This window comes from Sorex fumeus, unplaced genomic scaffold (genome assembly GCF_029834395.1).
Source record: "Sorex fumeus unplaced genomic scaffold, SorFum_2.1 ptg000024l, whole genome shotgun sequence".
NCBI lineage: Eukaryota > Metazoa > Chordata > Mammalia > Eulipotyphla > Soricidae > Sorex > Sorex fumeus.
Window position 1 is genome coordinate 43,645,526 of NW_026606081.1, and position 144,179 is coordinate 43,789,704.

Here is a 144,179-nt window from a genome sequence, read left to right on the forward strand (position 1 = left end):
CTTCATGTTCCTAGAACGAGCACATGCCATTGGGATACACTAGCACGCAACGGGGATGAATGGAGACGTTACTGGCACCCACTCGAGCAAATCTATGAGTAACGGGGTATCAAGTAATCAATTGAAGTGATCAATTAAAAATGTTTAGTTAAGTATTTCTTCTTCAATATCCAACAGCTTTACGTCAGTTATATTTTATTTAGTCCACTTTTTTCATTATCTTTTCTTTTACCCTTTTGATATTTAGAAGGAAGTCTTCAATTTCCAAACATTTGAGAGTGTCATCTTACTTGTTTTGAATTTAAGGTTGCTATTATTCATGTAAAATTTAAAAAATTGTGTATTATTCTATTTTGGAGCCACACCCACTTTGTCAGGGATCACTCCTGGCAGGGCTCGAGGGAACCATATGTGGTGCTGGGAATGGAGTTCTGCTTGGTTCCATGCAAAAAAAGCACCCACTCACAGGACTATCACTCCAGTCAAAAACAGTGAATCTTTCTCTTTTTTTAATTTAATTTTTGATCTTTGGGCCATAGGTGGCAGTGCTCAGGGGCTACTCCTGGCTCTGTGCTTGGGAATGATTCCTGGGAGTGCTCAGGAGACTATATTCAAGGCCAGAGATTTGAACCAGGATTGGCTGCAGGTAAGGTAAGCACCTTACCTTCTATATTACTTCTCCAGGCCAATAGCAAATCTTCTAAATGTCGTGAATATGTTTAATTCCCCAGCATATGATTTATCTAAGAGGTTGGAATATGTGCTCTTTATAATGGTCATTTGTGTCTCTATTGAATCTATCCATTATTTTTTTAACCAACATTTGTAATGAAATTTTTGGAATAAGCATTGCTAATATTTTAAGGTTGAACTCTCAGGGTCATCCTTTGAATAAAGATGTCATTTTGCTTTATTTTTTATTGATTTATTTTTTATTTGTCCAGTGTTGCTGTTCTAACATTCCTTCCAAGCCTTTCTGAATGGATAATTGGGTGGTGGTATTGGGTTTGGACCACGGTGAAAGAATGAATTCTTTAGCTGCCACATCTGAGAATATTATTATCCCATTAGAACATCCACTACATACACTAGAGCTTTTGGACAAATTCTTATCAAGAAAATAAGGACAGGGGAGCTGGAGCCATAGCCCAGCGGCTAGGGCGTCTGCCTTGCACGCTGCTGACCCAAGTTCTATTTCCAGCATCCTATATGGTCGCTGAGCACTGTCAGGAGTGATTCCTGAGCCCATGAGCCAGGAGTAACCCCTGTGCATCGCCGGCTGTGACCCAGAATGCAATAAATAAATAAGTAAATAAATAATAAGAAAAGGACAGAGAGCCTTGAGGTGAAAATTAAGAACTAGAATGTAACAGATATGGCCAAACCAGATAGACCTTAGCAAAGAACTTGATCTAATGTTTGCTGATGGATCTTGGTGCTAGAATACTATATTTATTCTTGCTTCTGTTTTTACTATAATAGACCTCATTTAATTTTTAATGGCAATGAGAAAAAACATACCATTTCTCAGATCCTGTTATAGCAAAGACTTACCTGCTATTTGGAAGGTGGCTTAGTCAATAACATTAGTTAAAACTTATCAGGATGTACCATATCGTTTTTCACTGCTGATATAGTCCATCATTCCTACTGGACATCTCTCTCTTCATGCCTGGAATATTAAAGGGAATTAGAGGTAGAGATCACTAGCTTGTAATCCTGAGGATGAAGAAACAAAAAGATAATTAAGTTTAGGATGTTGATGATAATACTATGATACCAAATTTGTCTCTTTGAGTTTAAATTAAATACATGAAGTGAAAAGGAATTCCTGCTTAGTTAATCCACCATAACTATGTTTCTCTTCTATGTAGCAAAAATGAAATCCCTAATTAATATCAAAAGGGAAAGTCTTAAGAAATTCATGACTACCAGTTCTATTTGAGAGTTAACACTTTCACATTTTCTACTTTTTTAGAAGTTTCTATAAAGAATAAACATAAAAAAAACTTTGTTATAATGCAAGAACTCAGTGCAGAATTTTTCCCATTATGCATCATTTTGGTAATCAGAAATCTCCCAAGCAGTGTTTCTCTCTCTTTGAAACATCACTCCCTTTTTGAAAATGAGATATTAAGTTCATGCTACATGGTAGAAGATTGTTGACCGCCCTTCTGTAAAACAATTCAAGTTCCTACATAGTTTGAAAGACATTACAAGGTGAAATTTGTACAAAATTATTTTAATATCTGTAGCCTCTACAAATGTGTTTCTGTAACTGCCTAGGCTTTTCTGAGTTCATGTTATGCTTAACCCTTTGCTTTTATAGAGTTCTGCATTCCCAATGTTAATCTTTTTGTACAAGCACTCAAACCCAAAAGCAAGTTTTAACATACATGTGCTAAGTAATTAATAAAAAGTATTTATATCAAGGCTAACACAAAAATGTCCATTGAAGAAAATTTTCATATCTCAAATTAACAGTAATTCCAGTAAGCATTTAGAATCTGAATCTGGATGCCTTAATTAAGAGCAAATAGAATGCTTTTTTGCTTGGCTTAAGCTAACTTATAGTATTTTATTAAGGTTGCTGCTTATACCTGAAAACATGACATCTACATGCATGTGAATGTATACAAGTAGGCAGACATGCACACACACGTGCGGGGACACACACACACACACACACACACACACACACACACACACACCCCACTAGCACTTTCCGATTGTCTGACAGCTTTGGCTCTGATAAACTTTTCAAATCCAAGAGAATAATAATGGAGAACAGGGCCTTTTGTAGCTTAATCACTACTCCAATTTGGGTTCAAGCCAATAATAATTGAATCAGAAATGCCAAAGGATCCTTCTTGAGGCTTGACAGATAAATGCCTGTCTGCATAAAATGAGCAATATCAGATTATTGCTTTTCCTTTTAATGGTTTCCATGACATGTACAAATTACAAGAGACTGAGTTTTTCTGTTGACTTAGGTGACTGATTAAAATGATAAACTGAAAGTTTAGTCAAGAAGAGACCTTTTATCTGGCTACTGAAACTAACCTTATAAATCCATTTCACTAGCACCATTTTGTTCTCATTAAAACATCAAATATGATAGATTGGACTCAATAACCTCCCAAGTTTTGTGCTTGATCTGTAATAGGCAGAGGTGGAAACACATATTGCTGACAGATTATTGCCCAAGCGCAGAAATGTGACAGAGAAGGAAGAGAACGCCCAACTGTCTTACTATATTTATGCCTGACCTTTTGTTAATAATATAACCTACTTCTTAGAGTCTGTCAAGTTTCAGATTGAGCATTTTGACTTCAACTTTGCATACCTTTAATTGCTTCGTGCTAGCATGGTCCACATGTTGCTGTCATTTCCCAGCTATCAATTTCATTGTTACCTTGCTTCAAACCATGCCTTAATACATCCAAACTAAGACAGGACTTTCCAGAGTATAAAACCTGGTACAATGACATAATTGAGGCACTCCTGTTTTAAGCTCCAGTTTCTGAATCAGGCCCACGATCATTCCTACGCATTCTTTATTTCTTCAGAGAAACTCAAAGAACTTTGCTTGGTCTCTTTTCTTCCTGTTTGCTGCTTACTGGTCACTCTGTCCTTTGTTTCCCTTCTCCAAATGTCTTGCTATCCTGTACACTTGTTAAAAACATAACAAGCATACACGTTGTTAATATCTCAAAAGCTATGCAGATGCTCATTATGAGAAAATGAAAGTCATTTCCAATAAATATTCAGATTAAGAAAAGCTTTCAAACCTCTCAAAGACATGGTCCTAAGTTCTAAATGCTTTCTTCACATTATGATCCTATCAAGTTGTACAGTGGTTGTTCCTTTGACTTAAATGAAGTCTACATTTTAAGTTTGATTACTCTGGAACAAATGTCGTACCCAGCAGAAATCTAATGTTTACAGAAATTGTGATCTTTAGGCCCTGCTGATTTTTTTGTCTATCAATTTGCCCTGCAATTTTGCTACAGCATGAGTGGAACTGGTGAGGGTGACGTTAAGTAAAATAAGTCTGAATAAAAATACTAGATGAGCTCACTGGTATACGGTCTATCAAGAAACAAAACAGAGAAACAAAGTCCATTGAAAGCAAACCCTCAGACACTGAGGACTAAACTGAGGTTACCAAAGGGACAGGATGGGGTGCAGGGATAGGGGGGACCCAGAGACTGTGGTGGAGCAATTCTGGCACTTTGTTATTCTGTTTGGTATGGTAATACCATACCTCTAAAACATGTAAACCTGTACAGATGTGCCTCTTCCAACCCAATAAAATGAAAGGGTTAAAAAGGAAAGGATAAACTATGCTGATACTGTTACTTTAATTTGTTGATTTAATAATCTTATAGGAATTGTAAGGAGAGTGGTCTTCTAAAATGGTTGGCAAGCAAAATTAAGCAAATAGACAAAGCACTTCAGGTTTGCAATCTTTTCTAAAGGTTTTCCAAAACTGCCAGATTCTGTGAATTCCAAATACTACCGTGATGCTTTAAAACTCACTTATGATAAATTGAAGAAAATATTTAACTGACTAAATCAGAATCCTTTAGGGAATGCCATCACTCAGGTTTGGTTTCCCTCCTTTTCTTTATTAACTAAATACCTCACATACAGGTGAAATAGAGCCCTTTAAAGCTTCATAAGTGAAACACTGAAAAGCATAAATGTGTTATTTTTGAAAGCTCTTTCCTAAAATGACTGCATAATTCATGTTATGAGTCTAATATCTGGATGCACAGACATGATAAATATAATATTAAAGAAAAATATGATAAATATAGTATTAAAGAAAAATGATAAATATAATATTAATAAGATAAATATAATATTAAAGAAAAAGGAAAATAAATAGTATAATCTCACTTTGGATGAGAAATAACTAAATAAAATAGTAGCTAAATAGAAGAATACACTGTGAATTGTGAATAATAAAAGAATACACTGTGAATTGTAGGGATTGTTTTAGGAAAGTTACAATGGTCTATAGATCAAAATTCTATTGTTGTGATTCATCATAACAGTGGAAAAATAAAAAAAATATTCATTTGGCATATATAGATAAAGCATTAATAAATTTAACAATATTTATATTAAAACAAACTCAAATCTAAGAAAACTGAGAACAAAGATAATGTCATTATAAAAATGATTTACATAAACATCTCGGCTTGGTAGTAAATATGGAAGAAAAATCTATGGCTTAAACGGTTTGTAAGTCTGTATACATTTTCAGGGGACAATAATTCAACAAGGAATGATATCTTTTTCAGCACTACCATTTAAATATGTATCATAGCCTGAGACAACACAATAACATTAAGAAATAATTAATAGTGATAAGAATTAAAAGATTCAGCTGTAGTCCGACCTTTCCACACTCACGGTCAAAGTCCGCAAGCATTTGTGCCGCTTGGCTGATGTTTGGTGTTATTAGAACGATGTCATCAGCAAAGCGGAGGTGGTGTAGTTGCCGACCATCTATCTTCACTCCCATGTTTTCCCATTCTAGTCGTCGCATGATGTTCTCGAGGGTGGCACTGAAGAGTTTTGGTGAAATGGTATCACCCTGCCGAACCCCTCTCTTGATATGGATGATTACTTCTTTGTAGAATGGTGAGATCTTGGTAGTGAATCCGCAATAGAGCTCACGAAGGATCCTGATGTATTGAGTTTGTACGCCCTGATTGGCTAGGGCTTCCATGACCGCTTCCGTCTCAACAGTGGAAAGGTCGGACTACAGCTGAATCTTACGAAGACAATGTTTATGAGAAACAGCCTTGTTCCTGACGCTCCATTCGCTCTCAACGGAACCACCATCTCCGAATGCAACAGTTATATATACTTAGGTCGAGAAATCAACATGATGAATGACCTAGCACCTGAGTTACGCAGGAGGAAGAGAGCGGCTTGGAATGCCTTCAAGAGCATTGAAGAAATAACTAAAAGGACAAAGAACCTCCAACTACGAGCACATCTCTTTGATTCCACTATTCTTCCTGCATTAACATATGCCTCAGAGACCTGGACCCTACGAAAACAGGATGAGAACACTATTCGGGTCTCTCAAAGAGGAATCGAAAGAACTATGCTTGGAATATCACGATTCACTCAAATGAGAGATAGAATCCGGAGTTCTGATCTTCGTCAACGCTCAAGAATCAGAGACGCTGTCTCATTTGCCAAGACATCAAAAATCAGATGGGCTGGACATGTAATTAGGTTTACAGACAACCGCTGGACTAGAGCCATTACTGATTGGATTCCACGAGACATCAAAAGATCACGTGGACGCCCACCTATAAGATGGTCAGACTTCTTCGTCAAGACCCTAAATGATCGGTTTGAGGCTCTACATGTTCCTAAAACGAACAGATACCATTGGGCTACGCTAGCACGCAACCGGGATGAATGGAGACGTTACTGGCACCCGCTCGAATAAATTGATGAATAACGGGGATTAAGTGATTAAGTGATTAAGTGAAGAATTAAAAAGGAAGAGATACATTGGTGATTATTTTAATTATAAGATTATATTTATAGAAAACCTATGAGACTCAACAAATTAACATATTTAATAAAAGTTAAGTGAAAACACCAGATACAAGATAAGTTTTGAAGATTAATAGCACTTTTTCTATGCAACTAGCCTTAAAATACTGATTCTTCTAAAAGTTGGTAAATAAAACTTTCTAAAAGCAATCCTTATCTTTACCAAGCAGGCGTGTTCATTTTTTGAGCCTAATATGACCCTAATGTGCATGTAGTAACTAAATTGTATACATATGAAATTCCTTGCTTTGTATACAACATGGGCTGGAGCAATAGCACAATGGGTAGGGCGTTTGCCTTGCACGCAGCCAACATGGCCGAACCGAGTTCGATTTCTCTGCCCCTCTCGGAGAGCCTGGTAAACTACCGAGAGTATCTCACCCGCTCGGCAAAGCCTGGCAAGCTTCCTGTGACGTAGTTGATATCCAAACACAGTAACAAGTCTCACAATGTTATTGGGCCCACTCGAGCAAATTGACGAACAATGGGAGGACAGTGACAGTATATAACATAAGAGATAAAGTATAAGATTGCATTGGAGCCAGAGTGATAGTACTGTGGGTAGGGCATTTGTCTTGCTCATAGCTGGCCTGGTCTTGATTCTCGACATCCCATATGATGTCCCGAGTACCACCATGAATAATTCCTGAGTATAAAGACAGAAATAACCCCTGAGCATCATTGTGTGTGCCTTCTCTTCCCTCTCACCCCCCCCCCCCCCCCAAATAAGACTGCTCTGGGGCTACTTTAAATCTTTAAATGAGTGTGGACAAATTACATAACCATTTTCTGCCTGATGCTTCTAACCTTTTGGATGATAGTAATAATAATTATGTAGAATATTTTAAAATTTTTTATTTAAAACTTTGAAAACACTTGAATAGTACCTGGGGTAGAGTGAGTAACTCTTAAATAATTAGAGCTTATAATTACTAGAGAACTATATATAAATACATTTGGTACTCTTTAGAAATAAAGATGTCAAAATTAAAACATAAGTGTACTTAGAAGAGCTAATGCTTCCTTCTCTTTCCCAGAGTGAACATACTTCATAGAAAAGTCCAGAAAATTACACACACACACACACACACACACACACAACTAAATGCTTAACAGAAAATAACTTTTTTGGGGGGGAGGCCACACCCAGTGATGCTCAGGGGTTACTCCTGGCTCTGCACTCAGAATTACTCCTGGTAGTGCTCGAGGGACCATATGGGATGCTGGGAATTGAACCCAGGTGGGCCGCATGCAAGGCAAATGCCCTACCCACTGTGCTATCACTCCAGCCCTCAATAGAAAATAATTTGCTTCTCAAAAATATCAACCCAAACTATGGCATAACTAAGAATTAAACCAGTAAAGACAAAATAATATTTTCACTGATAAAATATTTCTTAATTTAATCAAATAAACCTTAATAAAAGCAGGCATAATAACATTATAGAGCTATTAATAATGATTTCCCAAGTTATCTGTAAGTCAATGTTCTTATAATCCATATCTCATTTGGAAGAAAAACACTGAAGTTTAAACATCTATACAAAGTGAAAATGATTTTGAGGAAGACTAAAAGTGATAACTCATCTCACAAGATATTAAGGAACAATATCCTATTAATAAAAACAATATAGAACTGCTATAGGAACACAGGGATCAATGAAACCAACTAGAAAGACAATATAAAATTATATAAAAAGACAATATAAAAAGACAATAAAAATGGTAAATATACCAATGATATCCCAGATACAAAGGGCCTAACTGTATCATGAATAAAGTCAACCTTCCTTAGCTTCGGCTACATAACTAAACCCAAAGTTTCAGTGGCTTCCAAGAATAAACATTCTAGTTCTCACTCTCAAATTTATGATCAGATAAGAGAACTTCCATTCAGCTGACCAAATATACTCAGATGGTCTGCCCTGACCATAGAGTGATGAAGTATATTCTTCTACATGAACAGAAGACAATGATGGTGTTCAGAATGCTGCTGTTTAGAAGCAACTGAGAATGATAATAAATCATAATAAAGTTAAAAGAAAAGTTTAGAAAGATAACTATGCATTGAAATACCAATCAGAACATAGCGCCTTGATGAATTCAAATCAATTTAAAGTAAAACTTTTTACTCAGGATAGAAAATGTTAGCTGATCTCTGATGGATTAAGAAAGAAAATTAGTGTGAATGGAGATGGAATGCAATGGAGAGGAATTCCTGGAATGCAACTGGAATTCATGTAAATCATTATATTATAACTTCAAGAGCTTATAATAAAAAAGATAGATAATTTTTCCTGCCGTGGTCACTGCTCTATCTCCAGTGCTCAGAGAAGTTCCTGATAATATAAACACCTCCTTTCTGTTGATCCTGCCTCAGAATTCTACTCCCATTCAACATTTTTTTCAAACCAGTATTTTTATTTCCTTTCACTAAATATAACCAACATATCCCAAATTTACTGGCTTAAAACAACTTAAAACAAAAAGTATTATCTAACTATCCTGAAGGTCAAAAGTGAAAGTAATCAGTGTAAGCAGGTTGAACGGTACCAGCAGAACTAGTTCTCTTGGGAGGGTCTTGAGGGGGAGAATTTCAACTTGTTCTTTCTGTATTTCATCTATGGTAATCCCTCCACCTTCCAAGGCCCCAGCCTCACCACAAACATCTTCTCGACCTTGCTTGGGTCCTCCCATTACCTCTTTTTCTCTTCCTCATCATCAGGATCCCTTCAGTGAGGCTAGATATACATGTCTCTATTTCAGCCACATCCATTAAGTCCTTTTTGCCAAATACATTCCAGGGGGTTGAACAGGAATGTTTTGTGGTGCATCCTGATTTCGTCTGCGATACTAAGGTCTCTCTCATTCTTGGCCCTATTGACAGTTTTGCTTAGAAATGTTTTTTCTATAACAGTGTGTGCTATGCGCTGAAAGATATCAAGTAACATCCGTGCTCTCTGTCCAAGAGATGCCAGCAGCACCGCTTTTTCCAGTGACGTCACCGGAAGGGCACAATTACAATTGCATCGCAAAATCAACCTAGGCCTCCTAAGTGATACACAGCCTGACGTTCCTAGCCTTTTTATAGTATCGTGAAATCTATGAAGGTGGTGTTATAATTCCAACTTTGTTATGCCAAATTCCCCATAGAAAGGATTTTTCTAGTTGATTTATTTTTAATATAAGTAAATTAAGTAAGTAACTGCCTTGGCTGTTCACGGAATCATTTAATAGAGCAAATCTACCTATGTCAGGCCTCTACACAAAGTTCTTTATTTCCCGTCCTACTACTTTCAAAGTGCTGATGAACAGTTATTGCTCCTTAAAAATAGGCTGAAACTTATGGGAAACATAGTGTCCATCCTAATTTAGAGCATCAAATGACTGTCAACTGATGTTTATTTCCTCTTCTCCCTACAGTGCTGTATGAGCTTTTTAGATTTCTGACACTTTTTTTCTACATCCATGGATCTAGCACTTTTGCTTCAACATAGTAATTGTTCAATAACTATTTTTAATAAACAAATGGTATCTTAATTTTATTCTACAGTGACTGAGACAGAGAAAGAATGCTACTCTGTGATATTAACAACAACGAAAAAAACACCTCCATTTATTATTTTAAAAGAAAAAACAATGAAATATCTTATCCTCTCTCATGGTAAGTAATTTTTGCTCTTTTGTGAGTGTAGTGACTATTTTTTATTATTCCCCCCCAATTAAGTTCATATTCAGGAACTATATTCACTTACTTAATTTACTTAAATTAAAAATAAATCAACTAGAAAAATCCTTTCTATGGGGAATTTGGCATAACAAAGTTGGAATTATAACACCACCTTCATAGATTTCACGATACTATAAAAAGGCTAGGAACGTCAGGCTGTGTATCACTTAGGAGGCCTAGGTTGATTTTGCGATGCAATTGTAATTAGGCAGGCAAAAACCATCACCTGGGCACTTCAAGCCCTTACAATGGAATAAAATCAACTGTTTTGCAAAGTCCCTGATTTGGTAAATGTGTCAAACAATAAATGTCAAAATGGTTTCTGTTGCTGTGAATTTTATTGTTCTTCTGGTAGATGAATGTTGCAAGTTTCTTTTAATGGTTAGAAACCAGAGGCTCTTTAGTAAATACCACAGAAACACCTGCACGCAATGCTTGCTAATGGCACTTCTCTCTATTCAGAGCTCAAATTAAGAGGACGATGGGAGAGGATGGATGATATCTTTCCACTTGTTAAATATAGCAAGGTAATTTATGTAAAACACAGAAATAAAGACATTTGCCCCATGCTACGTTTTTATCATTCCAGTTAAAATCTGCCCACAGACCTTGTAAAAATGAGATAAGAACAAAGTTTCATTATCCAAAGTATGTCAATACTGACTATGCCAAAGGAAAGGCTTTAGCTGGGCTCGGATTCCAGGGGAAGGCTGACAGGAAGGTTGCTTTGCTTTTAGACCATTTCTTAACTTCTTGCTAAAAGTATCTTGTTAATAGGGCCCCATATTGCCCCATAGTTGGAAGCCTGTCTCATGAGCTGGGGGAGAAGGCAGTTGGAATAAAGAAGGGATCACCAAGACAAAGATGGTTGCAGGAATTGTTCAGGATGGGAGATGTGTGCTAATAGTAGATAAAGGACCAAACGTGATAACCTCTCAGTATCTGTATTACAAACCTATTACAAACCTATTACAAACCGTATGCAAAAGTTGAGAGAGAGTATGGAGGAAACTGTCTGCCATGGAGGCAGGGGGAGGATTGGAAGTGGTGGTGGGGGGGGCTATAACAGGGGACATTGGTTGTAGAGAATGTGCACTGGTGGAGGGATAGGTGTTTGATCATTTTTTGATTGAAACTCAAACATGAAAGCTTTGTAACTGCATCTCATGGTGATTCAATAAAAAAGTATCTTGTTAAGTATACCATACAATACACTATAATTAATATAACTGAAAATACTTGGAGACCAGAGCTTGCCTGATTAAATCCCAACTCCGGACCTGACTGAGCAAGTTACTCAAGCTCGCTGTACTCTGTTTGTTCATTTATAAAATGAAGATGACATGAAGAGTACCACACTCAGATAACTATTTTCAGGATTTGAAGCGTCAGTATTTGGGGCCGGGTATGTCCCTCTGTGAGAGAGTGTGGGCTTCTTGTGTTCAAGGCGCCAAGTCTCATCCTTCGGAACAAAAAAGAAAAAAAATAGTATTTGCAAAACCAGTTTAGCACTGCCTGGTACACTGAGCACTAAATAAGTTTGTGGGAGAACTGTGAGGGTAGTCAGAGATATTTTGAACTAAGGATCTTCCCAGTGGTAGGAATTCAGCATTGTTTAAGAAACTTGGTCTCCTGAAGATCTGAGAGTGATTCATCTCTTAACAAAGAATAACCAAACAAGAGATACAAATTTCAGAGTGGTGCAAACCTCCTCTCCGTATTGTGAATAAATATAGCTCTGGATTTCAGTTCTAGTAAATAAGAGGTAAATTTATGGGCTTGAGGGATTGGTGGTCTTCTACCTGAGGAAAAAGGAATTTGACTCTTTCCTTGGTTGGGTTCACCCAGTATCATTCTGAGAAAACTTGCCAGTGTTATATCCTGCCTGACACTTCTGCTTAAGTCATTCTGTCTCAAATACATGACATATTTCCCTTTTGTTTCTCTCGCTTAGAATTTCCTTAATTGATTTTTCTACTTGTCTAGGAACCAGTTCTTTGCCTGCCTTTCTTTCTTTCTTTCTTTCTTTCTTTCTTTCTTTCTTTCTTTCTTTCTTTCTTTCTTTCTTTCTTTCTTTCTTGGTAACACCTGGCGATGCACAGGGGCTGCTCCTGGCTCTGCACTCAGGAATTACTTCTGGCGGTGCTCTGGGGACCATATGGAATGCTGGGAATCGAACCCAGGTCGGCTGCCTGCAAGACAAAGGCCCTACCTGCTGTGCTATGGCTCCCGCCCCCTAGGAACCATTTCTTAAAGGATCAGCAGTTCTCAGCCCTTCTCTGAACATGTCCTAGGCTAGCTTCTTGAACTGTGGGTCATGACCCATCCTGTGAAACAATAAAATAAATATTTTTAAAATTTATTTATGATTTATCGTCAGTAAATGTTTCGGTGGCATACCGATTTTATATACCTTTCTACTGGAGATTGTCTAAAAGTTTCTTGGGAGAAAAAGCAGTTGTGAGTGGAAAAAGTTAAGAAGCCCTGACCTTACCTATAGCACCCCTTCCTAACTTTACCTGAGAGAGAAGAGTTCCAAGATCTTCAGTGGAAATTTGAAACTGCACATACAGTACTTGATCCTCCGTACACTCTACCCCCACCCAGATATACATACCTACAGAACTTTTAATTTAAAAATCAAGCATGCTGAGATTAGCAATAGTAATTATAATAAAACAGAAGAATTAAAAGTTCACATGAACTCTCTCACTCTCAAAATATCTTCTAGTCTGGAATCTTGGAGCCTCAGTTGACCACAGGTAATTGAAATCATGGAAAGCAGAACTGCCCAAGAAGTGGAGAACTACCCGTTGCTTGAGTGATTGGTTCCTTTAATGAATTCCCATAATATCCATATTCCATATTCTTTTTTTTTTGCATCTGCCATGAGACCTCTTTATCCTTTATTACATTTTTTAGTGCCAGGATGTAACTATAGGGTAATTTATTTTGTGTGCAAAGGCTCCTCTGTGTCCCTTTGTGCCCCAGAGCCTGGCTATGTGTCTCACACAGAGGAAATATGACATGCTTATACTAATGAAAATCTGTAGGAATAAAATTCACTCTTTTGAGCCCTGCTCATCTCCTTTTGGAAATGTCTTATCCCCATTAATGCGTTTCTTTTCCTCCCACTGAAACTACATATGATGCTTATTAACCACTTGATAACCTGATAAAACAAAGCTATCTTTTAACAATGTTTTCAAAATTGTTATTATCTATACTTTCCTGTGCCTTTGTGAAAAAAAAAATTCTCATCTAACAGTCAGAAAATCTGAAGGCCATTCTGTTTCTCTGTTGGTTTCTACATTTGATCATAGAGAAAATCGACTGATTTGAAACTCAGTTTCTTTATTGAAGCAGTACTAATGACAGGTCCTATTGTATTATGAAGTTAATTATGAAGAAAAACAAATTAATATACACAAGTGACTGCACATATGGCTAGCCTGGTTTACTCAGAAAAGTATAATCCTTACTGGCTTGGTGATTTGATAAAATATATTGTAGGTACTACCTATTATTAGCGTTTATTTTAAAAGAGATTTATTGAAAAGCAGAGTTTTCATTTGGAAGAATGTTATTAAGATAAAAAGGAGTTACTTGGGAACAGAAAGCTTTGCTTATTTTGATCTTAAATTCAATCTCAATGTCATTCAATAAATATTTGTTGAATATTTATTATGTACAGAAGATCCTGGTGCTATATGGGAAGGATAAAGAAGAGAAGAGCATTTATTCTCAGGTCCTCTAGGAAAATCTAATATAATAAGAGACTAATACATATCAATTAACTCTAACCCAAGGTAGGATGGTAAAAATCTATAGAAGAGCTACCTTTAAAAGAGACTGCTTCTGACGGCATCCATCAGAGGTTTATCTTTTTGAATAGGATATGCATTCAATTAAGACATAAATGTTAAAAGAATTTCGATACACGGGGATGAAGGGGGGTTCTTTTTTTAAAAGTGAGAATAACAGCGTCGGATAAGTCACACACACGCAAAAAATACAAAGCATATTCTGGAACTGGCAAATGGAATTTACCCTTGAATTTTCAGAGTGCTTTATAGTTTTCAAAGTGCTTTCACGTATATTATTCAGAATTAGAGCAATCATGTGGAAGTTTATAAGAAAGGTATGTTTTATTTTATATTATCAAGGCAGAATTTAAAGATAAAGGAGAAATGGCTTTTATAAAGTTCACAATAAAAACTGCTAAGGAAGAAATCATTGTTAAGAAATCATCTGGTAACAGCAAGAAAAGGGAAGTGCAGAGAGAAGGTAATTGGACGTTACTGCAAGTTTCTGACAAAACCTAGGTGATTGGACCAAGAGTCTACAGTGGGTCTCTCTCGTTGCAATGATTCTCTTTAGAGATGATGCAGATTCACAATGTATATGACTTGACTCTTACTGAGATGTAAGGAGAGAGAACAAATGGAAGCAGTAAAAGACTGATCATATACAAAGAGAGTCTTGCTTGGCCTTCAAGATGATATCAATAAAGTCTCTTAATGGAATCATATTACTCCCAGCTCTTATTCAGAATATTGGAGAATAGTAAGCCTAATTCTAATTAAAAATTATTCTTGATCCAAATATAGTCCGGTACAAAACACCTGAAAGGAAATGAGAAGTCCATGATAAAAGGACCAAATTGATAAGGACTGTAATTTTTATAAGTATCCTCACTAGCAAATTATATTCCTCCTCTCCAAGAGAGGAAGAAGAATAATTCTCCAACACTACCCCTTTGTTATGGGCTTTACTTCAAGATTTGATTTTTTTTTGAGGCCACACCCTGTGGTGCTCAGGTTTTACTCCTGGCTCTGCCCTCAGGGATCACTCCTGTCAAACCTTGGGGTGCCAGATTGAACCTGAATCAGCTGCCTGCATGGCCAGCTCCCTACCCTTTGTACACTCTCTGCAGCTCCTTCATGACTGGAATTTAATCAGGGAAAGTAGGGGTGCTTACCAGCAAGAACTTGTTCTTCATGCATGTATTTTTCAGAACGCCTTATTCTTGGCTGACCTTTTCTGTCTCTCCAGTCAAAAGAAGGTTTTCATTAACTGTTTATTTAACATAAAACCAAGTCCAGTTATGGGCATAAGGGACACAGCAAAAACCAGGCTCCGTGGAAAGATTCCCAGAGGTTAATGTGTAACCCCCAAGGTTGGATACTGTTTAATAATACTATCTCAGCTTTATAAGGAAGGCCCAAACCTTCACCCAGAGGGGAAATCATGCAACCACTTAGAGCAGAAGGACTGTTTTCCAGACTGGACTTTTTTTTTTGCCCTTGTTCTGTTTTCTTTTCTATTTTTTATTTCCATTTACTTATTTTCTCAGCAAACCCTATATAAACCTCTAGCCCCAACCTGGGAGGTTGTGGGGAAAAGTCTATCAGATTTTCATACGGCAAACACCCTAAGTCTCTCCTCTGCAAACACACACACACACACACACACACACACACACCCTCATCTCCTGAATAAATGGCCTTTGAGCAGTGAGAACTGAATTTGGGTTCAGTAACAATAGCAATATGGATGTGTTAGTCACACTGAAGGGCATTGCAGCCTTCTTGGTGCCTTCTCTCTTGGGTCACATGTTCTGCTGTAAACCAGCTGCCACTCATGAGAACAGCGAAGCTGACCTATGGAGGGATTCATAAACTAAGAAATTGAGATTTCTGCCAGCAGTCAAGCAACTGAATCCTAAGAATGGACCAAATGCAATGTAAAAATATGGAAAACAGGGAGCCTTGATCCAGCTATTAATGAAAGTACTATTTTGGAGTCTTGAGCCTGGGAAATGAAAGCAGAGTACTAGCTAAGGCTGTTGAGCACCAGGTCCCACTCATGCTCAGGCATGCCCAGACAAGTTCAGACACATCCACCTCCAGGAAGGAGCTGAAAGCCACAGAACTGACACTTGGTCAGTGTTGATCAACTAACTTCCCACCTAATTTGCATGAGTTCACATCAGTCTCCATTGTGGCCTAATTTACATAAAAGGTGCCCAATGGGCACTTGGTGGACAACTAATTCGAATTTGAATAGCTGACCAAAGTGAGAATTCTCCTGCCCTTTCTACATGAATATAAATCTTGCACTTCCAGTTCAGAGTAAACACTCTGGATTTAGTCCCAAATCTCACTAAGAGAAACAAAACAAAACAAAACAAAAAACAACCCTACCACAGCCAGGCATATCAGAACATGACTCAAGGAAATCTTTGGATTCATGTCTCTCTGGGTGCAGTCCTAAGAAAACTTCAAATGAATGCCTATATTTTGCTTCAACCACCTTGTTCATTTTGATAGAACACGTTTGACCTCTGACTTTACCCATCCACAAAAACACAATGCTTTTCAGAGTCTTTAATTCAAGTCTGCACTACATACTGTACTTGAATCGCGCGTGTGTCATGCGAATATCTGGTTTAACTAAAGCATGGTTGATGCACAGACCAAATCCCTTATGGGCAGATATGCTGTATTTTAATTTAAAAAAATTCTTTACTAGCTAAATTATGCATACATGCCTCGTTGTATACATTTGAAAAGTTACGGAACCCTGCCTTTTCTTATAGTAATTTCATCTCTGGGCATGCTGTATACCAGAATGAGAGGGTGAATGCGGCTGGGCTCAGGTAACCATCTAAAACTGAGGAGCATTTAATACAGACTCGGGAATAAAATTCACTCAACTCATCCAAGTATAACCTCACATCCGGACCCTGACCAGGAGCCACTGCGCTTGCGCTGTAGGGGTTCGCGCCGCACCCAGAGAGCTGCCGAGCTGGGCCTGGGCGGGCCCGGGGCGGGACCTGGGCGGGGACTGGGCGTGTCTAGCGGGGGAAGTGGGCGTGTCTGGGGGCGTGTCCGGGGCGGGGGCGGGGGAGCGCGGGTTTTTTGACCTTCGTGTTCGCGGAATTAGGTTCCAGCTCAGACGTTAATCTGCACGTCTGTTTGTCTTCTGGTTCCTGCTCCTCCTCGGAGTCTACAGTGCCGGCTCGAAAGATGGTGGAAGGACCCGGCTGTACCCTAAATGGAGAGAAAATTCGCGCTCGGGTGCTCCCGGGTCAAGCAGTGATGGGCGTGCGGGGAAGCGCTCTGCAGAGCCTGGCGGGGCCCGCGGCGCCTCCTGCAGCCCCAGCTGCTGAAGCTTCTGCCCAGGTGAGCTGTTTCTCTAACTTGCTATAAGGCTGACACGGGAAAATGCGATCAAGCCCACAGGAACGTCCGTATTGCCATCTTCTTTGCTCGGTTTCCGTTCCCTGGCGTCAAAGTTTATCCTGACTTGACACGAGGCAGAAGTTGTCCTAGCGCGCCTGTGTCATTCATTAGTGGCTGCCTGAACAAGGTGCATCTATTTACTCTGTAGCCTCACCTTTACCCCCCCACCCCCCCGCTCCCATTTACATTACAAGATAATAGCTTTTGGTATTACATTCTAACTTCTCACTTGTCTGATATTCCACAAGTGATTAAGGTATAACAATATGTAATTTTTTTAAAAGATGTTAATTCTTTTCTCTGAACATGGGGAATTTAGCATTAACCTTTCCACTCAATATTGCCATTTACAGAAATGGTATGAAACCTAGTTCTGATTCTCTTAAGTGGATGTACTTAAATTGTAACACAGCTTCTTACCACTCAAGCATTCTTTGCCGGAGGCGTGTTATTCATTTGGCATGAATTTAAAACTTGTACTAAAATATTTTTGATTAAGCCCTTATGCTTTAAAAGCCCTTTTGAGGCGTGGATGATTGTATTTCCTAGTGCATGCAATATTTTACTGTACTTCAATTTCACCTGCAAAGCTCCCTCAGAGCCTTTGGTCCTAGAAGGAAAAAATTCTTTGCTGTGAAATTAGCATATGCTTACAACTCCAAAGAAATAAAGCGATTAGTCAAAAAAAATTTCAAACTTGGAAAATATACATTTTTCATCCCCTTTCATTTTTTTAAAAAAAATGGCCTATGTGTCACTAAGTTCTCTGCACCTATTATTTTATTATAGGTGTTTCTCAAAATTGTTGCAAGGAACCATAGAGTTGGATTTTGAGCCGTCTCAGGAATATTGTTTGTTTTAAAAAATCTCTTATTCAGCAAAATTTTGAAAACTCGGCACCGGGAGAGCAAAAAAACCCCAAATGGTTCTCCCCCTTTTAGAGTCTGTACTTTAGTTGGGAAGTTACATAGGCGTTCATTTAACAGTAATATATGTGCAAGCTGATCATTTTTTGAAGGAAAGATTCCTGAGACTGCCGACACATAGGCAGGTCAGGGGAGGTGTCCCTGGGAAGTAAAATTGAAGCTGAGTTTTGAAGGGTGAGAAACATTATCTAAAGAAAGAAATCTTCATGCATGGAAAAGGGGGAAGGGAATCCTGGGATTTTCAATGATGGGTATGCAGTTGTAAAACAGGTTCTAGGAAAGGTTGAAAACACAGAGCTAGACCAGGGAGCGGTTTGCTAATGATTTTCAAAATAAAAGGGACTCTCTGAAGTGTTAAAAGATTCATTTATGCTTTGAGAAAATCACTTACACTGGATGGAAAAAATATAAGACTGGAGGAAAGGCAGAGTATATTGTTTGTGGTCCCTCGTAGTAGCTGACTACACTAATCCAGGAGAGAGGCTTCCATGGGATTAATTGTACCTTAATCCAAGGCGGGAGGTATGGAGCATGGTGACGGGCACTGGAGTAGACAAGACCTGACCTTGCAAAGCAGTCCTGAAGTGAGACCTGAAGGAAGGGAGTATCTGGGCAAAGTTGGCAAGAATAGAGTGTCAACACCAGGCATATAGCCTCGAGCTTCACTCAGCCTCCTAGTCCTATGAGCCCAAGACATAGAAATGGTCACATGCACTTAGCAAGTCATCCTAACCGCAGCCTCAGGGCAGTGCAGAGTAGGAAAGGTAATAGGCCCATAACACTAAACTATGTGTGATTGGACCTTCCTGTAAGCTGAGACCCTCTATAAAATCTGTGTGTATTTGGCAATATAGTGAACAGTCATCAGCTGCTCCCAGAGTATGTTTCTTCAAGCACCCAAAATCGTTACCCCAACATCTGCCCAGGATCCGGTGTGCAACATGTCCGGGCACCTTGGGGGAAAAACTGTTCCCCAACAAGGAGGACTGAGAGTAATAAATAGGGGAGAACATCATTCTTTCACAAATCTAAGCAAAAGGGTTTGGCAGTGAGAGGCCTTGAGTGTTTATGTCAGAATTTCCATCATTCAACAATAATGTATTTCACCTTACTTTATATGCAAGCTCCAGGAGATGCACAATGAATGATATTCCTGCTGAGAGAATCCATCTTAATGTTGTAAAGAAGTTTCATCTCACTAGTGTTCAGGCCAAAATAGATTTCCTTTTAAGTTTGTTGTGATTATCTTCAGTTCTGGGGCCTGTAATGCCTTTGAAGAACTTTTTACATTTCTTTTAGTTACAAGAGCAAAATAATGCCATGATCGAGGATTTATGCAACTGCGCAAATGGGGACTGTGTGGTTGAGAGTGAGTTTAAAGAAGTGAGATGATAATCAGGTGTTCTGCCATGGTTTCAGCACTCTTCACTCTGGTTCCAAAAGCTGGCCTTCCTCTAAACTGCACAGGATTCCATAGAAAATTGCCTAATACAATCTTAGGAAGACTGTATTGCTCAACATGATGATATGTTAAATAGGAAAGTAAGACCTTGGGTTTAGGGCTGTCTCTCCGTTTATGGCTTCTCCTGAGTTTTGTTCAGTTTTCCAACCCACTCCTATCATTTTTTTCAAAATTATCGGCCCCAGTTCTCAAGTTCAGATTGCGCAATAGAAAGCTAGCCATTTTATGTGCTGCAAATGCTTTATTAATGTTGGTGCAGTTATAGATATCAACGTGAATAAAACTTAAAAACCTCTCCCCCCACGAATTAAGCTCTTGCGTTTGATAGTTTGACATATTGGAAACTGAAATAGGTTATTGTGATTGGGAAAAGGAATATGATTCTGTGGAAACTGGATTTAAAAAGTAATATGGGATACATACATCTATTGGTAAAGTTTTAGTTTTTCAGGAGACAGAATGATGGGCCAGTGAGAGCACAGTGGATAGGCTGCTTGCCTTGCACAAGCCTCTGGCCTGAAGCTCAGCTACAGGCCAAATGAATCCTAAGCAGCCCCTACTTCTCCTAGGCACCACGTTGGGGCGTGGCCTGCAGTGTGGTGTCATGTACAGGGCACGGTGGGCTGGGAGAGGAGGAGGGGATGCGGCCCGCATGTGCAGTTGCTCTGCTCAGCCTGCTATGATTCCCTGTCCAACCCCTCACCCATCAATCTGCATTGTCCTGTGAGAAGGGTGGTCTGTGTCCTGGCCACCTGGCACAGCAAGTGGTGGTGCTGCCTCCTCCCAGGTCTGGGCCTTCCAGAACGAGCGAGAGGTTCTGGAGGAGAGCCAAAGTCAGCCAAAGTCACTCCCAGCAGCCGGTGTTGGTGCTAGGTCCCAAGTTTTCCGTCCATCGGTCCCTGCAAGTGGGTGCCAGGTGGTGGTTAACCAGATTCTGAGGATTCTGAGGTGGGAGGAGAGCCTAGACCCCCAAGGCCCGGGGATTCAAGGAACTTCCAAGAGACCAGTGTGATGTTGCGTGGCCCAGAGGTGCAGTCGCCTGTGGGATCTGAGTTTTCCCAGCCTTTGGGACCTGCAAGTTGGGAGTGGGGTGCTTATGGTGTTAGGTCTTCTATGGGCCGGATCTTATTTCCCACGGCCTGGCTGACTAGTGAGATGGTGCTCTTGTGGGGGGGGGGGGGAATAGGTCAGAGCTCTGAAGCGCTTGCATAGTGTGACGCAGCTCCAGGTTGGATCTCTGGCAATGCCAGGGTCACCCCCCACCCTCTCACCCCAACCCCAGTCACAAAGGTGTGACCCATAAGCAGGGTGTATGGGCAAAGATCACTCCTTGAGCTAGTCAATAGCAAGCCTGCATGTGATGTGTATTCTCTCTATGGGTTTTCAACCTGGCTTCTTTCTTTCTTTCTTTCTTTCTTTCTTTCTTTCTTTCTTTCTACCATTTTGTTTGGGTTGGGAGTGTTGTTGCTGGTCTTTTTTGGCTCAGAGGTGTAAAACTGATTTCAAAAGCCAAAAGGGGCTGGGGTGATAGTACAGAGGGCAGGGAATTTGCCGTGCATGTGGCCGAACCAAGTTCTACACACATAGGCACTGTCTGTGGTCCCCCAAGCACGTCCAGGAGGGATCCCTGATGCAAAGCCAGGAGTAAACCCTCAGCTCTTCAGCTGTGGCTACCAAACAAACAAAATCTCTAAATCACCACAAGGGGCAGGAAAGGTAGTACATGAGGTTAAATCACTTGGCTTGATACAAGTTGGATTCTCAGCACCATGGAGCTCCCGATCTGCCCTAAAGACACGGACACAATTTTTTTTTTTAAATGATACTTTGCATGATTACACTTTGCCCAGAAGAATTGGATCACAATTTTTTTAAAAATTGTAAATAAGAAGGTTCTTTACATTTTAAAGGTATGTTAAGTCCACTGTAAATTTCCCCAAAACATGGTAGGATCTCTGCCATCACAATTTCTATGATAGATTGCCCCGTGTCCTACGCGTTTTATTTATCCCAGAGAATTGAAGTTATTTCAATGATTCTGCTACTGGGTGAAAATCATTAGTCTTCACACGGCCAGCTTTAAAACTTTAAAAGTAATTGTACATCTTTTGTTCTGGTTGGGTTTAGATGATAGGTTTTGGCTTTTTTGGGCAGGGAGAGGGGCGGGTCACACTCGGCAATATACAGGGGTGACTCCTGGCTTTGCACTCAGGACTTTCTCCTGGCAGTTCTCAAGGAAACCCATGGGATGCTGGGAATCGAACCTGGGTCAGCTGCATGCAAGGCAAATGCCCTACCTGCTATACTATCTAGCTCCAGCTCCGACGATAGGTTTTGGGATACAGACATCGCAGCATCCTCCTGTGTTCCGTTATGTTCATCACCTAAAGTTCAGTCATGTTGCAGTCAACAGGAACAAATGAAATAATAAAGAGAATATTCAGTCAGCATTTAAAGAAATGACATCGACTTTTAACGAGCAAGCACTGTGTCTTTGAACCTGTCCTCAAAATACTGTCCCTATCACAATGAGTTTGTAACACAGCGTTTCTTTATTCCGCTTTAAAATTCATAGAAACACACTGAAATGCAATTATCATGGGAAAACTGGGGCTGCTGCACCAGGGTGTTGAGCTGCACAAGGATCTTGCCTACCGCGCTGGATCTGTGCTGGATGGCAGGGGCGTCCACGTGGTCCTCAGCGGTGTGGCACAAGGATGTAGGTGGCCCAGACACGGTGGTGTCGGGGTGAGGCGGCAGAGACGGGGGCCCCGCCGGACGGGAGCCGGCAGGCCAGGCCAGGGCTGGGCTCTGGACAGCGGGAGGGTGGGCCCGGATGGGCGGCCGTGGTGGGTATCTCGGCGCAGACTGCAGGGGTGGGCCGGTGAGCAGCTGGGGGAGCCGGGGCGAGCAGTGGCTGTGGAGAGGCGGGGTGCAAGGAGGGCGGCCTGCAGCGGACGGCGTGGGCCTGCTGATCGACTGCACAGTGAACCACTGCTGGCGAGGCACGGCGTGGTTGGACACCAGGTGTGGGCCCGCGGGAGGAGGAGGGGGAGGGGGGCGTCCAGGAGCGGGAAGGTGCTGGAGAGAGGCCTGCGGGCCCAGTCCCGTCGCTGGACGGCCACCGTGCTCTGGTGCGTGGGCAGATGCTCAGCAATCTAGCAAGCCACGCCCCGGCAGGAGGGGCCGAGGCATGCAGGCTGTTCCCCCGCTGGGACGCGAGGTGGGGGAGATGTCCAGGCTGAGACCGGAGTCGCTGCCCGTCACGGTGATGGTGATGCTGTTGCTAGCCTGCTGGGAGGCCAGCGAGTGGCCCCTGGAGTCGGAGAGGGCCGCCAAGTCTGCCGACGCGTTGATGGGCGGGTCAGGGGAGACGGAGGCCTCGGCCGCAGAGGCGGCAGCGGCCGGGATGGCCAAAGCCGAGGCAGACTCCACATCATCCACCTCCCGCTGCATCTTGCCTCTGCACCTGCGAACCAACCAGATTAGGCTAACAAAGTAGCCGCCGGCCACCACGAAGACCAGCGCGTCCCAGTAGGTCTGAGAGGTGAACTCCGCAGCTAGCCACAGGGAGACGCTGGCCATGCCGAAGGCCACAGTCAGGCCGCAGAAGACCTGGATGTGCCGCAGCACCGCCTCCCGCTGCCGGGCAGACCCCTGCCACTTCCAGGGCCAGCGCATGCTGCCCTGGGACACCACGTCATACAACGAACTGTCACTAGGCGTATTGAAGCCTCAGGCCTGAAGCTCAGCTAAAGGCCAAATGAAGCCTAGGCAGCCCCTGCTTCTCCTAGGCACCACGTCGGGGCGTGGCCTGCAGTGTGGTGTCATGTACTGGCCACAATGGGCTCGACTGGAGGAGGCGGGGCGGGGGGGGGGGCTTGCATGTGCAGTTGCTCTGCTCAGCCTGCTGAGATTCCCTGCCGGGCCCCTCACCCATCAATCTGAGTTATCCTGTGGGAGGGGGGGAGGTGGTTTTTTTCTCCTGGCCACGTGGCACAGCAAGTGGTGGTGCTGCCTCCTGCTCCCAGGTCTGGGCCTTCCAGAACGAGCGCCAGGTTCTGGAGCAGAGCCAAAGTCAGCCAAAGTCACTCCCAGCAGCCAGTGTTGGTGCTAGGTCCTGAGTTTTCCGCCCTTTGGTCCCTGCAAGTGGGTGCCAGGTGGTGGTTAACCAGATTCTGAGGATTCTGAGGTGGGAGGAGAGCCTAGACCCCCAACGCCCGTGGATTCAAGGAACTTCCAACAGACCAGTGTGATGTTGCCCGGCCGAGAGGTGCAGTCGCCTGTGGGATCTGAGTTTTCCCAACCTTTGGGACCTGCAAATTGGGTGTGGGGTGCTTAAGGTGTTAGGTCTTCTGTGGGGCAGAGCGTATTTTCCACGGCCTGGCTGACTACTGAGATGGTGCTCTTGTGGGGGAGGGGGGGAGAATAGCTCAGAGAGCTGAAGCCCCTGGGTAGTGTGACGCAGCTCCAGGTTGGATCTCTGGCAATGCCAGGGTCACCCCCCCACCCTCTCACCCCAACCCCAGTCACAAAGGTGTGACCCATAAGCAGGGTGTATGGGCAAAGATCACTCCTTGAGCTAGTCAATAGCAAGCCTGCATGTGATGTGTATTCTCTCTATGGGTTTTCAACCTGGCTTCTTTCTTTCTTTCTTTCTTTCTTTCTTTCTTTCTTTCTTTCTGTCTTTCTTTCTTTCTTCCTTCCTTTCTTTCTTTCTTCCTTCCTTCCTTCCTTCCTTCCTTCCTTCCTTCCTTCCTTCTTACTTTCTTTCTTTCTTTCTTTCTTTCTACCATTTTGTTTGGGTTGGGAGTGTTGTTGCTGGTCTTTTTTGGCTCAGAGGTGTAAAACTGATTTCAAAAGCCAAAAGGGGCTGGGGTGATAGTACAGAGGGCAGGGAATTTGCCGTGCATGTGGCCGAACCAAGTTCTACACACATAGGCACTGTCTGTGGTCCCCCAAGCACGTCCAGGAGGGATCCCTGATGCAAAGCCAGGAGTAAACCCTCAGCTCTTCAGCTGTGGCTACCAAACAAACAAAATCTCTAAATCACCACAAGGGGCAGGAAAGGTAGTACATGAGGTTAAATCACTTGGCTTGATACAAGTTGGATTCTCAGCACCATGGAGCTCCCGATCTGCCCTAAAGACACGGACACAATTTTTTTTTTTAAATGATACTTTGCATGATTACACTTTGCCCAGAAGAATTGGATCACAATTTTTTTAAAAATTGTAAATAAGAAGGTTCTTTACATTTTAAAGGTATGTTAAGTCCACTGTAAATTTCCCCAAAACATGGTAGGATCTCTGCCATCACAATTTCTATGATAGATTGCCCCGTGTCCTACGCGTTTTATTTATCCCAGAGAATTGAAGTTATTTCAATGATTCTGCTACTGGGTGAAAATCATTAGTCTTCACACGGCCAGCTTTAAAACTTTAAAAGTAATTGTACATCTTTTGTTCTGGTTGGGTTTAGCTGATAGGTTTTGGCTTTTTTGGGCAGGGAGAGGGGCGGGTCACACTCGGCAATATACAGGGGTGACTCCTGGCTTTGCACTCAGGACTTTCTCCTGGCAGTTCTCAAGGAAACCCATGGGATGCTGGGAATCGAACCTGGGTCAGCTGCATGCAAGGCAAATGCCCTACCTGCTATACTATCTAGCTCCAGCTCCGACGATAGGTTTTGGGATACAGACATCGCAGCATCCTCCTGTGTTCCGTTATGTTCATCACCTAAAGTTCAGTCATGTTGCAGTCAACAGGAACAAATGAAATAATAAAGAGAATATTCAGTCAGCATTTAAAGAAATGACATCGACTTTTAACGAGCAAGCACTGTGTCTTTGAACCTGTCCTCAAAATACTGTCCCTATCACAATGAGTTTGTAACACAGCGTTTCTTTATTCCGCTTTAAAATTCATAGAAACACACTGAAATGCAATTATCATGGGAAAACTGGGGCTGCTGCACCAGGGTGTTGAGCTGCACAAGGATCTTGCCTACCGCGCTGGATCTGTGCTGGATGGCAGGGGCGTCCACGTGGTCCTCAGCGGTGTGGCACAAGGATGTAGGTGGCCCAGACACGGTGGTGTCGGGGTGAGGCGGCAGAGACGGGGGCCCCGCCGGACGGGAGCCGGCAGGCCAGGCCAGGGCTGGGCTCTGGACAGCGGGAGGGTGGGCCCGGATGGGCGGCCGTGGTGGGTATCTCGGCGCAGACTGCAGGGGTGGGCCGGTGAGCAGCTGGGGGAGCCGGGGCGAGCAGTGGCTGTGGAGAGGCGGGGTGCAAGGAGGGCGGCCTGCAGCGGACGGCGTGGGCCTGCTGATCGACTGCACAGTGAACCACTGCTGGCGAGGCACGGCGTGGTTGGACACCAGGTGTGGGCCCGCGGGAGGAGGAGGGGGAGGGGGGCGTCCAGGAGCGGGAAGGTGCTGGAGAGAGGCCTGCGGGCCCAGTCCCGTCGCTGGACGGCCACCGTGCTCTGGTGCGTGGGCAGATGCTCAGCAATCTAGCAAGCCACGCCCCGGCAGGAGGGGCCGAGGCATGCAGGCTGTTCCCCCGCTGGGACGCGAGGTGGGGGAGATGTCCAGGCTGAGACCGGAGTCGCTGCCCGTCACGGTGATGGTGATGCTGTTGCTAGCCTGCTGGGAGGCCAGCGAGTGGCCCCTGGAGTCGGAGAGGGCCGCCAAGTCTGCCGACGCGTTGATGGGCGGGTCAGGGGAGACGGAGGCCTCGGCCACAGAGGCGGCAGCGGCCGGGATGGCCAAAGCCGAGGCAGACTCCACATCATCCACCTCCCGCTGCATCTTGCCTCTGCACCTGCGAACCAACCAGATTAGGCTAACAAAGTAGCCGCCGGCCACCACGAAGACCAGCGCGTCCCAGTAGGTCTGAGAGGTGAACTCCGCAGCTAGCCACAGGGAGACGCTGGCCATGCCGAAGGCCACAGTCAGGCCGCAGAAGACCTGGATGTGCCGCAGCACCGCCTCCCGCTGCCGGGCAGACCCCTGCCACTTCCAGGGCCAGCGCATGCTGCCCTGGGACACCACGTCATACAACGAACTGTCACTAGGCGTATTGAAGCCTCAGGCCTGAAGCTCAGCTAAAGGCCAAATGAAGCCTAGGCAGCCCCTGCTTCTCCTAGGCACCACGTCGGGGCGTGGCCTGCAGTGTGGTGTCATGTACTGGCCACAATGGGCTCGACTGGAGGAGGCGGGGCGGGGGGGGGGGCTTGCATGTGCAGTTGCTCTGCTCAGCCTGCTGAGATTCCCTGCCGGGCCCCTCACCCATCAATCTGAGTTATCCTGTGGGAGGGGGGGAGGTGGTTTTTTTCTCCTGGCCACGTGGCACAGCAAGTGGTGGTGCTGCCTCCTGCTCCCAGGTCTGGGCCTTCCAGAACGAGCGCCAGGTTCTGGAGGAGAGCCAAAGTCAGCCAAAGTCACTCCCAGCAGCCAGTGTTGGTGCTAGGTCCTGAGTTTTCCGCCCTTTGGTCCCTGCAAGTGGGTGCCAGGTGGTGGTTAACCAGATTCTGAGGATTCTGAGGTGGGAGGAGAGCCTAGACCCCCAACGCCCGTGGATTCAAGGAACTTCCAACAGACCAGTGTGATGTTGCCCGGCCGAGAGGTGCAGTCGCCTGTGGGATCTGAGTTTTCCCAACCTTTGGGACCTGCAAATTGGGTGTGGGGTGCTTAAGGTGTTAGGTCTTCTGTGGGGCAGAGCGTATTTTCCACGGCCTGGCTGACTACTGAGATGGTGCTCTTGTGGGGGAGGGGGGGAGAATAGCTCAGAGAGCTGAAGCCCCTGGGTAGTGTGACGCAGCTCCAGGTTGGATCTCTGGCAATGCCAGGGTCACCCCCCCACCCTCTCACCCCAACCCCAGTCACAAAGGTGTGACCCATAAGCAGGGTGTATGGGCAAAGATCACTCCTTGAGCTAGTCAATAGCAAGCCTGCATGTGATGTGTATTCTCTCTATGGGTTTTCAACCTGGCTTCTTTCTTTCTTTCTTCCTTTCTTTCTTTCTTTCTTTCTTTCTTTCTGTCTTTCTTTCTTTCTTTCTTCCTTCCTTTCTTTCTTTCTTCCTTCCTTCCTTCCTTCCTTCCTTCCTTCCTTCCTTCCTTCTTACTTTCTTTCTTTCTTTCTTTCTTTCTACCATTTTGTTTGGGTTGGGAGTGTTGTTGCTGGTCTTTTTTGGCTCAGAGGTGTAAAACTGATTTCAAAAGCCAAAAGGGGCTGGGGTGATAGTACAGAGGGCAGGGAATTTGCCGTGCATGTGGCCGAACCAAGTTCTACACACATAGGCACTGTCTGTGGTCCCCCAAGCACGTCCAGGAGGGATCCCTGATGCAAAGCCAGGAGTAAACCCTCAGCTCTTCAGCTGTGGCTACCAAACAAACAAAATCTCTAAATCACCACAAGGGGCAGGAAAGGTAGTACATGAGGTTAAATCACTTGGCTTGATACAAGTTGGATTCTCAGCACCATGGAGCTCCCGATCTGCCCTAAAGACACGGACACAATTTTTTTTTTTTAAATGATACTTTGCATGATTACACTTTGCCCAGAAGAATTGGATCACAATTTTTTTAAAAATTGTAAATAAGAAGGTTCTTTACATTTTAAAGGTATGTTAAGTCCACTGTAAATTTCCCCAAAACATGGTAGGATCTCTGCCATCACAATTTCTATGATAGATTGCCCCGTGTCCTACGCGTTTTATTTATCCCAGAGAATTGAAGTTATTTCAATGATTCTGCTACTGGGTGAAAATCATTAGTCTTCACACGGCCAGCTTTAAAACTTTAAAAGTAATTGTACATCTTTTGTTCTGGTTGGGTTTAGATGATAGGTTTTGGCTTTTTTGGGCAGGGAGAGGGGCGGGTCACACTCGGCAATATACAGGGGTGACTCCTGGCTTTGCACTCAGGACTTTCTCCTGGCAGTTCTCAAGGAAACCCATGGGATGCTGGGAATCGAACCTGGGTCAGCTGCATGCAAGGCAAATGCCCTACCTGCTATACTATCTAGCTCCAGCTCCGACGATAGGTTTTGGGATACAGACATCGCAGCATCCTCCTGTGTTCCGTTATGTTCATCACCTAAAGTTCAGTCATGTTGCAGTCAACAGGAACAAATGAAATAATAAAGAGAATATTCAGTCAGCATTTAAAGAAATGACATCGACTTTTAACGAGCAAGCACTGTGTCTTTGAACCTGTCCTCAAAATACTGTCCCTATCACAATGAGTTTGTAACACAGCGTTTCTTTATTCCGCTTTAAAATTCATAGAAACACACTGAAATGCAATTATCATGGGAAAACTGGGGCTGCTGCACCAGGGTGTTGAGCTGCACAAGGATCTTGCCTACCGCGCTGGATCTGTGCTGGATGGCAGGGGCGTCCACGTGGTCCTCAGCGGTGTGGCACAAGGATGTAGGTGGCCCAGACACGGTGGTGTCGGGGTGAGGCGGCAGAGACGGGGGCCCCGCTGGACGGGAGCCGGCAGGCCAGGCCAGGGCTGGGCTCTGGACAGCGGGAGGGTGGGCCCGGATGGGCGGCCGTGGTGGGTATCTCGGCGCAGACTGCAGGGGTGGGCCGGTGAGCAGCTGGGGGAGCCGGGGCGAGCAGTGGCTGTGGAGAGGCGGGGTGCAAGGAGGGCGGCCTGCAGCGGACGGCGTGGGCCTGCTGATCGACTGCACAGTGAACCACTGCTGGCGAGGCACGGCGTGGTTGGACACCAGGTGTGGGCCCGCGGGAGGAGGAGGGGGAGGGGGGCGTCCAGGAGCGGGAAGGTGCTGGAGAGAGGCCTGCGGGCCCAGTCCCGTCGCTGGACGGCCACCGTGCTCTGGTGCGTGGGCAGATGCTCAGCAATCTAGCAAGCCACGCCCCGGCAGGAGGGGCTGAGGCATGCAGGCTGTTCCCCCGCTGGGACGCGAGGTGGGGGAGATGTCCAGGCTGAGACCGGAGTCGCTGCCCGTCACGGTGATGGTGATGCTGTTGCTAGCCTGCTGGGAGGCCAGCGAGTGGCCCCTGGAGTCGGAGAGGGCCGCCAAGTCTGCCGACGCGTTGATGGGCGGGTCAGGGGAGACGGAGGCCTCGGCCGCAGAGGCGGCAGCGGCCGGGATGGCCAAAGCCGAGGCAGACTCCACATCATCCACCTCCTGCTGCATCTTGCCTCTGCACCTGCGAACCAACCAGATTAGGCTAACAAAGTAGCCGCCGGCCACCACGAAGACCAGCGCGTCCCAGTAGGTCTGAGAGGTGAACTCCGCAGCTAGCCACAGGGAGACGCTGGCCATGCCGAAGGCCACAGTCAGGCCGCAGAAGACCTGGATGTGCCGCAGCACCGCCTCCCGCTGCCGGGCAGACCCCTGCCACTTCCAGGGCCAGCGCATGCTGCCCTGGGACACCACGTCATACAACGAACTGTCACTAGGCGTATTGAAGCCTCTGGCCTGAAGCTCAGCTAAAGGCCAAATGAAGCCTAGGCAGCCCCTGCTTCTCCTAGGCACCACGTTGGGGCGTGGCCTGCAGTGTGGTGTCATGTACTGGCCACAATGGGCTCGACTGGAGGAGGCGGGGCGGGGGGGGGGGGCTTGCATGTGCAGTTGCTCTGCTCAGCCTGCTGAGATTCCCTGCCGGGCCCCTCACCCATCAATCTGAGTTATCCTGTGGGAGGGGGGGAGGTGGTTTTTTTCTCCTGGCCACGTGGCACAGCAAGTGGTGGTGCTGCCTCCTGCTCCCAGGTCTGGGCCTTCCAGAACGAGCGCCAGGTTCTGGAGGAGAGCCAAAGTCAGCCAAAGTCACTCCCAGCAGCCAGTGTTGGTGCTAGGTCCTGAGTTTTCTGCACTTTGGTCCCTGCAAGTGGGTGCCAGGTGGTGGTTAACCAGATTCTGAGGATTCTGAGGTGGGAGGAGAGCCTAGACCCCCAACGCCCGTGGATTCAAGGAACTTCCAACAGACCAGTGTGATGTTGCCCGGCCCAGAGGTGCAGTCGCCTGTGGGATCTGAGTTTTCCCAACCTTTGGGACCTGCAAATTGGGTGTGGGGTGCTTAAGGTGTTAGGTCTTCTGTGGGGCAGAGCGTATTTTCCACGGCCTGGCTGACTACTGAGATGGTGCTCTTGTGGGGGAGGGGGGGAGAATAGCTCAGAGAGCTGAAGCCCCTGGGTAGTGTGACGCAGCTCCAGGTTGGATCTCTGGCAATGCCAGGGTCACCCCCCCACCCTCTCACCCCAACCCCAGTCACAAAGGTGTGACCCATAAGCAGGGTGTATGGGCAAAGATCACTCCTTGAGCTAGTCAATAGCAAGCCTGCATGTGATGTGTATTCTCTCTATGGGTTTTCAACCTGGCTTCTTTCTTTCTTTCTTCCTTTCTTTCTTTCTTTCTTTCCTTCCTTCCTTCCTTCCTTCCTTCCTTCCTTCCTTCCTTCTTACTTTCTTTCTTTCTTTCTTTCTTTCTACCATTTTGTTTGGGTTGGGAGTGTTGTTGCTGGTCTTTTTTGGCTCAGAGGTGTAAAACTGATTTCAAAAGCCAAAAGGGGCTGGGGTGATAGTACAGAGGGCAGGGAATTTGCCGTGCATGTGGCCGAACCAAGTTCTACACACATAGGCACTGTCTGTGGTCCCCCAAGCACGTCCAGGAGGGATCCCTGATGCAAAGCCAGGAGTAAACCCTCAGCTCTTCAGCTGTGGCTACCAAACAAACAAAATCTCTAAATCACCACAAGGGGCAGGAAAGGTAGTACATGAGGTTAAATCACTTGGCTTGATACAAGTTGGATTCTCAGCACCATGGAGCTCCCGATCTGCCCTAAAGACACGGACACAATTTTTTTTTTTTAAATGATACTTTGCATGATTACACTTTGCCCAGAAGAATTGGATCACAATTTTTTTAAAAATTGTAAATAAGAAGGTTCTTTACATTTTAAAGGTATGTTAAGTCCACTGTAAATTTCCCCAAAACATGGTAGGATCTCTGCCATCACAATTTCTATGATAGATTGCCCCGTGTCCTACGCGTTTTATTTATCCCAGAGAATTGAAGTTATTTCAATGATTCTGCTACTGGGTGAAAATCATTAGTCTTCACACGGCCAGCTTTAAAACTTTAAAAGTAATTGTACATCTTTTGTTCTGGTTGGGTTTAGATGATAGGTTTTGGCTTTTTTGGGCAGGGAGAGGGGCGGGTCACACTCGGCAATATACAGGGGTGACTCCTGGCTTTGCACTCAGGACTTTCTCCTGGCAGTTCTCAAGGAAACCCATGGGATGCTGGGAATCGAACCTGGGTCAGCTGCATGCAAGGCAAATGCCCTACCTGCTATACTATCTAGCTCCAGCTCCGACGATAGGTTTTGGGATACAGACATCGCAGCATCCTCCTGTGTTCCGTTATGTTCATCACCTAAAGTTCAGTCATGTTGCAGTCAACAGGAACAAATGAAATAATAAAGAGAATATTCAGTCAGCATTTAAAGAAATGACATCGACTTTTAACGAGCAAGCACTGTGTCTTTGAACCTGTCCTCAAAATACTGTCCCTATCACAATGAGTTTGTAACACAGCGTTTCTTTATTCCGCTTTAAAATTCATAGAAACACACTGAAATGCAATTATCATGGGAAAACTGGGGCTGCTGCACCAGGGTGTTGAGCTGCACAAGGATCTTGCCTACCGCGCTGGATCTGTGCTGGATGGCAGGGGCGTCCACGTGGTCCTCAGCGGTGTGGCACAAGGATGTAGGTGGCCCAGACACGGTGGTGTCGGGGTGAGGCGGCAGAGACGGGGGCCCCGCCGGACGGGAGCCGGCAGGCCAGGCCAGGGCTGGGCTCTGGACAGCGGGAGGGTGGGCCCGGATGGGCGGCCGTGGTGGGTATCTCGGCGCAGACTGCAGGGGTGGGCCGGTGAGCAGCTGGGGGAGCCGGGGCGAGCAGTGGCTGTGGAGAGGCGGGGTGCAAGGAGGGCGGCCTGCAGCGGACGGCGTGGGCCTGCTGATCGACTGCACAGTGAACCACTGCTGGCGAGGCACGGCGTGGTTGGACACCAGGTGTGGGCCCGCGGGAGGAGGAGGGGGAGGGGGGCGTCCAGGAGCGGGAAGGTGCTGGAGAGAGGCCTGCGGGCCCAGTCCCGTCGCTGGACGGCCACCGTGCTCTGGTGCGTGGGCAGATGCTCAGCAATCTAGCAAGCCACGCCCCGGCAGGAGGGGCCGAGGCATGCAGGCTGTTCCCCCGCTGGGACGCGAGGTGGGGGAGATGTCCAGGCTGAGACCGGAGTCGCTGCCCGTCACGGTGATGGTGATGCTGTTGCTAGCCTGCTGGGAGGCCAGCGAGTGGCCCCTGGAGTCGGAGAGGGCCGCCAAGTCTGCCGACGCGTTGATGGGCGGGTCAGGGGAGACGGAGGCCTCGGCCACAGAGGCGGCAGCGGCCGGGATGGCCAAAGCCGAGGCAGACTCCACATCATCCACCTCCCGCTGCATCTTGCCTCTGCACCTGCGAACCAACCAGATTAGGCTAACAAAGTAGCCGCCGGCCACCACGAAGACCAGCGCGTCCCAGTAGGTCTGAGAGGTGAACTCCGCAGCTAGCCACAGGGAGACGCTGGCCATGCCGAAGGCCACAGTCAGGCCGCAGAAGACCTGGATGTGCCGCAGCACCGCCTCCCGCTGCCGGGCAGACCCCTGCCACTTCCAGGGCCAGCGCATGCTGCCCTGGGACACCACGTCATACAACGAACTGTCACTAGGCGTATTGAAGCCTCAGGCCTGAAGCTCAGCTAAAGGCCAAATGAAGCCTAGGCAGCCCCTGCTTCTCCTAGGCACCACGTCGGGGCGTGGCCTGCAGTGTGGTGTCATGTACTGGCCACAATGGGCTCGACTGGAGGAGGCGGGGCGGGGGGGGGGGGCTTGCATGTGCAGTTGCTCTGCTCAGCCTGCTGAGATTCCCTGCCGGGCCCCTCACCCATCAATCTGAGTTATCCTGTGGGAGGGGGGGAGGTGGTTTTTTTCTCCTGGCCACGTGGCACAGCAAGTGGTGGTGCTGCCTCCTGCTCCCAGGTCTGGGCCTTCCAGAACGAGCGCCAGGTTCTGGAGCAGAGCCAAAGTCAGCCAAAGTCACTCCCAGCAGCCAGTGTTGGTGCTAGGTCCTGAGTTTTCCGCCCTTTGGTCCCTGCAAGTGGGTGCCAGGTGGTGGTTAACCAGATTCTGAGGATTCTGAGGTGGGAGGAGAGCCTAGACCCCCAACGCCCGTGGATTCAAGGAACTTCCAACAGACCAGTGTGATGTTGCCCGGCCGAGAGGTGCAGTCGCCTGTGGGATCTGAGTTTTCCCAACCTTTGGGACCTGCAAATTGGGTGTGGGGTGCTTAAGGTGTTAGGTCTTCTGTGGGGCAGAGCGTATTTTCCACGGCCTGGCTGACTACTGAGATGGTGCTCTTGTGGGGGAGGGGGGGAGAATAGCTCAGAGAGCTGAAGCCCCTGGGTAGTGTGACGCAGCTCCAGGTTGGATCTCTGGCAATGCCAGGGTCACCCCCCCACCCTCTCACCCCAACCCCAGTCACAAAGGTGTGACCCATAAGCAGGGTGTATGGGCAAAGATCACTCCTTGAGCTAGTCAATAGCAAGCCTGCATGTGATGTGTATTCTCTCTATGGGTTTTCAACCTGGCTTCTTTCTTTCTTTCTTTCTTTCTTTCTTTCTTTCTTTCTTTCTGTCTTTCTTTCTTTCTTCCTTCCTTTCTTTCTTTCTTCCTTCCTTCCTTCCTTCCTTCCTTCCTTCCTTCCTTCCTTCTTACTTTCTTTCTTTCTTTCTTTCTTTCTACCATTTTGTTTGGGTTGGGAGTGTTGTTGCTGGTCTTTTTTGGCTCAGAGGTGTAAAACTGATTTCAAAAGCCAAAAGGGGCTGGGGTGATAGTACAGAGGGCAGGGAATTTGCCGTGCATGTGGCCGAACCAAGTTCTACACACATAGGCACTGTCTGTGGTCCCCCAAGCACGTCCAGGAGGGATCCCTGATGCAAAGCCAGGAGTAAACCCTCAGCTCTTCAGCTGTGGCTACCAAACAAACAAAATCTCTAAATCACCACAAGGGGCAGGAAAGGTAGTACATGAGGTTAAATCACTTGGCTTGATACAAGTTGGATTCTCAGCACCATGGAGCTCCCGATCTGCCCTAAAGACACGGACACAATTTTTTTTTTTAAATGATACTTTGCATGATTACACTTTGCCCAGAAGAATTGGATCACAATTTTTTTAAAAATTGTAAATAAGAAGGTTCTTTACATTTTAAAGGTATGTTAAGTCCACTGTAAATTTCCCCAAAACATGGTAGGATCTCTGCCATCACAATTTCTATGATAGATTGCCCCGTGTCCTACGCGTTTTATTTATCCCAGAGAATTGAAGTTATTTCAATGATTCTGCTACTGGGTGAAAATCATTAGTCTTCACACGGCCAGCTTTAAAACTTTAAAAGTAATTGTACATCTTTTGTTCTGGTTGGGTTTAGATGATAGGTTTTGGCTTTTTTGGGCAGGGAGAGGGGCGGGTCACACTCGGCAATATACAGGGGTGACTCCTGGCTTTGCACTCAGGACTTTCTCCTGGCAGTTCTCAAGGAAACCCATGGGATGCTGGGAATCGAACCTGGGTCAGCTGCATGCAAGGCAAATGCCCTACCTGCTATACTATCTAGCTCCAGCTCCGACGATAGGTTTTGGGATACAGACATCGCAGCATCCTCCTGTGTTCCGTTATGTTCATCACCTAAAGTTCAGTCATGTTGCAGTCAACAGGAACAAATGAAATAATAAAGAGAATATTCAGTCAGCATTTAAAGAAATGACATCGACTTTTAACGAGCAAGCACTGTGTCTTTGAACCTGTCCTCAAAATACTGTCCCTATCACAATGAGTTTGTAACACAGCGTTTCTTTATTCCGCTTTAAAATTCATAGAAACACACTGAAATGCAATTATCATGGGAAAACTGGGGCTGCTGCACCAGGGTGTTGAGCTGCACAAGGATCTTGCCTACCGCGCTGGATCTGTGCTGGATGGCAGGGGCGTCCACGTGGTCCTCAGCGGTGTGGCACAAGGATGTAGGTGGCCCAGACACGGTGGTGTCGGGGTGAGGCGGCAGAGACGGGGGCCCCGCCGGACGGGAGCCGGCAGGCCAGGCCAGGGCTGGGCTCTGGACAGCGGGAGGGTGGGCCCGGATGGGCGGCCGTGGTGGGTATCTCGGCGCAGACTGCAGGGGTGGGCCGGTGAGCAGCTGGGGGAGCCGGGGCGAGCAGTGGCTGTGGAGAGGCGGGGTGCAAGGAGGGCGGCCTGCAGCGGACGGCGTGGGCCTGCTGATCGACTGCACAGTGAACCACTGCTGGCGAGGCACGGCGTGGTTGGACACCAGGTGTGGGCCCGCGGGAGGAGGAGGGGGAGGGGGGCGTCCAGGAGCGGGAAGGTGCTGGAGAGAGGCCTGCGGGCCCAGTCCCGTCGCTGGACGGCCACCGTGCTCTGGTGCGTGGGCAGATGCTCAGCAATCTAGCAAGCCACGCCCCGGCAGGAGGGGCCGAGGCATGCAGGCTGTTCCCCCGCTGGGACGCGAGGTGGGGGAGATGTCCAGGCTGAGACCGGAGTCGCTGCCCGTCACGGTGATGGTGATGCTGTTGCTAGCCTGCTGGGAGGCCAGCGAGTGGCCCCTGGAGTCGGAGAGGGCCGCCAAGTCTGCCGACGCGTTGATGGGCGGGTCAGGGGAGACGGAGGCCTCGGCCGCAGAGGCGGCAGCGGCCGGGATGGCCAAAGCCGAGGCAGACTCCACATCATCCACCTCCCGCTGCATCTTGCCTCTGCACCTGCGAACCAACCAGATTAGGCTAACAAAGTAGCCGCCGGCCACCACGAAGACCAGCGCGTCCCAGTAGGTCTGAGAGGTGAACTCCGCAGCTAGCCACAGGGAGACGCTGGCCATGCCGAAGGCCACAGTCAGGCCGCAGAAGACCTGGATGTGCCGCAGCACCGCCTCCCGCTGCCGGGCAGACCCCTGCCACTTCCAGGGCCAGCGCATGCTGCCCTGGGACACCACGTCATACAACGAACTGTCACTAGGCGTATTGAAGCCTCAGGCCTGAAGCTCAGCTAAAGGCCAAATGAAGCCTAGGCAGCCCCTGCTTCTCCTAGGCACCACGTCGGGGCGTGGCCTGCAGTGTGGTGTCATGTACTGGCCACAATGGGCTCGACTGGAGGAGGCGGGGCGGGGGGGGGGGCTTGCATGTGCAGTTGCTCTGCTCAGCCTGCTGAGATTCCCTGCCGGGCCCCTCACCCATCAATCTGAGTTATCCTGTGGGAGGGGGGGAGGTGGTTTTTTTCTCCTGGCCACGTGGCACAGCAAGTGGTGGTGCTGCCTCCTGCTCCCAGGTCTGGGCCTTCCAGAACGAGCGCCAGGTTCTGGAGCAGAGCCAAAGTCAGCCAAAGTCACTCCCAGCAGCCAGTGTTGGTGCTAGGTCCTGAGTTTTCCGCCCTTTGGTCCCTGCAAGTGGGTGCCAGGTGGTGGTTAACCAGATTCTGAGGATTCTGAGGTGGGAGGAGAGCCTAGACCCCCAACGCCCGTGGATTCAAGGAACTTCCAACAGACCAGTGTGATGTTGCCCGGCCGAGAGGTGCAGTCGCCTGTGGGATCTGAGTTTTCCCAACCTTTGGGACCTGCAAATTGGGTGTGGGGTGCTTAAGGTGTTAGGTCTTCTGTGGGGCAGAGCGTATTTTCCACGGCCTGGCTGACTACTGAGATGGTGCTCTTGTGGGGGAGGGGGGGAGAATAGCTCAGAGAGCTGAAGCCCCTGGGTAGTGTGACGCAGCTCCAGGTTGGATCTCTGGCAATGCCAGGGTCACCCCCCCACCCTCTCACCCCAACCCCAGTCACAAAGGTGTGACCCATAAGCAGGGTGTATGGGCAAAGATCACTCCTTGAGCTAGTCAATAGCAAGCCTGCATGTGATGTGTATTCTCTCTATGGGTTTTCAACCTGGCTTCTTTCTTTCTTTCTTTCTTTCTTTCTTTCTTTCTTTCTTTCTGTCTTTCTTTCTTTCTTCCTTCCTTTCTTTCTTTCTTCCTTCCTTCCTTCCTTCCTTCCTTCCTTCCTTCCTTCCTTCTTACTTTCTTTCTTTCTTTCTTTCTTTCTACCATTTTGTTTGGGTTGGGAGTGTTGTTGCTGGTCTTTTTTGGCTCAGAGGTGTAAAACTGATTTCAAAAGCCAAAAGGGGCTGGGGTGATAGTACAGAGGGCAGGGAATTTGCCGTGCATGTGGCCGAACCAAGTTCTACACACATAGGCACTGTCTGTGGTCCCCCAAGCACGTCCAGGAGGGATCCCTGATGCAAAGCCAGGAGTAAACCCTCAGCTCTTCAGCTGTGGCTACCAAACAAACAAAATCTCTAAATCACCACAAGGGGCAGGAAAGGTAGTACATGAGGTTAAATCACTTGGCTTGATACAAGTTGGATTCTCAGCACCATGGAGCTCCCGATCTGCCCTAAAGACACGGACACAATTTTTTTTTTTAAATGATACTTTGCATGATTACACTTTGCCCAGAAGAATTGGATCACAATTTTTTTAAAAATTGTAAATAAGAAGGTTCTTTACATTTTAAAGGTATGTTAAGTCCACTGTAAATTTCCCCAAAACATGGTAGGATCTCTGCCATCACAATTTCTATGATAGATTGCCCCGTGTCCTACGCGTTTTATTTATCCCAGAGAATTGAAGTTATTTCAATGATTCTGCTACTGGGTGAAAATCATTAGTCTTCACACGGCCAGCTTTAAAACTTTAAAAGTAATTGTACATCTTTTGTTCTGGTTGGGTTTAGCTGATAGGTTTTGGCTTTTTTGGGCAGGGAGAGGGGCGGGTCACACTCGGCAATATACAGGGGTGACTCCTGGCTTTGCACTCAGGACTTTCTCCTGGCAGTTCTCAAGGAAACCCATGGGATGCTGGGAATCGAACCTGGGTCAGCTGCATGCAAGGCAAATGCCCTACCTGCTATACTATCTAGCTCCAGCTCCGACGATAGGTTTTGGGATACAGACATCGCAGCATCCTCCTGTGTTCCGTTATGTTCATCACCTAAAGTTCAGTCATGTTGCAGTCAACAGGAACAAATGAAATAATAAAGAGAATATTCAGTCAGCATTTAAAGAAATGACATCGACTTTTAACGAGCAAGCACTGTGTCTTTGAACCTGTCCTCAAAATACTGTCCCTATCACAATGAGTTTGTAACACAGCGTTTCTTTATTCCGCTTTAAAATTCATAGAAACACACTGAAATGCAATTATCATGGGAAAACTGGGGCTGCTGCACCAGGGTGTTGAGCTGCACAAGGATCTTGCCTACCGCGCTGGATCTGTGCTGGATGGCAGGGGCGTCCACGTGGTCCTCAGCGGTGTGGCACAAGGATGTAGGTGGCCCAGACACGGTGGTGTCGGGGTGAGGCGGCAGAGACGGGGGCCCCGCCGGACGGGAGCCGGCAGGCCAGGCCAGGGCTGGGCTCTGGACAGCGGGAGGGTGGGCCCGGATGGGCGGCCGTGGTGGGTATCTCGGCGCAGACTGCAGGGGTGGGCCGGTGAGCAGCTGGGGGAGCCGGGGCGAGCAGTGGCTGTGGAGAGGCGGGGTGCAAGGAGGGCGGCCTGCAGCGGACGGCGTGGGCCTGCTGATCGACTGCACAGTGAACCACTGCTGGCGAGGCACGGCGTGGTTGGACACCAGGTGTGGGCCCGCGGGAGGAGGAGGGGGAGGGGGGCGTCCAGGAGCGGGAAGGTGCTGGAGAGAGGCCTGCGGGCCCAGTCCCGTCGCTGGACGGCCACCGTGCTCTGGTGCGTGGGCAGATGCTCAGCAATCTAGCAAGCCACGCCCCGGCAGGAGGGGCCGAGGCATGCAGGCTGTTCCCCCGCTGGGACGCGAGGTGGGGGAGATGTCCAGGCTGAGACCGGAGTCGCTGCCCGTCACGGTGATGGTGATGCTGTTGCTAGCCTGCTGGGAGGCCAGCGAGTGGCCCCTGGAGTCGGAGAGGGCCGCCAAGTCTGCCGACGCGTTGATGGGCGGGTCAGGGGAGACGGAGGCCTCGGCCACAGAGGCGGCAGCGGCCGGGATGGCCAAAGCCGAGGCAGACTCCACATCATCCACCTCCCGCTGCATCTTGCCTCTGCACCTGCGAACCAACCAGATTAGGCTAACAAAGTAGCCGCCGGCCACCACGAAGACCAGCGCGTCCCAGTAGGTCTGAGAGGTGAACTCCGCAGCTAGCCACAGGGAGACGCTGGCCATGCCGAAGGCCACAGTCAGGCCGCAGAAGACCTGGATGTGCCGCAGCACCGCCTCCCGCTGCCGGGCAGACCCCTGCCACTTCCAGGGCCAGCGCATGCTGCCCTGGGACACCACGTCATACAACGAACTGTCACTAGGCGTATTGAAGCCTCAGGCCTGAAGCTCAGCTAAAGGCCAAATGAAGCCTAGGCAGCCCCTGCTTCTCCTAGGCACCACGTCGGGGCGTGGCCTGCAGTGTGGTGTCATGTACTGGCCACAATGGGCTCGACTGGAGGAGGCGGGGCGGGGGGGGGGGGCTTGCATGTGCAGTTGCTCTGCTCAGCCTGCTGAGATTCCCTGCCGGGCCCCTCACCCATCAATCTGAGTTATCCTGTGGGAGGGGGGGAGGTGGTTTTTTTCTCCTGGCCACGTGGCACAGCAAGTGGTGGTGCTGCCTCCTGCTCCCAGGTCTGGGCCTTCCAGAACGAGCGCCAGGTTCTGGAGGAGAGCCAAAGTCAGCCAAAGTCACTCCCAGCAGCCAGTGTTGGTGCTAGGTCCTGAGTTTTCCGCCCTTTGGTCCCTGCAAGTGGGTGCCAGGTGGTGGTTAACCAGATTCTGAGGATTCTGAGGTGGGAGGAGAGCCTAGACCCCCAACGCCCGTGGATTCAAGGAACTTCCAACAGACCAGTGTGATGTTGCCCGGCCGAGAGGTGCAGTCGCCTGTGGGATCTGAGTTTTCCCAACCTTTGGGACCTGCAAATTGGGTGTGGGGTGCTTAAGGTGTTAGGTCTTCTGTGGGGCAGAGCGTATTTTCCACGGCCTGGCTGACTACTGAGATGGTGCTCTTGTGGGGGAGGGGGGGAGAATAGCTCAGAGAGCTGAAGCCCCTGGGTAGTGTGACGCAGCTCCAGGTTGGATCTCTGGCAATGCCAGGGTCACCCCCCCACCCTCTCACCCCAACCCCAGTCACAAAGGTGTGACCCATAAGCAGGGTGTATGGGCAAAGATCACTCCTTGAGCTAGTCAATAGCAAGCCTGCATGTGATGTGTATTCTCTCTATGGGTTTTCAACCTGGCTTCTTTCTTTCTTTCTTCCTTTCTTTCTTTCTTTCTTTCTTTCTTTCTGTCTTTCTTTCTTTCTTTCTTCCTTCCTTTCTTTCTTTCTTCCTTCCTTCCTTCCTTCCTTCCTTCCTTCCTTCCTTCCTTCTTACTTTCTTTCTTTCTTTCTTTCTTTCTACCATTTTGTTTGGGTTGGGAGTGTTGTTGCTGGTCTTTTTTGGCTCAGAGGTGTAAAACTGATTTCAAAAGCCAAAAGGGGCTGGGGTGATAGTACAGAGGGCAGGGAATTTGCCGTGCATGTGGCCGAACCAAGTTCTACACACATAGGCACTGTCTGTGGTCCCCCAAGCACGTCCAGGAGGGATCCCTGATGCAAAGCCAGGAGTAAACCCTCAGCTCTTCAGCTGTGGCTACCAAACAAACAAAATCTCTAAATCACCACAAGGGGCAGGAAAGGTAGTACATGAGGTTAAATCACTTGGCTTGATACAAGTTGGATTCTCAGCACCATGGAGCTCCCGATCTGCCCTAAAGACACGGACACAATTTTTTTTTTTAAATGATACTTTGCATGATTACACTTTGCCCAGAAGAATTGGATCACAATTTTTTTAAAAATTGTAAATAAGAAGGTTCTTTACATTTTAAAGGTATGTTAAGTCCACTGTAAATTTCCCCAAAACATGGTAGGATCTCTGCCATCACAATTTCTATGATAGATTGCCCCGTGTCCTACGCGTTTTATTTATCCCAGAGAATTGAAGTTATTTCAATGATTCTGCTACTGGGTGAAAATCATTAGTCTTCACACGGCCAGCTTTAAAACTTTAAAAGTAATTGTACATCTTTTGTTCTGGTTGGGTTTAGATGATAGGTTTTGGCTTTTTTGGGCAGGGAGAGGGGCGGGTCACACTCGGCAATATACAGGGGTGACTCCTGGCTTTGCACTCAGGACTTTCTCCTGGCAGTTCTCAAGGAAACCCATGGGATGCTGGGAATCGAACCTGGGTCAGCTGCATGCAAGGCAAATGCCCTACCTGCTATACTATCTAGCTCCAGCTCCGACGATAGGTTTTGGGATACAGACATCGCAGCATCCTCCTGTGTTCCGTTATGTTCATCACCTAAAGTTCAGTCATGTTGCAGTCAACAGGAACAAATGAAATAATAAAGAGAATATTCAGTCAGCATTTAAAGAAATGACATCGACTTTTAACGAGCAAGCACTGTGTCTTTGAACCTGTCCTCAAAATACTGTCCCTATCACAATGAGTTTGTAACACAGCGTTTCTTTATTCCGCTTTAAAATTCATAGAAACACACTGAAATGCAATTATCATGGGAAAACTGGGGCTGCTGCACCAGGGTGTTGAGCTGCACAAGGATCTTGCCTACCGCGCTGGATCTGTGCTGGATGGCAGGGGCGTCCACGTGGTCCTCAGCGGTGTGGCACAAGGATGTAGGTGGCCCAGACACGGTGGTGTCGGGGTGAGGCGGCAGAGACGGGGGCCCCGCTGGACGGGAGCCGGCAGGCCAGGCCAGGGCTGGGCTCTGGACAGCGGGAGGGTGGGCCCGGATGGGCGGCCGTGGTGGGTATCTCGGCGCAGACTGCAGGGGTGGGCCGGTGAGCAGCTGGGGGAGCCGGGGCGAGCAGTGGCTGTGGAGAGGCGGGGTGCAAGGAGGGCGGCCTGCAGCGGACGGCGTGGGCCTGCTGATCGACTGCACAGTGAACCACTGCTGGCGAGGCACGGCGTGGTTGGACACCAGGTGTGGGCCCGCGGGAGGAGGAGGGGGAGGGGGGCGTCCAGGAGCGGGAAGGTGCTGGAGAGAGGCCTGCGGGCCCAGTCCCGTCGCTGGACGGCCACCGTGCTCTGGTGCGTGGGCAGATGCTCAGCAATCTAGCAAGCCACGCCCCGGCAGGAGGGGCTGAGGCATGCAGGCTGTTCCCCCGCTGGGACGCGAGGTGGGGGAGATGTCCAGGCTGAGACCGGAGTCGCTGCCCGTCACGGTGATGGTGATGCTGTTGCTAGCCTGCTGGGAGGCCAGCGAGTGGCCCCTGGAGTCGGAGAGGGCCGCCAAGTCTGCCGACGCGTTGATGGGCGGGTCAGGGGAGACGGAGGCCTCGGCCGCAGAGGCGGCAGCGGCCGGGATGGCCAAAGCCGAGGCAGACTCCACATCATCCACCTCCTGCTGCATCTTGCCTCTGCACCTGCGAACCAACCAGATTAGGCTAACAAAGTAGCCGCCGGCCACCACGAAGACCAGCGCGTCCCAGTAGGTCTGAGAGGTGAACTCCGCAGCTAGCCACAGGGAGACGCTGGCCATGCCGAAGGCCACAGTCAGGCCGCAGAAGACCTGGATGTGCCGCAGCACCGCCTCCCGCTGCCGGGCAGACCCCTGCCACTTCCAGGGCCAGCGCATGCTGCCCTGGGACACCACGTCATACAACGAACTGTCACTAGGCGTATTGAAGCCTCTGGCCTGAAGCTCAGCTAAAGGCCAAATGAAGCCTAGGCAGCCCCTGCTTCTCCTAGGCACCACGTTGGGGCGTGGCCTGCAGTGTGGTGTCATGTACTGGCCACAATGGGCTCGACTGGAGGAGGCGGGGCGGGGGGGGGGGGGCTTGCATGTGCAGTTGCTCTGCTCAGCCTGCTGAGATTCCCTGCCGGGCCCCTCACCCATCAATCTGAGTTATCCTGTGGGAGGGGGGGAGGTGGTTTTTTTCTCCTGGCCACGTGGCACAGCAAGTGGTGGTGCTGCCTCCTGCTCCCAGGTCTGGGCCTTCCAGAACGAGCGCCAGGTTCTGGAGGAGAGCCAAAGTCAGCCAAAGTCACTCCCAGCAGCCAGTGTTGGTGCTAGGTCCTGAGTTTTCTGCACTTTGGTCCCTGCAAGTGGGTGCCAGGTGGTGGTTAACCAGATTCTGAGGATTCTGAGGTGGGAGGAGAGCCTAGACCCCCAACGCCCGTGGATTCAAGGAACTTCCAACAGACCAGTGTGATGTTGCCCGGCCCAGAGGTGCAGTCGCCTGTGGGATCTGAGTTTTCCCAACCTTTGGGACCTGCAAATTGGGTGTGGGGTGCTTAAGGTGTTAGGTCTTCTGTGGGGCAGAGCGTATTTTCCACGGCCTGGCTGACTACTGAGATGGTGCTCTTGTGGGGGAGGGGGGGAGAATAGCTCAGAGAGCTGAAGCCCCTGGGTAGTGTGACGCAGCTCCAGGTTGGATCTCTGGCAATGCCAGGGTCACCCCCCCACCCTCTCACCCCAACCCCAGTCACAAAGGTGTGACCCATAAGCAGGGTGTATGGGCAAAGATCACTCCTTGAGCTAGTCAATAGCAAGCCTGCATGTGATGTGTATTCTCTCTATGGGTTTTCAACCTGGCTTCTTTCTTTCTTTCTTCCTTTCTTTCTTTCTTTCTTTCCTTCCTTCCTTCCTTCCTTCCTTCCTTCCTTCCTTCCTTCTTACTTTCTTTCTTTCTTTCTTTCTTTCTACCATTTTGTTTGGGTTGGGAGTGTTGTTGCTGGTCTTTTTTGGCTCAGAGGTGTAAAACTGATTTCAAAAGCCAAAAGGGGCTGGGGTGATAGTACAGAGGGCAGGGAATTTGCCGTGCATGTGGCCGAACCAAGTTCTACACACATAGGCACTGTCTGTGGTCCCCCAAGCACGTCCAGGAGGGATCCCTGATGCAAAGCCAGGAGTAAACCCTCAGCTCTTCAGCTGTGGCTACCAAACAAACAAAATCTCTAAATCACCACAAGGGGCAGGAAAGGTAGTACATGAGGTTAAATCACTTGGCTTGATACAAGTTGGATTCTCAGCACCATGGAGCTCCCGATCTGCCCTAAAGACACGGACACAATTTTTTTTTTTTAAATGATACTTTGCATGATTACACTTTGCCCAGAAGAATTGGATCACAATTTTTTTAAAAATTGTAAATAAGAAGGTTCTTTACATTTTAAAGGTATGTTAAGTCCACTGTAAATTTCCCCAAAACATGGTAGGATCTCTGCCATCACAATTTCTATGATAGATTGCCCCGTGTCCTACGCGTTTTATTTATCCCAGAGAATTGAAGTTATTTCAATGATTCTGCTACTGGGTGAAAATCATTAGTCTTCACACGGCCAGCTTTAAAACTTTAAAAGTAATTGTACATCTTTTGTTCTGGTTGGGTTTAGATGATAGGTTTTGGCTTTTTTGGGCAGGGAGAGGGGCGGGTCACACTCGGCAATATACAGGGGTGACTCCTGGCTTTGCACTCAGGACTTTCTCCTGGCAGTTCTCAAGGAAACCCATGGGATGCTGGGAATCGAACCTGGGTCAGCTGCATGCAAGGCAAATGCCCTACCTGCTATACTATCTAGCTCCAGCTCCGACGATAGGTTTTGGGATACAGACATCGCAGCATCCTCCTGTGTTCCGTTATGTTCATCACCTAAAGTTCAGTCATGTTGCAGTCAACAGGAACAAATGAAATAATAAAGAGAATATTCAGTCAGCATTTAAAGAAATGACATCGACTTTTAACGAGCAAGCACTGTGTCTTTGAACCTGTCCTCAAAATACTGTCCCTATCACAATGAGTTTGTAACACAGCGTTTCTTTATTCCGCTTTAAAATTCATAGAAACACACTGAAATGCAATTATCATGGGAAAACTGGGGCTGCTGCACCAGGGTGTTGAGCTGCACAAGGATCTTGCCTACCGCGCTGGATCTGTGCTGGATGGCAGGGGCGTCCACGTGGTCCTCAGCGGTGTGGCACAAGGATGTAGGTGGCCCAGACACGGTGGTGTCGGGGTGAGGCGGCAGAGACGGGGGCCCCGCCGGACGGGAGCCGGCAGGCCAGGCCAGGGCTGGGCTCTGGACAGCGGGAGGGTGGGCCCGGATGGGCGGCCGTGGTGGGTATCTCGGCGCAGACTGCAGGGGTGGGCCGGTGAGCAGCTGGGGGAGCCGGGGCGAGCAGTGGCTGTGGAGAGGCGGGGTGCAAGGAGGGCGGCCTGCAGCGGACGGCGTGGGCCTGCTGATCGACTGCACAGTGAACCACTGCTGGCGAGGCACGGCGTGGTTGGACACCAGGTGTGGGCCCGCGGGAGGAGGAGGGGGAGGGGGGCGTCCAGGAGCGGGAAGGTGCTGGAGAGAGGCCTGCGGGCCCAGTCCCGTCGCTGGACGGCCACCGTGCTCTGGTGCGTGGGCAGATGCTCAGCAATCTAGCAAGCCACGCCCCGGCAGGAGGGGCCGAGGCATGCAGGCTGTTCCCCCGCTGGGACGCGAGGTGGGGGAGATGTCCAGGCTGAGACCGGAGTCGCTGCCCGTCACGGTGATGGTGATGCTGTTGCTAGCCTGCTGGGAGGCCAGCGAGTGGCCCCTGGAGTCGGAGAGGGCCGCCAAGTCTGCCGACGCGTTGATGGGCGGGTCAGGGGAGACGGAGGCCTCGGCCGCAGAGGCGGCAGCGGCCGGGATGGCCAAAGCCGAGGCAGACTCCACATCATCCACCTCCTGCTGCATCTTGCCTCTGCACCTGCGAACCAACCAGATTAGGCTAACAAAGTAGCCGCCGGCCACCACGAAGACCAGCGCGTCCCAGTAGGTCTGAGAGGTGAACTCCGCAGCTAGCCACAGGGAGACGCTGGCCATGCCGAAGGCCACAGTCAGGCCGCAGAAGACCTGGATGTGCCGCAGCACCGCCTCCCGCTGCCGGGCAGACCCCTGCCACTTCCAGGGCCAGCGCATGCTGCCCTGGGACACCACGTCATACAACGAACTGTCACTAGGCGTATTGAAGCCTCTGGCCTGAAGCTCAGCTAAAGGCCAAATGAAGCCTAGGCAGCCCCTGCTTCTCCTAGGCACCACGTCGGGGCGTGGCCTGCAGTGTGGTGTCATGTACTGGCCACAATGGGCTCGACTGGAGGAGGCGGGGCGGGGGGGGGGGGGGGCGGCTTGCATGTGCAGTTGCTCTGCTCAGCCTGCTGAGATTCCCTGCCGGGCCCCTCACCCATCAATCTGAGTTATCCTGTGGGAGGGGGGGAGGTGGTTTTTTTGTCCTGGCCACGTGGCACAGCAAGTGGTGGTGCTGCCTCCTGCTCCCAGGTCTGGGCCTTCCAGAACGAGCCCGAGGTTCTGGAGGAGAGCCAAAGTCAGCCAAAGTCACTCCCAGCAGCCAGTGTTGGTGCTAGGTCCTGAGTTTTCCGCCCTTTGGTCCCTGCAAGTGGGTGCCAGGTGGTGGTTAACCAGATTCTGAGGATTCTGAGGTGGGAGGAGAGCCTAGACCCCCAACGCCCGTGGATTCAAGGAACTTCCAACAGACCAGTGTGATGTTGCCCGGCCCAGAGGTGCAGTCGCCTGTGGGATCTGAGTTTTCCCAACCTTTGGGACCTGCAAATTGGGTGTGGGGTGCTTAAGGTGTTAGGTCTTCTGTGGGGCAGAGCGTATTTTCCACGGCCTGGCTGACTACTGAGATGGTGCTCTTGTGGGGGAGGGGGGAGAATAGCTCAGAGAGCTGAAGCCCCTGGGTAGTGTGACGCAGCTCCAGGTTGGATCTCTGGCAATGCCAGGGTCACCCCCCCACCCTCTCACCCCAACCCCAGTCACAAAGGTGTGACCCATAAGCAGGGTGTATGGGCAAAGATCACTCCTTGAGCTAGTCAATAGCAAGCCTGCATGTGATGTGTATTCTCTCTATGGGTTTTCAACCTGGCTTCTTTCTTTCTTTCTTTCTTTCTTTCTTTCTTTCTTTCTTTCTTTCTGTCTGTCTTTCTTTCTTTCTTCCTTCCTTTCTTCTTACTTTCTTTCTTTCTTTCTTTCTTTCTACCATTTTGTTTGGGTTGGGAGTGTTGTTGCTGGTCTTTTTTGGCTCAGAGGTGTAAAACTGATTTCAAAAGCCAAAAGGGGCTGGGGTGATAGTACAGAGGGCAGGGAATTTGCCGTGCATGTGGCCGAACCAAGTTCTACACACATAGGCACTGTCTGTGGTCCCCCAAGCACGTCCAGGAGGGATCCCTGATGCAAAGCCAGGAGTAAACCCTCAGCTCTTCAGCTGTGGCTACCAAACAAACAAAATCTCTAAATCACCACAAGGGGCAGGAAAGGTAGTACATGAGGTTAAATCACTTGGCTTGATACAAGTTGGATTCTCAGCACCATGGAGCTCCCGATCTGCCCTAAAGACACGGACACAATTTTTTTTTTTTAAATGATACTTTGCATGATTACACTTTGCCCAGAAGAATTGGATCACAATTTTTTTAAAAATTGTAAATAAGAAGGTTCTTTACATTTTAAAGGTATGTTAAGTCCACTGTAAATTTCCCCAAAACATGGTAGGATCTCTGCCATCACAATTTCTATGATAGATTGCCCCGTGTCCTACGCGTTTTATTTATCCCAGAGAATTGAAGTTATTTCAATGATTCTGCTACTGGGTGAAAATCATTAGTCTTCACACGGCCAGCTTTAAAACTTTAAAAGTAATTGTACATCTTTTGTTCTGGTTGGGTTTAGATGATAGGTTTTGGCTTTTTTGGGCAGGGAGAGGGGCGGGTCACACTCGGCAATATACAGGGGTGACTCCTGGCTTTGCACTCAGGACTTTCTCCTGGCAGTTCTCAAGGAAACCCATGGGATGCTGGGAATCGAACCTGGGTCAGCTGCATGCAAGGCAAATGCCCTACCTGCTATACTATCTAGCTCCAGCTCCGACGATAGGTTTTGGGATACAGACATCGCAGCATCCTCCTGTGTTCCGTTATGTTCATCACCTAAAGTTCAGTCATGTTGCAGTCAACAGGAACAAATGAAATAATAAAGAGAATATTCAGTCAGCATTTAAAGAAATGACATCGACTTTTAACGAGCAAGCACTGTGTCTTTGAACCTGTCCTCAAAATACTGTCCCTATCACAATGAGTTTGTAACACAGCGTTTCTTTATTCCGCTTTAAAATTCATAGAAACACACTGAAATGCAATTATCATGGGAAAACTGGGGCTGCTGCACCAGGGTGTTGAGCTGCACAAGGATCTTGCCTACCGCGCTGGATCTGTGCTGGATGGCAGGGGCGTCCACGTGGTCCTCAGCGGTGTGGCACAAGGATGTAGGTGGCCCAGACACGGTGGTGTCGGGGTGAGGCGGCAGAGACGGGGGCCCCGCCGGACGGGAGCCGGCAGGCCAGGCCAGGGCTGGGCTCTGGACAGCGGGAGGGTGGGCCCGGATGGGCGGCCGTGGTGGGTATCTCGGGGCAGACTGCAGGGGTGGGCCGGTGAGCAGCTGGGGGAGCCGGGGCGAGCAGTGGCTGTGGAGAGGCGGGGTGCAAGGAGGGCGGCCTGCAGCGGACGGCGTGGGCCTGCTGATCGACTGCACAGTGAACCACTGCTGGCGAGGCACGGCGTGGTTGGACACCAGGTGTGGGCCCGCGGGAGGAGGAGGGGGAGGGGGGCGTCCAGGAGCGGGAAGGTGCTGGAGAGAGGCCTGCGGGCCCAGTCCCGTCGCTGGACGGCCACCGTGCTCTGGTGCGTGGGCAGATGCTCAGCAATCTAGCAAGCCACGCCCCGGCAGGAGGGGCCGAGGCATGCAGGCTGTTCCCCCGCTGGGACGCGAGGTGGGGGAGATGTCCAGGCTGAGACCGGAGTCGCTGCCCGTCACGGTGATGGTGATGCTGTTGCTAGCCTGCTGGGAGGCCAGCGAGTGGCCCCTGGAGTCGGAGAGGGCCGCCAAGTCTGCCGACGCGTTGATGGGCGGGTCAGGGGAGACGGAGGCCTCGGCCACAGAGGCGGCAGCGGCCGGGATGGCCAAAGCCGAGGCAGACTCCACATCATCCACCTCCCGCTGCATCTTGCCTCTGCACCTGCGAACCAACCAGATTAGGCTAACAAAGTAGCCGCCGGCCACCACGAAGACCAGCGCGTCCCAGTAGGTCTGAGAGGTGAACTCCGCAGCTAGCCACAGGGAGACGCTGGCCATGCCGAAGGCCACAGTCAGGCCGCAGAAGACCTGGATGTGCCGCAGCACCGCCTCCCGCTGCCGGGCAGACCCCTGCCACTTCCAGGGCCAGCGCATGCTGCCCTGGGACACCACGTCATACAACGAACTGTCACTAGGCGTATTGAAGCCTCTGGCCTGAAGCTCAGCTAAAGGCCAAATGAAGCCTAGGCAGCCCCTGCTTCTCCTAGGCACCACGTCGGGGCGTGGCCTGCAGTGTGGTGTCATGTACTGGCCACAATGGGCTCGACTGGAGGAGGCGGGGCGGTGGGGGGGGGGGGGCTTGCATGTGCAGTTGCTCTGCTCAGCCTGCTGAGATTCCCTGCCGGGCCCCTCACCCATCAATCTGAGTTATCCTGTGGGAGGGGGGGAGGTGGTTTTTTTCTCCTGGCCACGTGGCACAGCAAGTGGTGGTGCTGCCTCCTGCTCCCAGGTCTGGGCCTTCCAGAACGAGCGCCAGGTTCTGGAGGAGAGCCAAAGTCAGCCAAAGTCACTCCCAGCAGCCAGTGTTGGTGCTAGGTCCTGAGTTTTCCGCCCTTTGGTCCCTGCAAGTGGGTGCCAGGTGGTGGTTAACCAGATTCTGAGGATTCTGAGGTGGGAGGAGAGCCTAGACCCCCAACGCCCGTGGATTCAAGGAACTTCCAACAGACCAGTGTGATGTTGCCCGGCCCAGAGGTGCAGTCGCCTGTGGGATCTGAGTTTTCCCAACCTTTGGGACCTGCAAATTGGGTGTGGGGTGCTTAAGGTGTTAGGTCTTCTGTGGGGCAGAGCGTATTTTCCACGGCCTGGCTGACTACTGAGATGGTGCTCTTGTGGGGGAGGGGGGGAGAATAGCTCAGAGAGCTGAAGCCCCTGGGTAGTGTGACGCAGCTCCAGGTTGGATCTCTGGCAATGCCAGGGTCACCCCCCCACCCTCTCACCCCAACCCCAGTCACAAAGGTGTGACCCATAAGCAGGGTGTATGGGCAAAGATCACTCCTTGAGCTAGTCAATAGCAAGCCTGCATGTGATGTGTATTCTCTCTATGGGTTTTCAACCTGGCTTCTTTCTTTCTTTCTTTCTTTCTTTCTTTCTTTCTTTCTACCATTTTGTTTGGGTTGGGAGTGTTGTTGCTGGTCTTTTTTGGCTCAGAGGTGTAAAACTGATTTCAAAAGCCAAAAGGGGCTGGGGTGATAGTACAGAGGGCAGGGAATTTGCCGTGCATGTGGCCGAACCAAGTTCTACACACATAGGCACTGTCTGTGGTCCCCCAAGCACGTCCAGGAGGGATCCCTGATGCAAAGCCAGGAGTAAACCCTCAGCTCTTCAGCTGTGGCTACCAAACAAACAAAATCTCTAAATCACCACAAGGGGCAGGAAAGGTAGTACATGAGGTTAAATCACTTGGCTTGATACAAGTTGGATTCTCAGCACCATGGAGCTCCCGATCTGCCCTAAAGACACGGACACAATTTTTTTTTTTTAAATGATACTTTGCATGATTACACTTTGCCCAGAAGAATTGGATCACAATTTTTTTAAAAATTGTAAATAAGAAGGTTCTTTACATTTTAAAGGTATGTTAAGTCCACTGTAAATTTCCCCAAAACATGGTAGGATCTCTGCCATCACAATTTCTATGATAGATTGCCCCGTGTCCTACGCGTTTTATTTATCCCAGAGAATTGAAGTTATTTCAATGATTCTGCTACTGGGTGAAAATCATTAGTCTTCACACGGCCAGCTTTAAAACTTTAAAAGTAATTGTACATCTTTTGTTCTGGTTGGGTTTAGATGATAGGTTTTGGCTTTTTTGGGCAGGGAGAGGGGCGGGTCACACTCGGCAATATACAGGGGTGACTCCTGGCTTTGCACTCAGGACTTTCTCCTGGCAGTTCTCAAGGAAACCCATGGGATGCTGGGAATCGAACCTGGGTCAGCTGCATGCAAGGCAAATGCCCTACCTGCTATACTATCTAGCTCCAGCTCCGACGATAGGTTTTGGGATACAGACATCGCAGCATCCTCCTGTGTTCCGTTATGTTCATCACCTAAAGTTCAGTCATGTTGCAGTCAACAGGAACAAATGAAATAATAAAGAGAATATTCAGTCAGCATTTAAAGAAATGACATCGACTTTTAACGAGCAAGCACTGTGTCTTTGAACCTGTCCTCAAAATACTGTCCCTATCACAATGAGTTTGTAACACAGCGTTTCTTTATTCCGCTTTAAAATTCATAGAAACACACTGAAATGCAATTATCATGGGAAAACTGGGGCTGCTGCACCAGGGTGTTGAGCTGCACAAGGATCTTGCCTACCGCGCTGGATCTGTGCTGGATGGCAGGGGCGTCCACGTGGTCCTCAGCGGTGTGGCACAAGGATGTAGGTGGCCCAGACACGGTGGTGTCGGGGTGAGGCGGCAGAGACGGGGGCCCCGCCGGACGGGAGCCGGCAGGCCAGGCCAGGGCTGGGCTCTGGACAGCGGGAGGGTGGGCCCGGATGGGCGGCCGTGGTGGGTATCTCGGGGCAGACAGCAGGGGTGGGCCGGTGAGCAGCTGGGGGAGCCGGGGCGAGCAGTGGCTGTGGAGAGGCGGGGTGCAAGGAGGGCGGCCTGCAGCGGACGGCGTGGGCCTGCTGATCGACTGCACAGTGAACCACTGCTGGCGAGGCACGGCGTGGTTGGACACCAGGTGTGGGCCCGCGGGAGGAGGAGGGGGAGGGGGGCGTCCAGGAGCGGGAAGGTGCTGGAGAGAGGCCTGCGGGCCCAGTCCCGTCGCTGGACGGCCACCGTGCTCTGGTGCGTGGGCAGATGCTCAGCAATCTAGCAAGCCACGCCCCGGCAGGAGGGGCCGAGGCATGCAGGCTGTTCCCCCGCTGGGACGCGAGGTGGGGGAGATGTCCAGGCTGAGACCGGAGTCGCTGCCCGTCACGGTGATGGTGATGCTGTTGCTAGCCTGCTGGGAGGCCAGCGAGTGGCCCCTGGAGTCGGAGAGGGCCGCCAAGTCTGCCGACGCGTTGATGGGCGGGTCAGGGGAGACGGAGGCCTCGGCCGCAGAGGCGGCAGCGGCCGGGATGGCCAAAGCCGAGGCAGACTCCACATCATCCACCTCCCGCTGCATCTTGCCTCTGCACCTGCGAACCAACCAGATTAGGCTAACAAAGTAGCCGCCGGCCACCACGAAGACCAGCGCGTCCCAGTAGGTCTGAGAGGTGAACTCCGCAGCTAGCCACAGGGAGACGCTGGCCATGCCGAAGGCCACAGTCAGGCCGCAGAAGACCTGGATGTGCCGCAGCACCGCCTCCCGCTGCCGGGCAGACCCCTGCCACTTCCAGGGCCAGCGCATGCTGCCCTGGGACACCACGTCATACAACGAACTGTCACTAGGCGTATTGAAGCCTCTGGCCTGAAGCTCAGCTAAAGGCCAAATGAAGCCTAGGCAGCCCCTGCTTCTCCTAGGCACCACGTCGGGGCGTGGCCTGCAGTGTGGTGTCATGTACTGGCCACAATGGGCTTGACTGGAGGAGGCGGGGCGGGGGGGGGGGGCTTGCATATGCAGTTGCTCTGCTCAGCCTGCTGAGATTCCCTGCCGGGCCCCTCACCCATCAATCTGAGTTATCCTGTGGGAGGGGGGGAGGTGGTTTTTTTGTCCTGGCCACGTGGCACAGCAAGTGGTGGTGCTGCCTCCTGCTCCCAGGTCTGGGCCTTCCAGAACGAGCCCGAGGTTCTGGAGGAGAGCCAAAGTCAGCCAAAGTCACTCCCAGCAGCCAGTGTTGGTGCTAGGTCCTGAGTTTTCCGCCCTTTGGTCCCTGCAAGTGGGTGCCAGGTGGTGGTTAACCAGATTCTGAGGATTCTGAGGTGGGAGGAGAGCCTAGACCCCCAACGCCCGTGGATTCAAGGAACTTCCAACAGACCAGTGTGATGTTGCCCGGCCCAGAGGTGCAGTCGCCTGTGGGATCTGAGTTTTCCCAACCTTTGGGACCTGCAAATTGGGTGTGGGGTGCTTAAGGTGTTAGGTCTTCTGTGGGGCAGAGCGTATTTTCCACGGCCTGGCTGACTACTGAGATGGTGCTCTTGTGGGGGAGGGGGGGAGAATAGCTCAGAGAGCTGAAGCCCCTGGGTAGTGTGACGCAGCTCCAGGTTGGATCTCTGGCAATGCCAGGGTCACCCCCCCACCCTCTCACCCCAACCCCAGTCACAAAGGTGTGACCCATAAGCAGGGTGTATGGGCAAAGATCACTCCTTGAGCTAGTCAATAGCAAGCCTGCATGTGATGTGTATTCTCTCTATGGGTTTTCAACCTGGCTTCTTTCTTTCTTTCTTCCTTTCTTTCTTTCTTTCTTTCTTTCTTTCTTTCCTTCCTTCCTTCCTTCCTTCTTTCTTTCTTTCTTTCTTTCTACCATTTTGTTTGGGTTGGGAGTGTTGTTGCTGGTCTTTTTTGGCTCAGAGGTGTAAAACTGATTTCAAAAGCCAAAAGGGGCTGGGGTGATAGTACAGAGGGCAGGGAATTTGCCGTGCATGTGGCCGAACCAAGTTCTACACACATAGGCACTGTCTGTGGTCCCCCAAGCACGTCCAGGAGGGATCCCTGATGCAAAGCCAGGAGTAAACCCTCAGCTCTTCAGCTGTGGCTACCAAACAAACAAAATCTCTAAATCACCACAAGGGGCAGGAAAGGTAGTACATGAGGTTAAATCACTTGGCTTGATACAAGTTGGATTCTCAGCACCATGGAGCTCCCGATCTGCCCTAAAGACACGGACACAATTTTTTTTTTTAAATGATACTTTGCATGATTACACTTTGCCCAGAAGAATTGGATCACAATTTTTTTAAAAATTGTAAATAAGAAGGTTCTTTACATTTTAAAGGTATGTTAAGTCCACTGTAAATTTCCCCAAAACATGGTAGGATCTCTGCCATCACAATTTCTATGATAGATTGCCCCGTGTCCTACGCGTTTTATTTATCCCAGAGAATTGAAGTTATTTCAATGATTCTGCTACTGGGTGAAAATCATTAGTCTTCACACGGCCAGCTTTAAAACTTTAAAAGTAATTGTACATCTTTTGTTCTGGTTGGGTTTAGATGATAGGTTTTGGCTTTTTTGGGCAGGGAGAGGGGCGGGTCACACTCGGCAATATACAGGGGTGACTCCTGGCTTTGCACTCAGGACTTTCTCCTGGCAGTTCTCAAGGAAACCCATGGGATGCTGGGAATCGAACCTGGGTCAGCTGCATGCAAGGCAAATGCCCTACCTGCTATACTATCTAGCTCCAGCTCCGACGATAGGTTTTGGGATACAGACATCGCAGCATCCTCCTGTGTTCCGTTATGTTCATCACCTAAAGTTCAGTCATGTTGCAGTCAACAGGAACAAATGAAATAATAAAGAGAATATTCAGTCAGCATTTAAAGAAATGACATCGACTTTTAACGAGCAAGCACTGTGTCTTTGAACCTGTCCTCAAAATACTGTCCCTATCACAATGAGTTTGTAACACAGCGTTTCTTTATTCCGCTTTAAAATTCATAGAAACACACTGAAATGCAATTATCATGGGAAAACTGGGGCTGCTGCACCAGGGTGTTGAGCTGCACAAGGATCTTGCCTACCGCGCTGGATCTGTGCTGGATGGCAGGGGCGTCCACGTGGTCCTCAGCGGTGTGGCACAAGGATGTAGGTGGCCCAGACACGGTGGTGTCGGGGTGAGGCGGCAGAGACGGGGGCCCCGCCGGACGGGAGCCGGCAGGCCAGGCCAGGGCTGGGCTCTGGACAGCGGGAGGGTGGGCCCGGATGGGCGGCCGTGGTGGGTATCTCGGCGCAGACTGCAGGGGTGGGCCGGTGAGCAGCTGGGGGAGCCGGGGCGAGCAGTGGCTGTGGAGAGGCGGGGTGCAAGGAGGGCGGCCTGCAGCGGACGGCGTGGGCCTGCTGATCGACTGCACAGTGAACCACTGCTGGCGAGGCACGGCGTGGTTGGACACCAGGTGTGGGCCCGCGGGAGGAGGAGGGGGAGGGGGGCGTCCAGGAGCGGGAAGGTGCTGGAGAGAGGCCTGCGGGCCCAGTCCCGTCGCTGGACGGCCACCATGCTCTGGTGCGTGGGCAGATGCTCAGCAATCTAGCAAGCCACGCCCCGGCAGGAGGGGCCGAGGCATGCAGGCTGTTCCCCCGCTGGGACGCGAGGTGGGGGAGATGTCCAGGCTGAGACCGGAGTCGCTGCCCGTCACGGTGATGGTGATGCTGTTGCTAGCCTGCTGGGAGGCCAGCGAGTGGCCCCTGGAGTCGGAGAGGGCCGCCAAGTCTGCCGACGCGTTGATGGGCGGGTCAGGGGAGACGGAGGCCTCGGCCGCAGAGGCGGCAGCGGCCGGGATGGCCAAAGCCGAGGCAGACTCCACATCATCCACCTCCCGCTGCATCTTGCCTCTGCACCTGCGAACCAACCAGATTAGGCTAACAAAGTAGCCGCCGGCCACCACGAAGACCAGCGCGTCCCAGTAGGTCTGAGAGGTGAACTCCGCAGCTAGCCACAGGGAGACGCTGGCCATGCCGAAGGCCACAGTCAGGCCGCAGAAGACCTGGATGTGCCGCAGCACCGCCTCCCGCTGCCGGGCAGACCCCTGCCACTTCCAGGGCCAGCGCATGCTGCCCTGGGACACCACGTCATACAACGAACTGTCACTAGGCGTATTGAAGCCTCTGGCCTGAAGCTCAGCTAAAGGCCAAATGAAGCCTAGGCAGCCCCTGCTTCTCCTAGGCACCACGTCGGGGCGTGGCCTGCAGTGTGGTGTCATGTACTGGCCACAATGGGCTCGACTGGAGGAGGCGGGGCGGGGGGGGGGGGCTTGCATATGCAGTTGCTCTGCTCAGCCTGCTGAGATTCCCTGCCGGGCCCCTCACCCATCAATCTGAGTTATCCTGTGGGAGGGGGGGAGGTGGTTTTTTTGTCCTGGCCACGTGGCACAGCAAGTGGTGGTGCTGCCTCCTGCTCCCAGGTCTGGGCCTTCCAGAACGAGCGCCAGGTTCTGGAGGAGAGCCAAAGTCAGCCAAAGTCACTCCCAGCAGCCAGTGTTGGTGCTAGGTCCTGAGTTTTCTGCACTTTGGTCCCTGCAAGTGGGTGCCAGGTGGTGGTTAACCAGATTCTGAGGATTCTGAGGTGGGAGGAGAGCCTAGACCCCCAACGCCCGTGGATTCAAGGAACTTCCAACAGACCAGTGTGATGTTGCCCGGCCGAGAGGTGCAGTCGCCTGTGGGATCTGAGTTTTCCCAACCTTTGGGACCTGCAAATTGGGTGTGGGGTGCTTAAGGTGTTAGGTCTTCTGTGGGGCAGAGCGTATTTTCCACGGCCTGGCTGACTACTGAGATGGTGCTCTTGTGGGGGAGGGGGGGAGAATAGCTCAGAGAGCTGAAGCCCCTGGGTAGTGTGACGCAGCTCCAGGTTGGATCTCTGGCAATGCCAGGGTCACCCCCCCACCCTCTCACCCCAACCCCAGTCACAAAGGTGTGACCCATAAGCAGGGTGTATGGGCAAAGATCACTCCTTGAGCTAGTCAATAGCAAGCCTGCATGTGATGTGTATTCTCTCTATGGGTTTTCAACCTGGCTTCTTTCTTTCTTTCTTTCTTTCTTTCTTTCTTTCTTTCTTTCTTTCTGTCTGTCTGTCTTTCTTTCTTTCTTCCTTCCTTCCTTTCTTTCTTCCTTCCTTCCTTCCTTCCTTCCTTCCTTCCTTCCTTCCTTCCTTCTTACTTTCTTTCTTTCTTTCTTTCTTTCTACCATTTTGTTTGGGTTGGGAGTGTTGTTGCTGGTCTTTTTTGGCTCAGAGGTGTAAAACTGATTTCAAAAGCCAAAAGGGGCTGGGGTGATAGTACAGAGGGCAGGGAATTTGCCGTGCATGTGGCCGAACCAAGTTCTACACACATAGGCACTGTCTGTGGTCCCCCAAGCACGTCCAGGAGGGATCCCTGATGCAAAGCCAGGAGTAAACCCTCAGCTCTTCAGCTGTGGCTACCAAACAAACAAAATCTCTAAATCACCACAAGGGGCAGGAAAGGTAGTACATGAGGTTAAATCACTTGGCTTGATACAAGTTGGATTCTCAGCACCATGGAGCTCCCGATCTGCCCTAAAGACACGGACACAATTTTTTTTTTTTAAATGATACTTTGCATGATTACACTTTGCCCAGAAGAATTGGATCACAATTTTTTTAAAAATTGTAAATAAGAAGGTTCTTTACATTTTAAAGGTATGTTAAGTCCACTGTAAATTTCCCCAAAACATGGTAGGATCTCTGCCATCACAATTTCTATGATAGATTGCCCCGTGTCCTACGCGTTTTATTTATCCCAGAGAATTGAAGTTATTTCAATGATTCTGCTACTGGGTGAAAATCATTAGTCTTCACACGGCCAGCTTTAAAACTTTAAAAGTAATTGTACATCTTTTGTTCTGGTTGGGTTTAGATGATAGGTTTTGGCTTTTTTGGGCAGGGAGAGGGGCGGGTCACACTCGGCAATATACAGGGGTGACTCCTGGCTTTGCACTCAGGACTTTCTCCTGGCAGTTCTCAAGGAAACCCATGGGATGCTGGGAATCGAACCTGGGTCAGCTGCATGCAAGGCAAATGCCCTACCTGCTATACTATCTAGCTCCAGCTCCGACGATAGGTTTTGGGATACAGACATCGCAGCATCCTCCTGTGTTCCGTTATGTTCATCACCTAAAGTTCAGTCATGTTGCAGTCAACAGGAACAAATGAAATAATAAAGAGAATATTCAGTCAGCATTTAAAGAAATGACATCGACTTTTAACGAGCAAGCACTGTGTCTTTGAACCTGTCCTCAAAATACTGTCCCTATCACAATGAGTTTGTAACACAGCGTTTCTTTATTCCGCTTTAAAATTCATAGAAACACACTGAAATGCAATTATCATGGGAAAACTGGGGCTGCTGCACCAGGGTGTTGAGCTGCACAAGGATCTTGCCTACCGCGCTGGATCTGTGCTGGATGGCAGGGGCGTCCACGTGGTCCTCAGCGGTGTGGCACAAGGATGTAGGTGGCCCAGACACGGTGGTGTCGGGGTGAGGCGGCAGAGACGGGGGCCCCGCCGGACGGGAGCCGGCAGGCCAGGCCAGGGCTGGGCTCTGGACAGCGGGAGGGTGGGCCCGGATGGGCGGCCGTGGTGGGTATCTCGGGGCAGACAGCAGGGGTGGGCCGGTGAGCAGCTGGGGGAGCCGGGGCGAGCAGTGGCTGTGGAGAGGCGGGGTGCAAGGAGGGCGGCCTGCAGCGGACGGCGTGGGCCTGCTGATCGACTGCACAGTGAACCACTGCTGGCGAGGCACGGCGTGGTTGGACACCAGGTGTGGGCCCGCGGGAGGAGGAGGGGGAGGGGGGCGTCCAGGAGCGGGAAGGTGCTGGAGAGAGGCCTGCGGGCCCAGTCCCGTCGCTGGACGGCCACCGTGCTCTGGTGCGTGGGCAGATGCTCAGCAATCTAGCAAGCCACGCCCCGGCAGGAGGGGCCGAGGCATGCAGGCTGTTCCCCCGCTGGGACGCGAGGTGGGGGAGATGTCCAGGCTGAGACCGGAGTCGCTGCCCGTCACGGTGATGGTGATGCTGTTGCTAGCCTGCTGGGAGGCCAGCGAGTGGCCCCTGGAGTCGGAGAGGGCCGCCAAGTCTGCCGACGCGTTGATGGGCGGGTCAGGGGAGACGGAGGCCTCGGCCGCAGAGGCGGCAGCGGCCGGGATGGCCAAAGCCGAGGCAGACTCCACATCATCCACCTCCCGCTGCATCTTGCCTCTGCACCTGCGAACCAACCAGATTAGGCTAACAAAGTAGCCGCCGGCCACCACGAAGACCAGCGCGTCCCAGTAGGTCTGAGAGGTGAACTCCGCAGCTAGCCACAGGGAGACGCTGGCCATGCCGAAGGCCACAGTCAGGCCGCAGAAGACCTGGATGTGCCGCAGCACCGCCTCCCGCTGCCGGGCAGACCCCTGCCACTTCCAGGGCCAGCGCATGCTGGTGCAGTCGCCTGTGGGATCTGAGTTTTCCCAACCTTTGGGACCTGCAAGTTGGGTGTGGGGTGCTTAGGGTGTTAGGTCTTCTGTGGGCCGGATCGTATTTCCCACGGCCTGGCTGACTAGTGAGAGGGTGGTCTTGTGCGGGGGGGGGGTGGGGGGGGTGGGAGGAATAGGTCAGAGAGCTGAAGCCCCTGCCTAGTGTTACACAGCCCCACCCTCTCACCCCAACCCCAGTCAGAAAGGTGTGACCCATAAGCAGGGTGTATGGGCAAAGATCACTCCTTGAGCTAGTCAATAGCAAGCCTGCATGTGATGTGTATTCTCTCTATGGGTTTTCAACCTGGCTTCTTTCTTTCTTTCTTTCTTTCTTTCTTTCTTTCTTTCTTTCTTTCTTTCTTTCCTTCCTTCCTTCCTTCCTTCCTTCCTTCCTTCCTTCCTTCTTTCCTTCCTTCCTTCCTTCTTTCTTTCTTTCTTTCTACCATTTTGTTTGGGTTGGAAATGTTGTTGCTGGTCTCTTTTGTCTCAGAGGTGTAAAACTGATTTCAAAAGCCAAAAGGGGCTGGGGTGATAGTACAGACGGCAGGGAATTTCCCTTTCATGTGGCCGACCCATGTCTACTCCCCGCATTACATGTTCCCCCCACCACCGCCATGATGGATCCTTGATGCAAAGCCAGGAGTAAATCCTGTACACTATTGGTTTGGTCTCCAAACTAACCAAAGACATAAACTACCACATGGGGCAGGAAAGATCGTACAGGAGGTTAAATCTCTTGGCTTGATACCAGTTGGGTTCTCAGCACCATGTATCCACTGACAGATCTGCCCTAAAAACAGACACATTTTTTTAATGATACTTTATTTGATTACTCTTTGCCTAGAAAAATTTGATCACAATTTTTTAATATTGTAAATAAGAGCGTTCTTTACATTTTTAAGTTATGTTATGTCCACTGCAAATTTCATCAAAACATGTCAGGAAAGGTTTATGGTGCTGCTAGCATGTCAATCTGTACCTGTGTGGCTAGTGCATTAGCAGCCTGATTGCACCGTCAGACTTTTACTACCCTAATGTGGCTGCTGTGCCTTTGGCCAAACCCATAAAACTTGGGGCAACGTTTACCAAGGAAGTAAACAGCGAAATGTTAGGTATGTGGGGACACACACACACACCACCTCCGGCTAAGCTACATAATTGGAGACATGGCTTCTCTGGTTCCCAGTCGAACTGCTTAAGGCTCATGATTCCAGAGACTCAGAAACAAATCTTGGAATCCAAAGTCTTTTTCCAGAATTTCATCCTGTTTTTGCTGTAGGTTACTAGTGCTGGGCCACTCCAGGTGAGAAAAGGTTTCGTGCCTTGGCCTGTTCCCCCTGGTGGCTCGGTGACCACCATCCTCCAGAATCCACTGGACAGTTAAGTTTGGGCCTGCAGTGATGAGACACGTGGGGCCTCACCAGATGTGGTTGGAACTGGCCCTTTCCTCCCCATCCCAACAAGTCCCTGAGTCACTGCCTACAAATGGCGTCTCTGGCTCCTGATCAAGCTGATTAACGACCATGATCCCAGAGACCCAGAAACAAATCTCAAAACCTAGCAGCTTTTGGCAGAAATGGGTCTGGACCTCATGCAAGGTGGCCGCCACCTCAGAGTTTATTGTAAAGCCAGGTAAGAGTTGGCGGTGACGGAGCAACTGCAGTCTCTTGGGAAGGGGGACGGTACCAGCTCATCCTTCATGTCCTACCGTGGTCACATGTTGCCCCCCCCACAAGTGGCTCTCCAGCATGACCATGGCTCCAGAGGTAAAAGGACTTAGTCCAGAGCCCGGCAGCTTGTGGCAGAAAAGTGAATGGTCCATGTGTTAAACTCTGGCACCATGCCTCCTCAGGAGGGAAAGGGTATTGCTCCCTTCCACCTTTTTTACCCCCGCAGGAAGGTGACTGCTTCCTCAGACCTTGTAGGAAAGCCAGGTATGAGCCGGCAGTGATGGGGCAACTGCAGTCTCATGGGAAGGGGGGCGGTACGGGCTTGTCCTTCACGCCCTACCGAGCTCATGAGTTGCCCCCCAGGAGTGACTCTCTGGCACAGCCATAACACCAGATGCTCAAAAACCAATCTCGTAATTATCTGGCTCTTTGCAGAAATCCAATATTATTATATGACTCTCATAACCAAGTATAGAAAACAAAGTAGCTCACAATGCCTTTTTAGCAATTCTGATTGTTGGGGGGGGGAATTCTAAACAATAGTGGTGCATCTTTTGTTGAAATAATGAATGTAATCAATGTAGAGAAGAGTTAATTAGAAATCATCTGCCTCACAGGTATTGGGAGGGGTGGAAGGAGGGTATATTGGGGTTCTTGGTGTTGAAAAATGAGTACTAGTGAATGAAAAGGTGCTTGATCATTGTATGACCGAGATTTAATCCTGAAAGCTTTGTAATTTTTCCCACAGTGATTCAATAAATAAATATAAGAAGAAAAAAAAAACATGGTAGGATCTCCATGACATATGTAGGACCTCTGCCATCACAATTTCTATTACAGATTGGCCCATGTTTCTTAGGCATTAATTTATACCAGAGAATTGAAGTTATTTAAATGTTTCTCCTACTGTGTTAAAATCATTAGTCTTCACAAGGCAAGCTTTGACACTTTAAAAATCATTGTATATCTTTTTTTCCTCATTGGGTCTAAATTACAGGTTTTGGCTTTTTTGGGGGCGGGGGGGCTCACACTCGGCAATGTACAGGGGTTACTCCTGGCTTTGCACTAAGGAATTATTATTGGCGGTGCTCAGGGAACCACATGGGATGCTGGGAATCGACCCAGGGTCAGCTGAATGCAAGGTAAATGCCCTACCCGCTATACTATGTATCTCCAGCCCTGATTATAGGTTTTGGGATACAAACAAAGCAGCATCTTCTTGTGTTACATTATTTTCATCACCAAAAATCCAGTTATATTACAGTAAACCAGAAAAAATGAAAATAATAATAAAGAAAATATTAATTCAGCATTTAATGAAATGACTTAGACTTTTAATGAAAACTGTGACTGATAACCAGTCCTCAAAATACTGTCTCTACCACAGTCTGAAGAAATTAGTTTGTCATAAAGTATTTCTTTTATTTTTTTTTAAACTTTTATTAGTGAAACACCATGAGGCACAGTTGTAGACTTACAAATTTTTGTGCTTGGGTTTCAATTATACAATGATCAAGTACCCATCCCTCCACGAGTGCCTATTTTCCACCACCATGGGTCCCAGTGTCCTCCCCACCCCCCATCCTCCCATCCCTTTTTTTTTAAGGTACAACTTTTTAATTTATTTTTTAATTTTAATTTTTTAAATTTTTTTTAGTTAGTGAAACACCATGAGGTACAGTTATAGACTTACAAATTTTTGTGCTTGGGTTTCAGTTATAAAATGATCAAGTACCCATCCCTCCACCAGCGCCCATCCTCTACCACCACGGGTCCCAGCATCCCTCCCAGCCCCCATTACCCCCATCACACCCTGCCTCTGTGGCAGGGCATTCCTTTTTGTTCTCTCTCTCTCCTTTTGGGTCCTGTGGTTTGCAAGAGAGGCATTGAGTGGCAATCATGTTTGGTCTATAGTCTACTTTCAGCATGCTTCTCCCACCCTGGGAGGATCCTCCCAACACCCTTTATTTGGTGTGTAAGGGACAGGCCCAACATGGACTACCACCAGAATTAATTTAGCTTAGCTCAATAGGAACCTGCATTGCAAAATAACTTGTTTTTCAAGGAACAGGTCTAGATAAGCTTTTTGGGCCTGTCCCTTACAGGTGCTCTCTTCTCTATCTGAGCTTCCTTTTCCCCTAGCACGTGTGGCTGGCCTCCAAGTCATGGAGCAAAATTCCTGGTACTAATCTCAGCCACTCCTGGGTGTTAGTCTCCCATTTTGTTGTTCATAAAGCATTTCTTTATCCCAGTTTAAAATTCATAGAAAACACACTTTAATGCAAGTCTCCATGTGAAAACTGACCCTCATTCTGAAGAAACCTAGTCATGGAGGATCCCAGCATCTGTATACGAACGAAATTATTTTTCTGAGTTTTGATCCACTGTCTTGTCAGCATAAACTTGTGCAACTGTGTAAGCACATTGCACAAAATTCTGCCTGAGCTTGTGGACCCTAATGGTAAGAAATAATATTTGGAATATGAATGAGCATGGCTGGTTAATGAGCTGTGAAAAGTCTATCCTTTGATTTTAATTGTTGTGTGGGTACAATATTTTAAGTGAAATCGGTATGTAATCTGCATGCTTTTAGTCTTTCACAAAACAGGATATGAAACCATTTATAAGCAGTCATTTCATTTGAAACGTGATCCTCTAGTTAGTTCATCACTCCTTAAGCATTGATGCTTCTATTTACTATAGCTACTCTTATTTGCCTTTATGTGTCTTTCAGGGTATTGTGAATAGAGTAGCATTTAATGACTGTCTGGGTGGATGAACAACATAAAAATTTTGAATTGTGCAAAATTAATAAGCATTTAAAAATACAGTTTGGGACCTTTTATTATGATTGAATAGTTAGTTGTATTTGTTATATTAAGATCCCTCCTAAATGAAGCCACATGAAAGTTTTCCACCCACTTTCCCCATCTTAGTTGGGGAAAAATAGCTCATTTTATTGCCATTATGTGCAGGAATTAGCTAGTCCACAAAGATTCATTTTCTAGCTAAATGTAACTTACTCCTTGAAACCCACAGGGGTTTCAGAATTCTACAGAACATGCATTATATGCCTCCTTACTTCATAAAGGGATACAGGTAATAGCTTTACCTTAATGACACAGGATCATTATCATCAGCATTCAGCAGTATATGGTATCATGAAACCGAGATAAAACAGATGAGTCCGATAGATGAGGAAAGTAAGGGAGGGGATTTTTCAGGAACACAGTTATAGCTCTTAATTAAACACTGTCACATTCAGTATGTTATAGAAAAAGCACAGCTCTTCATCTTGATGTGAAATTTCAATTTCTTTTTCACTTCCTTATCGGGAGATAAAGATGCTCACAGCTTTGGTTTTTGGTCAGGATTAGATCAGATGATATATACGACTCTTAATTTAGTGCTTGTCACAGTAATGTTCTCATAATTGTTCATTCTTTTTTCTTCCAGAACAGGGTTTTCTCATCAAACCCATTTATCTGAGGAATTCTATTTCCTTATGAAGGGTTTGAATTGCTTTGGTGACCTCAGATTATGTACAAAGTATTTAGCCCTCTGGGTGAGTGCTTGAAGTGTGATGATTTGATGTATGGACCTAAAAGCCTCTCTGTTTTGGTGCTTAAAGGCCATCTTAAAATTGGATTTTTTCATAGTTTAAATTGGCAGATAAGTGACCTCTTGATCAGAAAGAGATTGTGTTAGGATGGGAAAGGGTGGGGGAGGAGAAAAGAGATACACTGAAAGTAAATATTTTTTTTTCTACTGCAGGGAAAATATGTAACTGCACTAGAGTGAAGCATTTATCTATGGAAAAGTCTTATTCTGTTCTGAAAAGTTCATCTTCCTTGTTCACCCATGGTAGACAGGATAAATGATAATCACCACAATAAATATGTGCTATCTCTGAAGATATATGTTGTTTTGACAATTTCATATTATTAAGCCACTTGAAAATGGGAAGGTGAACCCTTCTCAATCATACTTAAAATTGTGGCAAAGGAGATTTTCTTCTCTGTTTCAGGAAAAAGGGATGAAATGTTCAAATAATACAGTAACAGGATTATAAGGGCCAGTGTGAGAAAGTCAAATATATAGTGGACAATTGTTATAGCAAAGGTAATAGGCTTGTGGAAATTAATTTTTGAATTTGTCTGGACAGCTGAATCTTGTACAAAGATTGATAACCCCGATTCAACAGTAGGGCACATAAATATCTTGTAAATCTAAGGTTTATTGCTGAAGTCTTGCCAAATCATACACAATGGCTCTCGAGAGAAGTGCAACAAACCACCTTAGGATTTTCCCCTAAAATAATCTTCAAAAGCAGTTGAAGATTTAGAGGTGCTTGAGATGTTGAATCGTAAATTGACATTTTATTGTGTCCTGAGTATATTATCCGCAGCTGATTATTTTAGAAATGATAGTATGTTGAGAGTCGTGTGACTTGGACTAACTGTCCTGATAAACAAATCCATAAAAAATTCTTTAGGTATTTTAGCTTTTAATATCAAAATAAAAAAATCAGATGGGCTGGACACGTAATGAGGTTTACAGACAACCTCTGGACTAGAGCCATTACTGATTGGATTCCACGAGACATCAAGAGATCACGTGGACGCCCACCTATAAGATGGTCAGACTTCTTCGTCAAGACCCTAAATGATTGGTTTGAGGCTCTGCATGTTCCTAAAACGAACAGATACCATTGGGCTACGCTAGCACGCAACCGAGATGAATGGAGACGTTACTGGCACCCGCTCGAATAAATCGATGAATAACGGGGATTAAGTGATTAATATCAAAATGAATTATTGGAATGGATGTTTTAGAAACAACCACTTAAATGCCAAGCAAATAGCTCAAATAAAAGTTAGAACCTGGGATTGGTCTCTGGAAATGTACTTTGCCCTTTCCTGAGCTTCTCCATAAAGATTTTTGATTTTTTTTAACTATGGAAAATTCTGGTAGCTATTGTATTTTACTTTCATATAAGCATTTGGTGATCATGAAAACATTTAGCCATATATTTAAAACTGACTACATTTTAGAGATCATTAGAAAATATACCATTTAGCAATCACAAAAACATTTAGCCCTATATTGAAAACTGACTCCATTGCAGATCATTGAAAATAAGAGGAAGGAGGAGGAGGAGTTAGTAATTTTTTTTTTACCTGGAAGTCATGGGAAAGTTAAAATGAGAAGTGGTGGATGAGCAGACAAAGAATCAGTATTTTAAAAGCCTATTCAGTTCTAGGAGGGAAAGGTGGATAGATTTGATTAATCCTACTTTTAATTAATTAATCCTACTATTTGAACAATCCTAATGTTAACTGAACTTCTAGCATTGTGTGAGTTCTCAGGACACTAGTTAAACACCATAGTCACTGTCCCCAATGAGATTTCAAGGGAGGACCACAAGTCCCAGGAAAACCCTAAATCAGTGTGGTACGCCAGTGTTAATGGCTGAAAACACTGACCCATTTAGAGGCAGAAAGCCTTAACATGATGTTTCCCAGGTAGAGAAATGTTAGTGCTCTGAACTACATATGTGTGGAAGGAAGAGGCTATACTATTACTCAACTCCCCAACACTTGTTTGTGGGTCACATCTGGCAATGCTCAGGACCCATTCCTGACTCTTTACTTGGGAGTGACAGTGGTCCTCAGGGGACCGCATGTGGTATCGCAGATCAAATGGGTTGACCCTATGCAAGGCAAGATTCTTATTCCCTGTAAATTGTTTTTGGCATAAAAAATTGATTCTTAAGTATGGTCAAGTCAATGTCACAGACTGTGGCTGCAGAGTTTCTGCTGCTCTGAAATCATGTGATAGAGTCACATGACTCCATAAATCTATATTGTCATCAGATTTTTCCCATTTGTTTCACTTGTCTCTTCTGAAATGTTTAGCATATAGTAGTTAAGGAATAAATAGTCACTGTCACTGTCCCTGTCACTGTCCTCCCATTTTTCATCGATTTGCTCCAGCGGGTGCCAGTAACATCTCCATTGTGAGACTTCTTACTGTTTTTGGCATATTGAATATGTCATGGGGAGTTTGCCAGGCTTTTCCATGAGGGCGGAATACTCTCGGTAGCTTGCCGGGCTCAGGGACAGAGGAATCAAACATGGGTTGGCCGTGTGCAAGGCAAACACCCCACCCACTATGCTATCGCTCTGGCCTGAGGAATAAGTATTACATTTTTTAAATCTGAATTGTAGCCCTAAATAATTTGTTTGCTCCGTTACATCAATATTAATGGTCTTTTACTGCTGAATAAAATCTGTGTATTTTGAAGAAGGGGCAACTTTACATGCCAGTATTCACTCTCGTTATTGATCAGTGAACAGTAGTCCATAGAGTAGAAACTTTCTCAGAATATTGGCTGCATCTCCAGAATTTCTTGAATAAAATGAAAAAAAAATCAAAGCAAGTTTTGATCTTCACAATCCAAGAGTATTATATTGGCAAATGCAAACTAGGGTACTTCCATTCAATAATATAAGCACCATTCACTGGTAAGCATTTAGGTGATGAAAGTAATTCAGATAACGCAGCCCTGTAAAACAGTGAGATTTTGATGTTTTTCAGTGAGTGTCTAGGATGGAACTAGTCACATTGTTAGCATGAAACCTTTGGTCTCTTCCCTGAGACTTTTAGACTTTCCCCTGAAAGTGATGAGACAGGAGTCTTTCTTTCAGGAGCTTAAAATACAGGATAATAGTTACTTGCTATATAGAATTTTTCTCAATTACTGACTCATTCCTAATTTACTAAGGAAATTTAAATAGCTATGTCTATAAACGAAATTAGTATCCTCTCTACCTTTCTACTGAAATTTTCCTAAAACACCTAAACATATTCCATCTTGAAATTGCTCTGGATTCTGCTTCCCCTTAACTATCTCTCATTTCTGTACAGACCCTTATAATACTGTCTCCAGACTACCTCTAATTCCTCTCTCACATTTTCTCTTAAATCCCAGCCAGGCTTTTGCCCCCACCATCTCCTCAGACTTTTTGTTTCTCATCACTTCTATGTGACTAACCCATTGTTACATCAGAATCTGTGTTAATCTCATTAGAAAGAATGAGATTAAGTTCTGTTCTTTGAAACATGCTTTGCCCTGGGCATCTGGGACCCCCGCACTTACCTGATTTAGCTTCTTATACTTGCTGACAACATTCTCAGTCTCCTTAGCTTCTTTGTCTTTCCCTTTTCCTGACAAAATATTCTTTTGCTGGGTCCTCCATTTATTACCCGTATCATAACACTGGAATGCCTGGACTTAAGGTCTTACACCCCTTCTCTTTATACTCTCTACCCTTGCATGTACACGACCCAGATTTGATACCTTGAGTTTCGTCAGGTGTGATCCCCGAGTACTAGTCAGGAGTAAGCCATGAACATAGCCAGATTTGCACTACCCCACTCCACCCCCCAAAATCAAAGAATTTGAAATCATTTGAATGCTGATCCTTGAATGAGTATTTCAAAATAGACCTCTCTCCAGAACTCCAGACTCAGGTTCAACTGCCTACTCTACATCTCTGCTGAAATGTTTAATAGACATCAAAATCTAAATTTATCTCAAACCTAGCCTTTGATCCCATCCTACTATGGTCATCTTCATCACAGCTGATAGCATGACCATTCTTTCCATTTTTCATGCCAAGAACATTCAACGTTCAGTCTACAAGCTTATTCTCTCTGGTTTACTTTAAAGATACTTCTAGAATCTGATCACTTTCCACCTTTTCCTGATTCTTACTAGATTGTACCCAGCAGCTGGAAAGAGCATTTTTGAAAAGTAATGTAAGTCTTAATCTTTCACAGTTAACGTTTACTAAGAAGCCCTTCAAAACTTGCTCCAATATAATTTTTCCAATGAGACTATGACTGTTCATTGCAAATTGCAATTAGCGGCTCATTGAAAATTGCAATCAGTTCCACTGTACCTGGTCTCAATTTCTTTCTCATATTGATTTCTTTTCAAAAAGTCCTAATATGCTGTGCTATTGTGTTCATTTAATTATCTTGCCTCCAAAATATAAACTCAATGAAGGCAGGGAGTTTGTTACTTCTTCCACTAATGTATTCTCAGCATCTGAAGGAGAAGTAATAGACAGTGGAAGGTCAAAGAAACTTCTCTAAAATAGAATGAATACAATCAGACATCCAGGAACAGTGCATTTTTAATGGAGAAGGGTACCTTTCTAAATGTCAGATGCCACCTTTGTTGGCAGGGGATATCAAAATTGTAGACAAAAACCACATGAATGACATGACATAGGATTGCTATTGACTATTAAAGAGTTTTTATCTAAATAGCATAAATTCTTGTCAAAGCTATTAATTTAGCAACATGAGACAATTGGGACTCATTTACTGTTTTATTACGTGTTGTGACAGTACTGTGTCTGTCAAGGTGACCTTGTCTGTCTCTTTGCCTGGAGTCATTAGAAAACATGGTAAAGTGAAAATTAAGTAAAGGAAAGGATGTCTGGAAAGAGATCAGAAAAGCAGTTGAGTGAGAAAACTCAAGTCTTATTGTTTGCCATTTGCAGAAAGGGGACAATCTCGATTTAGGGTACCACAGTGTTGATATCTTTCATTTAGCCCATCAGCAGGTCTCACTGTTCACCACAGAGGTCAGGCAGTGGCAAAGGCTAGAATAGAATACTACTATGGCCAATGTAAGCAGGCATATCAGAGCCAGGGGTAGAAACCAGCACTGGATTCCAAGTCAGAAGCAGAAAACAACCTATATATCAGGCTCGAGCCATCAGGCATTTCCTTGCAGCAAGAGGAGAGCTAGTAGGACCAGCCTGCAGCCCCTGGGAGTGATGGATCCCCGGAGCTCAGTGAATCCTAGCCACAGCCCACACATACCCCACTTTTTTTGTGCTGCAATGGAAGGACCCTAGCTCATCTCCATGGGCTGTGGAATACAGAAAGCTCTAGTGCACATGAAGGCCACTGGCATATTAATGTGCATAAGCAGAAGGATAGGATATACCTGCAGTTTACAACAATGAAGATTCTCCCTCCCCAGGCAGGCAAGCCAGCCTAGGCTGAGAGGTCCCTTATCTCCCAGAAAGGAATTGGAGCAGGCCCAAGGCCCATTCTAACACTTGAGAGCGCAGGAGGAAAGTGCAGGGGAGACCAAGAGTGTGCCTATTCCCTTTCCCAGGGGGTGCAGGTTGAGCTTTAGATGATGCTTTTGAGCCCTAAAGTTTGAAAGCTGTTCAGAGCACTAGGATGGTAACAGGAGCAGCTGTAATCCTGGCATCCAGAGGTATGGAAACTCTGTTGGTACGTGGGTTTGTATGAATGAAAGAAACCAAGGAAGCCCAAAGACTTCACAGGATTCAAATTAGTTGCTTATAAAGTATGTCAGGAGAGGACAAGGCAAGGTTTACATTGGATTGTTGGAGAATTGCCAGTTGAGCCATTGATTTGGAAATAGAGGTTTCAAAGGTCCTCCTTAAAGCAAATAACCTAAAACACAAAACCTGATTCACATCGAGGCAAAGCTTCCCCATCACCTCTGTCTGCTCTGAAAGTCATCATAAGAAGTGACACGGCTGGTTTTTAAGAACTTTTACCTACTAATTGGTTGCCAAGGAAACCTACATTGAAACCTACTGACAGTTTGCACTTGGCTTGATGGTGTATCAGCTGGTGGAAAGTCTTGTTTGGCAGAAAAACATTGGGGGGACTCTTGGTGCATGTCAATGCAGGGCTCTTACAGACTCATCTGTGAAACCCAGGCAAAATGGAAAGCCTGTGCATTGCAGACTGCTCAAGCCAGCTCTGCCAATGACTGATAATCACTGGCAGGTCCGAGATTTTGTGCGAGAATGAGAAGAAACGAGATGTGGCTATCGGGAATACATAGTGAGATAGGCTAGCATCTCTCACAATTTATTGTGTGACTTGTGCTGAACTGGAAAGCTTTTGCTCCAAATGACTCTTATACCTTTTTCCTGAGTCACTCTGAGCAGAAGATTGATTCTCTAGTTGTATTGATGTGAAATGGGTGGCATAAGGGGAACAGAGAGACAGTGTAGTGGGTCAAGTATTTGCCTTGCGTTTTGCTGACCCAGATTCAATCCCCAACACCCCTGACAGTCCCCAGTAGTGATCCCTGAGTGTGGTTCACTATTAAGCCCTTCCAGACTTGTTCAAAACAACCAGAAACCATGAGTTAATGCGCTCATCTTTGGGGTTCTCTTCCCCTTTTTCTTGGTGTTCATTCACCTCTTGGTCTTGACCTTATAAAGTAATATAAGGGTTGCAAGTTCACCAATGCAGTTTAAATATTTTACTTACATATTTTGCCCACCATCTTTATCTGTTTTCACCCATATTTCTCTATGATTTGTTGCCTACTATATGAACTCCATCAAACATGGTGTGGTAATTATGGAAAATGGGTTAGAAGTGTTATACATGATGCTTACATAGCAATACTTTTCTTTTAGATAAATTCATTTTGATTGTGTGCCAAATGCTTTTTTTCAACTTTTTTTTTTTTTGCCCTTCATTTTGACTGATGGCATTGTAATTTGAAAAAAAATGTTTGTAAACAACCAGTCACATTCTTTGGCTTAGAGATTATTCTTCTCCTTGGGATACACCTGGGCATGAAGTAATATAAATAAATAAAGTCAAATTATCCTTGTGTTTAGAGTTTGTGTGTGTTTACGTATGTGTCTGATATTTCTGCTAGGGTACTCCACTGCATAATAATAACGATCCTAGTCAAAATTTCCTGAGACTGTTTCATGGATGTGTTTTCAATGGCGTGGAAACTTTGGGAAAGGAGCTCTTCATGTACTTTGGACCAAAAGCTTTACGGTAAGAGAATACTGCTCCATACATCTTATCCTCCTGTGTTTAAAGTGAGGTGGGGACCCTTTTTATGCACATTTTTGTATGCCTTATTTAATCTTGTGTCAAGTATTCTATTCTAAAGAGAGCTCTAATGTAAAAAGTTGAGACTCTAACCTGGAAAGTCATTTCAGAAGAATAAATTGTGTTGCCATCATTATAATGAAGGAGGGCAGTCAATTTAGCTATTTTTTTTTTAAGGAATAGGCTAATAGTGATTCTCCAGAAGTAGTAGAGTCAACATAGCTCTATTTCACTCTACCTTAAATTCCCTGCACTGCTATAGATGTCACCAGATGTCTCTTTAGAGTTAGTAACACAGCTTCTATGCATTTATGACTGCTCCTATTTTGATTTTAGTTTAATTCTAGGTTTTTGTTTCATTTTATTTTTGCTTCTTTCTTGGTAGCCTTGAGTAGAATTTATAAAGGGATGTCTAGAATTCAAAAACTTCAGAAAATGAATAAGTTCTCTGTTGTTTCGTAGTTTTGTTTTTTTTTCCTGAAAATTTGTTGTTAGTGTGTTGGCAAGGAACAATCTACTACCTTGGTGCTTAAAAAAAAAATACGTGTTGTATTCAGAGAGATACTACAGAAGACAGGGTGCTTTCCTTGGATGACATAGGTTCAATACCTGGTACCCCAAATGATCCCTCAGGCCTGCCAGGAGTAATGCCTGATTGCGGAGCCAGAAATAAGTCCTGAGCATAACTGACTGTGGCCCCAAAACAAACAAACAAAAAGTCAAAATGTATATGAGTGCCAAAATATGGTCACCTACTTAATTTCTGTAGGACAATGAAAAGATCTGTGGATTAAGATATCCAATCTTAATCTATCTTTTTTGAGTTTAAATTCAACTACTGCAAACTGTAAAGATTCCTAGTACTTTTAATTCTTCAAAGCAGTATTTTTTGGATATTGAGCAACTTTCACTTTCTTTTCCTTTTATTTTTTCCTTTTTTTTTCTTTTTTGTTGATGTCTTTTGGGCCACCCCCAGCTGAGGGCTTACTCCTGGCTCCGTGCTCAGGGATCATCCTGGCAGTGCTGGTGGGGGACCCACAACATTCTCCTTCTTAAAAGAAAGTCCTGTTACTATACACTCTGATTCAAGCTGAAGTGAATAATGATGACAAAGGGATAATTTGACTGTATGATTATTTATTGCATCTCATCTACCATGTATGTGAGGACTTCAGAGTCTGTGTAATTGCTTTTCCTCTGATGGGTTGTTTCTTCATTGTCAGCAGCTGCTGTCCTTGGTCAACATTGTCACTTCCTGGACGTTCCCTGTCGGGAACTGATAGCATCAGCTTCTTCCTACAGTAATGATCTATTGCATGTTGCATTACTGTTGGAGTAGACTGAGGTAATTGAAAACTTTTAGCTCTGAACAGAGAAGGACACGATGGAATCCATGTAAGACAGTTGAAAACATTGATATGTTATTGATTCTCTGGGCTAGGTGCATATTTATTTCCCTATGAGGAGAGGGAGGTTTTTATCAAGCGTTCTCCACCAGACTGATAGAGAAGGAATCATTTTTCAGTGCGGGGCTGTCAGTGAGTGTTTCATAAACTCCCCAGCAAGGGCAATCACTTTTTTGAACTAAGTAAACTACTTGCATCCCCAGAGGGTTATCTCAGGATATGGGTGGGGGAAAGGCTTGCTGCTTTTCCTATTCCTACAGCCTTAATGGCTGTCTGATAGAACAATTCAAGACAAGTAGTAGATCAGTTGTTTGAATATGAATTGAGCAACCAAAAATGAATGGTATCTCCATTCAAAATATAGCATAAATATCAAAAACATGCTCCTTTGAATTTTAGAAGAATGGATATCTCTTCTAAGAAATGTGATCTTTGTGTAAATGCAGTCAGCTTTCTGACCACTAGATGTGTGCCAGAAATGAAGCTTTTTTGCAATTAAACTTATTGATGGGTTTGACTGTATCTTGCGAGACAGGCCGTGAATTTTCATGGGAGTCATTTGTAATGAAAGTAAAATAGCCCTCTGAAAGAGCGTGCAAATCTACACTTTGGAAAGACACAAATTAGAGGTGAATGTTTTTGTTACTGAAATATGTATGAAAGGGCTCAAACATTTAAGTGCAAAGAATGCAAAAAAAACTATTTGAGTGTGACCCCACTTATTTTTAAAATAACAGTTGTATGTTATGTGTGATTAATACAAACTACTTCTGTTTTTTGGTTTGTTTGGTTTGTTTTCCTTTTGTTTTATTTGTTTGAGGGTCACACCAGGAAATTCTTAGGAGTTACTCTTGGCTCTGCATGCAAGAATTACTTCTGGAGGTGCTCAAGGGACCATGCAGGATGCTGGGGATTGAACCCGGTTAGCCATGTGCAAGGCAAGCACTTCACTATACTATCTCTCCTGTCCCCATACAAACTACTTTTGAACACTATTTTTTTTTTTTTTTTTTTTTTTGCTTTTTGGGTCACACCCAATGATGCTCAGGGATTATTCCTGGCTCAGTACCCAGGAATCTCAGGAATTACTCCTGGCGGTGCTTGGAGGAACATATGGAATGACAAAGCTTGAACCTAGATAGGTCACATGCAAGGCAAACACCCTACCTGCTGTACTATCTCTCTGGTTTCATGGAACACTTTTTATAGTAGTCTTACAAGTAAATTAAAATTGTTTTAAATTTTTTAGCAAATATTAATACAAACTGATGAAAATGGCAAACAAGAATAAATTTCAATGTATGCATTCACAATTCCACTGCAAAATGTATATTTCATATTAACATAGAATGGGCATATTACCAACACTAAAGCGTATGTGCCTGTAAGTTTCTTTGCCCCAGCACCCCGCCCCTCTCTCCTCCCCCCACCTCCATAAGCTGCCTTTTCAATCAGATGTACACAGCTGTAACATCTTGGGCTAGCATTTAAAAGATATATTTTTTTCATGAATAACTCTCTCCAAAAACACTTTGCTATTTCCAATCTCTGATTTACATTACTTTGATTGTCTGCAATTATCCTCAGAGACCAGAAACTATATCTGAAATATTTTGGAGGCTTTGCCATTTTAGAGAAGCTTTATACATTATTGATTTTGTGATTTATTGGCATCTAAGTGATCTGATCCTCTGTTAGATATGCAAGAGATAATGCAACAGCTCTCTTTAGTTTATTACAAAGTCTTTACTGAAATCCACCACACCGTATTCATAAAAGTGTTTTGTTGCAAAGGTGCAGTTGTGGTAAACTATCGCATAATGTTAGAGAAAACTGAAGGTGTGATCAAGATTCTAAGCTGAATTGTTTTATTATTTGGAAGAGCAAATTCCTACTGGAGTGTTCCTTCTGAAGACAGGTCACCTGGCCATACCAGCCACAGAGTTCCAGTAGAATTTAACATTTTCTCTCTTTGACATGGTTGATTGGATTTATCTGAGTTCTCGGTTTCTTCAGCCTCTCTCATGCAGAGATGAGTTTTAGGCCCTCTAAGACAGGGAAGTTGCGGTGTGAGGTCTCAGAATGTAACTGTACATGGCCATGTTACTTGGCTTTTCAAGAAAGACCAGGCAAGGGGAGAGAAAATAAGCATGCTGCGTAAAGAAGAGAATACCATGGGCTCTTCCTTTCCATCTGTTCCTGAACTACCACTATATTCCTGCCTTCTCTCCAGCTTGACTCTTAAGCACTTCAGAGTCCACAAACTAGGAAACACTCCCTAGTCCCTAAAACTTTTTGAGTTGAATCTCCATCATTTGTAATTTAATAGAACACACCATTAAAGTAAACTACAGGTAGGAAAATTAAGAATCTTTAGTTCTCAAAATGCTAACTTTATTTTTTTCTGTTTTGATTACCATAATCCTTTCATGCATAACTGAGGGTATTTGGAAACTGGACCTCAAATTCATTTACTTCTCTTTGCACCTTGAAGCTGACAGGGCCTCACTGGTTCTGTTGCTTTCTGTGTCTTTTAATAATACACAGCATCATTTTATTGCCATTTTCTCTTATTTTAAAATTGACATACAAGCCAATTGGAAGCAATTAAAATCATTCAAAAAGTAAAATAGAAAAAGTGAATAACACCCATAATTGCTACCGCCAAGAAAGCACTCAATAGTTTTATAAATAATTATAGAAAGAATATAAATTGTTTATTTACTTATGTATTTTAGTCCATATGAATATTTATAAATTATGGATATACTAATTTTTGTATAAATTAAAATTTTAAATTATGTTGACTTATTCATGTAAATGCATTGCTTTCATCAATATAAAATACATATATACATTATTTTTTCTTTTTCTTTGTGTTGTTTTTGAGCTACAGCCTGCTGTGTTCAGGGCTTTTACCTGCTCTGTGCTCAGGAATCATTCCTGGAGGGGATTAGGGGATCATATGGGGATGCTAGGGATTACCCCCAGGTTGGCCATATGCAAACAAGCACCTTGCCTGCTGTTCTCTCTCTCTGGAACCCTCCATTACTATTTCAATGTATAGAGGACTCTGATGAGAATACATCATCATTTTGATCAAAGCCTATTGATGAGCTCCCCTCCCATTTTTCACTAATAAATACTGTTAACATCCTTATTCCATATATTTGCTATTCTAAAAATTAGTATCAATTCTTAGATGTATTTTTGCTGGAGCTTATTGCTGGTGCTCTTTTGTGTCCACTCAAAAGGCCTAGAAAAGTATTAGGAATGGGAAAGAAAGGCATTTGCTACTTTGATTACCTGCATAGCTGCATATTGAAGAATGGCCCAGCATGGCTATGATTCAGCAGTGTTTATTGACCACTCTGTGCAAGATTTTTTTTATTAACTTTTTATTTTTTTTAATGAATCACCATGGGGTACAGTTACAGACTCACAAACTTTCGTGCTTATGTTTCAGTCATACAGTGATCGAGTACCCATCCCTTCACCAGTGCCCGTTCTCCACCACCAATGATCCTGGTATACCTCCCACCACCACCCTCCCCCTCCCCCCACTCTGCCTCTGTAGCAAGGCATTCCCTTTTGCTCTATCTCTCTCCTTGTGGGTGTTGTGGTTTGCAATAGAGGTATTGAATGTGTGTGAGATTTTTAAACTCCTGAAAACATATTAACCTGAAATCCATGTGAAGCATTTAATAATTAGAAGACTCAAAGGCTGTAAAAGCATACACACCAGACATGATTCTCAGAAGTCATAATTTTTTAACTTATCTGCCTCAATTTTCCAACATCTGAGCCATTTTGATGGCTCAGTTGATTGTCCTCTCTTAACATTAGGCTTTATGGTTTTACTTTATTGTTTCTTTATTTTTTATGTGTTCTTATTGTTTTTGAATCTTGAGATTATGGTTACATCAACAACAGCACAGTCTGAGTTCAATAATATATAAATCTAGATACAGTATTGTCTGTCATGCAGTGATGAAGGGTGGGAGAATTTAAAGAGTAAAGGAAGCAGTTGGGTGTGTTTGGGTTTTGTTATGTTGTAGTTGCTCTCAAAACAACAGTGAGTGTAGAGCCACCAAATCACCAAATGCAGCTACTACTTTATGCCTGGAGTGTGGCCCTGGTGGCTGTTCTGTGTTTCTGGTCCATGCCAGGCAGAGCTTGCATACTCATGGCCCAGCGGTGTATGTGTGTGTGTGGGGGGGGTGGGGGTGGGGGGGTGTCCCCACAGCCTTGCCACTCCCCTCTGGCTGGCCGCTGTTGCTTGTTAGTGAGAGGTTCATTATTGACAGGAGGGAAGTTTTTTTTCTTCCAGACCAGCCTTAATCTCAGGCTTGCCATTTTCATGGGATTCCTATCCATCACTTCTTCCCAAAATAACCAGGCTCTCCCTTCACTCTGTGGCGGTCCCCAGTCAGACGCTTTCCTCCCTTCCTCTAAATCTTTTGCAGAATTTAATGTTGAGGCCAATTCCTTGCCTCTCCTCTGGGGACAGATAGATTGCTTTGGCTTCTACTCTTCAACAACAGTTCTTGCTAATTCTTGAAACCCTGGCCAGAGGAAGCATCCTATGGCTCAGGGAAGCTGCATTTTGTCTCTTCCCAACTGCTATCTATCGGTTTGGAAGTATTTTGCTTCATGTGTGGGTAGTGCTTAAGAAACAGACAGGGTTCCATGCAGATTGGTGCCTTCTACCAAGCGTGGAGCTTCCAGGTCTCCTGCCAGGATTTGCGTCATTCTCATGTGCAACCAATGAGGGGTGGAGATGTGTGTGTAAGGGTATAAGTTGGGGGCTTGGGGGTGGGTATCTTATAAATAAATGAGTGCTCTACTCAGATCTGGTGCTGTGGGAATTCTAAATTGCCCCACCAGTAACATTTAGCACACTATGTATTTAAAAAGGTTTTTTTGGGGAGCGGGGGGCACACACAGCAATTCTCGGGTCTTACTCCTGGCTCTGCACTCAGGGAATTCTCCTAGCAGACTCTGGGGACCATACAGAGTATTGGGAATCAAATCCAGTTGGCTGTGTTCAAAGCAAATGCCCTACCACTGTCCTATCTCTCTGGACTTCGACTTGAAAGTTTTTTGAAGACGTTTTGTTTTTAGTTATTTTCATATCAATTATGGGGATGAGGGAAGGATGCACAGTGCTCAGAGGCTGAGTGACCCGTGGTGATGCCCAGAGGGCCCTATTTGGTGGGAGGGATCCAGCCGTGGTGGGCTGCATGCAAAGCAAGTACCTTAACCCCTGCATCTCTCTGTCCCTGCTGACCCATTTTTAATAGTCATTTCTTCCTCCTCTGCTTCACCACAGATGTGTCTGTCTCCTCACAAAGGAGCTTGTCACTCTTTGGAACCCAATTCACTGCATCTCAGGTCTCTGGTGGGCTCAAGAAAGTGAATGAATTTAAAATAGTGTGGCATTTTTTTCTTCCTCATTATTGTGGGAGTTAATAATTTCACTCATTTATGTTCTGAGTAAAAGCAGACCTCCTTGGTAAAACCAACTTTCAAACAACTTCTTTTTTTAAAACTCCTAGCATACATTTTATAATTAATTGATCTATTTTATGCTCTATTTTCTGAGGACACTTTTGACCACTTGCTAATTTTCATAAGCACTTGCCTTGTAAGCAGTTAGGTTGTTATAAACACGAATCTGCTCATGCTATTTATACTTGCTTAAGGATTTCAGATTATTCCGATAGAAGTTTGCTGAAAGAATGTGGCTGATTAAATAGTATCAAGTCTTAGTTTATCATTTATTTTAGGAAGAAATTTTTAGCTAGAGGGATTTTATTAATATCAATTCCATTTTTATTCTGAATGCAATTTTGATATTCAAGTTTTGATGGCAAATTGCAGCAGCCTACCCCAAATAAGTTTAATAATTGTTTATTAAAAGAATATAGGGTAGGACTAGAGAAATAGTGCTGAGGATATATATGGTGCTTGCCTTTCACACAGCTGACCTTGGTTCTATTTCTGACCCTTGAGCACCACCAGGAGTGACCCCTGAGCACAGAGCAGGGAGTAAACCTTGAGCACAGCTGGGTGTAGTCAGATCACCACCAGAATGAAAAATAAAAGAAGATGGTCTATTACATTATAACTAAAGAGAAAGGAATTAGGATTCAAGCCGAACTGGAAGCAAAATCTCCAAAGCTGCTAGGGCCTATTTGTGACTTCTGTTTCCCACTGAAATCTGCCATCATCATTTCTGTCTGCAGACCGAGGTCCTCTTTCAGCTTTTCTGAGGACCGTGTAGAGTCTTTCTCATAGATACCCTCATAATAGATCTCCGAGTGATAGTAAAACCCTGGAACCTTCCATGCCCAAACCCAGAAATTTATTGAATTGAATATATAAGCTTGCATGTCAGTGTAGTGTCCTTGCCTCCAGTGTCCACTCCTGATCAGCTGGACCAAGGCATGAGCTCTTTGGAGAGGTCAGGGACCATTGAAGATTAATCTGACGCTTAACACTTCCCAGAAAGCATCACAAGTAGAATGGGTGATGTCGATGGACCATGGAGAGAGGGAGCTTGAAAAGGTCAAGAAATAGGGGCTGGAGCGAGCAGAGAGGGCATTTGCCTTGCACGCAGCTGACCTGGATTTGATTCCCAGCATCCCATATGGTCCCCAGAGCACCAGCAGGAGTCATTCCTGAGTATAGAACCAGGAGTAACCCCTGTGCATTGCCAGATGTGACCCAAAAATAAAAATAAAATCTAGAAAGATAAGGATATAATAAAATGCTCCTAAACTTGATAATTCTAATAAGGAATCTGTATTATGGATCTGCGAGGTCTGGTCCAGAAAAGATCCAGATGTCAACTTTTGAAACTGTACCACATTTTTATTATTGACACCAGTATGTTTTCTGTATTTCACATCTGTCATTTACCAAATGACAGATCTGAAATATAATAAAAATAAAATATATTATAAATATAAACATTAAATAAAATCAAAATATATTGGCTTCCTTGTCATAACATTGTCATAAGACGTAGCTATTTAATATAAGGAAAATAACAAATGTATATTTTTCTGTATATTTCTAAATTAAATAGATTTTTAAGAACAAGACAGGCTTACCTATTTGCATCAGGGTTCTCATGTGACTACTGAGTCTGATTTTCTGATCTGGGTCTTAACCTTTAAGAGTTTGGTTTTTTTTTTAATGTGGGTGCAGTTTCATTACAGAAAGTGATTTAGAATCCGCTTTATGAGCCATGCAGCTGAAAAGATTTTCAGATACGATGGCTCCTGGGCATGACAGTTGTACACCTTTCACTGGGGTTGAGGCTCCATAAGCTAAATTATGGAGTACTTACAGGCACACATTTTCCCTGTCAAGAACTATGGGGCATGTAAAATGCATTTATGATTGATAGTGGGGCACCCAGAGTTTAAAACCCACATTTTTAAAGTTAGACTGGTTAACCTTGTACAGTACTATAACAGGGTGCTTTGGAATTAGCAGCACTGAGCAGTAACATTTGCTGCCAAAGAAGCCATATTTATTAACTCAACAAAGCTGTAAGGAGAAAGATTTGAAAGGCAGACCACACTATTTCATCTTGAGAATCATTTTTGATCTTCATCACAGGCCACCCAAAATCACTTTTTTTTTTCGGACATGCTAATCAATCCTTTACAATCTGAAAGGTTATGAATTTTTCATCTCAGCATTTGGCTTTCAAGTTAACTGTAAATATTTATAAATGCCTACCTTCCGCTCCATAGAAAGATAGAAGAAACCTAAAAGGTTGCGAGACAATATCAGTTTGATTTGTTCTCTTTTTCTTTTTTCTCTCTTTCTTTTTTGACGTGGAAGCTTTTGCCAATTTTTTTTAAGTGTCATTGTATAGCCAAAAGCAGTGGGGGGAAAAAAAAAACGTGTCATAAATTGTAGATGTTATCTTGAAATGCTTCAACATTTCTAATCCATTGTGGCTTATAATAAGGACTTTTAATGGCAGGAGCTCTGTAACATTTATAAAAGCACAAATTCCAGGCAATTTAAATTTAGCCCTGCCTTGTTCCAAGATTTTGAGTCTGAGAAAAAGCTGAGCAATACTAGACTGTTCCCTGTATAAAAGATACTTTGACAAGAAAAGATTAGAATGAGTTTGTTTTCTTCGGCTTGTTGTCAGGACCTTATTATTTCTCTAGGATTGTATTTATGGGGTGAAATGGATGCAAAGCCATAACAGAAAATTATATTAAATTATTATTTATTGTTTTCTGCCTATTAAAAGTATCTACCTTGACTAACTGTTTGCTATAAACCAAAAAGGTGAAGAAGCAAAAACATCATATGTGATAATTTCTGCCACTCATAAACAAGTTCAATTTTGTTTCAGGATTCATTTTGGAATGAACGGCTCCATGATGATTAATCCTCATGGATCTAAAAATAAGAACAGAAATTTTCCCGTTTTAGAAATGCAACTCTCCAAAGACTTAATTTGTTTCTTTGACTCAACGATAGAACTCAGGTAAAGTATAGTGCACGAACTGCGGCTGCAGAAAGGTGGACATAAATAAATAAGAAAATAAGTAAATAAATAACAACCCCCCAAATAATGTGCTTGACAATGGATTAAAACCTCATTGTAAAAGAGCCTCCAATTAATACAGTTTGTTAGTCTCTTATTGTCTGGCTGTGTAACTCGTAACCTGATTAACATAATGCATGTATATTGTATATTTTTTTCTCATCAAAACTCATTTTCAGTGACACTATGAAATATTAAGCAGACTTATGATTAATGTGTCTTATATTCCTTTCTATAGGAACTCAGCAGAAAGCCAACAGAGAATAAGAATGATGGAAGAATTAGATGTCTGTTCACCTAAATTTAGCTTCTCCAGAGCAGAAAGCAAAGTGAAGGAGCAGAAAGGCCGGATGCTCTGTGATGTGCTGATGGATCAGAGAGTGTTGCCAGGGGTAGGAAACATCATCAAAAATGAGGCTCTCTCGGACTCTGGTCTCCACCCTGCTGTTCAAGTAGGTCAAAAGTAATTTTTCAACAGTTTCAATATTTTTAACTACTGTGAATGGATCCCCATGAGACGGTGGAATTGTATCACAGTCACAGTCTTCCCAAACAGACTTCGGGGGTTCCTCCTTCAAGTCTTCGCTCTGAGCCCACCTCCCAGTGAGGCCGTCTCTCAGTTCTCTTTCAGTGGACCGCACAGGAATCGCCTGCCTTCCCAGCCCATGCATCTGATCTCCCCAAATTCGCTTTGTCTTTGATTTTCCTTCATGCCGTTTATCACTCTCAAGCGTAAAGAAGTCCTTGTTTTACTTCGCGTTTAAAACCTACCTCCTTTACCTAGCAGAAAATTCTCTTAAGGAAGATGCCTCTTCTGTTCTCAAACGCAGCCTCAGTCTAAAGTTGAGGGTCTGACTCCTGGCAGGCAAAGAAGGATTACTGCTGGATGTTAGAATATGTGAAGCTCACAATTTTCTTATATTCTAGCATATTAACTCCATACTCTGTACATGCTCATGCTTTAAAAAAAAAAAATTAAGGCCATACCCAGTGTAGGCTAACATTGCTTTGTCCCTTCTCCCTTGCCACAAGGAGCTTAGTTTTACCTGGTCACACCCATCAAAGTGCTCCCAAGTCACTCCCATTCCTTTGTTTATCTAAAACCACTTCTCTATGCTCTCTTCCCCAAACAGTTAATCAGCTTATTCCTCTAACCAGTTTCTGTTAATTTGTAAGATCAGATCTTTCTAGGACACTGAACTTGTATCCTAAGTTAATATTGCCTTTCTCCTCTCCTTATGTCTTTTGAATAGCTTACTTTAAAGCAGTGTCCTTTTGTATAGACACAAGAAGACAATTAACTACGCTTTTGTATCTTGGGATTTAATTGGCTTCAAATATTATTCATTCCCGGACATAGGCTTTCTCAACTTAAGCCTCAGTTACCCTCACTTCCTAGTGCCCCCAAAAGCAGGGTCCCAATGAGGGACTGAATGGAACCAGGGCAAGCAGTAAGCTATGTGCTACCCTGGCATTCAGATGGGCCTGGCCAAAGTGCCACAATTCTGAATTATAAGTTAAGAGCATGGACAAATGCTGTCATGATCCAAAAGTAGATGAGACTAGGACCCTACTAGGTATAAGAAAGATTAATCTGGCCTGAGCACTGTAGTCTGAGATTGGGATGACCCCAGGAGAACAATTCTATAAATTTAATGCATCTCTTACTGTGTCCATACAAAATGATTAATATTATTAATGCTTATATGTTTGCTGGACAAGGAGAGGAGAAACACACCCATGGGATTCCTGCTGAAAGAGAATCTGTCCTAGAAGCAGCATCCCCTGAAGGAAAGAACTTTAACCCTATTGATTGTGACCACACCTATGTGTAAGCCCAGCCCCTCATGGTTTTGGGATTTAACTAGACTGTAAGAGTGGGGGTGGGGATCGAGATGAGATCCAGAGCCAGAGTCAGAGCCAGAAGGAGAAAGGGGTTCCAGATGGGGAGCTGGGAGAAAAGGAGAGAGACAGGAGTGAACAGGGATCAGAGTGGAATAAACAACATCTTATCAATCAATCGGCTTGGCCCTCTCTTCCTCCGCCCTCTGCCCCATGGCCTGGGCTGCCCTGGCTGGGGGAGTGGCCCAAGCCCCCCAGAACCTGGGTGGCCAGGGGAAGAGCCGTTGGGGCCATCTCCTGGCCACCCTTGGAGTGGAGTTTTATATAACCCAGCACTGCTTAGCTCTTACTCCTGGCTCTGTGCTCAGGAATCACTCCTGAGGGGCTTGGGGTACCATATGGGGTGCCAAGGATTGAACCCGAGTCCACCTCATGCAAGGCAAGACCCTACACACTGTACGACTGCTCTGGCCCACCATACATTCTTATTTATAACTACTCAAGACATAGGTATTGTTCTTTTAGCGGAATAAATGGAAATTGGGTAACAGACTGAGTGATCAGTGAAGAAACAGCAGTGAAATTTAGAACACTTGTTAGAAGAGGTTTTAACAAGAGTAAGGGGGAGAGAATTATATGGCCCAAGGGGAATATGAGGGAAGGGAGTAGGTGTTGACTTGTTTTTTTGTTTGTTTTTAATTTACGTTGTTGTTGTTGTTGTTGTTGTTGTTGATTGGGGGCAGCACCTGACTGTGCTCAGGGCTTACTTCTGGCTCTGCATTCATTGATCTCTCCAAGTGGACTCAGGGGACCATGCAGTGTCAGCCCTCTACCTGATGTTCTAGCTCTCTGGCCCATGTTTGTTTTTCTTTGTTGTTGTTGTTCAACTACTAAAGCTTGAATTTACTTATACATTGAGAAAAAAAAAGGAAAACTGATAGAGAAGTGATAAAATCACAGAAAGGAGAATGAATAATTAATAGGACATACTTGTGAGAATGTCAGAGGTTAAAATCCAAATCTAGATATAAGTATCTCCTGGATAATTTTCATAAAATCACAATCAGCAGAAATCACATTTAGAAGAAACTCCTTCATAATTGTTCTAGATTTGGTTCCGTCTTTTAATACTTGGAACAAGTTCATCAAATTTCTGTCAGGTGCAAATAATGAAACAGAACTTTAGTACAGAATGAGTTTTAATTTAATTAGAATGAGCTTTCTAAAATCACTTAGACGTCAATGGAAATTGCTCTTAAAAAAGAACCCAAGGTACTGCCATCATAAGTATTGTTACTGCTTCTTATAAATTAAGAATTTACTTTTCATTTGTACTTTTAGTCAGCTATTCATCTTGTAAAAGGTCATATGCCCATAAATGTCTGTGGATTTAAAAATTAATGGCATTTCTGAAGTTTAGCTATTATCCCCCTGCAAGCACATGCACATTTATTGAACAGTAAGTCAGCATTTCAAGGTGTGACTGAATGTAAGGTACAGTAAGAAAATAGGTGAGTTTTAGACATGTATGTGTTCTAAATTTTAAATAATTGAAAGGCGTATGCCATACTGTTATAGAATGATAATGTTGATGAGATGATTTTCGGTTTTAAGAGTTACCAATAAATGGCTTTCTATTGTATATCATTATTGCTTGTATGCATGTATATAAGACAAAAAATATCAGAATTACTTCTGAAAAAAGCCATGATAGCACAGAGACCCAAAGACGATTGTGCTTGCAGGGATGACACTGAAATTTATGCCAGGGGGCTTCCCCAAAAAATGTCTTTGGAGAGCCCAGGAAGGTGGCTTGGTGGTACCACAGCTGCCCTACACCCGCAAAAAACCTCTGGTTAGTTCCTGGCACTGTACAAATGGGCAGCCTCTGGCGTACTGCACCCGAGTGACGATCTCTGGTGATCTGGACAGCCAAGGTGGGCAGGCAGCACGTCCAGCCAGCACCCAAACCCTGCTAATGAAACTATCTGGTGCTGGCCACCCGCTTCTCAGTTTCTCTCCATCCCTTGTTGTTTCTCTTCCATTCACCTCACCTCCTTCTTCTTCATTGTCTTTTTTTCAAATTCAGCAAGATTTTCAGGTGGAAATATTGCTTATTTGTTTGTTATTTCAGTTGGGGTTTAGGACACACCTGGCTGTGCTAAGGGTTTTATTCTTGGCTCTATGCTCAGGGATGGTCTTTCCTGGCGATGCTCAGGGGACTCTATGGGATACTGGGGATCAAATACAGATCAGTCGTATGCCGTGCAAGTCCCTTTCCCTCTAGACTATCTCTTTGGACCCTCAAGATCGATAACTTTGAATACATGTGATCCTGAATTCAATAAATGCTTAAAATTTATGATTAAGAATGGTTAGTTTAACTATACTCCTATTTAAAGATGAAATTTTATGAGTATATGAAAACTAGTACTCTAGTATATATATGTATACTTCAGGGGCTGGGGCAATAGCACAGCGGTTGGGCGTTTGCCTTGCACGCAGCCAACATGGCCGACCCAAGTTCGATTCCTCCGTCCCTCTCGGAGAGCCCAGCAAGCTACTGACAGTATCTCGCCCGCATGGCAGAGCCTGGCAAGCTCCCCGTGACGTATTCGATATGCCAAACACAAGTAACAACAAAGTCTCCAATGGAGACGTTACTGGGCCTGCTCGAGAAAATCGATGAACAACGGGAGAACAGTGACAGTGACAGTATATTTCAAATCCGTATAGTTTTTTGTGTTGTTTATAGTTTTCTTAAAACTGGCAAGTGGTGTTATTTTCCACAATATGAAAGTATCTATATTTGTTTTCTATTTTAAGGTTTGTCAGTTAACAGATGAACAGATTCATCACCTTGTGAAAATGACACGTGATTTCAGCATTCTTTTTTACAGGGTAAGAGCAAACAATTTTTGACAATGTAAAATGTCAATTTTCCCATTTGGATGTCATCAAAAATTTTAAAGTTGTATGTACCCATTTAGTGGTAAAAGTATAGGGATAAAATAAAGACAAATGATATGTTCTGAACATGACTAGCAATCTTGAAAGTTTGCGTCAGAGTTCAACCCAAACACATCTGAGTACATTTATACTTAATTGCCTTTATTCTAAATTGAGGGATGGTATATTGGCATTTTATTTCGGCTCTAATTCAGTTACCGGCGACGTAAAAGTAAAACTTAGTAGGAAATCTCAAGAGAGACTCTGTACTTTGGGATAAGTGGACCTCACTTCAGATTTTGCTACTTGCCATCTGTTTCTGAGGTTATTCGCATAATGCATTAGAATTTAGTTTTTCATCTGTCAAATAGAGCAATAATGTTTCCTGTCTATCCTAGACTTCATTGAGAAGGAAATAAGTACTAGTTAAAATACAATTTTGAAAGCTGCATGTATGCATTTCTACTCATATGGGGCTTGGTAAATACAATTTGTCTTTAAACAAAACATTGGTGGGACAGAGATAAAGTAGAGGGAATAAATCACTCGACTTGCACACCATACATGGTGTGTATGGTGTGCAAGCACACCAATGTTGCACTGTCAGCTGTGATCCCTGAGCACAGGGCCAGGAGTGAGCCCTGAGCACTGCTGGGTGTGACCCAAAAAGTCAAGAAGAAAAAGAAAAAATAAAGTCATATTATTTTTACCCCCATGGTCCACTTTCTCTATGCAAATCATTTAGGGTTTAAAGGAATCAAACCCAGGGCCTCACACATGTAGAGCATGTAATTCTTTCACACCTTCAGCTCCCACACTTTTCTATTTTAAATGCCACCGCTGTGTATAGCTGTAAGAAAAGCAGGTTTTCTGGTATTTTATACTAATTGGCTAAAGAATTAATGAATTTCTTATTTACATACCTGCCCTCAGTATCTATGGGTATTCTAATATTCCTTTTTATTGTCTTGTTTTATTTTGTTTTATTTTTATTGTAAAACAAGTACCCTATTAGCTGTTCTGTCTCTCTAGCCCTATTTTAATATTCTATATGCTCATTTATTCTGGATGGATAAATGAGGCAAATGCTATACCCGCTGGATCGATAGCACAGCAGGTAGGGCATTTGCCTTGCACACAGCCAACCCGGGTTTGATTCCTCCGTCCCTCTTGAAGATCCTGTCAAGCTACCGAGAGTATCCCACCCGCACAGCAGAGCCTGGCAAGCTCCCTGTGGCACATTCGATAAGCCAAAAACAGTAACAACAAGTCTCACAATGGAAACATTACTGGTGCCCACTTGAGCAAATCGATAAACAACCGGAAGACAGTGCTACAGTGCTTCATTTATTCATCCCAGAAATTTTATGATAGAAATTATACCCTTTTAGTGTCCATTTAAATTATTTCAGTTTTTGCTAAATTAATATGTTGTATCTGTAATTTTAAAGGTAAAGGCCCTCCCGTTGATCGTCGATTTGCTCGAGCGGGCCCAGTAACGTCTCCATTGGAGACTTTGTTGTTACTGTGTCTGGCATATCGAATACTCTCGGTAGCTTGCCGGGCTCTCCGAGAGGGGCGGAGGAATCGAACTCGGGTCGGCCATGTTGGCTACGTGCAAGGCGAACGCCCTACCCGCTGTGCTAAATTTTAAGCTTATACCTATTATGCTATATTTTCAGACATTCTCATTTTCACATGCTGTTATCAAATCAAAATATACTTTTTTGCAGGAGCTTGAATGTATGTGAGCAGAGTAAGACAGTGACAGTCTCAATTTTTTTGAAATGTAATTTATGCTAACTGATAGCTACTCTACTAAGCATTTGAATTTTTTCATTTTTAGTAAATCTGTAATATTAAAAAAGAGTCTCTTGTCAGGTCAACAAGGATTATCTTGTTAACTTTTCCCTCAGAAATAAATTTCTGATCATTGACACTAAGTAAACAGTTTAAAATGTTTTAAATATAATCAGATTTAAAGCTAATCTAGTTTCTCAAGACCACATAATTAAGTTTAATTAAAAAACTCAAAGGCATGAAATGTTTCAAATTATAAGACTTATATATCCCACTTAGATAAGAGGATAAAGCTATGCCCAGAATTTTGAAATCTAATGTCATAAAATAATGATGTGTTTGCACAAATATCATTTAACAAATTTTACTAAATGTTGCCAATACCTTTTTTTCTTAGATAAAAGAAAAGATTATATGTAACTTGTAACTTTTAACTAATTGGATTTTCAGAAATGGCGTTTAAGGATATACTTTTGATTTTTTGACAATGTTGTTTCAATGTGGCTAGTATTATTACTATAATTATCATCTTTGCTTTGCAGTGCCGTAAAGTTGGATCTAACATCTCTAAATATTATAAGGTTTATAAGCGTCCTAACTGTGGTTGGTGCTCTAGAAAAATAACCGTGTGTCGTTTAGGAGAAAATAACAGAATGACATATTTCTGTCCCCATTGTCAAAAAGAAAATTCTCAACATGCTAACATATGGTAAGATATCAAATTTAAGGGTATTTATTTGCCCCGGTTGCCTCAATTTTGTAACTAAACATCTATTCACATATATTCATATAAAAACATTAATTAATAGCCATCAGATTATTACTGAATATAACTCAAACATAACAAGGTATTGGAACCACTGGAAAAGAAACAGTAAGTACATTTTCCAATAACCCAAACAAACCAGAGATCATCACAGAATTCAGTAAAATAAATCTCTAACTAAGTTATTAATAGCAGTTTTTAGTTGTAATCAACTTTACAAAATGATTATCAGGCATAGATATTATCAATAATTGGGAAAAAAGCAACTGCCTTCAAAAGTCTTTATTTAAAATAAAATAAAAAAAATAAGAAAGATCTCTTTGTAGACACTCTGCTTTCTTGGTCAAACAGGCTACTGATGAAGTAGTCACTGGGTCTGTCTACTCCCCTGATGCATCCCAGAACAATGGAAATAACTACAAGTTATGCCATGGGCCCACTGTCTCACCATTGACACGAACTTAGGCTTTAGCTTCATTGGTCCCATGACGTTCATAAGTCCCTCCTCTGACTGTTGGAGCTCAGTGAGGATTTGGATCTTCTGGAATCGGTGTCTCTGCAGAATCGCTGTGCAGTCTGGTGATTTCCTCTTTCCCAATGCATAGTTATCCTGGAAAAATACCATGTATCCCTTTTGTGGAAGGCTGGGAGAAATAGTAACATATAAAACAGTTGCATAGCAGTATGTGTGATTATAAACCAAAATAATCAGTACAGACATAGAGTATATTAATGCTATAAGAATTCAGGGGTATGAGTGGTTGTATATAAAGGTTGGGAAGACCTCGTAGGAAAAGCTCTGTTTTAAATTTACCTTAACAGACAGAGTTTGGGTTAAGTAGATGAAAACACAAACCAAGTCATTGAAGAGAAGAAGTATAAGCTTGAATATTCATAAGCATATTGGAGGAATGATGGAAACAGTAATGAAATCAAAGGAAGATTCAATGTATGGAGTAGTAATATTAGCTGGTATTATAGTTAGGCTGTAATAAAGTAGTAGGGATCATAAGAAGTACTGAGAATGTTTCATTTTTTTTCCTAAATCAGTTGGATTGATAGCTTTTGATTGGTAACTTTGTAGTATAGTTAGATAGAAAATGAAGAGATATAGAGCCCACAAAGTAGGAATTCTTTTTTTTTTAATGGTTAAAATATGAAAGTATATATTTACTCATTTCTTTTTTTTAATTTTTCTTTTTTTATTAGTGAAACACCATGAGGTACAGTTGTAGATTTACAATTTTTTGTGCTTGGGTTTGATTATACAGTGATCAGATACCCATCACTCCACCAGTGCCCATTTTCCACCACCATGGATAATATCCCCCCCACCCCCATCCCCTATACCCCCCTGCCTCTGTGGCAGGGCAATCCCCTGACAAAGTAGGAATTCTTCAGGAATAGTAAAAAGGCAAGGATCAAAAGTTTATTGTGGATACTGAGAATGTGCATCACAACAAATTAGAATATTTAATAACAAAACACGCAGTAGAAATAAAAGCTGAGATATTGTTTATGAACTGCCTTGTACTGCTGTGAGTCACTTCCCCCCAAGCCCCACCCCCTGCTTTGGTGCATGGAGCTTCAGACTCCTGGGCATGTCTGATGACTAGCAAGAGTAGCTGGGCATAGAAAGTTACCCGTTGGCCTCATAATTGGCTATTGGCACATCTCGACGTCTGCTCAGCTGTCTTCCTCCTGCATTCTTTCTGCCTACCCATGAGGCCTGAGGTTCTCATGCGTCAGGGAGCTCCAGGTGTTGAGTATGTGACCGCCACATCCCACTGGGTCTGTATCGTGAGGCCAAGCATTGCAAGGATGCCTTGGGATTCAGTCCCAGTTCCCCTGCTGGGGTAGCCCCTACCAAAAAAAAAAAAAGGTATTTTTTTAGTGTGTGGAGAGACCTGTGCTCCCTGCAAAGTTCAGAGGACAATCCATGATTTTGCCCACATCCTTCCTATTCATACCAACCCCTATCTCTGTGACCTATTTTTGTTTGCTTGTTTAAGTTTCGTTGGGGCCAGACCTGGTGATGTTCAGGAATTACCCCTGGCTCTGTGCTCATAGATAACTCCTGACAATGCATGGAGGACCATATGGGATGCTGGGGATCGAACCCAGGTTGGCCACATGCACGTCAAATGCCCTCCCCACTATACTGTTGCTCTCACCCCGTCTCTGGGGTCTTATTTATTCTTTTTTTATGTAGGAGTACTGCTATTTATTCAGCCACTGATTAGCTGATTGAATTGGGCATGAACTCCACCTTACTTTTTTTTTTTCATTTCTTATAATTTTATTTATTGAATCACCATGAGAGCAGTTACAAAGCTTTTGGGCCTAAGTCTCGGTTATACAATGAAACACCCATACCTTCACCAGTGCCCATTCTCCACCCCCCAAAATCCCAGTATACCGCCATCCCACATTCTCCCCCTACCTGTGGGGCAGATGATTTCCACATTACTCTCTCTCTACTTTAATCACATTCAATATTTTGACACCAGACCCACCATTATTATTTGAGATTTTATCTCTGGGGTCTTATTTCCTTCTGTATATCTCAAATATTTCTCTTAATAATTGGAAAAGACCATCCATGTAATCCAATATTACTTCCCCCATCAAGATATTTAATTCCATATGCAAAGATTCTCTTTCTTTATAGAGGATCTTTCTTTATTCCTGGGTATATGCTGGAATTAATAAAGCAGTTGCTAGTATGATGTCACAGAATCTTTGCAAAGCCAATGCTTAGCCAACTAGAACTATGTAACCAAGTTTGGAATTCCTGGAGACATCTCAGTGGAGATTACAAGTAATTTATTAGTTGGTGACTAAGAAATGGAAGAACAAAGGGAAAATTGCTTTCATCATTTCTGTGTAAGTTAGATAGCACTGTCCTGTAGGACTGTCCTCCCGTTGTTCATCGATTTGCTCAAGCAGGAGCCAGTAACGTCTCCATTGTGAGACTTGTTGTTACTGTTTTTGGCATATCAAATATGATGCCAGGGGAGCTTGCCAGGCTCTGCCGTGCAGGCAGCATACTCTAGGTAGCTTGCGTGGCTCTCCAAGAGGGATGAAAGAATCAAACCCTGGCGGCTGGCCGCTTGCAAGGCAAACAACCTACCCACTGTGCTATTGCTCACATATTATTTTGGAATAGGCAAACAATTTTAATTCACATCACTAGAAATGAGGAGCTTTAAAGAACTCTTCCATATTAGATTTAGAACCTTGAAAAGAATCCATAACATTGGCATGGATTAACCAACTGAATGATGTATTCTATGCATTCAGCGCTATTCTATCAGTTTACAGAGGCATTTTGTGCTACAAATAGCCAACTAAGAGTTATAGATTTGTTTGTGAACAAAAATCAAGGCAGAACTTTCCTCCATTTACTTTGAATACCTTAGTTTCTACATAGCAACCCTCTCCCCCAACTTGGAAGATCACATCTATTTAGTTTTGCTTTGAGAAGAGTACTGTTTATGTAAATATTAATGAAAAATACTTCTTAGTGTTTTTGTCAAAATAGTTTGTCTTTAAAAAGATGCAACCTCTTGGCTCTAAATAAAATGTTCTGTTATTTCTGTCTTGAATGCCAATCAAGATAATACTGCCAAAAACATTTTATCTGGAAATAGAACTTCTGAGGATTTGGACGTTAATAGATCTGTAATAATTTCTAAAATATTCAGACTATATAAGAAAAAAAGTGAAAGATGTGTTAATGAAGAAAATTATTTTGTAGCCAGCTGCCAACTAGGACCACTATTATCAATGGGACATTTAACAGAAGGGATCAGTTCCAGGAAGACTGTGTGGCTCAGAGATCTGAAGAATACTGGACGTGTGTGGCCTGCACACTAATAAACACCCCTTCTTCTAGAACATGCGATGCTTGCCTGACATGCAGGCCTATTGGTAAGATGGAATTGTGGCATTAATGTTTCATTCTACTGGGGGCTAATTATAGAGACGGGCATATATCTTGTTCCATCTTGATATATTTCATAACTTTCCAGGATCCTGAAAAGAATTGCCAGGCTGTTCATGTAAACCATGCTAATATTCTGTTGGATATATACATATATATATATTTTTTTTAACAAGGAGGGAAAACATGCTTGAGCTAAAAGAGTGTGTGCCTTTGTATCTCAAAAACTGAGATGATCACATCTGTTCTCCACTGTTTCTAATGAATTATTCAATAAAAGCTTTGTTTTATGCAGATTTCAGCAACTTTTGAGTTTGTTATTCAGTCCAAGCATCTCATAAATTGAAAGGGAGAATTTCAGTAAGAATATCTTTGCAGGTGGAATAGAAAAATGCTGATTTTTTTCCCCTCTTCTTTATCCTTCCTACCCCTTGTTATTAAAATCTTTACTCAGACAATTGTACTGATTTCATTGAAATCCTTCAAAATAACTCTTCAGAGCTCACAATTTCATGCGTTCAGAGAATGTAAAACTTCAGAGGAAACCTGTGATTAAGAACTGGTTCATTGATGCCGCTTCTATTGTATTCTCAAAGTGTTAGTTTTTTCCTCCAATTAGAGATGAGGAGGTTCATTCTTGACTTATGGACCTCCACATTGTGTTCGCTGTCAGATTGTGTTTTGTTCTCTGGGCCAGAAAGGCAGGCCCCTTCCTTTCTCTCGGTGGCCGAAAGGACTGTGTCTCCTTTTGGTGTCCCTCAGTCTACAATCTCATTCATCAGAGAATCCTCAGAAAACCACATCTTAGGATCACACATGCATTTCAATGTACTTCTGTGCTCTTCCTACACACCTCATTAGTGTTTTTCCCTTTGTCTGAAAGACATATATCTGAGTTATAACTTAGAGTGTTGCAACGCAGAATCGAAAATACTGTACTTTGAAGCATATTGGCTAAACATTGCCTTTGTAACTCATCTTATTTTAGATCAGCCTTTTATTTTTGTCATGATATCCTTATAAATGCCCGTTATTTTCTAGATAGACCCCTAACTGTAATCTAGGACTTTGTGACTTATCTGTCACCTTTAATGAACATCACTTCAATATTTTGCCTCAATATTCAATATTAGTAACAAAATTGATGACTGAATGAACTAAATGCTTAAACATAATATAAGGAAAGTGAAGATCTGTGTCCCGACTTCCTTTGAATAGTTGAAAATTAACACTTATATAGTACTTTATTTCCTAACTGAAACAGAACTTTTTATTTTTCTTTTTGGGTCACACCCAGTGATGCTCAGGGGTTACTTCTGGCTCTGCACTCAGGAATCACTCCTGGCAGTGCTCAGGGGACCATATAGGATGCTGGGAATCGAACCCGGGTTGACCACATGCAAGGCAAATGCCCTAATCAGTGTGCTATCAATCCAGCCCTCCAAAACATAGCTTGTAATTACTCGTGTTAACTTTATGTTTCCAGTCCATATTTATTTGAACTGAAATAATATTATATTAATAATTTAATCTTAAATGTTTTAAACAAATTGAAAAGATGTTTCAAATAATATTTTATAGGAAAAACTGCAGAATCACTTCTCTCTACTTGCAGATTCAATACTCAAGAATGAAGAAAACTCTGTTCCTTTTTCTAATTTAATAAAGTATCCTAGTAATAACTTTGGAAAACCAAGTACAGAAGTGAAAATCAACAGGAGAACTGCATTTGGAACCACGACCCTAGTGTTAACCGATTTTAGCAATAAATCCAATACACTGGAAAGAAAAAAGAGCCAAAACACTAGGCTGAATGCAGAATGTCAGTCTTCTTGTATTAATGCTGGTTTATGTGACCTGCCACTCACCTCCAAGGAGAGAACAAGCTCTAGAACTCAACTATCTAACAAAGTAAATGCATCACCCATAGTTTGCTTTCAGTCTAAATCACTTAATCCAGCATATAAAAGATTGAAAACAACCCATGACTCTTCTCCAGATCTCCCCAGCTCTTACTCTGGACATTCTCAAAGGTAAGATGTAACTTCCTATCTTCATCTTTAAGTTGCTGGCATTCAGTTTTAAAACAATAGAAAGATTATCCACTGACTAAAGAAGTTGAATTGCTTTTGGTACTGCTTAGAGACTATAGAGAGTTTCATCGGGAGGAGAATAAAAACAGTGATGCCTACATCTGCTAAAATAAGAAAAGCATTTGGTTTTGTTGTTTTACTCTCCCTGCAAACATGCTGCATAGACTATATTTGGAAAATACTAGAAAGCACAACTTTAAAATGCATGTGTTCTCTTTTATCTTATCCTCTGTCAATCACCACAGTTAATTTTTTAAAAAATATTTCCTTCTAATGAGAGATAGCTTTCTTGAAGGGACACTATTATTCGCAAAAGTTGACTGTGTCTACTCTTCTCGAGAGGGCTCAATGGACGGATCACTTATGCTAAGCCAAGTGGCTATTTCTCAGCCATATTGGGATGATGGGGTTTTTTGGGGAGGAGGGGGTATGGAGGAATAGTTGGCCATTCCTGCCAGTGCTTAGGGCTTACTTCTGGCTCTGTGCTCAGGGATCACTCCTGGTGGGGCTCATATATGGTGCTCGGGGTCGAACCCCAGTTGGCAGCATGCAAAGGGAAGAGCCTTAATTCCTGTTTCATCTCTCTAGCCCAGTGTTCTGTGTTTTAACTAAGAAGGCCTAAAGCATATGCCTGCTACTTTTGAATATGAAATGAAAAACATATTTCTACAACCAATAAAAAAAAATCAGGCCAGATTTGGACCAGAGAGATAGCACAGAGGGTAAGGTGTTTGCCTTGCAGGCAGCCAATCCAGGTTCTATCCTTGGCAGCCCAGGAGTGATCCATGAGTGCAGAACCAGGAGGAAGTCCTGAGCTTCACTGGGTGTGGCCCCTAAACAATGAATCACGAATCACGACTATCCTGTTATTCTTCGATTGCCTCGAGCAGGCCCCAGTAACGTCTCCTTCATCCTAGCCCTGAGATTTTTAAGAAAGTGCTATATTCAAAGCTCTTTATGAGAATGAGACCTGTCATTATTACTGGTATTTGGCATATTGGGTACGCCACAGGGAGTTTGCCAGACTCTGCCGTGTGGGCAGGTTACATTCGGTAGCCTGCCAGTTTGTCCAGAATGACATAATAAGATGTCGCGCGGCCGCAAATGTGACCCCACGCTTCCGGGAGCTGGTTTTTATAGTCTTTGAGTCTTGGCCGTTGATGGGATTAGTTGATGGGATTACACGGCGCCAGGGGGCCAGTTGGTGGGTGTGACAACAATAACAAAAAATCATCAACAACGATGTTTCCATAATACTAACTTACCCCATCTAGGAGAAGACTCCCATTAGCAGGCACCATAGAGAAATTTTCATAAATAGAATCCTTCATGGTTACTGGCTGGTCTTGAAGTTATCTGTCCAAACAAGCTTATTTGTTTGTTGACCCTTTTATCTAGGCTTTTTATTAAGGCCTGATATGGTGCTTCAATCAGAGATCCATTAAACACAATTTTCTTTTCTAAGCCTCCCCACCCACCAGCCCTCCAAGAACAGGTACTACATTTTAGAATAGTAAAGGTGTCATGTATTTTGATACCCATAGGAGGCAAGCAGAGATACGGTTCCTGTGGATGGGATGTAAGGTAATCTCAGGAAGGATTCTCATCGCTACATTTCCCTCTGATTACCTCTGCCTTTCTAATGGAAAGATTAGTTTCTCTAGGCAGTAGAGGAGAGACTACTCGGCAGACAATTTTACACAAATGTCTTGGAATCTCAAAGTTCACAGTTGTCCCTTGAGCAGTGCAAACTGACTCAGAGTATTAGCTTTCCCCCCAAACCACCCCAATGGGCAAAAATCTTTAACTATATAAAAAATCTATAACTTTTTTACTCCTCCTAAAACTTAATTTAGCAATCTACTGTTGATTTGCTCTTACATAACATAAAGAGCTGATTAACATTCATTTGGTGTGTTAGATGTTTTTGCTGGTATTGTACAATAAAGTATGCCAGAGAAAAATTGTATTAAACTTCACAGTTACAGACCTCTCGTTATTCATCGATTTGCTCAAGCGGGCCCAGTAACATCTCCATCGTGAGACTTGTTGTTACTGTGTTTGGCATATCAAATGCGTCATGGGTAGCTTGCCAGGCTTTGCCGTGCGGGCGAGATACTCTGGGGAGCTTGCTGGGCTCTCCGAGAGGGGCAGAGGTATCGAACTCCGGTCAGCCATGTTGGCTGCGTGCAAGGCAAGCACCCTACTGGCTGTGCTATCACTCCAGCCCTTATTTGAGAAAGAAATATGCATGTATTACATTTTATCAATAATGCAAATTTATATCATCTATGTGCCAGATGGGTCATCTGTCACTACCTCAGTATTGTTTTGTCTTACCTGATACAAAACACTAGATATTCTACATTTAGTTACATCCATCAAAAGGAAATTCATGCTGATTTACAGGTTAAAGTTTCATGCGTTGATAACATTGACTGAAAAATGTCCATACTACAAAAACACATTCCAGGGTCAACTATATGTCATACTAGAACAATGAGATGGTTTTTGATCAACAGATGCATTTAACTTTATTTTATTTTAAGTCTAAATTTAACATCCTTTCATCTTGATGCTTTATCCCTGAATGCTTATTTAAAGTCTTTATGATCATTTTGAATAGCTTGACTTTCATTCATAGTATTCCCAAATGACAGATATTTGAGTTAAGCTATGGGACTAAGTCTCAACTGTCTAGATCATTGCACCACCCTCTCATTTTAACCCTAATTAATGTCTCATGATAAAAGTTCCTGAAGGAGCTAGCTGAGAGTATCTGATTTAGGATGCTCTCCTGTTCTTAAACAATTGTTTGGCCTGCTGGAGCTAAGTGAAAAGAAATATATGTGATCATTTAAAAATATTGTGATACTCGTTGTACCCAGATGAAATATCTTGACATGTTTATTCCCTCATTGCTGATAGAAAACCTCAGACAATTTTACTAATAAATCAGAGATTTAAAAGAACATTAACATAGTCTTATATTTAAATTATTTCTTCATAAGTCGTTAGTAATAGGGTCATATGATTAATCACTATGGCCAGCATTACTTAGAATTGCTGCCATGTGTTACGTGTCGAATGTAAGAACACCAAGACTAAGTCTGCACCATCCATCAAGATCAACTAGCAGAATAAATGTCAAGTGATGAAATAAATTCACCCAGCAGCCTTCCTGCACCCAGCTACTTTACAAGGAATAAATTGCAAATTACTGTCATTTATTTCATTTTTCTCCTTGTCTGGCAGCCTATAGTGTTCATCTTGTGGACAAGATGCTGAGCAGAAGCTCACAACATAATACGATTAAAGCAGGTGGTCCACTCAGAGAATTTAGAGCCAGCTTATTTTGTCTTTAATAATTATATGGTAATTAATTCGCCTTTTGTTCTGTTAATTACCGATCTCATCCCCACATGATACATGCTATGTTGATGAGGCATATTTTCGGATTGCTCTTTAGAAATATGTACTTGAATTTTATCCAGCTACTGGATTATAAATTAGATGGTTGAACCAATTTATAAGCAGTTACGAATCAGCGCTAGAAACAGTTTCTAGTCTGTGTCGCAATTATTGTAAATAGAGAGCAAAACACAGTGATCCATTTTCCAAGAGTACATAGCTTAGGTTGATATTTTTCCCGAGCTGATTGGCAAAGACTTACAGAGTGGAGTGAAATGAAAGTAACAAAGTTATTAATGTTTTCTTATGTTTTCCACTGTCAGGGGTGCCAACGATCTACCTCCAATTACCAGTCCATGTCCTGGATTCATAGGCACACTCCACCTCACCTGTTGGAGTTTTCAGTCCTCCAGAATTTCAAACCTTTGAACATGAGTCATTGAAGCTCTGCATTAATTCCTTAAGTATGCTGAATGTACATAAATTTACATTCAGATTGATCAGTTCCTCCCAAATTTAGACTGAATTTGCATTATAATAGATCACTCAATCTATAAAATTATTTCACCCATGACAGTTGAAGAAGAGATCTTCTAAAATTCTTACCCCATGCTTAATAATTTCCTCTTTGAAGGATCTTTATTACTTTCATTGGTTTCCTAATCAAGGTGGCTTGCCTATCTGTTAATAGGTATTTATTGAGAACCATGAATCATCAAGCATTTGCTGTAAATTTGAATGACTGCTACCTTAGCAAACTATACCAGCAGAGCCAGATCCAGGCCTGCAACAGTTTTTGTAGCTGGATATTGAAACTTGTCCATTCCTGCTTGTTTACATATTTGCCATGGCTGCTTCTCATCCTATGACAGTGAAGTTGAAGTAGTTGCAGCACAGACCTAAAATCTGAACTTCCGGGGGAAGATTTGCCACCCACCAAATCTATTTGTATTAAGAGACCATGTAAGATTCAGTTTTAATCTTCAAAACAATGATTGGGCCGAAGTAGTAATACAGCCGGTAGGACATTTGCATTATATGCCTCCTGGGTTCAATCCCCCGCATCCCAAATGGTCCCCAAGCACCACCAGGAATACTTCCAGAGTGCAGAGCCAGAAGTAACTCTTGAGCATTGCCAGGTGTGCCCCCCAAAAAACAGAAGAAGATGAAAACAAACAAACAAACACTGTCCTCCCATTGTTCATTGATTTGCTTGAGCGGGCCCAGTAACATCTCCATTGTGAAACTTTCTTGTTACTGTGTTTGGCATATTGAATACTCTCGGTAGCTTGCCAGGCTCTCCGAGAGGGGCGGAGGAATCGAACCTGGCTCAGCCAAGCTGACTCTGCACAAGGCAAACGCCCTACCGCTGTGCTATCACTCCAACCCAAGAAGAAGATGGTCTTAATTTAATCTAAATGATTCTTCATCTTGTTTACCTTACAAAGTGTTCTGCTGAATTTTCGAAAGTTTTAAAATAATGATTGAAACAAAGAGGAACCAAGATGCTCTCAATTAATCAGAATATTTAATTATCCCACCTACTGTTGGTGCTGAGCAGATTGAGTTGAGCTGCGCATATTTAGCACGGGTAGCTGTACCTCTCTCAGGGGCAGCAGTTTCCTGGTTACAGAAACTCAGGGTTTGGCAATGTAATGTGCTCTGGACTCACCTGGGAATCTGTGAACATGCAGATTGTGATTCTGAGGGCGCTCTGGGGGAGCACAGGCTAAATATGCATTTCTACGTTTCTCCCTGGCTGAGCTGCCCCTTCTGGGCAGTGGCTCACGCTGAGAGAAATCAGCGAGCAAATGGCTGCTTTGCCGTCTAATTTGATACAGGGAAGAAGAAGGATGGAAAACAGAACTAGGTAGGGGTGTGGGCTGGGGCCGGGGACCATTCCTTTCCACCCTCAAATCCCCGCCTCCCACACACACACACTTGCTTTACTGGCAGGGGAATCTGAACCTCTCCCTACATATGTGGACCCAGGAGATTCCTAGGTGGAAGCAATTGGTTAGAAAATGTTGATAATTCTTAGCTAAGACAGCTACCTTCAAAGTATTATCTTAAACGATGTATCAATACATTTTTTTAAAATCTTTATATTTTTTCTTGCTCCTTTAATACGTTTTTGAAGAGTGCTACTTATTCTCCCCCCTTTCCCCCGCCCAACCTCCTTGGTTTAAAAAAGTAAAAGGTAAAGGCCCTCCCGTCGATTTGCTCGAGCGGGCCCAGTAACGTCTCCATTGGAGACTTTGTTGTTACTGTGTCTGGCATATCGAATACTCTCGGTAGCTTGCCAGGCTCTCCGAGAGGGGCGGAGGAATCGAACTTGGGTCGGCCATGTTGGCCGCGTGTAAGGCAAACGCCCTACCCGCTGTGCTATCGCTCCAGCACAAGGAGGAAATTAAACCTCCTTGGTTTAATTTTGGAATTTCCTGTCTGTCCTATAAACATCTAGATATTTAAACTCGAGTTAAAGCTTTCAGTATTCCCTCAATTGGAGTTGAATTGGTGAAATGGTATCTTTGCAAAGAAATGCCTAGTTTCCCTCTTTGGTATTAGTATCTGTGGATTGTGAAATATAAGCCCTTGACCTTGAAGAAAAGTAAAACCACTATCAATGAAATAGTTGCAGGTATGCACACCCTTGCTGTAGGTACAACTTCAAAAGCCACCCTCAAAATGTGTGAGTCCATGAGCATCACTAGCAGCTGGTGTCTGCTTATAAGTGAGTTTAAACTCTCTTCACAAATAAAAGATCTCATGTGCTACAATTATATTTCACTTAAATTTAAAGAACAGTTCCCTTAGAATAGGAACAAATGCATGAACAATGAGACTCAGGAAGCAGAGAAAAGGGGCTGCCACGAGTTTATGAATTATAAGGTTATTTTTTGAAAAATACTTAAGAATGTGTTATTCTTTCTTGGAAATTAACAAAATAAATGAGAAGGGATGAACATCTTGTATCATTAAGAAAGCAACAAATGGGGCAGGAGTGATAGTACAGTGATAGGGGGTTTGCCTTGCAGGCTGCTGACCCACCTCAATCCCCCAAGTCCTGCCAAGAGTGAACCCTGCGCACGGGGCCAGGAGGAAGCCCTGAGCACTGCCAGGCATAGCCAGAAGAAATCAACAAAACAAATCATCAAGTATGGACCCAGATTTTTTAATATGAACACTTTCTCATCAACTGTTCCTTGTTTCAAATTAAGCCCAAGAAAGGCATCCTTGCCTAATATAAAAAATTAAAAAGTAATCATGAGGCTCCTTTCAAAGAGAAAATGGAGCTTCTTCAGCTATAGGGGCAGTCTCTGACCTCAGTGCCAAGTGTGTGGGTACTCTTGCTCTTGCTCTTAATCAAGGAGAACCAAACTCCCCTATCAGCGTTACAAAACGGGCGTTTCTGCTGTGCCAGGCAGCCTGCACCTTGCTGGAATCTGATTGCAGCGATTACCGTCTATGCTTTTGATCAAAGCATAGGAAATTGTCTTTAAAGTAGAAATCTGATCTCTCTGGCCCTGTCAGAGACACCGATGGGACTTGCCTACCTATGAGAAAATAATTAGGAAAAAAATATGCTGACTCTAGTTACTGCAAGGGGCCAGAGCGTTGCTGGACTAGGGCTCAGTAAGAGGAATCCATCCTGAAGAATTGGATAAGAGAAGACCCAGCATCCCCAGTGAAAACTCAAGAAATCTGGATGGAGAGCATGCACATTGTAGATGTGTTTGCTATTCTCCAGAAAAATGCTTGCATTTGGTTCTGAGGTAGCTTGGTGGATTCATTTAGATTTACTTGGCAAACCTAGAATTGGAAAGACTTGGAAGTTGGTGTGACGTTCTAAAATTGATCCTGGTCCCCTGCATGGTACAGTTTCTATGGACTGGGGCTATGCTAATGGGGCAAAGAGGTGAGAATGATCCTTTTAGCATCATTGTGCTGTTGCGATTTTGTCACCTGTCTTTGCAGTGAACTTCAAGCGACTGTGACAGATGGTCCTTGTACATTAAATGCCGGCACTCCGCGCTGCAGTAAACATAACCGCCTCTGTGTTCTCCGTGTTGTGAAAAAGGATGGAGAAAACAAGGGCAGGCAGTTTTATGCCTGTCCTCTACCTGGAGAAGCACAGTGTGGATTTTTTAAAGTAGGTATAAGATCTATCAAGCTTACTGTAGTGTAATTGAATACTACAGCTATTACATTTAACAGATAGTCATGTCTTTCCAGTTTTGCCTTTCAAAAGCCTGAATGTTGAATAACTGAAAATTCAAAGAGGTCTGGGGGATGAAAGGAATCAAATAATAGCCAATTGATTATGAAGACGCTGTTGTATTCAGAGCCACAAGCAGAAAAGTATTGTGCTTAGTTCATGAAGATAGAAAGAGATTGGATGGATGACGTCCCCAGATGACTAATAATGTAGGATGAAAATGAGGCATTCCTAATTCATTGCAACATCTAAACTTTTGGTTTTAGGCCCTGGATGGAGGGGCATGAGAAAATAATTTATATGCCTCAGATTTACAATTAACTTAGCATATGTCACTACATAAGCTTGACTTTTTAAAAAAGTGATTGCATGATAAATGTTTAGATATAGTCAGTTCTCCTTCTCTTTCCATCTGTGTCTGTGTCCTGAAAATGAACTTGAGGAAAGAGATGAAAATTTGGAATTCTTTAAGTCAATGTCTCTGCATTTCTCACACACTGAGCATTTCACTAGCTGAGTGTGATTCTAATGTTGAGAGAGAAATACTCTTCCAAAGGCTTTATCTGGCACATAACTGAAAAATGGAAGTTGTGATTTGATATAATACTGGGGTAAACTTATTTGGGTTGGGTTTCTTGAAAGATAAAACATCTGTCTTCAGTGTGGTACCTTCCTAAGGAATTTTAGAGGAGAATTTTAGATCTTAATCCCATGTACAATAGGTGAAGCCATCCCATTAATTTCCTCTTTAAAAAGGTTTTATAGATGTACAAAGAAAATATCATTATCTTAATAACATCACAGTCTGCTCCATGCTTCTCTTAAGGTCAATATTAACAATAATACAATGGAACCCAACTAAATTAGTCGTAGTAGTTCTGTAATGGGTTCTCCTTTTCCTAAGGATGTTTGCTGCTTAAATTGTGACACATCTTTGACCTTCACAGCTCTAATTAACACAGACTTATAACAGGGATATTGGCAGTTGCTTTCCAGCAAGGTTGTATAGTTTTCAGTTATTCTCAATAAAGTGGAAGGACTCTATAAATATGTCAGTAGTCAAAGAGGTACGGAGAATGATAGTGATGCTCCGTGTGAGTCAAGCAAATCTGTAGAAGATAGTTCTTACAGACTGTTCTCAAGGCCAACAGCCAAAGACTTATGCAGTGCCATCTTGACTGTGAGGGCAGTGAAGACTGGAGCAGTAACCAAGTCCACATAGATTTAGCTGCTACTGTTCTTAATTCTTATTTCCAATTGACAGCCTTTCTTTTCCCTTGGTAGTGGGCAGATTTGTCCTTCCCATTCTGCAACCATGGCAAACGCTCCATCATGAGAACCGTGTTGAAGATTGGACCTAATAATGGAAGGAAATTCTTTGTGTGTCCCCTTGGAAGGGAAAAACAGTGTAATTTTTTCCAGTGGGCAGAGAATAGGCCAGGAATCAAAATTCTTCCAGGATGCTAATATTTTCCCCTTCAGTGGAATATCTGGCATTTTAATCTCTTCAAGTTGTATACAATGTTTAAACCCACCTTGTGGAATTGAATGGCTTAAGAATAACTATGGTTCATTGTGGAGTTATTGTAATATTTGAGAACTATTCAATTTTTCATTGAGTACCACTTTACATTCTATGGCAACATATGATTTTTATCTTAGGGATGCTACTTGTGTATCATCAAATATACAGTATATTCTGTTTAAAATATGTACTTAATGCGCTTAGTTTTACAATAAAGTGTTTTTATCTCTTAAACATGTATCTTCTCTGGGAAAAGTGTTTTTTTTTAAGAAGAGGATTATGCAATATAAAAAGATAGTATTCTGTCAGTAATGAATAATTCTCCCAAATATTAACTGTCACTGTCACTGTCCTCCTGTTGTTCATTGATTTTCTCGAGCAGGGCCCAGTAACGTCTCCATTGTGAGACTTGTTACTGTGCTTGGCATATCGAATACGTCACAGGTAGCTTGCTAGGCTTTGCCGTGCAGGCCAAATACTCTGGGTAGCTTGCTGGCCTCTCCAAGAGGAGTGGAGGAATTGAACCCGGCTTGACCGGGCTGGCGGCTTGCAAGGCAAATGCCCTACCACTGTGCTATCGCTCCAACCCTCCCAAATATTCATAATATATAAACAAGGATACTTCTTTTCTTAACTGAATTTCAGAAATGAGATCTCCTCATGAAAAAGAATGTTTTCTTTATTCAGTAAGCAAACAGCAAGTTACTGTTAGATGCTGTTAGTGATCTGCCAATCCAAACACTTTGATGCTTTCTATGAAAGTGTATTTTCATGAGAAACTCTAGAGTTTCAGAATATAAAAAGTAACATTTAACAACAAAAGTTGTCTGTCAAAAAGAAGTTGATTTGAATATTTCTAATCTTGATGTTAAAATCTTCATTTTTAAAAATTACTTCATTTCAAAATATTATTTAGCCTTTTCATTTTCATTTCTACTCCTTTGGTCTTTGGGTGGAGGGTCTTTGGGCCATCCCCAGCCTTGCCCAGGTGCTACTCATGGTTCTTTGTTCAAGTTTCATTCCTGAAGGTGCTCTGGGAATTCTGTTTGGAGGCAGGGGATTGAACCAGGGTTGGCCTCATGCAGAACATGTGCTTTACCCCTATACTATCTCTCCAGGCCCTCATTTCTAGTTTTCATGTAGTACTTCTCTTTTTTCAAAGTTTACTGTTGGGGTAGGGGAGGGGTCTCGAAAGCAGTGCTCATTAGACCCAGGGCCACTCCCATTAATTCATGGCCAACTGGCCTGGTGACTCAATAACAAGTGTCCTCGCTCCTTCAGATTGTATTTTGGGGGGGTTTTGAGATATAACACATGTTAGCTCGGTATTCTGGTTGGTGGTTTTTATAGTAGGAGACTGTATATCACGCTTAGGTTTGTGTTAGCATGGATTTGTTTTCTTGAGGTCGGGTGTATTATATTTTTTGACTTTTTTTGGGTCACAACCAGTGATGCTCAGGGGTTACTCGTGGCTCTGCACTCAGGAATGACTCCTGGAGGTGCTCAGGGGACCATCCGGATGCCTAGGATCCAACCACGTTGGCTGTGTGCAAGGCAAATGCCCTCTGCACTATGCTATAGTTCCAGTCCTAGAGAGCAGGTTTTTATTGTTCCATATTAAAAGTATTGATACCACTACAGAACATGGGGAGGCTGTTGTCCTTCAGAGCACACCTCTGTTCGCTGAGCTGCACTTCTGGGTTGTCTGCTTGGATTCATCTCTTTGGAGTTGATTTACCTTTTGGTACATCACACCAATACCATCACAAGATAAAATATTTTCAGGGTGGGGCAGAACAGAATGGACAAGAAGTAAAATAAGGAAGATAATGATTTTAAGGTTTTTTTTGTTCATTGGAGTCTAAAAGTGTAACAGCTGAAGCATTTTACATACACCAATCTTCCTGACTACCCAAAAAAATAGATTGAGTTATTATTGCTGATTTTTCATCTTAGAAAACATGACTTTTTGTAAGTTAAATATGGTCTTTCTGTTGATTCAATAAAAATGGCTGGGCCAGAGAGATAGTACAACAGGTAGGGCACTTGCCTTGCATGGGACTGACCCAGGTTCAATCTCTGACATCTGAGTTTAATCCCTAGCACCAAATATGATCCTTCAAGCCCCACCAGGAGTGATCCCTGAGCACTGGCAGGTGTGACCCCCTCAAATAAATAAATAAATGACAATGGTTGTACCCAAAAATGCATGCCTTTTACATATATAAATATATTTAACATCCATAAGTGAAAATAGGTGTGACATGGTAATACTCTGCTTGTATTATTTTCCCTTAAGTTTGTCATATTAAATTTGCAATGTTGTTTTCTATTAATGTATTTTAAATTTGCATTGTTTTTACTGTTTAATTTTATTTAAACTTTTATCAACCCATTACTTTTATGTGCTTTCTAAAGGTAATGATCACTGCATTTTCAAGGTCTCCTGTCTGTAGCAATTTAACTGCTATACGAAATGCAAAAACAATTGTTCCAATGAGCTTACTCAAAGAAGAAACTTTATTTTTATTTTTGTATCCGTATAGCACTCTACCTCTTGGAGAGCTTATGCCACAGTCACTACCTTATTTGTCCTATTTGCATTTCCTGATGTTAACCTTCTTAAAGTATTCACAGAAAACTTTGAGTATTGTATATAATTCTTTATTTTTCACAGAATCTTACCAGATATTATGCCTTGTACACAGAGTAGAACCTCGGTAAATATCTGTTGGATTTAGTAGATGAAGGCTTAATATAAAGTCAATCTATTGAACATTTTTAACCTTGTTAATACCATTCAAACATGAATGCACTTAAATGCCACTGAAAAGAATGTTACTGGCTTATTACAGACAGAAGAGGAAGAAATTCCTCAGTGTCTAAAAGCTGTTACATCTTTCTGGCAATTTAAATGGAAATCTTTGGGGGTTGGGTTGACATTTTATAGAAATTTGCTTACAAATGAATAGGACAAAACTAATTGGATCAAATGGTGCTCATTCACTGAAAAAGAAAGAAAACATAAAAATAACCACCTGTATAAATGCACTGTACGTAAGAACATGTAGAGATTTGTTTTTAAAGAGTAACTGCTTCTCACAATGCCGATGAGTTTGAGTCTTTAATTTTACAGGGAACAAAGTCTAAAAGGCTAAAATAATTTCTTTGTTTTTAATTCAATTTACCTCTTTTGAATATGCTATGTGAAAAAATGCCATGATATGTTTTTGTAACAAGAATATGACCAATACATAGTGAGGTTAAGAAAAATGAGAATAAGAAACCTGTCTCAGTACCTGTATTGCAAACCATAATGCCCCAAAGCAGAGAGAGACAGAGACAGGGAGACAGGCAGAGCAGGAGAGTGTCTGTGATAAAGATAGGATGGGGAGGGTTGTGGAAGGTAAACTGGAGTCACTGATGGTGGGAAATGTATACTGGTGGAAGGATGGGCGTTGGAATACTGAATGACTGAAACCCGGTCATGATCAACTTTGTAACTCTATCTCATGGAGACTCAATAAAAGAAATAACAAAAATTATTTTTAAAGAATATATAAGAAGTATATAGAGAACATAAAAAAATAATAAAATTCATGCAGCCCATACTGTTTAAAAAGAAATGAGAATAAGAGAGCAATAAGCAAAGTAAGGAGTAAGGAATAAGGAATGTGAGGAAGCTCATACCTGAATCCTGAGTAAGAAGACTTGCAGGAAAGACAGCAGTTGAAATTTCACCTGACAAAGATTTGCATCTCGAAGAAAGCATTTCAGGCATTAGGCAAAGTATAAAGGAAGATATCTAAAATGAGTGGATTATATAGCAAGCAGTCTAGTTAACAAGATCCCTGGAAAATGCAGAGGAGAAATAGTGAATATTTCTGAGTCATTGTTCCATGTGTTCCTAAGATCAGCCAGTTCTACATTCCAAAGATATAAAAGTAAAGACACACTTGTTTCTTAAGGAATCCATGGGTCAATAAGTTAGCAATGCACACTGAGATCTTTGCTAGATTAATGTTGCAGACGGGGAACTTTCTGGACAAAAGAAAAAAAATGTCTGGTTTTGGAAATATATTGGGTTATGGCATGCATTGGGTTTTTTAATTCAGATTCTGGAATAAGTTGAGTTTTTGATTTTGTTTTTTTGTTTGTTTCTGGGTCACATCTGGTGGTTCTTGAGGATTACTCCTGGCTCAGAATGAAGCAATTGCTCTGAGCAGCCTCAGAGGACTATATAAAATGCCAGGATTGAATCCTGGTCTGCCAGGTGCAAGGCAAGCACCCTACCCACTGTGCCATTGTTCTGGCCCAAAGTTGAGTTTTGGAATCAGACTGCTAGATCTAACTTTATTAATCCTTCTTACCTTGCTCTTAACATGTGACCTTGGGTAGGGATATTTCCTGGGTGTGGCAGTTGTTTTCTGTGTCTTAGTTACTTCATCTGTTGGATGGTGATATTAATAATACCAACTCACTGCCCTGTTAGAAGACTGAAGTGCTATTACGTATGGATTAGCACAATTCCTGCCAGTTAAATCACTTGAGCTAAATTTTATGATACTTATTAATAATACTTCATTCCCACTATTCTCACAGCTATTGGAGGAGGATTCAAAGAAATAACAATAGCAGCAACCATAATTTCGAATTTCCCCAAGAAGAGACTGTGCTTAGAGGTAGTGGTAAAAGAGAAGTACAGACAGATGTAGGATGAATGCCAAAGTATAGGAGAACAGAAGGACTTCCAGAATCTGGGTTAGATGGAATTATTAGAAAGAAAAGAGCTAGGGGGCTATGGCTTCAGTAATACAAACAGTTTAGAAATAGGAAACTTAAAAGTCACAGTTTAAATACACAAAAAATTGGTAGATTCAAAATTTCAGAGTTATTTACACATTACATTAACATTATAGATAGGAACCATATACCAACAATCAGTCCACGTACTTTAAAAAAAAAACAGTGTTTCTGGAAAAGCAGCTGAATAATCAGTGTCACTCATAGGAGTGATCCAGGAAATATGCAAGGTACCATTCATTGAGTTTTGTTTTTTAATTGTGGGATTTATAAAGTGCCTGGGGTTAAATCCAGAAATTCACACCTGCAGAGTATACACGATGCTGCTTGTGACACATCCCAGCCCCTGATATCTCTGTTGTAAGGGGTGAATCAAATATGAAAAGGCTTGAAGATCGCAGAGAAGAGAACATTCCCAGTCATCCTTGGAAGATAACGAATGAAAGCCAAGTTTTTTTTTGTTGTTGTTTTTTCTTTTTTTTAGAAATCCAAATTCTCTCTTATATCCCTCAGCTGCTGCCATGTAAGATTACTGGCCTAGGTTTACAGATTCACAACTAATCTTGGATGACAAGCCACTAAAATTCACAGGAACACCAGACTAGGACTGAAAACTGCGTACCTACAGACAGGGATGGACCAAGTCCCCAAAAAGCTGCCAAAGCACCAAAAGCTGTCTCAAGACCAGTGGCCCAACTCTACTGCTTCACCACTAATCTCTGCAGAGACATCAAACTGATAATATCCCAGATGCACCAGTTTTCAAACTGAAAACTGGGGTCTTCTTGGAGTCGGGACAGTAGCCTCATCCCCCATAAATACTTACTTCCAGAAGCCCTGGCAGCCGCATATCCCATAGCTGTCTCTCTGTAAACTCATCAACCCAGTTCTACAGATCCTGGAGTTCCTGGAGTTTGACACCTCCAAATTCCACAATACTGACATCCCAGTAAGAACACACCAAATTAAATGGGAAAGCAATATAGAAGCCAACTAATATCAATGAACAACAACAACAACAAAATAACAGAAGGCTCAACTAGCAACGACTTCTTGGTAAATCATCTGGCAAGGACTTAATGGACCCATGGTGAGCAATAACAATTTTCACCAACTTTCTTTTACTTGTGTCTTTTTTTTTTTGCTTTTTGGGTCACACCTGGCAATGCACAGGGGTTACTCCTGGTTCTGCACTCAGGAATCACCCCCTCGCAGTGCTCAGGGGACCATATGGGATGCTGGGAATCGAACCCTGGTTGGCTGCATGCAAGGCAAACACCCTACCCACTGTGCTATTGTTCCAGCCCCTACTACATGTGTCTTTTGATAATTTCATTGCCCATTTAGTTGTAACAAGCAATAGAAACCATTGCTTTGTGCCTGATAAAGGGGCAGTCCTGAGCAGTGCGTGGTAAATGGGATAATGGTGGAGGGAAGGTTACACTAGTGGCAGGATTGGTGTTTGAGTATTGAATGCCCACAACAACTGTATTATGAACAACTTTGTAAACTTCAGCATTTAAATAAAGAAAAAATTTAATTAAAAAATAAATTCAAATACTCTCTCATCATCTGAATTCTATAATTTCTCTAATGAAAGTCAAGGAAAGAGGCAAATGACAGAGAAAGGTGATGCATAATGGTTCCAAAAATATATAAATAATTAGTTCATGTGAGTGGAAAGAGAAATACCTAAAAGCATCTCTATGGCCCCATGCATACATTTTCATAATCAGAGACACAAACATGGATCATCCACAAAGAAAGACCCTTCTAAATTTTTCAAAGTACATACGAGCTTTTTGGAAAAATGCTATCATAAAATGCAAACTTGCAAGGTAAAATAGAAGATTTCATTACAACAGCGTCATAGCTACTGTTCATATTAACATCTCCAAGTCACTTCAATCCCTAGAATTGGTATCTTGGTTTACATATAAATACTTGTCTGGATTTTAATATGCATATATTTTTCTCATTATTATGCTATTACATTCAGCTTGCCTGGCAGCATCTTAAAAGAATTTATATTGCTATCAATGGCAGAAAACAATTTAGCCAACTGAATAGAGAAGGAAAAATGTTACATCTATGTATTGGGGTTGGTTATGGAGTCATTAGTTTAATAACTCATTTTCTCAAAACTTGAATAATTTAAATGCATTAAAAATGATACAGCATTAAAAAGTGCATTCTTAAAATGGTAAACACTGGATCTAGGATCTGAGTTTGTAGTTATTACTTATTTAAAATAAACAAGCATTCCATTGAGATATGGTCTCATTTTCAGGAATGGTCTATTAGCAGGCAGCAGTGAGCACAACAATTAACCATATCAGCACATTAAAACCTAATGTGTAAACTCAACATAGCAGCAAACACATCCTACCATGGCCTATTAAGTAATCAGAAATGATTGTAGATAATTAGCTTGTGAACAGCTGCATAAACTCCATTTTTTTTACTAGACGTGGAGACTTCAAGTGGAAGCAAGGTTTATCAGCTATGTCTTAAAAATGGAAGGGGAGTGCCACAATATGACAAAGTTAGGGATCATTTCTAATGTTTGATGGGTGCACTGCCATTTCACTTTTCTTCTAATAATACTTCTACTGTTCATGATGTTGGATAACATTGGGTTGTCCTTGCTTCTCTCTATGGGAGGTTAGGTTTATTGAACTACCCCCACAACAGTGCCCCTGAGGAACACCCAATTCCATCAAGCACTAATAATCTTATATTGCTTTTCTATTTCCTTTATGTCACTTGCATGGTTTAGCTATGTTCTTTTTGTATAGGCACAGGAAGACAGTACATGCTATGCTTTGTAACATGGGAGTTATTGACTCCAAAATAATATTTACTCCTGGGCATAAATATTTACTTGACTTAAGCCTCAGATGCCCTTAGTTCCTAGCACTCCAAAATCGGTTCCAAAAAAGGGACTGGATGACCCAGTGCAAGCTGTAAGCTACCCTGGAATCGAAAGGGGGCAAGATAAGCACCATAAGTATAGTAAGTTAAGAGCATGGTCATGGGACAAAGTCTTCCATGAGCCAAAAAGAAGTAACTGAATAAGGACTCTGCTGGGGTTAGGAAAAACTAACCTGGTCTGAGGACTGTAGTCTGGAATATATAGAGTGATGTCCCCAGAAAAAGCCAACATTTAAGCTTAATATATCTCTTACTGTGTTCATACAAAATGACTATAAATGTTATAAGAAGTAAATTTACTGTGATTGTTTAAATGGATTACTAGCTGAAGAAAGGATAAAGCAATACACCCTGGATGGAATCCTGCCCTTGAGCAGATCTCCTAATAGCGCTGCACTGTGGCACTGTCCTCCCATTGTTCATCAATTTGCTCAAGCAGGCACCAGTAACATCTCCATTTGTTCCTGTCTGCTTGCTCCAGGAACACAAAGTGAGACTTGTTGTCACTGTTTTTAGCATATCAAATACGTGACAGGTAGCTTGCCAGGCTCTGCCATGAGGGCAGGATACTCTTTGTAGCTTGCCAGGCTCTCCAAGTGGGATGGAGGAATCAAAACTGGGTCAGCTGCATGCAAGGCAATTGCCCTAACTGCCGATAGACACTGTGCTATTGATCCAGCCCAATGCTAGTAATCTGTAGTAATCTCCTCAAATGAGATTTTGTCCTTGATTTAATCCCCTAGAACTTCCCCTGAAGGAGTGGTTTTACCTCTGTTTGTTGTTATGGCAACGTACAAATACCACCTATGTGTACAAATAGTGTACAAATAGTACACTATTTGTACAAATGTGTAGTACACTGTGTGTACAAATGTGTAGTGCACTATGTGCACACTATGTGTACACTATGTGTACAAATGTGTACAAATAGTACAAATACCACCTATGTGTACTCCAACCCTTCATGATCTCTATATAACTATGCTGTAAGGAGAAAGAGGACTAAAAAGACTAGATAATGATGAAGATTACGACTAGATGAGAAACAGTAGAGGACTGTGCCGTCTACAAGGAGACTAGGATGATGGAACTATGATGACTGAAATTACAACCAAAACTACAACTATGATTGTGCAGTAAGGGAAAGATTGGACTATGCTGTGGAGGAGAGAGGAATAATACTAACCAACCAGCCTGAGGACCAGTCCCTGTTACTCCATTCCTCCAGTCCTTGGTCCATCCATTGCCGTAGGCTGGCCAGGGGAAATGGAAATTCTGTAATGGAAACCATGGAAGACAGGAGAGTCCCAGCGATCAAAAACTTTTTTTTTTATTAGAAATTGAAATGGGAAATCAATTAGTGAAATTTCTTTAATGAGTATGCATTCATACCACTTGTATTTAGTTCAAAATTAATTTGTTCAACAGATATATACCTTGTGAATGATATTATATTCAGCCCTATATCTAAATAATAATAAACATATATAGATGCATTTGGATGAATGCATGAACATAAGAAATATGTCTTATAAAATTTAAATGTAGTTTCCCCATTTATCCTCAGCTTTCACTAAAAAAAAATACACTATGGATCAAAAGAATTATGCTTACTCAATGCAGGTCCAGAAAAACTGCACCATCATAAAAAGGACAATTACAAACGTTAGGTTTCTTCAAGTTTAAGTATTAGATTTCTTAAAGTTAAAATATTACTTCTTAAAGTTAAAACTTTGAAATGTTTAGGTTCTGTTAGATTGTCTTCAAGCAATTTCAATGACCAAGTTCCTGCAAGAAGAGAGGTGATTTACATGCAATCTCAGGTTCTTTTGGTTTTTTTTCTCCCTTTGAGTTTTTCGACAATACCAGGCAATGCCATCAGATTTCTTATTCATAAAATCCTAGAAACCAAATCTCTAAAGGAGATGGTGCAGTAGCAAACAAAAGTATCATCATTGATGTTCAACTCTTGGATGATATTTTCTGAACATGTGCACTGAAAACTTGTATCATGTGAAATTACATTTGGCACATTCATTGTTTTATGACAGACATTCATTTTCATTTTATTCATTTCAATGCATTACTCATAAATAGATATATGAATAGATAAATGAGTAGATAGTAAGAGAGGAGAGAGAGATGGGGAGATAAGGGTAATTCAGAATGATTTTATTCACAGAAAATTTTCATTAAAATCCACTATATGTATTTTACATTTGCTTTCTCTCATTAGCTTTATTTTCATAAGCATTTGATCAACATTTAACTGTCTGTTAAGCTAAAATCATAATTGAAGAGTACCCCATAGAGTTTAAGATCTGTTGAGGTAAATAAGCATTCAGAATAACAATTATATATACATATATATGTGTATATATATATCTATATATACATATATAGAGAGATATACATGTATATATATAGTTGGGTAAGACAAGATCTGTGCTGGAAGGGCTGGAGCAATAATAAAGCAGATAGGGTGCTTGACTTGCATGTGACAAAGCCTGATTCAATTCTTGGTAGTCCATGTGGTTTCCCAAGCTTGCTAGGAGTGACCCCTGAGTGTAAAGTCAAAAGTAAGCCCTGAGCATTGCTGGATATAACTGTCTCCCCACCTCCCGCATCCCCCTGGAAAAAAAAAAGTGGAAAGACACATAGCAAAAGGAGAAAAGCAGAGACACCGAAGGACTACAGGAAGGTAGCACACAGGAGGTAACTTTTGTTGAAGATGAGTTTGCTAATCACAAAGTATAGGAGAAACCTGTGGATGAAGAGTTTAAGCTGTTGGTCATGGAAAGAGGATATTGTGCTACATATATTAAAGATAACTAGAGCTACAGTTAATCTACTCTGGTAATTGTAATGAGTTCCATGCAACTCACTCATCGCAAACTTTAATTAAATTCAAATGACTGTTTCCCGCCAAAATGAAGGACTAAAATGACTGTCTTTACTTTCAATGCATGGATGCTGGCATTGGGAGCATCCATCGAGGACCTGATGGTGCAAGTGTGGAAGATCAAGTACGACATCATTGGTCTGACTGAGATGAGAAGGCTTTGATCACATCATGCCATTTTAGACACTGGAGAAGAACTGTTCCTCGGAACATGCGACAAAAGAGGTGTCGGTGGTGTCAGTGTCCTTGTCAACACAAACTTGGCCATGAGCATTGATTCATTCGAATGCCTAACAACCCAAATCAGACAAATACACTTAAATATATGTGGCTCACTGTTGGCAATTTCTGTCTTCATTGTCTACGCACCAGCATCCAATTACAATGAAGAAATTAAGAAGTTCTACATGGAGCTGGAGAGTTCTATAAAGAAGACCACACCTTCTACAAGATCACTGTCAGTGATTTTAATGCCAAGATAAGACAAAGAAGATCGGCCAAAAAACTCCACATCGGGACCCATGGCCTAGAATGGAACGAACAGGATGAGAGACTGTCTGAGGTCATCATGTCGACCAAAACCATCCATGGTAACTCACAGTTCCAGAAAGCTGAATCTAAATGTTGGACATGAGAGTCTCCGGGTGGGCAGTTCCACAATGAAATTGACCACATCATGTTCAAATGACGTTTTTGCCTGACCAATGTCACTGTTGTTCAAAAATTCCAAACAGGATCGTACCACCATCTCCTTCGTGCAAAATTCTACTTCACGGAGCATAGAGAAAGGGCTGCAGAGCTTAAGAAGAGAACTCCCAGAATGACCACCAACTCGGAGCTCTTTGGCAGTCATTGAAGCCCTAGACAAACAGGGCATTCAAACAATACATTAGGATCCTCCGTGAGCTGTATTATGGATTCACTACCAGGATCTCACCATTTTACAAGGAAATGATCGTCCATAGCAAGAGAAGGGTTCGGCAGGGTGATACCATTTCACTGAAACTCTTCAGTGGCAACCTCAAGAAAGTCATGCAATGATTGGAATGGGAAGGAATGGGAATATAGATAGATGGTCGGCAACTACACCACCTGCACTTCGCTGATGACATCATTCTAATAACATCAAACAGCCAAGCGGCACAAATGCTATACAACTTCAATCATGAGTGTGGAAAGGTCGGACTGCAGCTGAATCTCACAAAGACAATGTTGATGAGAAACGGGCTCGTTCCTGACATTCCATTCACTCTCAACAGAACACACATCTCTGAATGCAGCAGTTATGTGTACCTAGGTTGAGAAGTCAACATGATGAATGAACTGGCACCTGAGTTGAGCAGGAGGAAGAGAGTGGCATGGAATGCCTTCAAGATTATCAAAGAAATAGCTAAGAGGATGAAGAACCTCTGGCTCCAGGTATATCTCTTTGATTCCACTGTTCTTCCTGCATTAACATATGCCTCAGAGACCTGGGCCCTACGAAAACAGAATGAGAATGCTATTCCAGTCTCCCAAAGAGGAATCGAAAGAGCTATGCTTGGAGTATCACGCTTCACTCAAGTGAGAGAAGGAATCCAGTGTTCTGACCTCCATCTATGGTCAAGAATAAGGGATGCTGTCTTGTTTGCCAAGTAGTTGAAAATCAGATGGGCTGGACACGTAATGCGATTTAGAGATGACTGCTTGACTAATGCCATTACTGACTGGATTCCTGAGACGTCAAAATATCACATGACCACCTACCTCCAAGATGGCCAGACTTTCTCATCAAGACTCTGAACAGGCCCTTTTCCATGCCCCACGTGTGTGCCCTTTTTCCCATGACTGCCCCCCACTGCCAGGCAGCCAAAGGAGACTTGGGGGAACACCTGCCCAAGTTCCAGCCAACCTCCCACCCACCTCTTCAGGACCCCACCCTCCTCTTGCAGGTTCGTCGGGGAGCCAGGGATCATGTCCCTTACCACGCCCTGCATGTGCACCCCTTTTCCCACAGCAGGCCCCAATCACCGGGCAGCCAGAGGAGAATTTGGGGAACATCTGCCCGAGTTCCACTGGACCTTTCAACCAACTCTTCAGGGCACTGCCCTCCTCTTCAGATTTCTAGGTCATAGAGTCCCTGGTACCGGCTGGAGTCGTGGCCTCCATGTAGGGAGCATGGCCTCCTCAAAAGTGGGTGTAGCCTTCTGTGTGGTGGGCAGTGCTAATGCCACTGCAGTTATATTTCCCACACCCAGCACTCTAGACTGACATCCCACCCTTCATCACCTAATTCTATGGAAAAAATCCTGGCCGCCTCAACTACAACACAACAATAATCCACTGGCCTACTCCAATTCTAACAAAAGACCAGTATGCAAGAAGCTGTAAAAGCCCTATATAAAAGAGCATCTCCTCCAACACTTCACTAGATGACCATTATAAACCACAGAATAATGCCGGAGAGAAAGGACAGATTCTAGAAAGAGAGAAGGGTGACCATCATCGATCGACCTTATTCAGAATCCTTTCCTACAATAAGAGGGCACAGTGCTAGTGAATTCCAAGGTTTTATCTTTAGACAACCACAACAGTATGAAGAAACAGCACAAATCTCCACTACAAGGAGAGGATGAAGAAAAGAGTCCCGAATCCTCAACAGAGGTTACCACAAATATGCTATCTCCAATAAAGAATTCCAAGATGAAATGCTGAAGATGTTCAAGGAACTACTGATAGAATAAATGGAGGAGCCATGCAGAAAATTAAAGGAAGAAATGAAACAGTGGAATGGATAGTCGAGAAAATACAGGAAGAAATGAGAGCAAAATAAAAAAGCTACAAAAAGAAGTGTCACAAATAAAGGATTTGGTACATGAAATTAAAAACTCAGTGGGTGCCCTCAGCAGTAGAATAAATATAGCTGAAGTAAGGATCAGTGAACTTGAAGATGAACAACAGAAATCACATAGGGAACAATAAACAATGGGAAAAGACCTCAGAAATAGCTCTAAGGAGAATAAGAGATCTAGGGGAGTACGACAAGAGGAACAACATTAGAATCATTGGAGTACCAGAAGGACAGAGAGGTAACCCAATGAAAAAGCCACGGTGAAAGAAGTCATTGCTGAAAAGTTCCCAGAGTTAAAGATTGCAGACATCCAGAGGATGTCAAGGAGCCAGAAGGCTGCCAGCTAAAAGAGACCCTAATAAAAACACTCCAAGGAATATGATAGTGAGAATGATGGATGCTGTGGATAGAGACATAATACTGCAAGCACCAAGGTCAAAGAAGGAAATCACATACAAAGGAGCACCCCTTAGATTTACAGCAGTCCTATCAGAGGAAACCCTCCAAGTCTGAAGATAATGGTGGGATATAGTGGGAAAAAAACTCAATGAAATGAATGCCTCACCAAGAATACTTTATCCAGCTAAACTCTTACTCAAACTCGATGGCACGATACACCATTTTGTAGATAAACAATGGCTTCATAGACTTCGAATCAAATCTAAAAGAAGGATTAAAGGGGCTCCTGGAAGATACGAAGGAAAACATTGATAAGCACAACCAACCCCTACAGAAAGATGGCACAAAACCCCATGATAATAATCTCTATCAATGTCAATAGTCTAAATGCATCAATCAAGAGAAACAGAGTGGCAAAATGGATACAGAAACCGAAACCAACATTCTGCTGTCTAAAAGAAACTTATCTGAACAGTCAGAGCAAACACAGACTCAAAATTGAAGGATGGAAAACAATCCTGCAAGCAAACAGCTCCCTCAAAAAAGCTGGGGTGGCCATAGTAGTATCCGACAACATAAATTTCAGGTTGAAAAAGATGAAAAGGGACAGTGAAGGCCATTTTCTATTTACAACAGGAAGAAATTACACTCTCAAATGTATATGCACCTAGTCAGGGACCATCTAAATACTTAAAACAACTGCTAACAGATTTTAAGGAGGACATTGCTAGCAACACAATAGTAGTTGGGGACTTCAACATCACCTTATCACCTCTGGATAGATAAACAAGAACAAAATTCAGCAAGGAAACATTGGCTTTGAAGGAAGAAATAGAAGAGAGGGGGTAATAGAGCTATACAGAGCTTTACACCCCCCAAAGAAAGAATACACATTCTTCTCTAGTGCACACTGAACATTTTCCAAAATAGACCATGTGCTAGCCCACAAAACACACCTCAAAGAATCAGGAAGATAGAAGTAGTATCAACCATCTTTTCAGGCCATGATGCACTGAAGATAGAAGTGAATCACACAAAGACATAAAAAAACAAATCAAACACCTGGAAATTAAACAACTCAATGTTGAACAACAATTGGATCAAGAAGGAAGTCAAGAACAAAATCAAAAGCTACCTGGAAACAAATGAGAATGAAGATACGAGCTACCAGAACCTATGAGACACAGCTAAAGCCATGCTAAGAGGAAAATTTATAGCATTGCAAGCATTCATAAGGAAGGAAGAAAGGGCCTACATAGATAACTTAACCTCACAGCTCAAGATCTTAGAAAAAAGACCAACAAAAGGAACCCAAATTTGGCCGAAGGAAAGAAATAATAAAACTTAGAGCATAATCACAAGCGGCTCTCCAGCACGGCCACAGCCCCAGAAGCACAAGGACTTAATGCAGAACCCAGCAGCTTGGAGCAGAAAAGTGAATGGACTATGCGTTAATCCAGGCCATCATGTCTGCCCGGAGGGGAAAGGGTGTTGCCCCATTCGCCCTCTCCTCTCTGGAAAGAAAGATGGCGGCCGCATGGGAGCCTTGTGGACAGCAGGTATGAGCCGGGGGTGTGAGGGCGACTAAAACCTCATGGGAAGGGGGGCGTTCCGGTCCGTCCTTCATGCCCTACCGAGGCCACCAGTTGTCCCCCACGAGCAGCTCTCCGGCACGGCCACGGCCCCAGAAGCACAAGGACTTAAGTCAGAACCCAGAAGCTTGGAGCAGAAAAGTGAACGGACTATGCATTAATCCAGGCCATCATGTCTGCTCTGAGGGGAAAGGGTGTTGCCCCATTCCCCCTCTCCTCTCTGGAAAGAAAGATGGCGGCTGCCTGGGTGCCTTATGGAGAGCAGGTGTGAGCCAGGGGTGTGGGGGCGACTAAAACCTCATGGGAAGGGGGGGCGTTCTGGTCCGTCCTTCACACCCTACCGAGGCCACCAGTTGCCCCCCACGAGTGGCTCTCCAGCACGGCCATGACTCCAGAGCACAGAAACCAATCTCCTAATTATCTGACTCTCAGTAGAAATACTTCCAGGGTTAATTAGTAAAATAGCGGAAATCCAAAACCAACATTTAATTCTTGAACCCAGCTGTAGAAAGCGAATCACTTCACAATGCTTTTTCAGCATGTCTGATTTGGGGGGAGGTGGTAAACTCTAAATAATAGTGGTGCATCTTTTATTGAAACAATGAATCTAACCAAAGCAGATAGAGTGTCAACCAGAATTCATCTGCCATGCAGGCATTGGGAGGGGTGGGGGGGTGGGGTTTTATTGGGGTTCTTCGTGGTAAAAAATAAGTATTGGTAAAGGGAAAGGTGTTTGATATTTGCATGACTGAGACCTAAACCTGAAAGCTTTGTAACTTTTCCCACAGTGATTCAATAAATAAATAAATTATTTAAAAGAAACTTAGAGCATAAATTAATGATGTGGAAATCTCAAAAACAATCTGGAAGGTCAATGAAACCAAGAGCTGGTTCTTTGAGAAAATAAATAAGATTGATAAACCAATAGCAAGACTCAAAAAAAGAGAGAGAAAAAACCGAATCAGAAATGAAAATGAGGACATCACAACAGAAACCAATGTAATTCAAAAGATCATCAGAGACTACTTTGAGAGTCTGTATACCACAAAACAATAGTATCTAGAAGAAATGGATAAATTCCTGGGTTCCTATAATCTCCCAAGATCGAACCAAGAAGACTTGGGATACCTGAATAGACCCATTCATATTTAGGAAATTAAAACTGTAACCAAAAGTCTTCCCAAAACAAAAGCCCAGGTCCAGATTGATTCACTAGTGAATTCTTCCAAACATTTACAGACCTTTTGCCAGCTCTCCTCATGCTTTTCCAGGAAATTGAAAAAACAGGAACTCTCCCAAACAGCTTCTATGAATCATATATCTCCCTAATACCAAAAGCAAACAAAGAAACCACCAACAAAGAAAACTATGGGCCAATATCCCTGATGAACACAGATGTGAATATTCTCAACAAAACATTAGCAAATAGAATCCAACAACTCATCAAAAAGATCATACACCATGACCAAGTGGGATTCATCCCGGGGATGCAAGGATGGTTTAATATTTGGAAATCGGGGCTGGAGCAATAGCACAGCGGGGAGGGTGTTTGCCTTGCACACAGCCAACATGGCCGACACAGGTTCGATTCCCAGCACCCCATATGGTCCCCTGAGCACCGCCAGCAGCAATTCCTGAGTGCATGAGCCAGGAGTAACCCCTGAGCATCGCTGGGTGTGACCCAAAAAGCAAAAAAAAAAAAAATGGAAATCAATCAACATGATCCATCATGTCAAAAAAAGTAAAGATAAAAAGATATGATCATATCAGTAGACACAGAGAAAGATTTTGACAAAATCCAGCACCCGTTTATGATGAAAACTCTCACCAAAATGGGTTTTGAAGGAACTTTCCTCAAGATAGTCAAAGCCATCTATGACAAACCCATAGCAAGCATTATCCTCAATGGTGAAAAACTAAGGGTCTTCCCTCTAAGATCAGGGACAAGACAAAGATTCCCACTATCACCACTTCTGTTCAATATAGTACTGGAAGTACTTGCAATAGCGATTAGGCAAGAAAAAAGCCATTAAAGGCAGCCAGATAGTAAAAGAAAAAATCAAGCTCTCACTATTTGCAGATGATATGATACCATATCTCAAGAACCCTAAGTCCTCTACCAAGAAACTCCTAGAAACAATAGTCTTGTACAGTAAAGTCGCAGGGTATGAAATCAACGCCCAAAAGTCTATGGCCTTCCTATATGCAAATAATAAGAGAGAGGAAAGTGACATGAAAAAAATAATCCCATTCAAATTGTGCCCCAGAAAATCAAATACCTCGGAATCAGCCTAACTAAAGAGGTAAAGGAACTCTACAGTGAAAACTAAAAAATGCTACTCCATGAAATAAAAGAGGACAAGAGAAAATGGAAAGATATCCCCTACTCATGGATAGGAAGAATTAACATTATCAAAATGGCAGTACTTCCGAAAGCATTGACAAATTCAATGTGATTCCTATAAGGATACCAATGACATTCTTCAAAGAAATGGAGCAAACACTCCTGAAATTCATATGGAACAATAAGTCCCCACGAATAGCTAAAGCAATTCTTGGGAAAAAGAAAATGGGAGGAATCAACCTCCCTAACTTCAAACTCTACTACAAAGCAGTAATAATAAAAACAGCACTGGAACAAAGGCAGAGCTTCAGACCAATGGAAAAGGGTTGAATATACTGACATCTTCCCCCAAACATATGATCATCTAATCTTTGATAAGGGAGAAAAAAATGTGAAGTGGGGCGAGGAAAGCCTCTTTAACAAATTGTGCTGGCAAAACTGGACAGCTACATGCAAAAAAAATGGGCTCAGAACTCTGCCTAACACCATGTGCAAAAGTAAGATCAAAATGGATGAAAGAGCTCAAGAACAGACCAGAATCCATAAGGTACATTGAAAACAAAGTTGGGAAAACCCTCCACGACATTGAAGCTAATGGTATCTTCAAAGATGTCAAGCCACTGGCCAAACAAGTGAGAATAGAGATAGACAAATGGGACTATTTTAAACGAAGAAGCTTCTGCACCTCCAAAGAAACAGTGACCAAAATACAAAGACAGTCTACAGAATGGGAAAGAATATTTGTCCATTACACATCCGACAAGGGGTTCATATCAAGGATGTACAAAGTACTGGTTGAACTCCACAAGAAAAGAACATCCAAACCCATCAAAAGATGGGGTGACAAAATGAACAGAAACTTTCTCAAAGAAGAAACTTGCATGGCTAAAAGGCAATGAGAAAATGCTTTATATCACTAATCATCAGGGAAATGCAGATCAAAATAACAACTAATCATCAGGGAAATGCTGATCAAAATAACAATGAGATATCATCTCACACCACAAGACTGAGCCACATCCAAAAGAACAAAAGCAACCGATGTTGGCCCGGATGTGGCAAGAAAGGGGCTCTCCTTCACTGCTGGTAGGAATGCAGAATGCTTCAGTCATTTTGAAATACAGTATGGACAATTCTCAAAATATTAGAAATTGAGCTCTCATTTGACCCAGCAATACCACTATTGGGAATATATCCTGGAGATGCAAAAAAGTATAATCGAAATGATGTCTGCACTTCTATGTTCATTGCTGCACTGTTCACAATAGCCAAAATCTGGAAAAACCCAAGGGCCCAAGAACAGATGACTGGTTAAAGAAACTTTGGTACATCTACACAATGGAGTACTATGCAGCTGTTAAAAAAGATGAAGTCATGAAATTTACATACAAGTGGTACTGCATGGAAATTATGCTAAGTGAAGTGAGTCAGAAAGAGAGGGACAGACATAGAAAGATTGCATTCTTCTGGGGATTATAAAGTAACAAAATAGGAGACTAACATCCAAGAATAATCGAGATAAGTACCAGGAGGTTCACTCCATGGCTTGAAGGCCAGCCGCACATGCTAGGGGGAAAGGCAGCTCAGATAGAGAAGGGAACACCAAGTAAAGGGTGTTGAGAGGATCTTCCCAGGGTGGGAGATGAAAGTAGACTATAGACTGAACATGATTGACACTAATTGCCTGTTTGGCAAACCTCAGCAACCAAAAGGAGAGAGAGAACAAAAGGGAATGCCCTGTCACAGAGGCGGGATGGGATGGGGGGGGAGGTTTGCGGGGGGAGGGTGTACTGGGATCATTGGTTTTGGAGAATGGGTACTGGTGGAAGGATGGGTAGTCAATCAATGTATAACTGAATCCCAAGCACAAAAACTTGTAAGTCCACAACTGCAACTGTACCTCATGGTGTTTCACTAATAAAAATTTTTAAAAAATACTGATGACAGATTCATATATAAAGTATTAATTTAGTATAGACCTAGGTTAATACATATTCAATATAAACCATCTTTTATGTCCTCATTAGAAATAAGCATTAAGCTTGAACTAAGCCAGTAATTATTATTTGAACTATTGTTATTTGCAAGGTACAGTCTTAGCATGTTGGATTTAACAATTTATTGTAGACTATGTAATACTTCTCATCCATAAATAAATATATTTTGAATGTGAACTACAACAAATGTATTTTAATATAATTTTATTGCATATAAAGAATATTTTTGTGTAAAATAAAATGCAATAGCTGATGCTTCTTGATCTGTTCTCTCCTTCCAAAATTAAATACTAGTAATAGATCTCCATTGTATCATATATATATATCTCAAGCATCCTGTTGTTTGTCGATTTCCTCTAACAGGCACCAGTAACGTCTCCTTCTTCCTAGCCCTGAGATTTTAAGAGAGCCATTTCAATGCTCTTTCAGGATTAGGACAATGAGACTCATCATTGTTACTGGTATTTGGCATATTGAGTACAACACGGGAAGTTTGCCAGACTCTGCCGTGCGGGCCGGATACTTTTGGTAGCCTGCCAGGTTCTCCAAAGGAAAAAATAGGATAATAAGATATTATTGGGCTACTAATTAATATTTTCCATTAAATTAAACCAAAAGCATGATATATTCAACATATTAGATGCCTATTTTATAGTTCTTACATCAGCTCCATTTAGACCTTGAGGACCTCTTGGGCCTGGAAGACCAGGTGGACACTGCAAGAGAGGAATGTTAAGATTTACAAAACTGGGAATTCAATGCAGTTCAGTATTTTATTTTGTAATTTTGAAAACTGGCCTGGAGAGATAGCACAGTGGGTAGGGCTTTTGCCTTACACGCAGCCAACATGGCCGACCCGAGTTCGATTCCTCCGCCCCTCTCGAAGTGCCCGGCAAGCTCCCGAGAGTATCTTGCCCACATGGCAAAACCTGGCAAGCTACCCGTGACGTATTTGATATGCCAAACACAGTAACAACAAAGTCTCACAATGGAGACTTTACTGGGCCCGCTCGAGAAAATTGATGAACAACAAACGGGAGGGCAGTGACAGTGAATTATGAAAACTAAATTTCTTCTGTAAAATTATAGAAAATGAAAAAAATACCCTGAACAATCGGTTTGAGGCTCTTTGTGTTCCTGGAGCAAGCAGATGGGCTACACTAGCATGCGACAGGGATGAACGGAGACGTTACTGGTGCCCACTCAAGCAAATCAATGAGTAACGGGATGTCAAGTGATCAAGTAATCAAGTGATCAAGTGACTGTTTCCTAAAGAAATGCTAGAAAATACACAAAGGAAAATGTGGTATCAACTTCATGTTAGAATGTCATGACTTCAGGATAAGGTCCAGTCATATCTGCTCTTCCAAGAATCCTTATGCAATCTCAAAGTTTCCAACTACTGTTCTGGAGTAAAATTATTACAAAATATTTGAATGCACTCCTAGAGTAACATGCAATCTGCTCATTTGAAGTATGTGGCAATCATTAGAAAACTGACTTGAAATGAACTGGGAATCAAGATGAAGCAAAGGAAAGAGCCACAGCTGGACGAGGGAAGCAAGAGACTCCATTTCTAATTCCAGCTTTGCCACTAAATAATTGTCATCATTGTCAATAAATAATGTGTAACAGCCCAGATACTGAACTTCCCTTGCCATTCAGTGTTGTCAGTCACAAAATGTGTTGGTTGTATCAGAGGAGTTCAAAAACTCTTCTCCATCTCTAAATTATTGTGGTTCTGTCTGGTGTTGAGCATTCTTCGCATAATTAAATAATTCAAACCCACCCGGTTTGTCGACAGATTGCTTTCCATATGTTTGCCCTTTGTCTGTTTTTTGACACTCTAGGTTTTCCACCCCATCACTTTTAAACCTTTTTCTCTGTCAATTTTTTCTCTTTCCGGTGAGTCATTTCAGCCACAGCACAACTGATGAAAATGAGATCCTCTTTCTTGTATACATAGTAACTCCCACAAAGAAGCCTTGATTAAAACTCCCCAACAGACTTTTAGATGAAAACAAAACCCAGCGCATTCATCTCGGCATGTGGAACAGTCTGTCTTGAATGTCAATAGAATAAGTCACAGGGGATAGTAAGTAAGAAGAAAACCGTTTCGGGGAAGTTAACATTGGGAAGAGGAGATTACAGAAGCTAGACACCCAGGGGATGATTTTGGATTTCTGTCTGGAGTGGGTGTCTTCAAATGTTTTCTGTCCCTCACTCTCTTTCTTTTTTCTTTTTGAAAATTTATTTTTTTATTTTTATTGAATCACCATGAGTTATACTTACAAAGCTTTCATGTTTGAGTTTCAGTCATACAGTGATCGAATGCCTATCCCTCCATCAGTGTACATTTTCCACCACAATGTCCCCAGTATCCCTACTCCAGCCCCCCATCCTACCCCTCCCCCTGCCTCTATGACAGACAGTTTCCCTCTTATTCGCTCTTCTTAAGGGCATTATGGTTTGCAATGCAGATAATGCCCTCTCTCTCTTTCTCTCTTCGCATTGCATGTAGTTGGTGATTTTCTTTCTCTTGAATTCTTTCAGCACCAAATCTTACCTATGTAGAACTGCCAACTTTCTCCAAAGGACATAATTTATGTGCCCCACCCCCCAAACCCTTAGCATAACACTCCACAAACAAATACTTTCTCACTAGGAATGTAAGGAATACACTCTTAAATGCCCAAGCCTTTATAATCCTGGCCACCGTCAGTCAATTGAATCGTCCTTGTCAAATATTTTATCTGCATTGTTCTAAGAAGGTAGTTTTCCCATGCACCTATTTGCTGCTTCATCTGCTTCTGCTCCCTCTTATGATCTGTGACTAGGGAGCTAACATACACCAGCATTCTCCTTCCACCTTACACAGTTCAGTGTTTTAGCACTCTATATTTTATGCCCTGGCACTCTGCTCCTAACACGTTCCTAGGTAATGCGGCTGCTGCCTGAGCGCCCTGGAGACCCACTTAAAGCATGTGCATGGTTGATCTAAAACTTTTCAATCACCCTTTTCTGCCTCAGATAGGAAATTACAGGAGAATGCTCTATTTCAGCATCACTTTGCAATCATTCCACCTTTATGCCTTATGGTCTTGCAGCCCCAAATTGGTCTTATCAGCTCTGGCTGATTGTCCAGGACTTTGCAATGAGGCTGCCACCAGAATTCCATGCCAGTGTTCTCATTTTGTTTCCGAACTGAACATAGATAATTTAGACCCGTGGTCAAGTCCAATGATGTAAAATCTGCAAAAGTTGCCATTCGTTTTAAGAAAGATCAGGCGGGGTTCACTTCTAAATAGTCTTTAGAATGTGTGTTACCTTATATTCCTCTCTTAGAGTCACAGCTAAAGTAACACTAATAATTATCTTTCTAAACACTCTCAAAGTGAATCTGTGTTTTGCTACAGATCTCTCGGAACTACTTCTCCTCTACCTCATTCACAGTATGAGCCTATTTTTACTCTTTGTATTTATTCTTAACTTCCTTCATACCTTTCCCCTTTATCACTGTATCACTGTTGTCCTGTTGTTCATCTATTTGCTTGAGCAGGTGCCAGTAACATCTCCATTCGTCCCAGCCCTGAGATTTTAGAAGGCTCTCCTTACTCGTCCTACCCAACGGTGCCATATTGGAGGCTCTTTCAGGGTCAGGAGAATTAGATCCATTGTTACTGTTTTTGGCATATTGAATACATCACAGGGAACTTTCCAGGCTCTGCCATGCGGATGGGATACCCTCAGTAGCTTGCCAGGCTCTCCGAGAGGGACAGAGAATGTATGTAAGAGAATATAAGCAAGTATGTTAAAATCAAACACGTTTGCAACTTTAGGTACATCAGTGGGCTAGACTATAAGAGGTCGCTTCCGGGAGCTTTGTTTTATAGTCTCTGGATCTTGACCATTGATGGGATAATACGACAGTTTGTGGGTGTGACTGCCAAGCTACTGGAAAATGGGGATCTGGGTGCAGGAGGCCCAGTCCCTATCTGATTAGGCTTAGAGATCTCAGCCCTGGGTCCCGCATACCTGGGTTCCTCTGCTGGTTCCTTCATGCATGAAGCTCGTCCGAGTGTGTGGAGAGTGGCCTTGAGCATGGCTGTGGCTGCGTTCTGGAGGTTTTGAGCTGCTGGGATTCTGCTTGGGGCAGGGAGGGAAACTCAACCCTCCCCCCTCTAAGGGACCCTGGTGAAGACAACCTGGCACGGGGACAGGAAATTCTGTGTTGCTCTCTTCAGGGAGTGGGTTGAGTTTCCCTCCCCACCCCAAGCAGTACCCTGGCAGCCAAAAACCTCTTCCCCTTTATCAGATACATATAAATCTACCAACAGGCTAATGAAAAGAGCTTTCCTTAAACCTCTTCATCATATCTGGGGCACCTGCAATTTTTTTCTATTCAAGTAAATTCCAAATATTTTCTTCCTAAGAAATTAATACATTTGTCACTGGCCTCTTAAGTGAAATCAAACTAGTCTCCAACTCCTGGCCGGGTGGCTTGAGTAGGTATTGTCTACAAGGTGTCTGGACTCACATCCTCCTGTGCCTTTATTGCTTGTATTATTGTTTGGCTTTGATTATAATTCTCAAAATGTAAGCTTTGGGCCTCAAAACGGAAAACAATGGCTGCATGACTCTCCCATGTACCCTTTCTTTGTAGGCAAATCTATACAAGAATCAAGACATCTTTGAAAGCCAAATTATTATGGCAACAGTGACATTCGACCTGTTGGCTGAGGCTGCACTTTTGACACTGGAGGGAGCTGGAGACCCAAATCCTGGCTTCCGGGGCTCTCCATTCTCTTAGAGACACAATTCGACCCCTTCCATCACTCCATTCTTTTGATAAGTTATTATACAATGATTGAGTGGAGACTACTTCACCATAATTGAATGTGTGCCTGCTTGATTGGGTTACAATTTCATCCATTCTCTTTGAACAGACTGTTGCTGGAAATATATAAATTCAATCAAGTCTGTGCTATCCTCCTAGTCCACACCTGGCATGGCACAGGGTTTACTCCTGGCTCATGCACTTAGGAATTACTCATGGAGGTGCTCGGGGGATACTATGGGATTCTGGGAATTGAACCTGGGTCGGCCTCATGCAAGGCAAATGCCCTACTCACTGTGCTATCACTCCAGTTCCTAGTACACGGTCTTTCTAAATTTCTCCACATATTTTGGGCTTTCCCTTAGACAGTGTCATGTCTACAGGTAGCTAATCTACTCCATTATGCTTTCAATTATTCTGGCTTTATTTTCAGAGGGCAACTTCAGCTCAAACGTTTACAGTAAGTTTACTGCACTTTCCAGTCTCCATATTGTACCTGTCAAGTTCATTCTGAGGCTGGTGGCCAGGACAAAATAATGATATAGGAGCCAGAGAGATAGTACAGTGGGTAGAGCACTCGCCTTGCACACAGCTAACCCAGTTTCAATCCTCAGCACACCATATTGTCTCCAGTGCCCTGCCAGACTGATCTCTGAGCACAAGGCCAAGAATAAGCCCTGAGCACCGCTAGGTGTGGGGAGAGGAAAAAGGGTAGACAAGAAGAGAAGAATGGTAGGAAGTTTCCAAAAACTCAATTTTAGCTTTTTTTTTTAAAAAAAATTCTTTAGTTTCTATTCAACTTCTGACTCATTTTTTCCAGAGTAAGGTACAGTGTGTGAGATGATACCGCTGACTCACATCCCTCCAGAATCTCTGTTGGAGATGACAAAGGTTCAGAGACAAATACTCTGACTCCACAGATTTCTGGTCAGCAGTTTGTGGACAGAGTAGTTCTTTCAGGAGGCCAACAGAACAAGGAAAGAGGTTGAATGTCTTTGTAACTTTTATTTTACAGAAACTTCCCCTGGGTAATCCTTGGAAGCATCCCTCCCTATAACACACACACACACACACACACACACACACACACACACACACACACACTTTCCCAGAATCCCTCCAGAGATATTATGGTATACCTAAATATTCACTAAAAATGTTTGTCCCTGAACATTCAATGCTGTATGAAGGAATTCATGGTAAATAATAATCAGCAACTGAAAGTCTCCTAGTCTATGAAAAATGGTTGTACTGGCCTCAGTTACTTTATATGGTGGTAAGTTACTAGAAAACTTGAAATTCTAGTTTTACAGCACTCTGATCTGACTTCCATTCATACTGTCATGTTCACTCCCAAACTCTCTACCAGGTCCGTGTCAAATTGTTTTCAACATCGAAAAAGAAGTGTAATACTTAAGGTCAATATAGACAAGATACTTTCAGATTATTTCCTCACACTTTCCTAATCTTTAAGACATATACTTCTCTTAATACATAACCTAAAACTTTCACATGAAGGACAAAACATAAAAAGACAAACACTCACTATAGTTTTTTATTTCAAAAATAATTTTTCTGATGTATCACACGTTCATTCCTGAAAGGCTTATTTCTGATTATTCTCTTTTTCTAAATGAGTGGCCATGCTATGTGCACTTCAAAGGTCACACGAAATACTAGCATACCTCTCAGGTCACTCACTAAGAGAACTTATAACATGTGTATTTTGAATCATGTATCCAATATTGGCATGGCAATGGAACACTATGTGGGCAAGCAAAATATGTGTTAAGGGGGTGAGATATAGGTTCCAAGTCCAAATGCTCTCTCTCTACAACTCTTGTTTTATTGTTGTTTTTGTATTCTCAATACCTTAAAGATGAGAAATCAGAATTTGATTTTAATTTCACTATTTGTACTTTTTTATTTTTTTAAATCATGAAAGTGTGTGGTGTTCTACATCTCAAGACAAAAGCAAAACCTGAAGGCAGAGAACAAGGTTGCTTATTGGCATTCATTCTGATAATAGCTAGGCAATAAAGGAAACTACTAGAAGCAGCATTCAAATGTTATAGACTTTCCTATTTTATCAAGTTTTATTCTTATTATTATTCTTATTATTTTTTAATAATACCAATTAATAATATCAATTTTTAAATTGAGTCACCATGAGATACACAGTTATAAAGTTGTTCATGATCAGGTTTCAGTCATACAATGATCCAATACCCATCCTTCCACCCAGGTTCATTTCCAGTCACTAATGACCCAAGTTTCTCTCTCTCTCTCTCTCTCTCTCTCTCTCTCTCTCTCTCTCTCTCTCTCCTTTGTCTCCTTTCCTTTCTCTCTCTTTCTCTCTCCCACCCCTCTTTCTGGACACTATGGTCTGCACACAGATACTGAGAAGTTATCTTGTTCGTTCCTTTACCTACTTTCAGCACCTTTCAGTACACAATTCCTATCCAGAGTAATCATTTCCAACTATCTTGTCTATTTTATCAAGTTTTAAAAGCATTTTTTATTCTGGTACAGAAGAATAATATGTAAGAATAATATATATTGATAATCTCGATTGTTTGATTCAACAATATGTAATGAAAGATCTGTTGTATGTGGCACACCATTTCACATGAAGTGTTCAACACATTTTCCGACACAGTCTAGGGCGTCCCACCATATCTACTGAATGAAATGGAAAAGAAACATCTCAGAAACATAGAGGGAATTAGGTACATTGAGGGACTATTTCAAGAGGAAGGTGGTTATCAAGTATAAAGCAAGTGAGCTGGTAACTGCAAGTTTTAAAAAATGAATGAAAAAGCCATCAAGGATTATAGTAAAAGGTCAAGAATATAGAGCTTTTAAAAATGCAGAGGTAATAGGATAGCAGCAGAATTCTAGATCTTCAAAACCATACAGTTTAAGATTTAGGAAGGCTATAAATGAGATAGAGATAGTATTTGATATAGAAAATGATTGAGCTATAAATAAGGATCTCATTTTAGAAGACCGGAAGGACATATTTTAGAGATGTTCTGGAGTGGATCACAGAGTAAAAGGCAGAGGAGGAAATGATAAGTTTAATTCAAGGGTAACTATTTGGGGCCTTCGGACCAATATAAAAATGGGAACATTAGGAGGAAAAAAACAATGCCAAATACTATCTAACTAACTAGAAGGCAGGCTGCATTCTTAAAAGGATAAGGAATGAATTGACATCAATGTTCAGGGAAATAACAGACTCAAACAAAGTAAAAATAGAGATAGATGAGGTTTGAAACAGGATCATTGCTAATTACTGTCATCAGAATTATACTGCAATACTCAAATGCAGATAATTGCTTCAGGAAGAAAGCAGTTAGGAGCAGAAGTGATAGAATGGTAGCCACAGTGCTTTCATTGTATGCAGCTGACCTGGTTCAATCCCCAGTATCCTATGGTCCCCAAACAGGAATGTTCCTTGAGCACAGAGCCAGGATTCAGCCCTGAATACCTCTGAGTGTGCACCTCAAATAAACAACAACAAAAAGAGGGGAGTAATTCAGACAGTACTTTGTATTATGTCTTGAAACTTTGAAAAAATGTACCCCAAAGGAGAAGTTGTAAATTAGAAACAGGGACTCATAAAAATAAGTAGCGTTTATTACTGGTGGCTCAAACTCATCATGACAGTGTGTGTGAGTCAGCTTTAATGAGTATACTTCTCCTAATCTTCTCATTAAAGTGTGTTCCCGAAAGAAAACTGTACCAAAGGACTTCGACAAAATTTGAGAATGCATTACAATCACTCTTGCTTTACCAATTAGAATTATTTTTCCAGATCTTCTCATTAATTATAAAAATGGAAATCAATGTACTTGGTGCTTTACAATAAATATTCAAGTCACTGGAGCTGTAAAATATAACCTGGCAATTTAAATGATTTATTCCAACAGTATAATGCTTGAGATATTCTGATTCACTAAAAAATTTAAATATTTTGAAATAAAATATTTAAAGAAATCTTTAGTCTAAAAATAAAATCTAAAGCACTTATAAGGAGAAAAGTAGATTTTTTTTTACTTTTGCTACTCAAAGAAATGTTATCAGAATAATTATATACCATCTCCACATGTCCGAACGGGCCTCATGCATGAAAGAACTGACAGAGGAACCCAGGCATGTGAGTCCCGGGGCTGAGGTCTCCAAGCCTGCTTGTATTGGAACTGGGCCTTCTCCACCCAGACCCCCCATCTTCCAGTAGGTAGGCATCACACCCACCAGCTGCCACCAGCGCCAGGTTGGTCCCATCAACAGCCAAGACGCAGAGACTATAAAACCCAGCTCCCGGAAGCTCGCGGCTGCATTTGCAGCCGCGCAACATCTTATTATCTTATTTTTTTCTTTGGAGAACCTGGCAGGCTACCAAAAGTGTCCTGCCCACACGGTAGAGTCTGGCAAACTTCCCGTGTCGTACTCAATATGCCAAATACCAGTAACAATGATGGGTCTTATTCTCCTAATCCTGAAAGAGCATTGAAATGGCTCTTTTAAAATCTCAGGGCAGAGCCTGGAGAGATAGCACAGCGGGTAGGGTATTTGCCTTGCACGGGCCGACCCGGGTTCGATTCCCAGAATCCCATATGGTCCCCTGAGCACCGCCAGGAGTAACTCCTGAGTGCAGAGCCAGGAATAACCCCTGTGCATCGCTGGGTGTGACCCAAAAAGCAAAAAAATAATAAATAAATAAATAAATAAATAAAAATAAAATCTCAGGGCTAGGAAGAAGGAGACGTTACTGGTGCCTGCTCGAGGAAATCGATGAACAGCAGGATGTGATTGTGATCGTGATATTCCATTACATATTATGAGGACTAGAGAGAGCACAGCAGGTATTGTGATTTTCTTACATGTGGATGACCCGCATTTTATTCCTGGCACCACAAATGGTCTTCTGAGCCCTTCTGGAAGTGATCCTCAAGTGCAGAGCTAGAAGTCAGCCTTGAGCACCACCTGGTGTGCTCCCTGCAAAATCAAACAAACAAGCATATTCCATTATGTAAATAACATAGTATTGTATTACACTATATATATATATATCTAAAAAAATGAAAATTGCTAACTGGATTACTTACAGTTATTGTAAGACATAAATTTAATCGACTCATTATAGGTCATTTTTTTTATGATGCCATTTTGGGGTCACACCTGTCAGTGCTTGGGAGCTACTCCTAGCTCCGTGCTGAGGGGTTATTCTACAGGATGCTGCGGATTGGAATGGGACTGTCCTCTTGCAAGGCCAGTGCCTAACCCCTGTACTCTCTCTGATCCCATGATGCCCACTTTTTATTAGGTAATGCATCTGCATATAATATTGTTCTAAGAAATAAAATTGAGCACACTGAATTAAAGAGGTAGCACAGTGTTTTTAAATAGAACATTTACTTTTTTAAAAAAGATGTTATTAAATTGCATATAATTTTCAGTTCACTGACATGTAATGGCTTCCAATTAACTTCCTTTAATGAAAAAGAAATAAAACTGAAAAAGCACAGACTGTTTCAGAATTCGTCTATCTTTTGTCCTTATTTTTGAAAGGAGATGAAGCAGATCTGGTAATTCTTCTTAGTTAAAACAACCAAGTCAGCTATAACTTTGCTGGTGGTTATAATCTGTTTTCAATTTCAAAGTTTCAGTTCTCCAAAGTTTCAGTTCTACACAGTCTGACATGAGGTAGAGATTACGTGTAGAAATCAAGGTATCAGCCCTGGCCATGAGCAGAAAGAAATGCTTTATAAAGTCTCCCAATATGAACCATGTTTTAGCTATGTCATGATAATGATGTAAATAGCATGTTGCTCAGCTTACTTGGACTAAAACGTTTCAGCTGAACACACACTCTTCCCTGAAGAGTGTTGGGCAAATCCAGCTGGCAGACAATATGCATTTGACTCGCTCAGCTTGGTACTGCTTCAGATTTTATCTATTTATTTTGTTTTGGGGTCACACTCAGTGGTGCTCAGGGGTTACTCCTGGCTCTGTGCCCAGAAATTACTCCTAGTGGTGCTCGGAGAACCATGTGGAATGCCAGGGATGGGCCCAGAATTGGCCTTGTGCCAGGCCAGTGCCCTACTCACTATACTATCTCCCCAGCCCTTACTTCAGAGATTAAAGTGTCTGCAAAGCTTTAAAATGTGGAGATATCAACTTCAGATCCAGAGTTATCTTCTTCTCATTCCAAAGCCAGATGTCTTCTTCATGTCTTTCCCCAGCATGGCCCTACTGTCATTTGTCCCAGTCCTATTCCATATTGTTTTTCTAACACTATCAACAATTTTACTCCACTGAGACAAAGAACATAGAAAAAAAAAGAATAAATTCCTAAAATCTACAAACTCCCAAGATTGACTTATGAGAAAATAGAAAAGTTTAATAGGTCAATTACAAGCACAGAAATTTAAATCTGAATTAAAAGCCACCCCGCACCCCCCACCCGAGTCAAAAGCCCAGGTTTAGAAGGTTTTATTACTGAGTTTCACCAAACCTTCAGAGACAATCAATGTATGGCCTATCCTTCTCAAGATACTTAGAAAAATTTAAGAAGCAGGTTATTTCAGTGATAATGAGCACAACATTATCTTGATTCCCAAAGCAGATACATGGATATTAACACTTTGGCAGTTGGGTTGTCTTCAGTTAACACTACTGTATCCCTTAAATGGATAAATAGCTAAGAAATTGCAAATGAACATTGCTGCAATAAAAAGAGATTTGCATAAAATTTTAAAATGTATTATTGCCTAAATAAAAGAGTTGTGTCTATCAGAGTGTGTAAAATGCCCTCTTCCCAGAAAATCTTCTGCACTATCCTCACTATCCTCACTAACTCTAAATGACATCCTCCTCTTTTTTCTTTCTTTCTTTCTAGATATGAAAGTCCACAGTTGTAACTGCATTCTCTCCAATTATTCCAAGCATTTCCTTTAAAATTGGTTTTATTCAGAACTCCAGTTGAAGCACTGTTTTCTTTGAAGCTCTTTCCAATGAACATGTAATTTTTATCTTCCAGCCTAACACAAGGTAAAGGAGAAGACCACCTTGGTCTCATCTTCTATATATGGAGAATTTCTCCTCTTTTCCCTTTTGATAGTTCCAGCATCCTTTACAACCATTTGCTATATTATTCTGTTTTGCTTTACTAGGAGATGACATCTAGCTTTTCCCATGAAATCATCTTATGTTTTTTCCTTCTTAGATTGTAAAATCAAGGATCAGATATTTGAGATAGTTATTTCCCCCAGAAAAATCTCTAAAATATTTAATAGTATAAAAATGTCTTGTTAAATGACTAGCTTAGTACACAAAAAGGCAGCAAGATTTCATTGGTCAGAAAGAATTAATGGAACATCTGAACAGATAACATGATTTCTAAATCAGCAGCATATCAATAGATACATGTTGGCTCTAGAGGAGACTTGTGTGATTCTGAATAACACCATAGTTCTGTATCATCAGGGAGAATTTTATAGCCAATTTTCAAGAGCAAATATGAAATTACTAATAAAAATGAAATCCTCAAAAATTATATATATACGGTTTCAGTTTAAATATTTCAAATATAAAGTATTGTTCTGGGAGCTCTAGTCAATGGATTAGACAAGGAGATAATTTCAATACAGGCTAAGAAAGAGGGAAGAGACATCTTCCCTCTTCCCTCTTTGATTATTGGGAAAAAACCTAAGTCAACACTTAGCAAACTGTATTACTGATCACTTATGAATATGACTATCAATGTAACTGAAGAAAAAATTATAAATTTGATTAAATAGGAAGATCTTACAAATGCCAAGTTCTTTGAAGTGTTATCTTCAATGATGAATGGGTTTGTTCTTTCTAAATTAATCTGGTATTTAACTGTCATACAATCAGTGTTCAAAAGGCTTTAGAAGAAATCATCTGATTATATAACTTAACTGGAAATACCAAAACAAAAGAGCAAATATAGTAAAGTGAAAGAGAAAATTAAAAGAGAATTAAGAGAAAAATTATTTATTTGGATGAGAAAAAAAATGCTGCGCCTTTTTCTATTTTGACACCACAGTGTTGATTTTTTTTAAAGTGCCTCATAGAGACAGATGAATGGGTGGGAGGAAAAATTGGGGGGCATGCTGGTAGAGAGAGTGAATACTGGTGAAGAGATTGATGTTGAAGCATTGAGTTCTTGAAACCCAATCACGAATAACCTTTGTGATTCACAGAGAATTAATAAAAAAATAAACATATATAAATGAATTTTATAAAATGAACTTCTGGAGAATAGAAAATTGTTGTTTGTTTTATTTTTGTTTGGGGGCCACACTTACCTAGGCACAGGGCTTACTCCTAGTCTAACTGCTGGTGGAGCAACATATATGGTTCCAGAGATATTAGTCACCCACACACACATGGCAAGTTTCTTGTCCCTACTACACTCCCTCAGAGCTTCTCAACAAATTTAAGTATCAAAAAATAAAGATATCAAACTTGATCTTTTTTCCTTTCAATCTGCTTTAGTAAGTCATGCTCTGGTATTTAATAAGAATTACTATGCTAGTTTTACCAACTTTGGTGACTGGATTATTTCCAGTAACAGAGGAAAGAAAACATTACTGTGGGTGCTAGTGACTGGCTCATGATTTTCCTACTGGGACACATAAGTGCTTCACTTTCATTTAGAGACCTAGTGGCCCCTCAGTTGGTTGTATGCCATGGGACATTCCAGAGGGGAAGAGTTAGGATGATGATTTTCTTCCTAGAAATACAAAAAAAGAATTAAGATTCTAGTAGATGTAGATATAGAATGACTGCACTCATTTGTGGGCTATAAAAAAATATGTCTCAGACTAATATCCAAGGCCAGGCAAAACAAGGGCTAGGAAGATTGGTCAGTGATTCCAAGCTTGCCACAAGAGTATGTGGAGCATAGGGCAGTTGGATAGTGATGGAACAGTAATAGAAATGATCACTCTGGACAAGAACTGAGTGTAAAAAGTAGATAAAGTGATATACATGATAACCTTTTAGTGTCTGTACTGAAAGCCATAATACCCAAAAGGAGAGAGAGACAGAGAAACAGAGACAGAGAGACAAAGAGACAGAGAGAGAGACAGAGAGCGAGAGAGAGAGAGAGAGAGAGACAGAGAGAGAGAGAGAGAGAGAAGAGTACTTATCACAGTAAGTAAGCAACTGGGAACACTGGTGGTAGGAAATGTACACTGGTGAAGGGAAAGATGTTGAAACATTGTGTAACTGAAACCCAATCACAAACAACCTTGTAACTGTGTGTCTCACTGATTCCTAAAGAAATTGGAAAAAAAAAAGATTCTAGTAGGACTGGCTTTGGGTACTCATTAAGAGTTTCTGTAACCAACTTGGGAGCATCATTTTTGGGGAAGGCAAGATTTTTTCCTTTTTTCTTCGGGTTATAGAATAATCCATTCCCTATACCAACTCTGCTACGGTTTGGGATCATGAAAGAAAAATACATGACAAATTGGAAAAAACATAGTTATACTCCCTCACCAGTCATGATCTTGGTTCAGTCACTTAGCAGCTGTGAATTTATATTTCCTCATATTTGAAGTTCTTTCCCAATGTGTACATTTCTAATAATGTTCTAACTCTTTACTGCTGACTTCATACTACATTTAAAATAATTATGCCAAATAATTTATAAAATTTTCATAGTTGTTTCTCAACTACAATTAATCCCTCCCAAAAAAGCAAAAAAAAATCACTGTTTATGATATATATTTCCTGTTTATCTGAGTGTCTTAAAGTAAAGGCCCTCCCGTTGATCATCGATTTGCTCGAGCGGGCCCAGTAACGTCTCCATTGGAGACTTTGTTGTTACTGTGTCTGGCATATTGAATATGTCACGGGGAGCTTGCCAGGCTCTGCAGTGCAGGCGAGATACTCTCGGTAGCTTGCCGGGCTCTCCGAGAGGGGCGGAGGAATCAAACTCGCGTCAGCCATGTTGGCTGCATGCAAGGCAAATGCCCTACCACTGTGCTATCGCTTATTTCAACATAAATTCTACTCACAGGTGACAAAAAATAAGTTCATTGTAATAAGATCATACAAAAATCAGATAAATGCAGCAAATAAAAGGTAAAGGTAAAGGCCCTCCCCTTGTTTATCGATTTGCTCAAGCAGGCCCAGTAACGTCTCCACTGGAAACTTTGTTGTTACTGTGTTTGGCATATCGAATACGTCACGGGTAGCTTGCCAGGCTCTGCCGTGCAGGCGAGATACTCTCCGTAGCTTGCCGGGCTCTCCGAGAGGGGCGGAGGAATCGAACTCGGGTCGGCCATGTTGGCTGCGTGCAAGGCAAACGCCCTACCGCTGTGCTATCGCTCTGCAGGTTAAAGGCAAATGGCCTGATATGAATAAGCCCAGTACTCCTGAGCTATCTGGTTTACTCTTTCACTTATTAAGTTCTGTCAATGTTTCTAGTCAACCAAGGTCTAAAATTAAGTGAACCCATCACATTCTCTTGCTTATTCACCATCTGTTCCCATATTGCTATTATTATCCAATTTTAACTCATTGTCGGTCCTAATCATCATCATGCCTGATTCAACTTGGTTAAATCTACCTTTTTATCATACTCCTATCAGCGTTTCTATATCTAAATGGGATTGGATCTAATAACTGCAGGTCTCACTTTTCATTTATAATTACTAATGTCAGACAGGTTCTTAATATCAGCAAACATGATCTATTTCCTTAATCTTTTTTCTTTGCACTTGCTTTGATATTATTTCATATTTCCTCTCCTCTCTCCAAACATTCAACCACTAAGCACCATATCCTTGCTTTCATTCAATTACTTTATTTCCTAGGTCACTAAAGAAAGAGAAGTAATTAGAGGAAAACTTCCACAAGCTTCCTTTGCTACATTACTCCAACTACCTGTTTTTCTCTGCTACTTTCAGAGAAATCTTTCAGTGACAGTGAAGTAACACTGTTTTTCAGTTGTTCAGAGAAGTCATGATGAAGAGAAAACTCTTTGTAATTGTTAGGTTGGAAAAAAAACTTTTGATTATTTCATAAAATGATATACTTTCATTAAAATAGCCAATTCAGGTATTTAAAATCATTGGTAATTAATTCATTAAGCTTCATGCTATATTATAAAGTTAAAATGTGAGTAGCTTTTTGGATACAACAGATTGTCTTTAACATTGCCTTTCTTTGTACAGTACTTAATGGACAGTATTGACCTAATTGATCTTGATATATTTCCAAAATGATTTCCAGGAAGCATCAATCTGAGGCAGACTTAAAATTATTTTCCCTCAAATGCAATAATGGAAGGAACCCAATATTAGAAAATCCGCATCATTTAGTCAATTTCGTGAAAATTGATTTTTTGTATCCATTCCTCAGGAACAGAGTTTTTTTCCTAACAACCACAAAAAACAGCCAATACACATCCAATGGCAGATAAATACATGTGGATCTCATGCACACATCTAAGAAGCAAAAAGGACTCAGAAACAAAGTTATAAATAAGTAATCAGTGTTACCATAGTTCTAAGACAATAAAAGAACTCTCCAGCAGTACCTAGAGAACAAGAATACTACTCTACATCAAAAGAAGTGTTCAGCAAAGGAGAGAGGATTTTGGTGTGTTTGTGTGTCTCCGTATGTGTGTGTGTTCATACTTCTTTGATCTGAAAAGGCTCTTATTTTTCAAGAGCAGTCTATGATGATTTACTTTGCCATTCTCTCCACGAGAGCAAAAATTCAGTGGCAATATCAAGCTGGCTGCTTATTGCTCTTCTGTGAATAGCATACCCTGACCAATCTATTTCAAAGGACAATACTCCAGGCATAACATATGATGCAAATGTAACATGGCAATTTGATTTGCAAGTAGCACTTTATAGGAAGCTTGGCTAAGCAGGCAGGGTGCCAGTCAGCTCTTGTAAATGTATTCTATCAAACCTGCCCAAGGATGTCAGACCAAAGCAACAGTTTAACTTTCTGAAAAGCACATCATATTCCAGAGATCAAAACTGGCTACTGGTGGTAACCTTTCACTCCCAAGTTTAATTATTTGCTCTCTCCTGAGCATCATTTGAGGCACAGACCCCAGCTGGAAAGAGTCCATTTAAGAGATTTGATCTATGGTAAATTTACCCTCCTATTCTTGCAGATTTCAGACCTGGAAACTATTTATGCAGCATATTTGAGATTCAAGATAAAGGCTTTCTTTTCTCTTTTTAATCTGAACTAGGATTATCACTAAATGATCACAAAAAAATTTGGACCCAGAAGCAAGTTCACTGCAAGTCCCCAGAACAGTGTTCCCCAAGAGGACCCAAATAGCATCATGTATTCTCTTGAAGTAAAGTAAGTCACATGATGAGTCCAAGTCAATTAAATGAATTACACGCCTAAAAATATCCCCTTTTCTTTTAAAAGTGGCAATTGTCTTTGCCCTCCCTCCTCTTTGTCCCCACTGATGACAGGAACTAGATAAATATTTCCTGCACAGAGTTGGGAGACACCTGTCAGAAATGGGGAGGCACGCCCTCTATGTAAGCACCACTGAGTTTACTAAATTAATTTCTCAACTCAAAACTCAAGATAAGTTTTTTGTTCTGTGCATGCATCAGACTTCTATTTTCTTCATTTGAAAACCATGTGCACTGGATACTTACTTGGTTTTGTTTGTTTGGTCATTGGTCACACATGGAAGTGCTCAGGGCTTAATCTCGGCTCTGCACACAGGCATCGCTCCTGAAGACCACACAGGTGGCCCGGATTGAACCTGGCAGGTTGCAAGCAAGGCAAACAGTCAACTCATGGATTATCTCTCTGACCCTGAAGGACTATTTTGTTTCCCTTTTTGGTGTTTCTCTTTTCAGTTTTTTATTGTTTTAAAATTTTATTTGAAGCACTGTGTTATATACAGTTAATCCTACTGTATTAACTGTAGTTTTTCACACACATTTACATTGGCTATTTTCGTCATTTGCTGGGCTTCAGGTCATGTGAACATGAAATTCAATTTCCTTTTCTCTTGCTCATATTTTTTATGTTGATTTATTCTTACCGGACCAGCCTAAAGGACCAAAGGAAGGGGGGGTTCCCCAACATTTTCTATCAAGTGCTATTTAATTTTTAATGTTCCTCTACAAGGCTAGCCTCCTTCCAATCCTTTAAGCAAATTAAAAAAAAAAAAGACTTTCACTTGGGTGCAAATGGATGCCAGTCACCCAGACAGCCTCTTAAAAAATTCTGACTCCTTGCCTTAAAATTAGATGATATTTTTAGAGCAGTCAAAATAGTGCATCCCCCTTTGTATAGAATTGAATCTGCAGTTCAGGTTCTAGGTTTCTCAATGATGCTTGGACCACTGGCAAAACCGTTAGTCACCCGCTCGCCCCCCACACCCACATCCCCACTGACCACGTCACCGAGTCCCTCCAAACTTTTCCTGACTCCATTAGGACTTCCATGTCAAAGTCCCCAGTAGTTCCTTCATTTTCCCTCCATTTAGTGCTAGCCGGATCCCCATTGTCATTTCACTAGGGCTTGTTGCCTGACTGCTTTATGAAGCAATTCTCACATGTCTTGATCTCAGGGCCCCTTAAAGCTCTTATAAATAATTAAGAACCATGAGGTTGATATGTTATGGGTCTATTGATATTTGCCATGTTAAAAATTAAAATAGAAATATCAAAATCTATGTATTGATTAAAAAATTTTAAATGCATGACAGGAGACCAAACTGCTCATGTGAAAAACAGGAATTGTTTTTTCAAAAACAAAACCAAATTTTATCAAGAAGAATAAACTACTTTATATTTCTGCAAATCATTCTAATGACTGATTTAAAGAATTCTTCCTTCTGCCTCTGAATTCATTGTCATATCACTGTCTAACGTAAGTTCCAGAAGAAAATCTCACCTCACATTGCTTTATAATTGGGTAAAGGAAGAACATTTTCTTGCCTATACAGACAATTTTGGACTTTCCAGTTTGACATTGCATCAAATCTTTGCAAGTGGTAATTTTATAGATGCCATATACAACACAG

At 43.6% G+C, this 144,179-nt stretch overlaps 1 protein-coding gene across 1 annotated transcript; it reads left to right on the forward strand.

The window, feature by feature from the left end:
• The first annotated feature begins 17,352 nt into the window (after positions 1-17,352).
• Positions 17,353-105,412, forward strand: NEIL3 (nei like DNA glycosylase 3). Its single transcript, XM_056114367.1, has 10 exons — positions 17,353-17,508; positions 72,745-72,872; positions 82,725-82,859; positions 83,158-83,371; positions 87,588-87,662; positions 90,053-90,219; positions 94,037-94,209; positions 95,838-96,255; positions 103,705-103,879; positions 105,230-105,412. Exons 1-10 carry the CDS (start codon positions 17,353-17,355, stop codon positions 105,410-105,412), a joined length of 1,824 nt encoding a protein of 607 aa, XP_055970342.1.
• Positions 105,413-144,179: the final 38,767 nt, after the last annotated feature.

Coding starts and splice junctions, on each gene's coding strand:
- NEIL3 (XM_056114367.1), top strand. CDS start 17,353: ATGGTGGAAGGACCCGGCTGTACCCTAAATGGAGAGAAAATTCGCGCT. Junction 72,873..82,724: donor TTTGGACCAAAAGCTTTACG/GTAAGAGAATAC, acceptor ATTTTGTTTCAG/GATTCATTTTGGAATGAACG. Junction 83,372..87,587: donor GTCTCCACCCTGCTGTTCAA/GTAGGTCAAAAG, acceptor TTCTATTTTAAG/GTTTGTCAGTTAACAGATGA.